General features: G+C 38.9%; 1 protein-coding gene across 1 annotated transcript; it reads right to left on the reverse strand.

Annotated features, from left to right (window-relative positions):
• Positions 1 to 22457: 22457 nt before the first annotated feature.
• Positions 22458 to 86712, reverse strand: LOC129242182 (uncharacterized). Its single transcript, XM_054878745.1, has 6 exons — positions 86595 to 86712; positions 25387 to 26189; positions 24718 to 24777; positions 23630 to 24456; positions 23025 to 23547; positions 22458 to 22970 (listed from the first exon to the last, which is right to left on the reverse strand). Exons 1-6 carry the CDS (start codon positions 86710 to 86712, stop codon positions 22458 to 22460), a joined length of 2844 nt encoding a protein of 947 aa, XP_054734720.1.
• Positions 86713 to 144179: the final 57467 nt, after the last annotated feature.

Below are 144179 nucleotides of genomic sequence, written 5' to 3' on the forward strand. Positions count from 1 at the left end.
ATATGACCGTAAACCGCTCGAGCGCTCAGTTTATACCTGCTTTGCTAAAACTTTTATAACTTGAAAACTATTCAAGATTTCTTTTTAAGATTTTCATGGAACATTCTGGAGTTGTTTCTGAGTATGTTTCAACAAAAAGTAAAAAATCGATTTTTTTAAGTTTTACAGTAGAGGCCCCCCCTTAAGTGAGTGAGTGAGTACACCACCCAACCTCTTTTTACACGGTCTATTTTACACGATTTTCAAATAACACGGATCACTAAAAATTTTTTACACGGGATTTTAGTTCATGCACTAATCTCTGAATTTGAATTTTTAAAAGTTGTGGTTGTGTGTATCCCGAAATTTACCAATGGTTGGTTGGTTGGTTTGAGTGGTGATTCAACCAGAATCCAATTAGCACCATTTTGTTGCCGCATCCTCGTTATCAACTTGTTTAACGGTTATTTAGAGCAAGACTATATCCAGTCTGTGCGGTTTAGGAGCCCTATTCGCTGTATTAGGCTGTTGACGTCTAAGCCAGATAGTTGCTCGAGACTCTCGAACAGCGGTTTGCCCAGGGTTAACATTCTGTCCTTCCATAGGGCAGGGCATTCACAGAGGAAATGGAAGATTGTTTCCTTTTTCTCCGATTGTTTACTACTCTGACAGTGTGTGTTTTGAGGGATGCCCATTTTGGCGTCTTGTTCTCCGATAGACCAGAAGCCAGTTATGACTGCCGTTAGTCTACAGGTGTCCCGTCGTTTCATGTTTATTAATGTCGACGATTGCTTGAGGTTGTAGGTGGGCCATAACGTTCTGCTGATTTTGCATTTCGTCTGGTCTCTCCATCTACAATCTGCAATTCGAAGGTATTTTAGGGAAATTGCATTCTTGACCGCATCTAGTGGAGTGAATACTGGTACTGCAAGAACGCTATTCATGGCAGATCCCCCTCTTGCCAGTTCATCAGCTTTTTCGTTACCTTCTATGTTCCGGTGTCCCGGGACCTAAATCAAGGTTACTCTATGGTTTTCACTCAAGTTGGTGAGGCTATTCCTACTTTGCTCCACCACTTTAGAGGTTGTTGTAGCCGAGTCCAGTTCCAGGATTGCAGCTTGGCTATCCGAAAGAATAGCGATATTGCCCTTAAAAAAGAAATCCGTGATTAGTAGCCTACAAGCTTCCCCAATTGCCAGGAAGCTTCCCCAATTGGAAGACACTGCTGGTATTAGGGAGACGCACAGATTTTTCAATTCCAAATCTATGATAATATATACCAGCTCCAACACCACAATCCATTTTACTGCCATCTGTATAGACTGTAGTGTCGAAGTTGTTTAGAGAGAATCCCTTATTCCATTCTTCCTTAGATGGAGAGTGGCAAAATTTCTATTGAAAGTTACCGTCGGGACGATGTAGTCAGTCCTCACCGAGATTAACTGAGCTTGTCGCAATACATAATAGACTAGCGTGACCATACGTTTTTTCTTTCCAACGACCTGCTTCGTTTAACCTAACTGCACTCATGGTTGCCGTCTTCTTTATATGTAGGTCTACTGGAATAACGTCTGTCAGTGCATTGAGAGCCTCTCTAGGACATGATCTGATTGCACCGACCGTTTTCGCCCAGGCTGATCTTTGTATTCTGCCGAGTAATTTGGAATTGTACTCTCTCCCTAGAGCTTTCCACCAAACTGCCGAACCATACGATAAAATAGGTTGTATAACCGCCTTACCATTACCATTAAATTTACGATTTGTCATTTTTTTTTACGATTTTTTTGCATGCATTTCTAAAGTCTTTGATCGCCATTCACTTGGGAGTGGCCAGAACAATTCTTCTGCATATGGTCCAAGCACCTCACAACTTTGGCCTTTGCCCAAGTATCCTCTGGGATACTAATGTGAGAAGGCGAAGTAACCCAATCTATCTGGTTGTGCGCTGGGTTTGGGATCCACTATTTGCGTCCGTACCCCTACAGAAGAGAAGGACGGTGCGGACAAAGATTCTTTCTATGAGCGCTGCCCCAACCAGGACATAAATACCGTCCTTGGCGATTTCAATGCCAGAGTGGGAATGGAGGGAATTTTTGGTCCCGGGAACTAACGATTTACTGTAAGAACAAAGGCGACGATCTGATGACTGAAATCCAGAGCCTGCTTGAAGTATGCAGGGAACACTTCTCAAACCTACTAAATACTGGCAACTGCGCATGTCACAGAGAATGTGAAGTTCCCGATACCCCAATCGTTGACGACGGAACTGTCGTTCCGCTATCCGACCATGACGAGGTGAGAATAGCGATAACGCGGTTAAGGGGTTACATCTAGTTAGAATTTTCAAAAAATCGATTTTTTTTTAATTTCATTTTTGTAATGTACATATATTTAAGTAAACACTATGAAAATTTCAAGTCATTCCGAAGATTATTTTTGAAGTTATACGCATAAATGTAACGACGCGTCAGAGCACTTTAAATTAGCTTTTAAAACTTTAACCTTGTTTTTCTCAAAACTGTGTTTTGAAAGTCGGTGACCACGATTTCTCGGAAACGGCTAAACCGGTTAGTCTGAAATTTTTACACCGGCTTCTGAACTATATTTTATAGTACTTAATCGAAGCTTTTTTAAAACCGATAAATATTTTTTTGTTTATACACAATTTAAGGCCAAAACTATTCCAAAAAATAGATTTTTTTTTTTGAGAAGCCGCCATTTTGTCAATAAATTTTTTTTTGCTTATTCCTTCGATTAATTACAAGAATATACAATACTTTAATCAAATCCGTTAGGTTTTTTCATTTCAGATAATCCACTTCGGAGATATAGTGGTCACCGTAAAACGTCTTTTTTTGGAGGGGTTCCTGGAAATCTGCTGTAGCAGCTATAAAAACTGTTATTCTTGCAAATAAATTTTTTTTAAATATTATTCAAAGTTACCATAATATGTGTACAAAGGCTTAAAACAATTAATTCAGAAGTTTTCTCAGGAAATTTTTTTTAAAAACCTCATTTTTCAGGGCTTCTAACTAGATGTAACCCCTTAAAGGAGAACAAAGCCGCATCAGCTTATATGCAAAATATGGTCGGATGAAAGCATGCCTACCGATTGGAATTTAAATGTGCTCTGCCCAATCCATAAGAAGGGTGATCCTGCAACCTGTGCCAATTATCGCGGGATTAGTCTTCTAAATATCGCCAACTGTCTACATATAAGAGGTTATTGCCTATTACCTAGATATCTCCAACTTTTGAAATGAGTTCCTAAATAAGAGACAAACGAATTTCTCATGACACTCAATACGATTTTGCATTAAACTTCGCAAAATATTTAAGCCAAAAGTACAAAATTCCAGTTCAAGGTCTTAAAAAGCATTGCTACAAAAGATTATGATTTCCTCAGTAATCTCGTGCAATATTTATAATTTACAGCAACACTCGTACAAAGGCACAAAGACAACAATAAATATCAACCGAAAATAAAACGAATCTGTGACAAATACTGAAATACAGCAGAAATAGTCCACCGGTAAATATTCGAAATATGAAGGACATTCAGTGGGAATGGAAAAATTTAAATGGGCCCATTGGCAGAATGCTTAAATCAATGCGAAATGAAAAGTGAGAATGCGTAAATTTTATAGAAACAAGGAAAACAATGAAACTGGATTATCAATCACAGACTGCGGTGCGGCAGCAAGACGGCGGTTCATGAAAGCTCAGCTGCAGAATTTACTGCGTCGTACCATACAGCAAGAAGTGTGCAAATTAACAAATGATAAGGAGATTTATGAGGAAATTTTTGCAATAGGCACATGAAGTTATCAGTTCATATATAAACTGAAGCGTTGTAAGAAAATGTGAATATGAACTTTCCCAAACCAGTTCACTTTATGTTCAGGTTAGGTCGCCCTATAATTGAATATGTTTTGCACTTTCATATTGCAAAGATTTTCGAGGTTTTGTGAGCGATTTTATTGGAAAGTCGTTTTTTTTTGGCGGGTCCCAAGCGCGCGAGTTACGTACCATCACTCCACCACCACATCTATTTATTTCTCTTTTTTGAGTTGTGAGAGTATTGTCTTACATTTAATGAAATTGGAATCATACACCAAACTATTTAAATGCTAAGATACTAAGATTTCACAAGTAAAGGTTCCCACAAAAAGATTTGCTTAGTATGCAATATTACACCTACACGTTTTTCGCTCAATGCAGTTATGCTCTCAATAAGCATAAAGTACTGCATAAAGTGAGCGCAAAACAGGTGTTATTAGAATTAAGGAAATTATTTGAAGTCAGTCTGTAGATTCACAGCAACCAAGAAGGTTGAATTTGTTTAAAAATAAAAACTGTGAAAAAAATTAACTTTGGTGTTTTAATTTAAGTCTAAAGACTTAAAACACATTAGTCACGCTGCTACTCTGTGGGAATTAGATCTCAATTGACTCCAATTAGCAGGAGGAAAATCGTTTAGGCGATTACGGCGCCAATGAATAAGTAGAATGCAAAGGCTCAGAATCGAGTAGCGGTTGAAAATTTTAGAAATTTATATACAGTATTCAGTAAAAATGTTTACAAATTGATTCATTTAATTTAAATCTTTTGAGGATAATATAGTGAAAATGTACTGTTTGGTGGTATTATTAGACCGCAATTCTCTAAAAGCAAAGTGATCGATATAAGGGCGTGACGAAGGCTGAAAGACCTTAGGATTTTGATTGGATAGTGCCACATGCCTATTAACCCCAAAAACATCGACTTATTCAAGAAAGTGTTTTACGCTGAGATTATCTACAGAAATGTACCTAACCAGGTTACGGGGCTTTCCGAGATCATGTGGTTTGGCCCCTTTAGACTATATTCGAAATATCAAAAGATTTCTATTTTCAAATTAATTTTCATAGTCTTTCATTTCTCAAAAAAAAGTGCATGTAGCGTAGTACACATAACAGAAGTGAAACTTTCAAGGCAGACAAAGAAAGAGGGAGAGACCCGAGAGAGAATGGGAGAGAGAGAAAGAATATATATCTAAATAAATTCAAAACATTTGCAAAGAATACAAATAGACAAAATTTACAAAAAACGGAGAAGGGTCGGCCGGTGTAGGTAAACGCCGGACACAAACCGTGGCAAGAACGCGCACTACTCCGAGCGTTTATCACCCGCACAAACACCGTGATTCCAGGACCGCAGCAACGGCACAAATTAGCACAAATTACCGCCAGGCAATACCAATAAATCCGACGCCGGAATGGCGTACGCACAAGCACTAGCCAGGAAACGGAAATGAGCGACAAAAAGTAGGCACCAACAAAAAAAAAAACGCCAAAAAAATTGGGACCAAACAACACCTCAAACAGTAGGCACCAAGGAAATATAATGCCAAAAAGTAGGCACCACAAATATATTTCCTACAAGTTTGCACCAACAAACAAGCGCCAAAAAGCAGGCAGTGTTATTTCTCACCAGAAGTTAGCAACCATAAGGAAAACCTCAGGAAAAATAGCCCAAAGTGTATCTAAGATATTGCTCTCCTTTTCCTCTACGTTATATCTTTTTTCTCTCTCGCGGAACGAAAATACCCAAAACGTTGCACGACCTTAAAATTTTACTCCTCATTCTAAGAAGTTTCACTTCAAAAACACATTTATTACCTGATAAAAATATGTAGCTTCTGCTCAAATATGAAAGAGACGGTATCAATAAAATGGTCCGCGGATGACATATGGCAAACATAAATTTTTTATTTTTTGGTAGGACTGTTATAAGCTTACATGGCAAATTTCAGCGTGATATGTCACATAGTTTGTTTTCTGTGCTACTGTAAACAAATCAAGCTCGAGTGTGTTCTTCGAATTCTCTTTTATGACTTCAATTGTCTCAAAATGTTTTCCACGGAGCGGCAACTTGAGCTTGGGAAACGGGGAAAAGTCACATGGAGCCATATCAGGCGAATACGGTGCTTGCGGAACGATATTAACATTATTTTTGTTCAAATAATCGCGAACAAGACGTGATGTGTGAGCTGGTGCATTATCGTGATGCAAGAATCATGACTTGTTGTCCCACAATTCCTTCCTTTTAAGACGAATGTTCTCGCGAACTAGCAGATTTAGCAGCAAAAGAAGCACAAAGCCGCCCCCTAACTATGTCTCTGAACCTCCTACACACAGATATTAAAAAACATATAACAAAAATATTCAAAAATACACAACACTCCACATTCGAACAAACAACAAGCTGGTACAAATTTGTTAACCCAAAGAAGCAAGCAATCAGTGAACACACATTTACACATAATACTAACATAACTAGAAGGGAAATAACAAAAATAATTAGACTACGACTTGAGCACACACGACTAACACACGAATATTTAATAAAAAAAGACCTAAATATCTGCAAATACTGCAATACCGCAGCTCCAAACATCAAACACATCCTAGACGACTGTACACATTTTACAAAGCACAGAAAATCACTAAACAACACAAAACCTACTGATCTACTTTTAAACAATTCTACAGAGAACATTATTAAACTTATAAACTATTTAAAATATTGTAATATCTTAAATGAAATTTAGCTAACACCCTATATACACATATATACACACCCAGTATATTAGCTTAAGGCCACAGTAGCCATAGCTATAAGCTTTTTTTTGTATTTTATAGTTAACTATAAATACAATTGTCAATAAAAAAAAAAAAAAAAAAAAAATATTCAGCGTTAACCGATTTTGCGATTTGTGCGATTTTCAAGCACAATTTCCTTTACTTTTCCGATGTTTTCGTCGTTTACTGATGTTGCTGGACGACGTTCATGAGGCAAGTTTTCAACCGATGTACGGCCCTCTTTGAACGATTTGTACCACTGGAAAACACGTGCACGCGATAGAGCAGAGTCCCCATAGGTTGTCTGCAAAATTTTTAAGGCGTCTGAAGCCGAAATTTTGTTGGAATAACAAAATTTCAAACAAATTCTTTGTTCAACTTGAATTTCCATCGTTAAATTCGAAGAACACACTCGAGCTTGACTTGTTTACAGTAGCACAGAAAACAAACTATGTGACATATCACGCTGAAATTTGCCATGTAAGCTTATAACAGTCCTACCAAAAAATAAAAAAATTTATTTTTGCCATATGTCATCCGCGGACCGTTTTATTGATACCGTCTCCTTCATATTTGTTTCCATGTAGATCGAGTTAAATATGTGTGACCCTGTGATAAACATTCATTCTTCAGTCCCACAGCAGAATTTTACAATATACGAGTACAGTGTGCGAAATTTACTTAGACTGCACTTACTGCACTTATTTTTTGGAATATATTCGTTAAAGTATAATAATATACAGGGTGGGCCGTATAGCGTTTGCTTTTTGAAGCACCTATTTTTTTGAGAATGGTAACACAAATGACATGTCAAATGTGTTCATAATTTACTTAAGGGGTAACACCACTGTACACGCGTAAAATAAACATGATTTTTAAAGAAGTTTTTTGTATAGAAGGAAAGGGGAAACAATCACTCTGATTTGGGAAGTTATTACTTATATACTAAAATACAAAACTACAAAGTTTGATCGAAAAATTTTACAAAATGGCGGCATTGGAGACATTTTTGTAATGTGGTTTCTCTTGAAGGAGCTCCGCGGCACGCAGCACAGAGGGTGCAAATTTTAATCTGGAACAAAGAAACATTTTTTTTCTTAATCTAGATAAAAATAGCTAGAGAAACACGTAGGGGATTTAAAAAATATTTATTTTTGTGGAATTAGCAAGCATTTGAAGGAAAAAACTCTATTTTGGACTAAAAAAACGGCATTTAAATAATTATAACAATCGTTTAAATTAATCTATCGAAAATCCCCTACGCTCTTCTCTTAAGAAGGTTATTATACAGACGTAGTGAAAAACCTGATTAAAAATATTTAAAATTGTTTGAGTTATGCTGCGTGCCAATTGCAGAAAACGTGTTTTGAGAAAAACGCGTTTAAAGTTTGGCAATTTGGAGAAGTCGTTAGGTAGCAGTCACTAACGCTTGATTAAAAGCTTAAAATATTTATGAAATAGACTTCGGTAACGTATAAAACTTTTTGTTCTGTATTTTAAAAGGTTCAAAGAATTTTTTAAGCTTATAAAAAAAAAATCAATTTTTTGAAATTTCTACAGTGGTGTTACCCCTTAAAGGTTTAAAATTTACGAAATGGCACGCTATACGCTTGAACAAAATTGGGAAATATTCAAAACCTATTTCCAAAGTGGTGAGTCTTCTTCTTTTCTGATTTTCACAGCGGTGGCTACGTCAATAAGCAAAATTGTCGGATTTGGGGCTCAGAAAATCCACACGTTACTGTAGAGAAGCAAATGCATCCACAACGAGTCACTGTTTGGTGCGGTTTTTGGTCTGGCGGCATCATCGGGCCATTTTTTTCGAAAATGTGCAAGGAACCGCGGTTACAGTAAATGGCGAGCGTTACCGTGACATTCTCAACGAGTTGTTTCCAAAACTTGAAGAGGATGACATGGACGACATTTGGTTTCAACAGGACGGTGCAACTTGTCACACTGTCAAAGTTACACTCGAACTTTTGGCTACCGTTTTTTAATTCCGATATCAATTGGCCGCCTCGAAGCTGTGATTTAAGCCCGTTGGACTATTTTTTGTGGGAAGCCGTTAAGGACAAATGCTATGCGAACCATCCAGAGACGATTGATGTTTTAAAACACGAAATCGAAGTCATTTAAACGATATTATTTTTTATTCATAAATGATAATGTTCAATCTTCAAAATAAAAAAAAAAGTTTGAAAAAATATTAATTAGTTTTTTTTTTATAGCCGATTCAAAACGCAAATTTTACATGCCCACCCTATAGATGAAGATTTAAGAACCGTGGGATATCTGATGTCAAAAGAAAAGATGAAGACCAAATGACATGTAGGCATATTGTAACTGAAACAATGGTTCACACCGAACTGTGATGTTATGATGATGTTGCTTTATGCGCTCATACTAAGGTAAAGATTAAAATGTTTTATTTACTATAAGAGGCGAATTATTGCAATAAGCAAGAAAATAGACCAGAGAATACGAAGTAAGAGCTGCATTCACTCCGTTTAAGATAAATGTGATTTTTGTAAGATCCTTTCACGTAAACGAACAACACTTCGCGGGTGAAGTCGCGAACAACATCCAGTACAATATATTTGCATAGGTATACTTAACATCGAAAACCACACACAAAAGAAGCTTAAATAAATACCTATATGTACACATATTCATAAAACAACATAAGTTATTTTTTCCGTGCATATATTTTTGTTTCCGCTGCATTTCTAAATCAACGAAAATGAAGCAGAGAATGAATTGTAAGAACATGTAACCACTTTCCGGTAGAAAAAAAATTATACCATGAATTAAGAAAATAAAAATTCATTACATTTAGTCGTCGACATATAAAAGTCGTTAGCTTTTGTGGTTAACTTTTTTCTGTCACTTAGTATGACACTTTACATCCACAAGCGTGTCTGTTTCCGCTGACGTATCCGGCAGGGTGGACGACATTAATACGCGATGCATTGTCATTGCTTATGAGAAGCGTTCATAGTCAGCACACACACACGCGCAAGGTAATGACCAGGTTGGCTGGCGTGCTTTGCCAGTGCTGCCAGTCTCACTAACACTTCCGTTTCCACTTCGTTTTTTGTGCATTTTTACACTCTCATTCATCAGCTATTCGCTGGTTACTGGTAATTGTAGCATTTGAGTGACTGCGTGCGATTTTCACCGCTTTAGATATTTTTACCTCGCTTAAGTGGGATGAGAAAAATGTTGTGAATTAAAGTGAAACATTAGAGGCGTAAAAAAGTAAAAAAAAAAAAAATGTTAAATTCACTTGAATGTACGTAGGTAAATAGCAATACATTTTTTGAGGCAAATGTGTTCATGTGGTGAATGTGTTCGGAACATTATGAGGAGATTTTTTTTTTTCATGGCAGAAATACACTCGGTGTTTTGCCGTTGCCTGCCGAAGGGCGACCGCTATTAGAAAAATGTTTTTATTAATTTTGCTTTCACCGAGATTCGAACCAACGACCTCTCTGTGAATTCCGAATGGTAATCACGCACCAACCCATTCGGCTACGGCGGCCGAATGTGTTCGGAACATACACGGCGGCAATTTTTTTCTGCATATATAGCTGTTGACAGCTAATTAGAAACGACACTCATTTCAAAATAAATTTTCCATTTTCCTTTTAAACACGTATTTTCATAACTTTTTGCCAATTTTATTTAAACATATGATAAACTTAAAAACTAGTGGAAAATAATTTAATCGTAATTCTTTATTAAATATATACATTTTTTTTAAAGCATGTGAAATGCACGATTTGGATAGGGCAACTAATTAGAAACAGTAATGTATTATCAGATCTACATAAAGATTATGTTAGTATTTGGTTCCATAACCCATTTGCTTCAACACTGCCTCACATCGATTGCGCATTGATGTAATGAGATTCTGACAGCGCGCCACAGGTATTGCTTGCCATGCCGTTTTTACTTCGGCAAAAAGGACATCCATATTTGGGATATTTTTGACACTCACGGCTTTTATAACGTCATTCCAGAGATGCTCTATTGGGTTTAAGTCCGCACTGGATGATGACCATTCCAAACCATTGATGGAATTTTCGTCGAAAAACTGTTTCGTCAACTTTGCCGTGTGCTTTGGATCATTATCCTGTTGAAACTTCCATATAACAGGCAAATTTACAACAACATTACATTTTTTAGTATATCGACGTATTTCTCATTATTTAAAATTCCATCAATCCTATGGATTGGGCCAACACCATTCCACCAGAAACATCCCCACACCATGATTGATCCTCCACAATGCTTCATTACCCGTGAAACGTAGCGAGGATTGAATTCTTGGTTGATTGGCCGTCGAACATACCTTTTACCATTTGGGCCTATGCGATTTATCTTGGTTTCATCGCTCCAAACGATATATTTCCATTGCTTTGGAGTCCATGACTAATGGGATCTCGCAAAGACTACTCGCCGTCTCCTTTGTATCTTGGCTTCTTGCGTGCTGCTCTGCCACGTAGTCCAGATTCGACCAGATGCCGAGCAATTGTCCTCTTGGATATTTCGAAATTATATTGATCCTGAATTTCCCGTTGGATGTCAGTGGAAGTCTTTTTTGGGTCTCTTTTGGAGATGATTGCTATCTTGCGGTCAATTTCTGCTGAAGTTTTTCGGGGCCTTTTCTTACGTGGAACATTGTCAACAGTCTTAAAAAGTTGGACATGTTTTAAGGCATTAAAAACCATTTTTTTTGAGCATTTGACTTGCTTAGAAATTTCACTGTACGACTTTCCAGCTTTACGAAGGTCAAAAAAGGAGCTGCGCAGGGCAGGTGTACAGCTGCTGCTTTTTCCCATTACACATCTTGAAGACGAATATTTTAGTTGCTTTTAAACAACCAATTTAAAATATATACATACCAAAAAGTCTATTATATTACTATTAAAATAGCACAACTTGCCGAATATGCTTCCATTGAACAACTGTTTCTAATTACTTGTCTCAGTTTATTTACCTTGAACTAAGTAACCCATGCACTGCGTTGGATAATATTAACGGTACTTCAATTTCACAACTACAAAACTAGGCGCATTGGGTAGTAAATGGAGTAACAAAAGCAATGCAAATGATTTTAAGAGAAAAAATAACGGTAAATTTAAACAGTTTAATATTATGCTCATCAAGCGTTTATCAAAAGGGAGCGTTTCTACTTAGCTGACAACAGCTGTAGGTACTGTAACAAATCTGTAAAACTGCTGCACAGTGTAACGTCGTCATATTGGATGTGACAAAAAATAAAAGGTGGTGCAAAATTAATCACCCTATTGTTTTTAGAGAACTTTCTTACAATATTATTCGGTTCGAATCTCGGTGAAACACCAAAATTAAGAAAAAAAAACAACATTTTTCTAATAGCGGTCGCCCCTCGGCAGGCAATGGCAAACCTCCGAGTGTATTTCTGCCATGAAAAAGCTCCTCATAAAAAACTCTGCCGTTCGGAGTCGGTTTAAAACTGTAGGTCCCTCCATTTGTGGAACAACATCAAGACGCACACCACAAATAGGAGGAGGAGCTCGGCCAAACACCCAAAAAGGGTATACACGCCAATTATATCTATTATATAAAAATGAAATGATGTTCGTTTGTCCGCATTTTTTTGGGCCGATACGAGGCCAATTTTATTCGTTCTTTTTTCATATTATAGGGATCCACTAGGGGAAGGTTTTTAGCAAAACAAATTTCTTTTAAATATTTTCTTCATATAAAAAAAAGAAAAAATCAAAATATTGTCCAAAACAAAACTTGCTCGATTGTTAGATTAAAGTAAGTTTCGAATCGACATTCATTTTATGTGTAATTTTATGTGTACAACTTTTTTTGAATTTTTTGTAATTATTTGTATTGTGATACAGAAATGTATTGTATACAGAAATTTCAAATGATTCGAATGAAATTTTTTTTTTTTTTTTTATTTCTTCCATAAAATATTACACCTGTCGTTAGACAATAAGTAATTTGATTTACAAAAAGATGGAATGAGAGTGATATTGAAGGGCCAATGCCCCCAAGCTCATTTAGAAGAAATATATACATATTATTTAAAAACAAGTGGTTAACAATGACATATACGATTAGTTGACAATTGATTTCAAGGATTTTGCAAGATCTGTTGGTGTTTGACGGTTAAGCCGACTTTGGGTAGATTTTTCTTTATTTGGTAGTCTTCTCATCATAGGATTTGTATGCCTTAATAGTCTATTTATGTGTCTTCTGCTAGCGCTTTGTATTGTTTCATCAATAGTATCGATGTCAAGGTCGCGATGAATATCTGCGTTAGGTATGTACCAAGGTGCATTAGTTAAGGTCCTAAGTATTTATGAAAATAATGTTTCAATTCAATTGAGCAATGCTTTCTTTGACAAATTCTATATGGAAATGAATGCGTTTGCAAACGATGTTTTCGGCTATGAACAAATGTTGGAATCGAATGAAAAAGGAAAGAAACGCGAAATGATAAAAAAAATTCTTGGAAAATTTAAAATGAATGGTGCTTCATTGGAAAAATTCAAAGGTAATAAGAACATACACAAGATAAAGTTAGAATTCGAATTTTTAGATTTATTTTGTTTATTTCTCATTTTTTTCAGAAGTACACCACACAACAACTCATTCCAACTCTGATTTTGAAATCCTGTTGGAATTGGTGATCGATAATTTTGTCACTATAATGGTCAATGGAAATTTGTGTGTATCAGACCCTGCATATTATTTACCATATCAACTTTTTATGGAACATATGGACCAAATGAACACAAAAAAATAATTTGGTTTTGTTTTGATTTTTTGCAACATTTTGGTTTTCAGTTAATACAATAAAAACAATACTGTTTTTTCGTGAACACAAAATTCTAAATTTATTACGTTGTTTGTTTAGAATTTTTTTAGAAAAAAAGTAAATTTTTTGGTTTTGAGGAAATTTGTTTATTGTTGCTATTTGTGAAAACGTAGATATTTGTAAGTATTTGACTATAATCCTAAAAGTTAATGGAATACCACTATGACACATAGAAAACATTTTTTCAAAGGGGTGTTTTTCGAAAATTATAAAAAAAAATTGTTTTCAAAAATTTTGAAGAAATAAAGTAAAATAAAAAAATTTCGAAAGCATGAAATTTTTTCAAAACCAAATTTTCCTCAAAAAGATAAAAGAAATTTCTTCGAAGAGGTGTTTTTCTAAAATTACAACAAAAAAATTTCAAAAATTTTAAACAAATAAAATAAAATAAAACTTTTTCAAGGGTATGAAATTTTTTCAAAACAAAATTTTCTGAAAATCAAACAAAATTAAAAAAAAAAATGGTGTTTTCAAAGCATTTCATATTCCACTATTAATAGAGAATATTTTTTTGAGGGGGTGTTTTTTCAAAGCGGAAAAAAATCTTTTTTAACAAATCAATTTAAACTTTTACAAAAGTATGAAATTTTTTCAAGAACAAAATTTTCTCAAAAACGTTAAATTAAAAAAAAAATAGTTTTTTCAAAATATTTAATTTTCAGCAATTAACTGAGAAGAAATTTGTTAGAGCGAAGTGTTTTTCAAAACTTCAAAAAACACTTTTTAACCAAAAAAATAAACCTTTTTTCAAAAACAACAGGAATGATAAGATTGCCTAACAATTTCTGCACTTTTGCACAGTCTAAAGAAGCATTGATACAGAGAGATACATTACAAAAACCATGATTGACTCAGCGAAAGAGCAATTTTAGCTGGGAAAAATAAGGACGTCAATGATATAAATTCAGCTATTTTAGATCAAATACTTGGTGACATAGTTGCGTATAAGTCAATGGACACTATTACTGATCAAGATGAGGTCGTAAATTATCCAACTGAATTCTTAAACTCACTCGATTTGCCAGGCTTACCACCTTATAATTTACGATTAAAAATTGGAGCACCGATTATTATGCTGCGCAATAGTAATGTGCCACGACTTTGCAACGGTACCAGACTCGCTGTGAAGAAGCTAATGGGTAACATTGTCGAAGCAACAATTTTGAAAGGGAAGTACAAAGGAGAAGACATTTTGATACCCTGAATTGCACTGATTCCGGCGGATTTACCATTCGATTTCAAACGTTTGCAGTTCCCTATTCGCCTTGCCTTCGCTATGAGAATTAATAAGGCCCAATTTTTTCTCATGGACAATTGTATGTAGCTTGCTCACGAGTTGGCAAACCATCGTCATTATTCACGCGAAAGATGAAAAAACCAAAAACGTTGTCTACCAAAAAGTGTTACAATAAAGTTCGAATGAAATTGTATCAAAGAATTTGCTTTGTTTCGTATTAATTTTATTCTCTTTCAGCAAATCATTGAATTTATCGTCTAGCGAAGCGGGCGAGGGTACGCTAGTAACAAATAAAGTGATTGAAAGTTTGGCAATACCCAAAATTGAAAAGCAAAAAACTTTTTATCATCGAAAATTCGATATTTAAAAAATGACGTACGAATTAATGCAAAATAAGCTTTTGAACAACTTAAACTATTCATCAGTTCACATCCAATTTTACGATACCCATGCTTTGAAAAAAATTTACACTTACCACAGATGCATTAAATTATGCAATTGGCGCACCAAAACAGCAACAAGTCAGCCTTGAGAGGAGTTGCTTCGCTTGGCCGAAATCGGTCAATTTCCGAACATTGTGTTTTCTGACGAGAAAATCTTTCAAATTGAGCAATTCGTAAACTCCCAAAACGAGAGAGTTTATTTGACCAACCCCTCATACGAGAATTTGAGTCATCGATTGGCCACCAGGAGGCAGCACATGCCACAGGCAATGGTTTGGGCCGCTGTAACCGCAGATGGGCGTTCTCCAATCGTTTTCATCGAGCCTGGCGTCAAAGTAAATGCGAAATATTATTCGCATTTTTGGAGGTTGCATTGCAACTGTGGGCAGACAAACATTTCAGTGGCAGACCATGGACGTTTCAGCAGGGCTCGGCACCGTCTCACAAAGCTCGAGTGAACCAAGAATGGCTGAAAAACAACGTTCCTTACTTCATAACGTCCACACAATGGCTGTCAAATTCACCAGACGCGAGTCCGATGGATTATTCTATTTGGGCCATGTTGGAGAGCAAGGTCCGAACTAAAAGATTCACCAGTCTCGAGACGCTGAAAAAAGCCATTGTCCGCGAGTGAGCCAAAATACCTGCAAGTCACATTCCGGCACCTTGTGACTCGTTTCTGGACCGTCTCAAGGCCATAGTCAAAGCAAAAGGTGGTCATATCGAGCAAAAGTAAATTTGTTCTTAATTTTGTATTATTTTCACACATTTTTTTACTTTGAATATACAGGGCCCGCCATCTATCGTTACGGATTTGAACTAGCTATTATTTGAAGAATGGTAACACTTAGCTGTCATCTGATTTGACAGAAAATTAGTTTTATTCTTCCGCTGAACGAAAATGGTTATATATACGCTCAAAGGACCGACCACCTAATGCGTTTTCGCTTCGCTTCATGGGCTTGGGATCGACTTGAAGAAGATGAAGACTTTTACCGAAAAATCATCTTTTCGGATGAAGCTCATTTCCATCTCGGCGGGTATGTTAACAAGCAAAATTGCCGCATTTGGGGCTCAGAAAACCCGCACGCACTCGAAGAAAAGCCGATGCATTCACAACGAGTCACTGTTTGGTGCGGATTTTGGTCGAGAGGCATCATTGGTCCATTTTTCTTCGAAAATGAGCGAGGAGTGGCCGTAACCGTGGCCATGTTGAACGAACTTTTGTTCCGAGAAATTGAAGAGGAGGATATTGGTGGCATTTGGATCCAACAAGATGGCGCTACTTGCCACACAGCGAATGCTACGATCAATCTTTTGCGCACTGTCTTCGAAGATCGCATTATCAGCCGAAATTCTGATATCGTTTGGCCGCCTCGGAGCTGCGATTTGACACCGTTGGATTATTATCTTTGGGGTGCCGTCAAAGACCAGTGTTATGCCAACAAACCAGCAACAATTGATGCACTGAAGACCAACATACGCGATGTCATAGCTGAAATACAGCGGCATACAATCAAAAATGTGCATGGCTAGCCGAGGCAGCCATATGAATGAAGTTGTGTTTCATCATTAACCGGAAGGATTGTACTTCAAAATAAAAAAAACAGGTTGGAAAAATATTGAGTAGTTTCTTTTTTATAGCATTTTTAATTCCGTAAAGTTATATGGCGGACCCTTTATAATAATAAAAGAAATTTTTTCAGACTAAATTTATGGCTTAATTGGTTACACTTCGAGCTCATTTTTTTACATTTGAAATACGAATCTTTTATTGTTTTCTCAAAATTATTTTCCGCGAATAATAACAGTGCTCGTTTTTTATAAAATTATGCCATTAATGACGGGGCACAAAAGGCCATGAGGCTTTGTTTTAACGCTCCCTTTAGCATATTTATTACAAAATACTCGCCTTTCAAATAGAAAATAATAAAACAGTTTTCTTTCAACAAATAATTGACGACCAATTTTTTTATTCAGCTGATGCAATTTTTCTGTAGCAAAGCGACTTTGGAAGCAGAGGAAGAGAAAGGCCTGCTTTGCGTTGAAAAGATCAGATGTGGAAGGATTTGACTTCAATTGGTGTGCCCAGTTGGCGTCGGTTAGCACGCGGAAGAAACGAGACTGGCGTCTTTTGTTAAACTTGGCCAAAGCGGTTATGTCGACAACCAACAAGAAGAAGTTACATCTGCGCTTAACAGACTCTTCATTTTCACTACCTGGAGCCAACTAATATAAAAAAAATAAGTTCAGTACTTCATGTAACTTCTGCTTTTCATGACAGTTGGATGAAATCAGGGCAATTGTTGGGTCCATAATTATTAAATGTGTGCATAGCAGTTACCATAAGGAATGTGTGAAAATGTGAATTGACTTCAAAAAGTGAAAAAAAAACATGGACACGTAAAGTTTCCGGAGATAGCGGCAAGCGTTGGCAGCTGTTGCTGATCGGTGTGCACACGGGGCACAAATTGTCACCGGCCGCACTATGCGCTGGCTGAATTGAAAAATGCGTACGCGTACGCGCAAGGAAATTGCGTTGTTGTGCGTTATATTAATGGAAATTTGCGGCCAAATGGCGCTCAACGCACAAGCGACTTACTTACATACATACAAACGTACTATTACACATCTTTTACTACTTCTACTGCCACTTCTTCCACTACTCCTTATGCTGTTGTCATGCACGTTCTGCCATTGTCATCGGTACAACAACAGCAACTGCAAGAACAAAACTCACACATACTCGTGCATGGCTCTTAATGCTTTCTTGTTGTTATTGTTGTGAAATTTTTGTCATCGTTACCCATTTTGCGAGAAAGATTTACGAGTTGTGAGCGATTGGAAGGATACTAAGGAAGCGCATAAGGACGAAACATGGAACTGGCCAGGCACGTTGACAGTTGTATGGCACACCGGAATTGCTACGGGGAGTGCACTGAATGTACTCGAATGCAAATCGCATAACTTGAACGTGAATGTTATCGGCACATGCGTGCAATGATAAATGAATGAGGATGTATGTACGTATATATGTATGTATGTAAGGCACAGTTGAAACTTGTGAGGGGCTGTTGTGAAGATAAATTAAAAAAAGCACAATATTCAAGATATGGCAAATTTATTGATATACGAATATGGAACTTGCGTTAATAGATTTGCAAATGTTAATATGGCAATAAATAAATATAGGAACGATAATAAATTCGTTAAAAATAACGTTTTTGTACACACACGTTATCATAATTGTATCTATGATGGATGGCATGTTGTGTGATGAGAGTAAAATGTAGATCAAAAGAAAAAATATTAGGCCTTCTATTCGCCATTTCCCCGCTCCCTATCTCTATGCACGATTAACTTGACGAAAAATTTGCATGCGAAAGCAACAACAAAGTCATTGAGTAAGATTCGCCGCTATCGAGTATGGTTATAGCTCATTAGATGCATTGTCTTACCAACACATGTATGTTAAGGCAGCTCTCTTCCCGCATCGCCGACATATGTGTGTGTTCATTTGTACCAGTTGCTTCATCTATTCGCCACCTGCTAAGCCTTATGACTCAAAACTGCTAATTCAACCGCACAAATATGTTAACCTTCAACTAACAGTTTCGCAGCCAATGTATATAAAATTAACAGTTTATTTTATACTAACATTGATCCTCTAAAATCAATAACTGTTAACAATCGATATCTCTGTTGTCTTAAACAATGCAAGATAACAGAGAGGCCTTTTTCGCTTGCGAGAACCAGCAACTCGAGGCGATTTAAAACATTTATAAACAAACAAGCGAATAAAAATTTTATTATTTAACTTGTTTATTCATTTATAAGTGGAAAACAACAAACTTTGAAAAATATTACATTCTGTAATTAGTTTTGGTGTGATATTTAGTGAAACAGTAGCCAAGATGCATCCAAGGTTTATCAGGACATGTATCACTGTAATACAACATTTATCGCCTACCTCCAGACGTGTTACGTTTAGAGCAAACCCTTTTTGGCTAAGACCATAGTGGCGTAGCAGCGCTCTATTCAAATCACTCAATCAGACTTCAAATTACTCGGGCACTGCAACAATGCTGCTTGAGTTCACACTTGAAATCGGCCAGACGCTGCTCGAGTGGAAAGAGTTAAATCACACTGTGCCTGTTACTTACTGTTTAACTGTAAAGTCACTTTTTTATCAACCTTTCAAGTTTCATGAAAAAGTGAAAATGCTGAGAGAAACTGTGAGGTCAATAATTGTTAAAAGTTTTAAATGCTGTGGAGGAAATTTGGTTTATTACTGGTAGTTGCTTAAACCTTTCACGACCTTTACTAATCTGTTAAGAAACTCGTAGATAAAGTACCTAATTCGAGTTCAGCGATTCTGTATTACTTGACAAAAGTGTCGCCAAAATATGTTTTTTTCCACCTACAAAGGTAAGGAAAATGTGGAACTTATAAGTCTCAATGGTCGCAGTAAGGCTTGGCAAGTCATAATGAATCGTTTAACGCCAGAACAACGCTTCCAAGTTGTAGAAATTTATTTTAAATTAATTTTGATTAAATTGATGAATTTTAAATTGATTAATTAATCTTTTCGCGAATTTCATAGAGCATTTCATCCATTTTATGCGCGGTTTACACGCTGGCGGCATTACCGGTCCTTATTTCTTTCGAAATGAGGAATGAGCTGTGTTACGACTGAATTTTTGTTTCCAAAATTAAACATATAAATATCGACGACATTTGGTTCCAACAAGACGGGGCCCGTAACTCATAGCTGATGCCGGATATCTTATTCAAAAAATATATGCCATGAAATTATCTATCAACTTATAATACAACAAATTTATACCAACAATATTTCTGTTTTCTGTTATCATTTTAAGTTGTCTCTTAAGAAACACCCGATATTAAACACATTTACGAGGGGTGCCTTTTATATGTCGGGATTTGGCAACCCTGGTGTTGCAATCTGGCAACTGACAGCTGTATCGCAAAATTTGACATTTTTTGGCTTTTACGTACTCAGAACGTTTTGAAATACCAGCGCTATTTGTGTTGTTTACAGTAACTTAAAAGATTCATCTCGGTCCAAAAATGGAATTAAATCGTGAACATTTTCGTGCGATTATTTTTTACAACTTTCGACGTGAATTAACTCAGCAACATTGCATGGATGAACTTAATTCATTTTTTGGGCGATGAAGCTCCATCCAGGACCAGTGTTTATCGATGGTATGGTGAATTCAATCGTGGTCGTAGTTCACTCCAAGACGAATTTCGTGAAGGTCGTCCAAAATCAGTTGTTGTTCCGAAAACCATTGATGCTGTGCGCGAACTGATATTGCAAGATCGTCATGTGACCTATCGAGAGATTGAGACAATCTTAGGCATTAGTGGGACCAGCATACATTCAATATTGCATAAACATTTGACTGTCAAAACAATTTGTCAATCGCTCAAAAAAAGGCTCGTGTCGATTGGTCGAAGGAAATGCTCAAAAAATTCGATCGCGGGGCTTCGAAACACGTCTATGACATCGTGACAGGTGATGAATCATGGATTTATGCGTATGAGTCCGAAAGTAAACAGCAGTCGACTGTATGGGTGTTTCAAGATGAGCCAAATCCAAGAAAAGTTGTTCGCGCACGAAGCACTTCCAAGCAAATGGTCGCCTGTTTTTTCGGAAAAACTGGACATGTCGCAACCGTACCACTAGAACAACGCCAAAGACGGATCACTCTTCACCAGAACAATGCGAGCTCTCACACATCGGCTCAAACAACAGCATTTTTGAGCACCCAAAACATCGAATTAATGGGTCATCCGCCGTATAGTCCTGACTTGGCACCGAATGACTTCTTTTTATTCCCGTACGTAAAAAACAAACTGAGAGGTCAACGTTTTTCGACACCTTAAGAAGCGGTTGCGGCATTCAGAATGCATGTTTTGGAGGTACCTCATTCAGAGTGGCAAAAGTGCTTCGACAATTGGTTCAAACGCATGCAAAAGTGTATAGATCTTCATGGAGAATATTTTGAAAAACAATAAAGTGATTTTCGATGATTAAAATTTGTTTTTGTTCTCTAATCCCGACATATAAAAGGCACCCCTCGTACCAATTTTCGTGAGTTTCCCGCTTTGTCTGAACATTTTTGCTGAGAACCGTTGACTAACGCTGCTGTGCGATCATTAGAGTAAGTAAGATAGAGATATCAAAGCGACCCAGACCCACAGGGGCTATCACATTGTCCGGGCACTACCTCTGCAAAAGTGAAACGGCACGTAAGAGGTCTGTTGTTTGATATAAAAAAAACAAGGATCCTCAAACAAATGTCTATTATCCCTTGTCCAAAAATGTATTCTGCTTTACCAATAATCGACATTGCTTTCCAACACACCAGGGATAAGAAATTCTCACTTATTATTATTCCTTTTCTTTCATTTATGAGATTTGTTTATTTTTACATTCCTTTATCGCGAATGAAAAGATTTAGCAAATTTCTTATCCTTTAATTTGGGGCAAGAATAAATTTTCCCGCTACCTATCATTCGCGAACGGCAGAAGCAGAGATATGCTTAGTCTCAGTCAAATATGGTTAGACCGAAGGCGTATCTTTCTCTGCTTATATTTGGAGCAGGAAAATATCATATGAGTATAATTGTCTATCTCACCGCTCTCAACACCCCTATCTGTGCTGATTAGAACTCAGCATACCTCTTTCTCCTTACCGGTGTTGCTCTCCTATAATACCCATTCCATTCCTCCCTAAGTACCATGTGAATCTGTCTTTTAGCGTCCTCTGGTGTGAGTTTAAGACACCTACCTCCTGAAACGGCAAATAACAAATCAGTCTTGCAGCTGCTCCAGGCGAATGGATTTCTGCGTGTAGTGCCCGATTCGGAATCCATTGTGGGCGTGAAACATAAAGTTGCGTGCCCGGATGTATTTCGGTCATGAAAAGGTTCCTCATAAAAAACCGTCTGCCATTCGGAGGCGGCATACAACTGTAGGCCCCTTCATAAATAACAATAATAAGACAGGAAATGCAATGAAATGGCACATTCGCGCATGAACTACTCATGAATCACTTGTAAAGCACTGCAACCAACCAACCATTTGTGGGGCAAATCCAAGACGCGCGCCAAAAAGTGTGAGAGAAATTCGTCTAAACTTTTGAAGAAGAATGTACGGACCTATTATGCACTATAAGAGTAATAGTAAATATTAAGAAGTGTCCTCAAATTTTTTCGGCCTTCATTTTTTTATTAATTTCAACTGTTGTTATTTGTTTTACTTAGATGTGGCTAAATTTGCGATGCAGCATCTTAAGCAATCTCAAACGTGTGCGTTTCTTTACCACCATCCAATGAGTCCAGCGTTCAAGTAAGAATATTAGGAAGGCCAGTACCGATAGCATGCCATGCAGGAAAAAACTGCCAAAAACTTGACTCATTGTTAATCCATGGACCGGTTCCTTTTGTGCTCGTTGTATCTCCTCGCGTATTTTGCGTTTTAAATCAAGCTCCCGAGCCCATTTCTCCATATGCCCTGACTCAATAACATGCTGAATAATAGGATTGATTTTGTGCAGCAAATGGTATTTTCTTGGCAATAACATTGTGACCAAATAGATGTAGAGATTCTCATTGCGATCGAAACAGTAGAGTTGATCGCGTTGTATGTGCGGATTGTAGAAAGCATGTTGACGAGAAACAGCGACAGCGATGCTTTCATCAGTGGCAGCACGATTGAGACACTCCTCGATATTGTAGCATATTTCGAAATTTTCACGTATGTATTTGAAAGTCTAGCAAGGAGAGTTCTTAAAAAAGAAACTAATTTAAAAAATTTGTCTACTAACCTCACCATCTTTGTTGAGATGACGCACACTTTCCACACTGCCAGTGACTGTCATACGATTGCGATAAATTTCCTCCACGTGACTGATCTGGTAGGAAGATTTTGGCGTTGTCAATGTACTGACCAGAAAACTCTGATATATATTTATGAACATTATGGCCAGAAAGAAGGCGCTGCCAAAAGTTATGTGTAAAGAATTGGGCAGACGCGATAGACTTGTGGACTGACTCAGTATAATACCAAGAATGCGTAGGATTGTGACAAAAAAACCACCAAAATGTGTGAGTCGAATTCTTAACAATTTTTGGGCTACAAAAATATTTAGCGAAGTTGCGAGAATAAAGAAAAACGTAAAAATCCAAGTGCTGATGTGAAAGCTTTGTAAAAAGTTAAAGAGATTATATTTGCGTTTAGCTTTGGCGACACACCAAGTGAGATCATCCTGATGGTAGGCTATGGTGCTCGAGACGAATTGACTTATGCTTGGATCTTCGTCAATGCCACCCAAAATCATTTCGATGTCACTGAAAGTAAAGTAGAAAATCACACAAGAGAAAAGAGATACAATTATTTGACACCTTTAAGGCTTTCGTAAACTTCGCATACCCATCAATAAGTTGTTGGAAGAGATGATAGAGATTACTATTCTCCACCTGCAAATATATAGCAATGTTTAGACGTTCGCCGATAGTCTGCATCAATTGGTACTCAATACCATTTAATTTCATCGTTGGTTCATCGTTCACATCAAACGCGTCTACATCATTGTAGGCATTCAAATCTGTATCTGCGTCGTCAGCATCGCTGTAATCATCGGTATCGCCATCGCCATCGCCTTCACTTTCCTTTGCACTCTTCTCTGAACTTTCCTCACTGCTTAACTTGTGCGCTTCCACGTCTGCTGGTGTTTCTTCATCGCTTTCGTAAGTAGTAGGATTGGCATGCTCACTGGCGCCATACTCACTGGCTTCCTTGAATATATATGGCTCCCACGGACGATAAGCAGCCACGACTGGGCATCCGCTGAGATCTTTAGGGAACTTGTCCAAAAATAGCGCTTGATAGAATTCTTGAAAGTAAATTTTCTGGTTGGTAGTATCATTTGAAGTGTATTGCTTGTAGTGCCTGAGCTGTTTACATTTGTGCCGCGATCTTTTCTGGCGTTTGTGCCTGTTTGATGGGCCTTTTTTGTTTACATTTTGAATAGCTTCTTTACAGCCTTTTTCATTTCGAAATTTCTTGTCAGACCTTAAATTATTGACTTGTTGAACTTTTTTTAGAATTTTTTCATCAACATTATCGCCTAAACCGTGTTCTTCGCCGTGCTCATCTTCATACGCCTTGGTTTTATTGGTTTCTATCACAAATTCTCTTGCCTTTTTATTTTGATATGTAGTTTCGTGATAGCCAGAGCCATCGTCGTAGTTTTCTTTCTTATTTTTTTTCATTTCCCTTTTTGTGTTTTCTTTACCGTGAATATATTTCACTTTTCCTTCATTTGCGAACTCCTTTGTACTAACAATCTCGTCCCTCTTATTTTCATCTTCATCTTCATCTTCATCTTCATCTTCATCTTCATCTTCATCTTCATCTTCATCTTCATCTTCATCTTCATCTTCATCTTCATCTTCATCTTCATCTTCATCTTCATCTTCATCTTCATCTTCATCTTCATCTTCATCTTCATCTTCATCTTCATCTTCATCTTCATCTTCATCTTCATCTTCATCTTCATCTTCATCTCTATCTCCATCTCCATCTCCATCTCCATCTCCATCTCCATCTCCATCTCCATCTCCATCTCCATCTCCACATCCATCTCCATCTCCATCTCCATCTCCATCTCCATCTCCATCTCCATCTCCATCTCCATCTCCATCTTTATCTCCATCTCCATCTCCATCTCCATCTCCATCTCCATCTCCATCTCCATCTCCATCTCCATCTCCATCTCCATCTCCATCTCCATCTCCATCTCCATCTCCATCTCCATCTTCATCTCCATCCCCATCTCCATCTTCGCCTTGTTTTCTATGTGTATTTTCATCATTAAACCCATACCCATTTCTACGAATATTCTCTTCCTCTTTCACTTTCATTTTCACTTTCCCCATCTTCCCTTTTTCTTCTTCTTCACTTTCTCTTTCTTCATTTTCCACTTCTTGGCCCCTGTTTTTTCTTTGTTCTCCTTTTCTCCCTCCGTGTTCCTTTCCTTCTATATCTTCTTCAGATTTATTTTCACCTCCCTCATTTCCTTCTTTTTCTTCTTTACTCTCATCCTCTCCATCTTCTTCTCCTTCTTCTTCCCATTCTTCCCCACCTTCTTCATCCCCTTTCCCGTATCCTTCTCCATTTGTGTCTACATCTTCACAATAACTTTCATCTACATTTCCTTCATCTCCATCCTCATCATCTCTGCCTTGATTATCCTCCTCTCCGATTTCTTCATCTCCAACTTCATCGTAATCTTCGTTGTATTTGGTTGTACCCGTATCATAATAATCACAGATATCTAAAGTCTCTATAGCTATTACTCTATTGCCACAATTGTTGTCCGGGTGGTACGGAAACACGGTCTTCCCATAAAATAAACCATTCTCTTCATTTCGTCCGATCACATTCACATTGTAAATTTTCCTACTCATAAAATCTAGCAGTATCTCGATCATTAACTCAGTCATTTCTTCGTCGGTTTCCTCGATCGAAGCCATATAGACTACGAATTGTGCAAGAGGATTCCAATTGATATTAGTTTTCCAGTCCTCAAACACATCTTCCAAGTCACCGTCTTGCAAATTCTCAGTAATAACAAAATAACACTGAGGTTTCTCGTGCAAAATCATAGTAGACGTACTACTCGTAGAAGGTTGGTGTGGATTTTTCACCACCACAGTCCATGGAACGGCAGCTTGTGCATGTATGGCGGTCAAGATACCCTCCTGTATATTTAACGAGGCCGATGTAAAGCTCATGGAGATCAACGAACCTGACAGTGGTTCGGCATTTTGGAAATATTTCTGAAGAAAGGCTATGGTGCATTCGATTTGTGACTGATCCGTATCAGAGACTTCAATAAGGTGTATACCAAAACCGAATGCAAACTGTGGCAAATACGCCAATATGAAAATCAAGCAGTTAACCGTTTGAAGTAACATCGCGCTGAGAGCTGAAAAAGCGATTGCGATAGTTTATTAGCGAGGCAGAAAACTGAATGAAAGCGAAGCTACAAAGTAAGAAATTATTGAACGCCAACATTAAGGCTTTGCTTTGTCTGATTTACAGTCATTGGGGACAAGCATATAATAGATGGATAAAAATTAATTCTTCTGTAAATAGTGACGAAATTATCGCATAACTAATTTATATGACGTAATTTTATAAAGGGCCTTCCAATAAGAGGTGCTATTTTGTTATTCAATGCACGTAGCGCCGTCTTGTTGAAAATAAACGTTGTCCAGACCAATACCATCCAATTCCGGCCATAAAAAAATAGTTAATCATCTCTCGATAGAGCAATCCATTCACCGTAACTGTTGCTCCAGCTTTATTTTCGAAAAAGTAAGGTCCAACGACTCTGCCGGACCATAAATTGCACCAAACAGTCACACGTTCAGGATAGAGAAGCTTTTCAACAATAACTCTTGGATTTTATGAGCCCAAGATCCACCAATTTTGCTTGTTGACGAAGTTGGAAATGGGCCTCATCACTCAAGATGATTTTTTGATGATCGGCCGGCTTGAGTTCTTGTGTTAACTGGACTTTATAGGCCTTAAGACCCAAATCTTTATGCAAAATACAGTGTAATGACGTTTGTGGAATGCCTATTTCGTAAGAACAACGAGGGATGGACAAACCTGGGTTTTCTTCAACACTTTCGGCTACAACAGCAATATTTTCGGCTGTTCTCGAGCGACGCTCACGGGTTTTATTCCTCACATCACTAACTTGTCCCAACATCTCGAATTTTTTCACCAATTTCTGTATTGCGGTCCGACAAGGTGCTTCACGAGTTTTACGAACCGTCTCTGTCAAATTTTCACCATTTTTATAGAAACTTAGAAATAAACTTAAAATGTATACATGACTAGACATTGTCATAATAGCATCGTGTAACAGTGCTTCTCATATATGAAAAATTCGACTTGCTTCCTGTAGTTGTATATAGTAAGTATGTACTTTGAGTTCTTTATCAGGTGGCTAGGACTTTTTTAAAAGGACTTCCATGTCTAACTTAGATTCAGAGTCTAAAAAGTTATTACAAATTTACAAAAGTATTTGATATGGTTCTGATTTAATATGGAAAAAGAAGAAGAACCAAATTCAAAAATTAAATTATCTTCGAGGCGAGTGTCCCAACATGAAAAAAAATAATAACCGAAAGTCGAATGTACGTAGCCCGCGAAATTTGTAAATTAAACTTATTTTTTTTTAAAACACTCGTAGATGAAGAATCCGACGCGATATCTAGCACCCGTTTCTCTATGAGGCGACTCAAATAACACGATTCTTAAGCCACAGAGAGACAAATCCGATGACAATATTTAGTGTGACAACTCAGGCAAGGCTTGGTAAGAGTCTTGCCAATACTTGCGATACTCACCGTCACCAATGTGCAAAGGTCCAAAAATCTTCCGCAGAATCTTTCTCTCAAACATCGGATTATCGGATATTGTCATCGTCCAAGCTTCTGCGCCATACGATAGATGCACGTCCTGTGAGAGTGCCTTATGAAATGCTGGTTTTGTTCGTCGAGAGAGGACTTTACTACTCAATTGCCTACTTAGTCCAAGTTTAGGGTTTTCAGCTATACTCATAGAATTGGAGGTAACTACAGTATTATGTGGCATTGACTAGAGGCAGGTATTAAAAATTCCCAAAACAAATAGTTACGTTTTCAGTTGAGAAATTGTATATCCAGAGCAGTGAAAGGAAAATCCGGTAACAAGGAAAACACCACGCTGCCCACTATCTAACCGGCCCAGGCTATATATACCAATTGAATATTAAAAATTAAGTGCTTAACAGACATATGTATGTACATTAGGGCGTGTCGATTTAAAAATCGCTCATTGCTCTGTGAAAATCGTGTTCTAGGGATCAAAATAAGAAACTTTGCCGAAGGAACCATACCTCTAAAACGAATTCTGATGTCCCCCAATTCGGATCGAACGAAAAACCCCTCTTTGACCCATTTAGAGTGCTCCAATCGAGTCCAAATGTATGACCCACCCCCACTAACTTTGGATGGCCGATCCACCCATGCCAGTGGCACACCCCCTGGAACTCCCCTGGGGGGTTCCCCATACAATCATTTCAAAAGATCAACATTTTTGGCCTTTACATGAGAAAAGAAACTAAAAAGTTCCACCCAAATAGGGGGACATCAGAATTCGTTTTAGAGGTATGGTTCCTTCGGCAAAGTTTCTTATTTTGATCTCTAGAATATGATTTTCACAAAGCAATGGGCGATTTTTTTGCCACCCCACAAATCGACCCGGCCTAATGTACATACATATGTTCTATTAAAATTGTCTCACTATATTTCATGTACAGTAGACTAGAATTTCAATTATCTCGTACACACCCCCGATTATGTTTATGGCTGTGTAAGGACTTGTGGTCGGGAAGGTTTCCAAATTATGTAATTAAAATATTTAACTACGATTATGCCATCAATGCTGTTATTAGCGGGGAGGCGGCAAATGCTTATAATAGATATGTGGCATATGTACTTGAGATAGACAAAAGCTGCGAGCGAGTTGCGTGTTTATGTTAATTGCTTTATTGTATTGCGCACATGTCATTTGCTGACGGTAATGCAATACTCACATGCAGAAATTATGCTATTTACATAAGATTACATACATATGTATGTATGGGTAAGGCTTGCCAACTGTCCCTTGATTACCGGCGCACCATTCCGTGAAAATACCTGAGTGAATATCTCTTTTGGATTTACTTTGAAAACTACCGTTGCATGAAAGGTGAACGCATGAAATTGACTACAGAATGAAACCTTAATATATAGCTGGTAAACTTTGTAGTTGGTAACAAAACAGTTTGTATACTCGTATATGGATCTATATCTACACCTTCAATCATGAAATACTATTTTTCGCCTACATGCAGCGAAAAATCTTGGCTTTGCTACACTTTATTACAACTTTGTGACAGTTGCTTCCATATAACGGCAACTCATTAAAATTTTTAGCTTCTATTATTTCTAGCACAGGCGATTAATAGGTACTGTTGCCGTGCGAAACGGTTATAGGGCCAGTTGTTGGTTTTAAAAGAATCGAGCGACACTCTACACATATATACATATATATTTTAATATATATACAATATATTTTTTTATAAACATAGTTTCATTGAAAAATAGTAAAAGTGTAGTTTATTAAAAATTTATATTGAAAAGGGATATTTCAATAATGGGTCGTGCAGAGCAGCTAAAGAAAAAAGCATCACGTAAAAGTGCGGGCTTATCATGAAAATGGATTGCCAGCACGTGAAATAGTTGAGAAGGCAATAAACACAACATTTTAGTTCTGCATTATTTAAAATTAGCTGTAAAATTATGCTATGAAGAAAACTTGTGATAAAAAGCCAATGCTTTCTCAACGAGACTTCAAGGAAATACGTGGGCTTCCCGGCGCACAGTGCGGCCGATTCCCGAAAAGCTGGCCAAAACTCAAAAAATTAAGTAATTGATTAAAAATTTCTTACTTGGGGGTTGTCGGGGTCGCTGATTACGAATTTGATCTTAAAATTTTAAAAATCCAGCCCCTTCCACCCCTATTGGCCACCCCCTCACGTGAAATAGCGTATATTCTAGAACATAATCAAGATGCATGTAAATTTATATGTTTTCGGGGTCGCAAGGTAGCAAGTGATAGCAGCTGAATCTTGTTTTATTCAGTAACCATTACTTTTTTGAGTAACCTTTAATAGGTTTCAAAGCAGCATATGACGGTGTTGTATTACTATACAGTTTGAAAACTCAAATTTTATAAAAAAAATTGCAAAAATGTATCTACGTAGATAAAGATTTCTCGTATTTTACTAACCTTCCGAAGATGATTCCATTTGGTTTTGTTCAATTTACTCCATTACAAAATCTTTCAAATGTGTACAACTTTCACTATTCATCGACAGTAATACGATGCTCAAACGAAGGCCACGTTGCGACTGAAAATACAGAGGATACTTAGGGTACAGGACGTTGCTATGGACGGTTTTCACTACTCAAGGCATTACTGTAGCCAACCCAAAGACAAAAAAACTCTATCTAGAAACTTTTTTTTCGACTTTTGGCCAGCTTTTCGGGAATCGGCCGCACTGTGCGGCGGCGCTCACTTAATATCAAGGTTTCTGCAAATTTTAAAAGCCGACGATCACCTTGAGTACGTTAATCACACTCCTAAGTCAATGATGAATATGCGCCATAAAGAAGCGAGACTTAAATTTGCAGAAAGTACCAGGTTTGGGACGAGGAGTGGCAAAAGGTTATATTTTTTTATGAGAAGAAGTTCTGCCTTGGTGGCCCCGACAATTGTAAAAAAATATTAGCACGATAAACGGAAAGCGCAAGAAACGCGAATGGCTCGAAATGTTTGCGGCCGTTCGCTAATTATTTGGGCTGCTAAATCTAAATACATATGTAATCCGAACTGACTCAGCTGTTCCGATCAAACTAATGGGAACCCCATGTAAATGAAAAAATTCCTTCCTTTTGTATCGTAGTACCGTAGATTTTATTTCACGATTTTTAAAAAAATCCCGTAATACCGACTCAGCTGATTGCTCTCTCACCACACAGTGTTGCCAAGCAGTACATTTCGAAATCATTTACAAAATAAGCTACGCTGCAATTGTAAGAATTAGATGGCTTAAAAATGTGAAGTTAGAACTTGCAGATCAAAAAACTGAAGTCGTATTACTGACAACACGACGGGTACGTGAAGAGTAGCTGACCATGACATAAGGTCGCAGCCATATATCAAATATCTGGGAGTACTCATTGACTCGAAAATGACCTTTAAGCATCATTTAGAGTCAGTCAGTGAAAAAGCCGCAAGAATAAATAACGCGTTGACTAGACTAATGCGTAATATTGGCAGCCCTCGCGCAAGTATACGGAGACTCCTGTTAACAGTCACAAGCTCAGCGATTCTGTACGCAGCACCAATCTGGGCAAACACAAAGCCATCGTACCTCCAACACATACGAGCCACATACAGACTTGGCGCCCTGCGAGTAGCCAGTGCCTATCGCACTGTCTCAGATAACGCAATCCATGTGATAGCAAGAATGGTGCCTATCGACCTTCTCGCGGTTGAGATGTATAGGTTGCATAATACCATTGGGCAGAAACCGTCGAACGTGGCTAAAAAAGAAGAAAGGCTGCGAACAATTGAAGAATGGCAGCTACGATGGGAACAATCCGAGAAAGGTAGGTGGACCTTTGAACTGATTCCAAACATTGCGAGGTGGATTGAGCAAAAACACGGAGAAATTGATTTTTGTATCACACAGTTGCTGACTGGACACGGTTGCTTTAAAGCATACCTACACAGGTTCCATCTTGAGAACGACCCGTACTGCCCGCAGTGCCCCGAAGAACAAGAAACGGCGAGCTTGTTCCAATGCCCGCGGTTTATTAATGAGCGAAATATACTTGAGGGAGCGTTTGGCGAAAACATAAGTGAGACAAATCTTATCCCACATATGTGCGAAAGCGAAGAAAACTGGAAAATTACATGTGTAGTGGCCGCAAATATCATGAAGAACCTTCAATACGCGGAATATTTACGTAGGTCCCTAGAAAGAGCTCCTTAACACAATATACAGAACAGAATGACAATAACAGACGATTGAGTAATAATATACTCACAACGGCCTCCTGACGTACTACTTAACGGTGAAGTTCCAGGAGGACATACCGTAGGACATGAGGGGGGGTTTAGTTGGGTTAAAGTCCCACACCACGGCTTCGGCCACAGGCTTTTGATGCTTCCCCTCCTCCACAAGAAAAAAATAAAAAAATATCTATATCTATATCTATATCTATATCTATATCTATATCTATATCTATATCTATATCTATATCTATATCTATATCTATATCTATATCTATATCTATATCTATATCTATATCTATATCTATATCTATATCTATATCTATATCTATATCTATATCTATATCTATATCTATATCTATATCTATATCTATATCTATATCTATATCTATATCTATATCTATATCTATATCTATATCTATATCTATATCTATATCTATATCTATATCTATATCTATATCTATATCTATATCTATATCTATATCTATATCTATATCTATATCTATATCTATATCTATATCTATATCTATATCTATATCTATATCTATATCTATATCTATATCTATATCTATATCTATATCTATATCTATATCTATATCTATATCTATATCTATATCTATATCTATATCTATATCTATATCTATATCTATATCTATATCTATATCTATATCTATATCTATATCTATATCTATATCTATATCTATATCTATATCTATATCTATATCTATATCTATATCTATATCTATATCTATATCTATATCTATATCTATATCTATATCTATATCTATATCTATATCTATATCTATATCTATATCTATATCTATATCTATATCTATATCTATATCTATATCTATATCTATATCTATATCTATATCTATATCTATATCTATATCTATATCTATATCTATATCTATATCTATATCTATATCTATATCTATATCTATATCTATATCTATATCTATATCTATATCTATATCTATATCTATATCTATATCTATATCTATATCTATATCTATATCTATATCTATATCTATATCTATATCTATATCTATATCTATATCTATATCTATATCTATATCTATATCTATATCTATATCTATATCTATATCTATATCTATATCTATATCTATATCTATATCTATATCTATATCTATATCTATATCTATATCTATATCTATATCTATATCTATATCTATATCTATATCTATATCTATATCTATATCTATATCTATATCTATATCTATATCTATATCTATATCTATCTAGAGTGATTCGATTAGGCCAAATATGCACTATTTTGTTTGGCCGCTCCAATGACGGTCAGACTTCATTTTAATATTTATATTTATGTAATATATTAATATAGTTTTCAACATTTATGCCGTTTTTGTTATTTATTCGAAGGGTTGCATTTCACAGTTCCTGCCAAATGTTAAATTTGGAACTCTGGGTTTGAAGTCGGCTTATCAATGCCTCACTCACAGTTTTCTCCAACTGGGCATTGCAAGTATCCGCTAGATTAATTGCTCTACTGCTCTCGTTATTTTAGCTTTGTCTTATTTTCCAAGTTTTAAAGTTGAAATAACAAGCAATTTATAGTGCCAGAAACATTTTGTTTTCAAATCAATCATATTTGATCATATATGATTAATCATGTCTGACAATTCATACACAAATCTGTGCCCAAAGCAGTCAGGACTTACAGAATCAAACAGTGGGGTACAGCATCAAATTCAAATTTGGAAATTCTGAAATGCTTCCATTACAAGACCCTGGTAAATGCTCCGTTGTTGTCACGAATGCACAAATTCATCAGCCTTTAAAAACTCCTTTAATGAAATAGGACATACAAAAAGTTAACCAGCAAATACCGAGATCGTCTCAATCGTTCCGGTTATTTTTTAAGATTGGATAGGAAAACACCGATCCAGCTAATCTAAGAGATACCTATACAATTTTCAATTTGTTCACTAGAAAGTATATTTTACAGGAAATTGAATTAGTCACTTTTTATATGAATTGAAATATTTGCATAACTTGTTAGGTAAAAAAATTTTCACAAATGGCCCTCAAGTAGATATTTGCCTATTGCGACAAGGAGCTTGTACAGGTTTAATTCATTAAATTTATTTCATATTTTAAGGGAAAGTTGTGAAGTTGGCAACCCTAAAAAATATATGAATAATTATGTTTGCAATATATTATTGTAATATGAGGGAGTTATGTAGTGATTTAGATATGCAAATTCTCGTATGCTTGCAGTTGTTCGTACTTGTATGAGTGCATATAATGGACTTGAGTTCGTGTAATAAATAGTAGTTTTTTCTTCAGAAAGCGATTGTGCTTCACACATTCCGTAGGAAGAGAAAATAACTAACGTAATCATCCACGCAGGGTGGCAAATAGGCAAATGAGCGTAAAATGTACTTTATATAAAATGTACGTTAAATAATTGTCCATAGCTCCTGTCCACAGAATTATAACCACCGACTGCTTTCCGTGTTTACTAAGAGAGAGGTGGTCCTGAAGAAAATGTCACCCAAATGTATTTTTTTGAAGTTAGGAGTATATAAACAGCTGAAACGCTAATGTCGAAGCCTGTTACAAACGTTGGCTGTGAGCCCTTGTTATGTATGTCTAGGCAAGAGGGCGCGATAAATTCGCATAGTCCAGAGCCCCGTCCATTGCACTTGCTGCTGCCCCAGATTGTATGCTGGGCATTAGCATAGCAACATAGGATGAGGCCCAGATTGCGCCGCTCGCAGAACCTCACGAGACTAGTGGCCTTCCCGGGTGGTGGCCCTTCCAGAGCATCATAAGGAAAATAAGCAGATGCAATCACAAACTTCGACCATCCGCGTCTACCTCTGTAACATACCTCAGCCGCTACCAGGTCTTGGCAACAGAATTGCTCAAGACCCGTCACAGTGAGATGGTATGATACTATAAGACCAGTCCTAGGTCTACTCGAACTCCTGTCATATAATAACGTGGCCCCTTTCAACGCACTTAAGCCACAGAGGCGGCCCCTAAAGACCCAGGGCTCTTGCACTTTTGTTATGTGGGGTAATGTGTGCAGCAGGGTAAGCCTTCTACTTAGTAGTGCAGTAGCGGCTTTGGAATGCTGCAAGTTAATCTGCGTCACCGTCAAGGGACGGTAGCTACAGGAACCGTCCGAGCCAATCATTTTGGGAAAGACGTGAAAACTGACAGTCCCAAAAAAGAGACTCAGACGGTTTCCGTACCGTGAGCCCATGATATCAACACTGGCCTCATAAACTCGCACCACAAGAGCAGCACCTTCCTTTCCTTCCCGGGTTTTGCTCTTGGTGTACGAGAGGACTCGCCAAAGCCTCGTGTTGATGCCCGGATTCTGGGCACGTAGACAGGATAGGACATCCACCGTAGACAGGTCTGGATCCAGAATCGTGGCTTGGCCATTGGCGGCAACCGCAATGCAGAGAGGTGTACCGCTTTCAGCCACCGTCCTTCTTCGCTTACCTCGAGAGCGAGACAACTTGGGAGCGCCCATGCCCATCGAGGATTCGATTCTGGGGGTGTCACTTCCGCTGACCGAGGTCTTTTGGAAGACACAGACGCAGAAGGACCGGCAGAGCCACATGAAGAATTTCTCCCGCATGAGCCTTGCCCGCCGCTATCTTCTCTCCGTCCTTGCCACGCTTTTCGATTTCCCGGCTTCTTTGGGAGGTCGTGCAGCCACCGAAGAGACCTCACAACTCAGGCCCTCCGAAACCGGGAAACGTTTCTCAGACTCTGAAGGTGAGGTGATTGCGATAGCAACCCCCGTCTCCTCCAGTATGCGCTCTCGCTCATAGAGCTGAAAGACTTGGGTAATGGTTGGGGCCCCCAGAATCCATGCCCCTGCCGCCGAAGCGGGTGGATTGCCACTTGTGTGGATTCCACCTGGAGTAATAAATCCATTGTTTTCCATTACCTTTTTGGTTCTTTTCGGTTCGCGGATGGCACCCTGATTCTACGCCAACTTTGAGTCATCACACGAGTGTTGAACCCACCCCATAAGGGAAGGCCACTCGTGTGATGTCAGGGCTTCCCTATCCACCACCTGGGACGCGCCCGATGGGAGATCAGGCAACTCCACACGGGTACTTAGTACGATAATTGGTATAATGCTGATGTAGTGGTTTACAATAGGTACGAATTAGTTTGGCAAGTTGGAGAAAACGTTTAACTTTAGCTGCTATGTCATTTTAAAAATTCTACGTAAATTATTCGAACTTAAATTTTCTGGCTCACCAGAGCATAAAATCCACTTTATTATTTTTTGAATAATAAATCAGTAATGAGCTTAGAATTATTTAATTAAAAGGTAATAAATTTAGATTTATCATAGCCCATATCTCTGCCTCTGGATTCGTATTGTTACTCACCCATGCATCAGCACATTTTCAAATGCCCGGTAGGGAAAAGCTAAACTAAAAAAGGTAAAAACATTCTAATTCAGATACTGGCATTTTATAGAAGAAATCATACTACATAGTTCGTTATTGGCTGGAAAATATAAGACTCGTCTATGGCAAGGCTACACGACTGGGTCGAACAAAGGATTTAATTAAGATTAAGCAAAAGGCGCTATTTATTAAGTTTACTTCGACAGATTTTTGCAATAAGGAGTCTGGTTCAGCATAATATACCGGATGGCTCGAAGTGCACAGTCAAGCGGCAATTTGGGCCTTGGGATCGCTATTTGTGCTTTCCAAATTAGTCGGGGAATGCTGATTTCTCTCTCTTGAAAACCTGTGGTCTACAGCTGGAAAGATGGGTCTCGTGTCAACTCAGCGAGCGCTGGGCTAGTGCGTAAACGTGCAAAGTCGCGATATCCTTCTGGCCACGAGTAGATCGGAAGCGCTCGAGAGAACTTCTTAGGCTAACAAGGCCGCAGCTCTCGAGTTTGGTAGGTATTCTTACCGGACATTGTCCGTTAGGTGTCCATATGGCGAGACTTGGTATTGCTGCAAGTCCTTTCTGCAGAAGCTGTCCGGAGTACGAGGTGAAATCATCTCAGCATCTTTTTCTCATCTGCTTTGCTCTCGTCGAGCAAATATTTAGACATCTGGGCTCTCACTTTTTGCTACACCTGTTAAATATCACACACCTGGAGAAATTCATCAGTAGATTGAAGCGGTTAATACGATCGTAAATAGCCAATGTTTTTCCACCTGTTTGGTTCTTTTCCTTCTGCTTTCCCCCCTTTGGAATGGAATATATGTTTTTTATAGTTGAACTAGTCTAAAACTGTTTAAGACTAGTTGAGATGAAAAGTGAATTGGTTCCCTGTAGGGTGTCTGCATGCCATTTACTTATACGCACACACTGTCATTTGCATGCATGCATTAGGTAGTAAAGTGGATAATTAAATATTATCACAACTGCCAGTTGACAAGGTGTCATTTCAACTAATGTGCGTTGTCCCGCTGACAAAGCTGTTGAAGGCACACACGGTTGTATGTGTGAGTGCTGTTAAGCACGTCTGTATGGTTATGTCCAAAAACAAATTAAACCACTTAACCCTTTAACAGTCTAGTTTTGGTTTGAACAACTTTGTCCACATAATTCATATTTTTTCTGTGAAGACGAAAACAGTGTTAAATTTTTTTGCTGTAAAATTGGATGTGGGGAAACTGTAAATTTTTACCCTCTGTCAACAAATGAAGGCTCTTATATTGATCTTTTGATGGCATTATATTATCTCGTATATCGCACAGGGGGCATAAGTTATTATAGCTAAATAATGAAGTTGCCAGACCCACGAATATTGAGGGCTATGAATAATATCGAACGATAATTATTGTAATAACGGTTGTGCTAAACGCTTTATATTACCGATGGTGTTTGATATTCAAACCTGCTATATCCATGAGTGTAGCAAAAAAAGTGAGCACCAAGATGCCTAAATCGTAGCCCCACCGAATGTAATATAGCTGAGGAGAAGATACAGAGATGATTTTATCCTCCAGACGGTTGCTGCAAAAGGGACTCGAAGTAGTGCCATATACCATATATATGTAATGGACAATATCCGGATCCGGAAATGAACCCACAAAGCTCGAGGTAGGTTTATTAACCTTGGAAGCGCCCTCGAGCGCGTCCGATTCACTCGCGGCCAGAAGGATCTTACGACCTCTCCAGTTTATGTACTTACTCATCACTTGCTGAGTTGACGCGAATCCAAAATAGAATAAGCTAGCTTATGGTCCTCTGTTTAGTAAGCTCATTCGTATAGCAGTTTTCTGTTATGACCCTTTTATCAGGTACCCAAAATAGCCTAATTTCAAATTATGCCGTCGAAAGGGTAGTCAGACATTCCCCGACTACTTTCGAGCCTGGGGACTTTATTATCGTTTGCAGTGCTTACCAATCTGCTGCTTCTTTTCCACTTGGAACTCACTTCAGTGGTCAAGTAGTCTGAAATTCTGCTTAGTAGTGAAGGAAGAGAGACGTACTATCCGAAAGAAGAAACGAGAGGCCGAAATACGTGAGTGCGAAGACCTTGAGATGCTGGCCAACAGGAACAACGCCCGAAAATTCTACCAGAAAGTTCGGCGGCTTACAGAAGGTTTCAAGACCGGGGCGTTTTCCTGTAAGAACAAAGACGGCGAACTGGTGACTGACGTTCAGAGCAATCTTAGATTATGGAGGGAACACTTCTCGAACCTATTAAACAGTGACAGATGCGCATGTCACCGAGAAAGTGAAGATCCCGATACCCCAATTGTTGACGACGGAATTGTCGTTCCGTTACCCGATCATGACGAAGTGAGAATAGCGATAACGCGGCTAAAGAACAACAAAGCCGCGGGCGCCGACGGACTGCCGGCTGAGCTATTCAAACATGGCGGCGAGGAGCTGGTAAGGTGCATGCATCAGCTCCTATGCAAAATATGGTCGGATGAAAGCATGCCTGCCGATTGGAATTTAAGTGTGCTCTGCCCAATCCATAAGAAGGGTGATCCTGCAATTTGTGCCAATTACCGCGGGATTAGTCTTCTAAATATCGCCTATAAGGTTCTAGCGAGCGTATTGTGTGAAAGGCTGAAGCCCACCGTCAACCAACTGATTGGACCTTATCAGTGTGGCTTCAGACCTGGAAAGTCTACCATCGACCAAATATTCACAATACGCCAAATCTTGGAAAAGACCCATGAAAGGAGAATCGACACACACCATCTTTTCGTCGACTTCAAAGCTGCATTCGACAGTACGGAAAGGAGTTACCTGTATGCCGCGATGTCTGAATTTGGTATCCCCGCAAAACTAATACGGCTATGTAGGATGACGTTGCTCAACACCAGCAGCGCCGTCAGAATTGGGCAGGACCTCTCCGAGCCGTTTGATACCAAACGAGGTTTCAGACAAAGTGACTCGCTGTCGTCTGACTTCTTTAACCTGATGTTGGAGAGCATCGTACGAGCCGCAGAACTTAATCGCTCACGCACAATATTTTATATGAGCGTAGAATTGCTGGCGTATGCCGATGATATTGACATTATGGGCCTTAACAACCGTGCTGTTAGTTCTGCCTTCTCCAAACTGGATAAGGAGGCAAAGAGAATGGGTTTGGTGGTGAACGAGGACAAAACGAAGTACCTCCTGTCTTCAAACAAACAGTCGGCGCACTCGCGTATCGGCACCCACGTCACTGTAGACAGTTATAATTTCGAGGTTGTAAAAGACTTCGTCTATTTAGGAACCAGCATTAACAGCGATAACAATGTCAGCCTTGAAATTCAACGTAGAATCTCTCTTGCCAACAAGTGCTACTTTGGACTAAGTAGGCAACTGAGCAGTAAAGTCCTCTCTCCTCGAACAAAACTAACACTCTACAAGACTCTCATCATGACCGTCCTAACGTATGGCGCAGAAGCTTGGACGATGACAACATCCGATGAAGCGACGCTTGGAGTGTTCGAGAGAAAGATTCTGCGTAAGATTTTTGGACCTTTGCACGTTGGCAACGGCGAATATCGCAGACGATGGAACGATGAGCTGTATGAGCTTTACGACGAAATAGACATAGCGCAGCGAATAAAGATCCAGCGGCTACGTTGGCTAGGTCATGTCGTCCGAATGGATACAAACGCTCCGGCTTTGAAAGTATTCGATGCGGTACGAGCTGGTGGTAGCAGAGGAAGAGGGTGGCCTCCTCTGCGTTGGAAAGATCAGGTGGAGAAGGACTTGGCTTCACTTGGTGTGTCCAACTGGCGCCGGTTAGCACGAGAAAGAAACGACTGGCGCGCTTTGTTAAACTCGGCCAAAATCGCGTAGGCGGTTATAGCGCCAATTAAGAAGAAGAAGAGTTTTTTTTTAATCCATGTCTTTATTGCGATCTGTTTTTTAAACATCAATCGATATTTATATTAAAACCTATTTAATTCAATTAGGAGACATTTATGGAATGCTCCCAGTGGTGCAACCATTTACTATTTTTATGATAAACAATAATTTACACTAATTTATTATCATATGAGGTCTTTTGTAGATTTTCTCTTGGGTCTGGTGAAGGTTATGGGATTTGCAATTATTTCTGTGAAAAGAGGGTTTGAGTGCGATTTGAGTTGTATGTTGTGTCATGTGGTATATTTTCTTATTCGAGGGTTGCCTTTTATATGTCGGGATTAGAAAACAAAAACAAATTTTAATCATCGAAAATCACTTTATTGTTTTTCAAAATATTCTCCCGAAAGATCTATACACTTTTGTATGCGTTTGAACCAATTGTCGAAGCACTTTTGCCACTCTGAATGAGGTACCTCCAAAACATGCATTCTGAATGCCGCAACCGCTTCTTCAGGTGTCGAAAAACGTTGACCTCTCAGTTTGTTTTTTACGTACGGGAATAAAAAGAGTTCATTCGGTTCCAAGTCAGGACTATACGGCGGATGACCCATTAATTCGATGTTTTGGGTGCTCAAAAATGCAGTTGCTTGAGCCGATGTGTGAGAGCTCGCATTGTCCTGGTGAAGAGTGATCCGTCTTTGGCGATTGGTTTTCCTAATTTCTTGGAAGAAAACTGGCAAACAAATGGTTGTGTACCACTCAGAATTTACTGTTTTGCGTTGTTCTAGTGGTACAGTTGCGACATGTCCAGTTTTTTCCGAAAAAACAGGCGACCATTTGCTTGGAAGTGCTTCGTGCGCGAACAACTTTTGTTGGATTTGGCTCATCTTGAAACAGCCATACAGTCGACTGCTGTTTACTTTCGGGCTCATACGCGTAAATCTATGAATCTTAACCTGTCACGATGCCATAGACGTGTTTCGAAGCCCCGCCTTCGTATTTTTTGAGCATTTCCTTCGACCAATCAACACGAGCCTTTTTTTGAGCAATTGACAAATTGTGTGGGATCCAACGCGAACACATTTTTTTGACAGTCAAATGTTTATGCAATATTGAATGTATGCTGGTCCCACTAATGCCTAAGATTGTCTCAATCTCACGATAGGTCACATGACGATCTTGCAATATCAGTTCGCGCACAGCATCAATGGAGCTTCATCGCCAAAAAATGAATTAAGATCATCCATGCAATGTTGCTGAGTTAATCCACGTCGAAAGTTGTAAAAAATAATCGCACGAAAATGTTCACGATTAAATTCCATTTTTGGACCGAGATGAATCTTTTAAGTTACTGTAAACAACACAAATAGCGCTGGTATTTCAAAACGTTCTGAGTACGTAAAAGCCAAAAAATTTCAACATTTGCGATACAGCTGTCAGTTGCCAGATTGCAACACCAGGGTTGCCAAATCCCGACGTATAAAAGGCACCCCTCGAGGTTTGCCATTGCCAGCCGAGGGGCGACCGCTATTAGAAAAATTGTTTCCTTAATTTTGGTGTTTCACCGAGATTCGAACCTACGTTCTCTCTGTGAATTCCGAATGGTAGTCACGCACCAACCCATTCGGCTATGGCGGCCGCCATACAAGAATTGACTTATAAAAAATGTTGCGAAAGTCCTGCAGGCTTTCACCCGGGTCGATGGACTTCTGATCAAATTTCCACCTTCAGGCCGTCAATGGAAAAACGCTATGAACACAACTGTTTTTTCATATGACATTAACCGACCGACTATACCAACAATTTTAAAAAGGTCCAAATTCCAGAAAAATTTTTTTGTTTTTGTTTGTAACCCTTTATTATTGTTTCTATTTAAACTTGAAAAATTAGAAATTTTTCTTTCTTTTTGGCTTTCAATAATATTTAGAAGCCAAGACCACTATATACATTGGTTTAAAAAAATGTAACTCGTTATTTAATTATATAATTTTTCATTCAAATTCATAAAAGTGTGACACTATTTAAATCAGCAGGTCAGTTGGGCGTTTGCGTTTAAGTCTCCTCGTCTCGGTTTCCTTTTTTAATGGAAGTTGCCGAATTTCCCTGTTAGAATGTTCTAGTAGTCAAATTGTGTGTCTTAAGCTGTTGTATTTCCTCAAGGCCAGTTTTTACTTTAAGGTCTCGTTGGATATTATCATTTAGTTTATACGATTCTGCTTTTGATATTATGCGAAGTATCTTATTTTGCGTTTATTGTATAATTTTTATATTTGTATTGCTTGCAGTTCCCTAAAGCTCTGAGCCATATTCCCATATTTGTGTTATAATTACTTTGCATATTAGTGTCCTATTTTCTAATGAGAACGTTGAATTTTTTTCCAAAAGCCAATGAAATTGTTTAATCCCTGTCTTAATTTCACGTTTTGGTCCAATGTCTAACTTCCAGTTAAGTCTATTGTCTATAACCATATCCAATTATTTTGCCTTTGTGTCGTGCCTTAGATATAAGGGCATGTAGACAAAAGTTAACGACAATGTAGACTCATACTAAACAAACGTGTTCCAATTTCAACAAATCTAGAACTGACGAGTTGCCAAGAAAGCCATGAGCAGACATATTCAGAATTACGTCAACAATAACCGATCACTGGCCTTTGGGAGACTATGCCAGGAAGATGGGATGGCCGTACAACGACAGATGTAGAAGCTGCAATCAAGCAGAATCTATGAAACAGTATTTCGCTATCTGTGTGAGTATACAAATTAGGTTGGTATGAGTAGACAATTTCTTTCCGCATGCAACAAGCCCTCAATATAATAAACAAATGGTGCACCTACAAAGAGCTCTTTATTAACCCATCTAAAGCTGCGCTAATGCCGTTCACTAGGAAAAGGAACATCAACATTGAATGCCCTATTCTAAATAAATGGACTCTTCAACTCTCTACAGAAGCAAACTACCTTTAAATCAACCTTGACAAGACGCTCACTTGGAACTCTTATCTTGAAAAAGTTACTGCAAAAACCACAAAGGTGCTTGGTGCTTGTACAAGACTCAGCCCCAGAATGACTTACTGGACATTCACTACAATTGTTAAACCTATAGTCACCTACGCTTCCATAGCATGGTGGCCCAAAGTTAAGCAACGAAAGGCGGTAAATGATCTCAATAAATTGTACCACCTCATCTGAGTCGGTATAACAGGAGCAATGAAAACATGCCCAACTGACGTATTAGGTGCGGTCCTATGCATACAACCGATTTCTATTTTAAATGAAAAATAAGCACGTTTGAGCGCCTTAAGATTTAAAGGCATCTCCGATCTAAAAAGTGGAGATATGAAACGACATTTAAAGATCTTAAAAGACTTCCGACATATTCTTATTCTTTATAAAGTGGATAAATTTCTCCCAAACTCATTCTCTGCAGGACCTTCAAAATTCTTATTAATGAACGTACGGTCTGGACAAATAATTCTATCACCTTCGATCCACGGATCGAAATTAGAAGATGGTAGAACAGGAACGGGAATCAATGGGCCTAAATTCCAAAAATTGATACTAATGGGTCTCTGCCCAACAACCCTCCAAGCAGAGATACATGCCATCGAGATATGTGTGAGGGAACGTCTCCGAAGAAAAATTAGGGAAACTCACATTTACATACTTTCAACTACAATCACCTCAAAAATGGTACATGACTGCCATGAATGAAGGATATGAAGGAAATTGAATAGTGGACCTTGAAATATGAAATAGCAAACATGCCCCTAATTAGCCTTGGGCCTTTCGGTGGACTTCCAAAGGGCCACATCAACGAACTTCTCAGGAGGAGAAAGAAAACGGCTACGGCACCTTGGTGGTACTGCCATGGAAATTATGGAATAGTAAACCCCATAATGTGCCAAAAATTTTTAAAAAGCCTTAAAGTATAGGGTATCTCATCCCGCTTTGCACAATAGATATACAGGGTGGGCCATATACCATTTGCTTTTTAGACCACCTATTTTTTTGAGAATGGTAACAAAAAGGACATGTCAAATGTGTTCATAATTTACTTAAAGGTTTGGCATTTACGAAATGGGACGCTTTACGCTTGAACAAAATTGGGAAATATTGAAAACCTATTTCCAAAGTGGTGAGTCTTCTTCTTCTTTTCTGATGAAGCTCATTTTCACATCGGTGGCTACGTCAATAAGCAAAATTTTCGGATTTGGGGCTCAGAAAATCCACACGTTACTGTAGAGAAGCAAATGCATCCACAAGGAGTCACTGTTTGGTGCGGTTTTTGGTCTGGCGGCATCATCGGGCCATTTTTTTTTTTTTTTTCGAAAATGAGCGAGGAGCCGCGGTTGTAGTAAATGGCGAGCGTTACCGTGACATGCTCAACGAGTTGTTTCCAAAAATTGAAGAGGATGACATGGACGACAATTGGTTTCAACAGGACGGTGCAACTTGTCAAACTGCCAAAGTTCCATTCGAACTTTTGGCTACCGATTTTGAAAACCGAATAATCAGCCGAAATTCCGATATCAATTGGCCGTCTCGGAGCTGTGATTTAAGCTCGTTGGACTATTTTTGTGGGGAGCCGTTAAGAACAAATGCTATGCGAACCATCTAGAGACAATTGATGCTTTAAAACACGAAATCGAAGTTGCCATTCATGAAATTGGAGCCCAAACAATCGAAAATGTGCTTAAAAATTGGGTTGATCGAATGACCTACTGTAAAGCCAGTCGTGGCAGTCATTTGAACGATATTATTTTTCATTCAAAAATGACAATGTTCAATCTTCAAAATAAAAAAAAAGTTAGAAAAAATATTGATTCGTTTTTTTTATAGCCGATTCAAAAAGCATATTTTTCATGGCCCACCCTATACCATATTTTGGTCGCAGTGCGTAGTAGCCTCATAATAATAATCTGTGTGAGTGTCCAAGCCTGTGTACTCTACGACATAGAATGCTGGGAGAATTCCCGTTGGCTAACTTCAAAGAAAATGTAGAAAAGAAAATAGACGACACAGGCAGATTCATAGTAAATCTAAATGGTTCGACTCTTAAAAGCAGTAGTTCTACGAGTGGTGCATCAAAATGACATCTTTTGGGTCTGGGCTCTGTCACTCAGATAAACTTCTAGCAACCAACCAAACATCTAGTAAGCATTTCGTTCGGTAAGACTTGGGTTCGCCAGGCCTTTTTTTTCTGCGGGTAAAAGCACAAAGGTTTGCATCTTCCACCTCTTTGGGTAAGTGCCTTCGTTAAGGCAGTTGCGAATACCGTTAAAAATATGTCTGAACATTTAGCAATCGCGACTTCCAGGACCTTATTTGGTACACCCCCCCCCGGGCTGGAGCTTCCTTGGACTGCATTTTATTACGACGCAACGAAAACTCCCGTTCGGTAATGCAAGGGATGCCATTTAATTCGTGTTGAATGCAGTGTGGCATCTTTGAGGAAGAGGCCGTAATAATTTTGCGCAATCTCACTGGGATAGTAATTTTTGTTGTTTGTGCGCTTTTTGTTTTGGATAATAACACCCGCTAAACAGTGCCCTAGGAGTTGTTGCCAGCTTCTTCGCAAAGGTTCTTGAAACTTTCTTGCTTGCTGGTTTTAATAGCTGATTTTAATGAATGCCTTGCTGATCTGAATTTATGAACATTGTCAGTAAAATCGGGTCTCCCTCTTCTGCGCTGCATCATACGTCTAGCGCGGAGGCAGCTAGTTTCTTCCGTGCCACCAGAAGCACGGAGAAATGTTTTTATAAGCATTACTCGCCTGAGCATGGGAGTATCCCAAGCTTCTCGTGAGAGTGAACCGTCCCGTCACTCATTTGTCAAATTCGTCAAAAAGTTGGTACCTGTTTTCGGAAGGCGCCACCTTCTGTATTCTCTACATCATGCACCCATCCATCCAAAATATTCCGTTCTCTTTTAAAATATCAGCTCCCAGTCTGCCTGATCTCGAAACCTTCAATTATCATAAATCTTGCGTATATTGAAGTATATCTAACTGTATAAATAGTATAGATGAATTTGTATTAATATATTCTTTTATTTGAGTGTGCATAGCAATGATATTCTCGGCAGTACTTACGCAGCCATGCACACACACACACACACAGTGAAAAACCAGTTTCTGTGTAAATCGTGTAATTGGCAGCTGTTGTTGGCGATTTAATTCGATTTCTATGGTATTTAATTTTTTCAGCAGTTTTGAGCTAATATTAATTTAAATGCAATTTTTAAGATTTTTTTTGGTTTTTCGCGCTACTTTACACGCTGTCCATTTGACATTTGTCCTGTTAAATGATTTATTACGATTTCACGCGCGAGTTCCGTCGGAAAATTGATTTTATTGGATGAATGCGAAAATTGATGCGTCACATAAATATATATTGTACATACATACATACACACTTACATATATACTTTTTTGTGATTAAGTAATGGCTGAAAATATTTTTTTATAGTTTCATGCTTGGAAATTAAAATGTTGTATCCAGAGCATAGTTCTTGCAGCTTTTATTATTTATTAATACATCTGTATGCGTGTGTGCGTGAAAATGATTGCAACTTTTTCAATATAAGCTATCGAGTGCACCAATCTGATTAATTGTGTCAGTTTCTGCAGACAGTGATGTAACGTCATCGATCGGTCAACTTCCGGCAGTATTCTTTCATTTCCGCTGCTTCCGCGTGTGAAATCAATTTAATTTTCATCCATACTTCCGTTGCAGTTATTAAATAATGGGAAATTGATGGATGGCGGAGATTGTGCGCACTTTCAAAATTTGCTTTTAATTTATTTACTGAAAGAGATATGCCTTGGTAAATGATGAAGAGTTTATCTATGACTTTTTTACGGTCAATATTAAGCTTTTTCATAAGGATGAATTTCATTAAAAATTAAATCAAAAATAATAATTCATACAGGCATGTTCTGCAAATCGTTTTCGGGCAATATTTTCGCATTTTCCGTTTACAAATCGTTTGACATGTCCTGTAAATCGTTCCGTTTTCGTTTTTTTTTTCGAACATCAGCAAATCGTTTTGTCACCCTGTTCTGGAAATCGAAATCGTTAAAATTTTCCAGTTAAATTTTCGGCAACTTAAACGTTAGCGGTTTGTGGCATTCTTATAAACTGTTTGTTGAAATAAATTTATCAAAATGTGAGTATTTACTCAAAATAACTGCATATATTTATGTAAATAAAAGTGTTTATTTAAAATATTTAAAACTTATTCAAAAACTTTTAGGGGGAAACACAAGAACTCCAAGCAATAGCTAATTTTAGTCGAGTTTATGGAATCTCATCCAGATTTGGCGAAGAATTTTTCGAAGGGCGACAGAGTTGCTGTTGAGGAAAAGTGGAAAGAGCTAACGACGCTGCTAAATGCAGAAGGGCCGACCCAAAAAGATGTTAATGGATGGAAAAAAGTAAGTATTTAGTCAAATATTAAAATAAATATTTTTGAGTTGTCTTTTTTCAAGATATGGTCTGTCTGGAAGGGGTGCATTCGGAAAAAGGTTGCCCATAACAATCTAGAATCGAGGGCAACAGGAGGTGGACCCTTTAATAAGCATGTACTGACGAGCAACGAAGAATGTGTTGTAAGAACTTGTGGAATTTTTGCAGCCGTTGAGGGCATAAACCATTCTAGAAGCTTTGGGACAGAAGAAAATAATAGCGCTATCGAAACTGATAGAAGAACGTCTCCAAACAAGTAGGGAAGCGGTGGCTACCCCGAGAGCTGCAAGAAGGCCACGAGTGTCAATGCAGAACAGCCTTCAGACGTGTATGGCAAAGCAATCTACTTGTATGGAGAAAATATCCACCACTTTAGATAACATTTGCGAAAACCAACACAAGATTGAAAAATCGCAGGAAGATGAAAGGGAAGAGATTCGACGACTTTGTCGTGCTGTTGAGAAACAAAATGAATTGCTGGCAGAGCAAAATCGCTTGAAGACTCAAAGTATAGAGTAAAAGCAAAGACATTACCTCAAAAGGGAGCAGTTGCAACATAAAACAGTTAAAATTAAAATTAAAATGCTTGAGATAGAGGCTAAAAAATAAAAATTTTATTGAACTGTTATGTATATATTTACTTTTAATATGAATACATTTTATGTTTCATAATATTAAATTTCTAGCAATAGAGTCTCTTATATTTCTGCCAAAACTATATCAACTACTGTTTTCCTCATTTTCAGCAATTTCCTCATCAATTGGATTGTTTTCTAATACGCTTTCTGTTTCAATGCCATCTATTTGATTACTCCTACATATGTTATGTAGTGCGCAACAAACATTTATTATCTTCACTACCTTTTGCGGTGTATATGGCAGGGTAGTTTTCAAACAACGAAACCGACTTTTTAATACTCCTATAACACGCTCAACGATGTTATGTGCTTTTGCATGCTGCTGGTTAAATCTGTGTTCTGCTGATCTTGGGTCTGGGTTACTATATGGAGTCAGTAGAAATGGCTCTATACCAAAACCAGAATCTCCCAGTAGCCAAGACCCTCGGTCACCAGCTTCATACTGCGATAGGTAATAGTGTTTTGCACTGCTCATACTAAATGCGAAAGCGTCATGGCTTGCACCAGGCCGAGTTGCATCTACTGCTCTTATTATCATATCAAAATCACAAATCTGTAAAATAAAGGCAGTAAATTTTAAATTTTAGAAACACAATTTAAATTCATTCTTACAATCATTGCGTTTATGCTAAAAAATCCTTTTCGGTTAAAAAATAGATGCTCGTTCTCAAAAGGTTTAATCAGAACCACATGTGTTCCATCAATACACCCTATTACTCCTGGAATACCGAATTTTTCTACAAAATGAAGTTTTGATTTTCTAGAATCCTCTTCAGACATTTTCAGCTTAATCCACTTAGGACACAGAACATTTTCCAAAGCATTGATCATTTCGGATAATATTTTTGAAACTGTGCTTCTACCCATAGCAATATCTGTATCCTTTCCGATGGAACGTTGATAGGAACCTTCTGCGAAAAACCTAAGACTTGCTGCCAGCTTTAGTAAAATAGGTATGGACGTTTCTTTGACGAAAGGTTTTACTTTATTGAGCACTTCTAAGAAAGCGTACTTGTTTAGGCGATAGTTGGAAACAAATCTAAAGTAGAAAAACTTAATGAATGCAACAAAGTATAACCATTTCTAATTTTACGCAGAATCCGGTGCACTGAGAGGATTCGAATGGTCTCTTAAACGCCACCTATCTATTCTACTTTGGTAATCTTGCTCCTGTTCGTTTAACACATAAGCTGCCATAAAAAACATTTATTTTGAAATTATTGCGTATTTTATGCCAACGAATTCTTTTGTCATTTGGTTTGTTTAGTTGTCAAAGAGAAATCAGCTGTTTCGAACTTAAATTCGAATTTAAGGGGGTGGTAGGGTTTAGCGCTAAAAAAAAAAACACTTTTTTTTTGAATTTTTTACAGAAGTATGGCTTAAGATACTTTAATAAAATCAGTTGCATGTTATTGTACATCTTTTCAATAAGTTTTTAAAAAATATTAATAATAAAATATTGACAAATAAGCCCATGACAGAGTTTTTTTGGAGATATGTTTTTCGAGAGGGGCTCTGCGGTGCCAATCGGCATTCGTGGTAGAATCATCTGAAACCAAAAAAGTCGAATTTTTCAGTTAAAGTATGACGTAATGCTCCCCCCCACATGAATAAAATTTTTTTGTTTTCATTTTTGTAGTTTTGGTGGCAAAAAAACGTAAAACGAGCATTTTTGGCGAAAAATTTCGCCATATTTGTAAGTGAAAAACAACCTTAAAAAAAAAAAAATAAAAAAAAACAGTGTGGGGGGGGGAGGTATTTTTGATTTAGAAAACGTGTGCCAAATTTGAAAAGAATCGGTTGAATAGTTTCGGAGTTGTGATTGGCACCGACTTTTAAGAAGTCGTTTCGGGAAAAACGCGTTTGAAAAAATGACTCTGAAAAATTATCTATGCTCCGCATTCGAGGTAGAGTGCCTACAAAGGCTATAACTTTGAGAGTTCTGCTCCGATCCACTTAAAATTTTGACACAACATTCTTGAAATGATTTACTATAAGATGAGTGAAGAAAAAAAATTTCGATTTTGTGACCCTACCCCCCCCCCCTTAAATGAAATCGGACGAATTACAGAACACACAAAACAAAATCGTACGAATTGCCATTTCGGATCCGAATTGAAATCGCGCGATTTTCAGAACATGCCTGATAAATTCATTTTTAAATCGGAAACAAGAGTGGTACGAGCAATTATAGACCTATTTCCAGGCTTTCAACTACCTTTAAGTTGCTTGAATGCATGTAAAAGATAAAATGTTGCTGCAGTCAAAAGCCTAATTTGTCAAAACTAGCTCATGGCTTCATCCGTGGAAGATCGACTGCTTCAATATTGGCTGTTTTCTAATAAGTTTTCATATCAGCCACTCAAACAAAAACTTAAAAAGGAATTTTAATTAATTCCTTGGATCTATAAAGTGTAATCTTGGCAATGGAATATACTGGAATGTCTGCAAGAAAGGGATCTAAATTATTAAAATATTATGAGTACAAATGATGGTAGGAAGGCAAGTGTAATGGTTGAAGTACCACTCTGGCCCGATGATGCTTCCATTTTCACTTTTAAGTGGCTATTAAATCATTCACAAGATGTTTGTATAATTTTTCACAAATGCAAAATTGGCGAAAAATCGGATCTGGTTTTTACTGCAAAAGCTTGAACGTACTTGATTATATATAGGGTTTTTTAATAGGTGCGCTTCAACTTATTTCCGATAGGGAGGGCGAACGACGCAATATTTTTTATTTTTCGCTTGTCATTTGTAAACTTCATTAGTATACATTTCATCATGGAACGCTACACACTTGAGCAACGATTGCAAATCGTGCAAATTTTTTATGAAAAAAATCGTTCTGTTGCTGCTACTTTAAGAGCATTACGGCCATTTTACGGTCCATTTAACAAGCAGTCCCGTTTTGGGGTTATGTGAAGTCATTGGTCTACAGTAACAAGCCAGCGACGATTTGTGAGCTCAGAGCCAATATTGAACGCGAAATTGCTGGAATTTCGGCCGATTTATGCAAAAGAGTGGTCGAAAATTGGGTTCAACGATTGGACTTCGTAAAACGTGCACGTGGTGGTCATGCAAAAGAAATTGAATTTCATACTTAAATGTATATGTTCAAACTCGATAAAAAAAAAAAAAATTAGTTAAAAAAGTCAAACCGTTTGTGTTTTATTCAAAAAAGTTCAAAAGTTGAAGCGCTCTTACTGAAAAATTATATAATTGGCGCGTACACCCTTTTTGGGTGTTTGGCCGAGCTCCTCCTCCTATTTGTGGTGTGCGTCTTGATGTTGTTCTACAAATGGAGGGACCTACAGTTTCCAGCCGACTCCGAACGGCAGATATTTTTATGAGGAGCTTTTTCATGGCAAAAATACACTCGGAGGTTTGCCATTGCCTGTCGAGGGGCGACCGCTATTAGGAAAATGTTTTTCTTAATTTTGGTGTTTCACCGAGATTCGAACCGACGTTCTCTCTGTGAATTCCGAGTGGTAGTCACGCACCAACCCATTCGACTACGGCGGCCGTACTTGATTGCTACCTAAAAAATAGACAAAACTGCACTTAACTGTTGTACACCGTTTTAATATGAAGGAGAAAAGTGATTCAGAGATGGGAGGGATCTCTCCGAGCCGTTTGATACCAAACGACTCACTGTCGTGTGACTTCTTTAACCTGAAGCCGGAGCTTAATCGGGAAGCTCCAAAAACCTTTTCGACTTTGCACGTTAGCGACGAGTATCGTAGCGGTGGAACAATGAGTTGCATAAGCTTTACAACGGCATAGACATAGCGCAGCGAATAAAGATCCAGCAGCTTCGTGGCTGGGTCATGTCGGCTTTCCGACTCCGGCTCGTAAAGTATTCTATGCGTTATCAGCTGGTGTTAGCAGAGAAAGAGGCAAGATCAGGTGGAACAGAAATTGGTTTCAGAAATTGGTGTGTCCAACTGGTGCTGGTTACTACGAGAAAGAAAAGACTGATAGTTAAAGTCGGCCAAAATCGCGTAAGCGGTTATCGCGCCAATCAAGAATAAGAAGAGCGAGGAACAATGTAAGTAACTTTCATGTCTTGCTTCACTCAAATGAGGTTTCGCCGTTTAAAAAAAAGCACTTGTTCGACAGTTTTGAAAATATCAAACTATTTCCCCCTAATGAGTCTCTCATGGTAGGGCTGTGGAACAGTCTAACTTAACTTAATTTCAGTACACTTATACCCAAAAAGGAGTAGACTCACGACTTTAGCAGCTCAGGCTTGCTGGGTAACTTTAAGAGCCGATAACTTTATTATAAAGAACACTGACAGTACAAACTTACACACACACCTACATATATTGCAAAACAAAAGTGGCGAGTAGTAGTTGTAAGGAGCTTATGCCCGCTGACTACTTCTGTCCTTTATCTCCAGCCATTTTGTTGGCAATTGGGCACTGAAATACAGAAGCACTGTTATGTTGCGTGAAAAAGCGCGATTATGCACAGCAACTGATGATGTTGTCAACAAAAAAAAATTAAACTTAAAAAAGCAAAAATATAAACCAAATGAACACAAAAAGTGCATAGAGCAACCGTGAAAAGGCCAAAGCATTAGCGAAAAAAGTGAGGTTAAATACGTGAAAGTGGGGTTTAAGTGACATCAGGACAGTATTTTCGCGCATTTACACTACTCTCGCCATTTTTTGTTCGCAAACATTTATTTCCTTTCTACTCTACAGCTGTCGTTAGTGGCACATATGCACCTATATCTCTACTCATACATCCACATGCTTGCTTGCTAAGCTGGCTATTATTATTATGTGGTTTTCTTTGTTTTGTTGCCGTATTGTTGTAATTTATTATTTCACAGCTGTTAGTTTGTGTTGTTTCGTTTCTTTGCATAGTTTGTGGCGCTGCCATGCAGTGACATCTCTTGCGCTGCTTGCTCTTTCTATACCTTGGCTTTCGCTGCCCTGTCGTGAGGAGAAATATGCGCAAATACCATTAGCAACAACAACAATGTGTGGTGCGCATAAAGAGCGTAGTGAAAGTGCATAAAATTTGCAAATTAAAATAAAAACAATGCATTGCAGTGACGACAATGAACATAGAAGGAAAGAAAGCATGAGACAAGGATCCACTTAATATCACATATTTGTATGTGCACAGAAATAAATACCCGGTAGGAAGATAGTAGCTGTGAACGAGTGTACTCATGTGTGTCACTCAATGTCGTAGAGAGAAAACCGAAGTATCCAAAAATATAAATAGGATCACTCAAGGTTACCGCAACACTGTTGACCTGTGTGTTTTTTTGACGTGATAACGTCTTATAATTCGATTTAACAGGCTGCACGCACGAAAAAATGTGTCGTTACCTTGCTCATTAGTGTTATCTTGCTCATTGCCGTTACCTTGAATGAACTGCAAGCGAAAGCGCGGAACGAACGACAAAGCAAACAAAGCAAACGAACAGCAACGTTCGACATCTTGCTCTCTCCTACTTAAGTGAGCGTATATGTGTATGTAAATGCGCATATGTACATATATAAATTCACGTATTTGATTTACTTGAAGAATTTAAAATAAAACCAAGTTTGTTAATAATACCTGTTGTCTTAATGTTATTATAATTTTTTGACGTGATAACGTCTTATAATTCTATGTAGCCGGCTGCACGCACCAAAAAATGCGTCGTTATCTTGCTCATGCGTCGTTACCTTGCTTGAACAGCATGTTATGTTGTTATGTTATGTTATGTTATGTTATGTTATGTTATGTTATGTTATGTTATGTTATGTTATGTTATGTTATGTTATGTTATGTTATGTTATGTTATGTTATGTTATGTTATGTTATGTTATGTTATGTTATGTTATGTTATGTTATGTTATGTTATGTTATGTTATGTTATGTTATGTTATGTTATGTTATGTTATGTTATGTTATGTTATGTTATGTTATGTTATGTTATGTTATGTTATGTTATGTTATGTTATGTTATGTTATGTTATGTTATGTTATGTTATGTTATGTTATGTTATGTTATGTTATGTTATGTTATGTTATGTTATGTTATGTTATGTTATGTTATGTTATGTTATGTTATGTTATGTTATGTTATGTTATGTTATGTTATGTTATGTTATGTTATGTTATGTTATGTTATGTTATGTTATGTTATGTTATGTTATGTTATGTTATGTTATGTTATGTTATGTTATGTTATGTTATGTTATGTTATGTTATGTTATGTTATGTTATGTTATGTTATGTTATGTTATGTTATGTTATGTTATGTTATGTTTTGTTATGTTATGTTATGTTATGTTATGTTATGTTATGTTATGTTATGTTATGTTATGTTATGTTATGTTATGTTATGTTATGTTATGTTATGTTATGTTATGTTATGTTATGTTATGTTATGTTATGTTATGTTATGTTATGTTATGTTATGTTATGTTATGTTATGTTAATGTTAACTCATTCTCTAAATCCATACAAAATATCTATCAAACAAATAAAATTAAAATTTTCTTTTGAAAAATGCAACCATTCAATCAGTATTTTCTTATGACGTTATCACGTTAAACTATCGTCAGTAAACCGACTTTACAGACAACCTTTTTTTAGAACAGGATAAGCAAAAGGAAGTGGTGGAAATAGATTTGGGGATAGTAAGCATGTTTACATATTTTTCATTATCTAAATGATGAATGCATCGATTTCTGTCTGGGAATACAGATAGATAAATGCGCATAATATTCCTTGTGGAAAGCAACTAAATTTTTTAAATAGACAAATTTAATACCCAGCTCCTGTTAAAATTGACGATGAAAACTGGGCTAAGACAAGCGAGCAAAAAGCGAATCTATTTAGAAAAAACCTTCAGCCCTAATGAAGGCATTGATTAAGTAATGTCTATTGGGAACTGTGAAAGTACGGAACTCTGAGTACGGTGAAAGTATTGTATTACTCCAGTTACACCAGAAGAAGTTAGTAAGAAAATTAACAAAATAAAGCTTAAAAAGTCCCCTGGATTTTATTTGATCACGGCTAAAGTCCTTCGGAAACGGCTTAAGTCCAGGTTAGGTTAGGATGGTAGCCTGTATGTACGACCAACTCACTTAGTTGTAATACCACTGTGCGACTCGGAAACCTAATATATTTTACTTCGTGGAACCATTGGATTGCAGAGGAAATGCTCACCTGTTTCATCCTCTCCCTCATCTCCCGAACTTCTACAGGGTGGGCCATATAGCGTTTGCTTTTTGAACCACCTATTTTTTTGAGAATGGTAACACAAATGACATGCAAATGTGTTTATAATTTACTTAAAGGTTTGACATTTACGAAATAGGACCTATTTCCAAAGTGGTGAGTCTTCTTCTTCTTCCGCGGTTGCATTAAATGGCGAGCATTACCGTGACATGCTCAACGAGTTTTTGTTTCCAAAAATTGAAGAGGATGACATGGACGACATTTGGTTTCAACAGGACGGTGCAACTTGTCACACTGCAAAAGTTACACTCGAACTTTTGGCTACCCTTTTTGAAAACCGAATAATCAGCCGAAATTCCGATATCAATTGACCGCCTTGGAGCTGTGATTTAAGCCCGTTGGACTATTTTTTGTGGGGAGCCGTTAAGAACAAATGCTATGCGAACCATCCAGAGACGATTGATGCTTTAAAACACGAAATCGAAGTTGCCATTCATGAAATTGGAGCCCAAACAATCGAAAGTGGGCTTAAAAATTGGGTTCATCGAATGGCCTACTGTAAAGCCAGTCATGGCAGTCATTTGAACGATATTATTTTTCATTCATAAATGACAATGTTCAATCTTCAAAGTAAAAAAAAAAGTTTGAAAAAATATTAATTAGTTTTTTTTTATAGCCGATTCAAAACGCAAATTTTACATGGCCCACCCTATACAATATTCATGGGAGAGAACTCCTAGTCTCAAAGAATTCCTGCCAAATAGCCAATGACCTTCGAGATATCCTCTCTTGAGCGGCTAAGCAGTTCCTTTGTCGTTTTCTTATTTATTTGCGGCCATAGTAACCCAGATGTTATTAATCATTAATTTGCTCGTGGCCATACGTACATAGGCTAATGGTACTTCTATCACTGAGCAGTTGAAGGCTACTACCGTTCCTGGTTACCTAATCACTTTTACAATTTCGCTCAATATTTGTGTGTCCCGCAAGCCATATAAGGCTGACCTTGAATACAGCACTCAGATTTAGGTACGTACCTATGTATTGAGAATTCGTCGAAGTTCCCATGATACCCAAGCCTAGTAAATCACTCAATGATATCTCTGTCACTAGTATTGTCGAAGCTTTTTGAAAAAATTCTTTTAAAAGTCATTCATGAAAATAGACGTCTGAGTCCCCTTCACCAAGAAAACATGTCAGAAAACATCTCCATTGAAAAGAAAAATGTGTGCTTCAGCCATTTTTCGTAATGTACCGCAAGCGGTCGTCGCCGAATGAAATGGTGCATGACTACCATTCGGGAGTGCAAAGGTTCGAATCTACGTGATTGAGACAGCAAATGATAGAAGAAGCTTTTTCTAATAGTATTTCTGCCATGAAAATGCTCGTTCTAAAAAAGCATTTGTCTTTCCCAATCGGCTTAAAGTTGTAGATGCCTTTATTTGTGGAAAAACATCAAGATGCACATAATAAGTAGGAGGAGGAGCTCGGACAAACAGCTGATAGAAGTGTGCGCACCAATTATTTATTTATTTTTTAACGCAAGCTTCCAAGTTTGGCACGAAGGACTCCTCCAAAAGCTCAAAGGCATATCATATCTGAATGATGAAAATGTACTTTCGTATCTAAGATACATAAACGCAGGTGTTCCCCAGGGAAGTATTTTAGGTACTCTGTTATATCTCCTGTTTACCCACGACTAACCAATCTAAGCCTAATTTAATAACGATATTTATGCCTCTGAGTTTTGTGTTTACGATAAGCATCTACTTGCTGAAATCTTTCCTTATCGAATTCTAAGACAGCGCAATGCACCGAATATGTCTCTTCAGTCAGTATAGCGCCTATATAGGCCTTTCGTGTTTTTGTTTTTTGGAAAAAACATTTATTTTCCTACAGGCCATAAGTACCTGTGTATGCACAAGACTTTGTAAGCGCCAACGGTTGGCTATAAATTACAACAGTGTTGACATTTTTTAAATTTATAGTTCATTTTTATTTCGTATTTATGCTTTGCGTTTAATGCTTGGCTCATTTTATTTTTGGTATTCCGTTTTCGGTATTTCTTTTGTTTATATGCTTTACATATCTATTCTACATCTACTCATTTATTGCTAGTTTGCTCATTCCATGGCATTTGTTGTTGTGGTTGTCACTGCTGCATTTGATGCTTAAATTTCATCTTGGGAACAGACGAAAGCAGCTGATTACTATGTATGAATAAGTGGGTCACTACTACTTTTGTCATACTTTCTGCAATCGAACTCATTTACACGCATACATAAATATATATATATGTATATGTGCGCATGTTTATTCAGGTGGTATGGTGAATAAAAGTTAGTAAATCGGATTTTCAGCCGGTTTAAGGTAGTAACTCTATTGGAGTTGTGTAACCGATCTCTTGGAAATAAGTGCTGCGTGAAGCGAGTAAGAAAAAACTAAGAAGTGTTATTTAATTATATGCAGCAAAGTATAAGATGGCCTTTTCAACTCTTAGAATGGTAGTCACGCACCAAGCCATACGGCTACGGCGGCTGCCTATAAATACTCTGATAATTGACTAAATTGATCGGAATCCTCTGCAGCTCAGGAGGAAGTCTTTCCATCTCTCCATATTTCCTGCTTTAATACTTTAATAATTTGACGGCTCCAAGATGGAATCGGGAGTCGGAACAGAGGTTTTATCTACATTAGCCTTTTTATATATTGGGAGGTTGAATTAGTTTTAAAGGTGACACACAGATGGCGCTATTTATCACTTTATCGCGTTGGCAATACTGAATATATATTCATGACAAAGCCTCATCCCTAGGCTTTGTTTATCAGTATCTGTCATTTCGCTGAAGTATAAACAACGCAGTGTTTTCGTGCTCCGAGTATGTCAACTTTCGTGCCGTCGAAACGCAATTTGCGGGAAGCTTTGCTTTTCTGCTTCAATTTGAAAAAAAATACAGCCCAAGCCCGTGAATTGCTGCAGGAGGCCTACCCAGACCATACTCCGTCGATTTCAACATGTGAGTACTGGTTTCGACGATTCAAAAGTGGTGATTTTCACACCGAAGACAAGGAGCGTCTTGGCCAGCCCAAAAAGTTCGAGGGCGCGGAATTGGGAGAATTGGTAAACGAGGACTCGTGCCAAACCCAAGAAGAGCTTGCTGAATCATTGGGCGTTGATAAATCAACCGTTTGCAAGCGTCTAAAAGCGATGGGAATGATCCAAAAGCAAGGACATTGGGTCCCGTACGAGTTGAAGCTGCGCGACGTCGAACGGCGATTTTTTACGTGCGAATTGCTGATCGAGCGACAAAATCGGAAGGGTTTTTTGCATCGGGTGGTGACTGGCGACGAAAAATGGATCCACTACGATAACCCAAAACGCAAAAAATCATGGGGTTTGCCCGGCCACGCATCAACGTCGACGGCCAAGCAGAATACTCACGGCAAAAAAATCATGCTCTGCATTTGGTGGGATCAGGTCGGCGTCGTATATTTTGAGCTGCTCCAACCGGGCGAAACAATCACGGGGGATCGTTACCGACTCGTACGAGGCTACCAAAATATGGGTTGAGTCATGGATAGCCAAGCAGCGGCCAGAATTTTGGAGAAACGGCATCCGGAAATTGCCCGAAAGATGGGCGAAAGTTGTAGCTAGCGTTGGCCAATACTTCGAATAAAATATTTTGTACCGTTTTTTCACAATAAAGCCCCAAATCTTCGAAAAAAACCTTTAAAACTAATTCAACCTTCCATATTTCTTTAAAATTGCCGAATTCTGCTAGTAGTTTTCAGGCAGCAGCCCTTGCGATTCTGCAGGCATGCAAATGATTAGGGAACGTGGGGGGAGATTTTAACATTTTTCGGGTAATCAAGCCGCGATCAAGACACTGACGATGCCATATTGCAGATCCAAACTAGTCTGTAAGGTGGAGATCAAATCTCTTGGGTAGCATTTCCCTGATCATAAAAGGAAATGAAATTGCTGATGAACTTGCCAGGAAGGTGTCAACTGAATTGATTTCAGATGTCTCCCACCCGGACATCGGCATCCCATTGACTGTTGGTAGGTTAGGTTTGGCAGCCGTATCGCACATAGAGACAATGTTGCCACTTAGACCACGAAATGGGTCCGTTGTGAACCGCGGGGGCTGAGCTACATTTCCCTCTCCATATTAAACCATCCTGAGCTTTTGACAAAGCGTAAAAGGTTGTTGATACCTAAAGTTTATAGATTATCTATATTCGTTAAGAAGTAGGATTTTAAAAATCGGTTCCTGCTTCTGGCTAGAGCCGGGCATGTGCAAAAAAGGTGTTGAATTGTTTCCAATTCCTCCTCATTTCTGCAGCTACGACAGAAATCATGCGTGTATACGCCTAATCTCTTTGCATGATTTCTTATGAGACAATGTCCTGTGAGGGCCCCTACTAAGGTGCTGATTTGAAGTCTATGCAGTTTTATAATACTCTTGGACAGACGTAAATTTAGCCTTGGCCATGTTTTCCTAGCAATTTCACAGGTGTTAACACTAATCCATCTTTGATTTGCAGACCTGATTAATGCGTCCTTTATGAGAAGCTTACAAGTTGTGAGAGGTATCTCCATAAAATTACTTATGTCTGGCAAACAGGTACCTTCTCTTGCAAGTTGGTCTGCCCTACAGTTTCCTGGTATATCTCTGTGGCCTGGAACCCAGCATAAGATTATACGATATTGTTTGGCCATCTCATTTAGAGATTGGCGACAACGTAAGACACTCCTTGATGTTGTTTGAAATGCATCCAGGGCTCGTAGGGCAGCTTGGCTGTCTGATAGAATGCAGATATCCGTTGATGATATTCTGTTTATCTTTAGCCATTTTAAGGCTTCATGAGTAGCGTTTATTTCCGCTTGAAAAACACTACAGTGATCCGGTAGTTTAAAGGATTCACTAATAGAAAGCTCTTCGCAAAATAACCCTGATCCTACACCGGTGTCCATTCTAGACCCGTCCGTGTAGATCTTAACGGGTGTGTTGGGTGTTCGATCTTCTTCAAATCATACCAGTCTAGAAGGGATTTTCATTAGGAAATTCCTTTCGAAGCAGAGAATGGGAGGGTGATAATCACAGTCACTGGGTATATCCGTGTAGGAGTCTAAGATGGTTGAATGTCCATGTGTGACAGTTTTCCATTGGGAGCTCGCTCTGAGACTTAAAGCGGAGCAGGCCGCTGAGTATTTGCAGAAGAGATCTAGGGGTGGCAGATGTAGTATAATATCCAAAGCCATGGATGGCGCGGTTTTCATGACGCCACATATTGCTAATTCCGCTGATCTCTGCACCTTATTAAATAAATTAGAATAGGTTTTTTTCTGCATAGCACACCATCAGACAGCATTTCCATATAGAAGAATGGGTCTGACGACAGCAGTGTAAAGCCAATGAGCAACCTTAGGTTTAATGCCCCAGGCCTTACCTAAAGCGCTCTTAGAGGCATAAAAAGCTAGGTTCGCTTTCCTGACTCTTTCTAAGATGTTTGACTTCCAAGTCAGTTTCCTATCCATGTTTAGTCCCAAGTACCTGGTTTCTTCCGAAATCACAAGAGCTTCCCCCTTTGAGCATAATTGGACTTAGTTGAGGGGTTTTGTGTTTCCTAGTGAACAATATGAGTTGTGTTTTGTCTGGGTTGACTTCTAGACCACACTTTTCTGCCCACCTAGAAAGTATATCTAGAGCATTTTGTATTTGGTCTCTTAATGTAGATACAAATTTACCAGAGACAGCAATGACAACATCATCGGCGTAAGCTATCACCTTACAGCCCACCGATTCCAGTATTAATAGAAGTTTATTTACAACTGCGTTCCATAGAAACGGTGAGAGGACTCCACCTTGCGGTGTACCTCTACTTACCAATCTCCTGAGGGCCGATTTTCCTAGTTACGCTTCATTCTGATTCTGCTATTTAGCATTTTGCCAATGAAGCCTACCCAACCCGGTTCTGCCCCAATAGACATATGATTCAGAAAGTCCTACGGACTCCACATCATTCAATTTACAAACTCGTAACTATGTTTACCGGTACTGGAAGATTGGCTCGGCACACTCGGAAAAGCTAGGTTTACCATTTAACTCCCATTGCAGAAGCTGTGGGAACCTTTCAGAGAAGGATACTGTTAAGCAATTTCTCTGTAAATGTCAGGATTTGGTAGCGAGACGATTAAGGCCACTTGGTTGTCTTTTCTTCGACTGCCTGGGGCAATGCGTCAACCTGAATTCCATAAATTTTCTGTGCTGGCTGTAGATATGTGCTTATTAAAGGTCTCAAAATTGTATCAAAACGGCGTTTTAGTGCCACTTGCGGAGTGCCAGACTGGTACTTAAACCATTTCACCTGTCTACCTTAATAAGTTTTTACGATTCTAAATCCAACAAAACGATGCAGTCTTTTCTAGTATTGAGAAAAGTCAAATATTTCAACATTAGCTTGTTGCCAATAAAGTAGGGCATTAGAAACTTAATAGCACACCCTCGTAAACATTCTCACACAACATGTGGTGCTAAATTTTGGTTCGCTAATCTACATTTAAGCACTTTGCTGCGTAGTGTTAGCCATTTGTTCGCAAGCTTCATCAATCTGCAATTTCGTTTAACCCATTTTACGCGCTATTTTTGCTCATCTGCTCAATATTTCACTATTTGCCACCAATTACTGCGAGTATTTAAATATTACGCCATGGAACCGTGTGCATGCTGGCTTCCTTATTTTTTTGTTTGCCGTAAAAGCGGAGCACCAAACTCATTCATTTGCCAGTTTTCGTTGATATTTTTTCGCTTTTTATTTCTATTCTTGTTTTTTTTTGTTGCCGCGCTTACATAATTGGGTTTCGTTGGCGTGCTACGCGCACTGCTAATTTGAAATGGTCGAATAAGTGCGATTAACTTCATCGCAATGCTGAGGCTTTGCGCGCTGCCTCCCACCTTCGTCTGCTTAAAAATCAAACCCATTCGAATAGCAATGAAAACGGCCGTGCCGAAATGGCGAAATGAGGGTATGAGGTGGCTTTTAATTAAAGCGGCCACACATAGTTACCACCAGTTAGCCGAAGGTGTAGGCTTGTGGAAGTGCTGGCTTTGCAACTACGGCATGAATGCATGTGAGGGAGCGTCTCTACTCACACATTCACACGCAACGAAATGGATTTACTTTATTTGCTCACGCAGCAACTATTTGCTGGGTAATCAAGTGAGTGCCATGAAAATGAACAATTAGGCCCTATGCAGGGAAAGAGTTGAGAAATTGTATCAGAAAACCAGATTCGTACGGCGGTATTAGTTAACGCAGATATGGCGATTGCGAATGATCGAGTGCTATGCGGTTCGTGGGTGTGTTGATGGAGTGCGAAAGCAGGTTCGCTTGAATGGCTCAGTGTGTGGCGCGCATAAGCAACAATTTGCTGTAATTAACTGCGGGAGGGCTAAAAAACGTTTGCATGCGCTTTCATTTACTCATACATACGCACACCTACATACGAGTACTTAATTGTCATAATTACTCATACGCCCTGGGGTGTGGAATTTTTTCACACAATACGTTCCCCTACCTCTGTGTGGAAAGTAAATCAAAGGCGAAAGGCGTGGCAAATGCTCTATTTTAAATGCATACCCTTCACTTTCCCTTCCCTGTGAACATTTTCTCGCTCCCTACCCATGATTTGGGCGCCAAAAATTTATACAAATGAAATTATGTAGCTGTAAGTAAAATAGTAAAATTAAAATAGGGTCATTTAGTGCATATTTTCTCTATGTTCAGTCATTTTATTCGCATGTTCCACTATATTTATTCGGCAAATTTAATTTCACACGCGAGTAAGCCACAATGAAATCGTCGACGAGTGTTTGCGCAAAGCGGTTTACGGTAAATGGATCAATTAAAATAGCGGTATTCTGCAATAAGTGGCAAATTAATTAGCAAACACACACACACACACATACACAAATGCGCCAATAACAAAAACTGCAATGGGCACCGGAATATTTTAAATATAAAAGTACTTACTTAGTAAATAATATAAATTTTCGACACATATGGGCATACCTACGACACACATACATATATATACATACACACATATGTATAAATATATAGATATTTGGCTCTGTTCGCAATTGCCGCACATCTGCACGTGCCAAATATTTGTGTGGGCGTTATATGCACTTGGCGTGGCTTATTTAATTATATTCACCGGACTTAATTGGATTTTGTCGCTAAATTCTAAATATTGCTCAATTTAGGTGAAACTTTTGTAAATTATATAAGCTTTTGCGTGCACTAATTTGTAATAGTTGAGTTGTTAAATACAAAAATGTGACATTTTGCTTGGGTATCAATTAAGCGGATGCTTCAATTGCAAAAGTTTAGAAAAAAAAAAAATATTATATGTTGATTTTTTAAATTCCCTTCAAATTACAAATTCAAAAATACGATGTAGACCATGATTCAATTATTAAAGGTTTGCTCACTAGAGACATTCGATTTTTGACACTCCCTTACAAAAGGTTGTATTTAATAATGTGAATAAAGTGGAACAAATTAAATCCTTTTTGGTAAAAATTGTAGCAAAAAAGTATTTTCTTGCTTAAATGGAAACAAATTGCGAACGCTTTAAGAAATTAATTTTAATTAATATTTGAACGTAAATAACGGTACAAACAAAAGTTATAAGCGAAAATTGCGTCAAATATTAAAACAAGAAATTATTTCACTTAATCCAAGATTTTATTTTGTGAATTTATTATTAAATTTAAAAGCGATCGCGAAGTTGCGAAGCTTCGCCAATATGAAACTATTTTGTTAAAAATAAATAAGTAATTGGCACGTACAATTATGTTAGGTGTTTGGCCGAAATCCTTCTCCTATTCGAAGCGCGTGTCTTGATGTTGTTCCACAAATGGAAGGACCTACAGTTTTAAGACGGTTCTGGCAGATGGTTTTTTATAAGTAGCTTTTTCATTCTGGTACTGTGCTCTGCTAAGCCTCTGGACACTTCATTCATTCATGGTAAGGTGGGCTCTTTGGAAACAAGCTCCGTCAATCCTAACTTTTTATAATGAAGTATGCAATGCTATCGGTCGCGTCGGGACTATCCAATTATTCTCCCTGTCGTAATTCTTTGGGAAATGCTAGCAAAACATGAATTCTCCACTCATCGATCTTGGATTATGTCAAATAGTCTATCATGTCCTAACTTAAGCGGTATGTATTCCATGTCATACTACCATAGTCCTGAACATACCGATAAAAACTCTTGAGCGAGTGGCTGCTCGTAAGCAGACCATTTTGAAAATGAAATGCTTTTTCTACAAATTTTACTTTTCCTCCACTTTCTTTCAAAATTTCTAGAGCTAGCAACGCAGTGTCTTGCTAAGGGAGCCGATTTGTCAAGAGAGAACGAGAAAGCTTCTTACTGAGCAAACCTTTTATCATTGAATCATGGATGTAGACTGTATTATTGCGAAGGCATCTTTGATCTAACGACATGTAGAAAGTATTAGATGGAATGTACTGGGAGTAATTGCTACGATTTGTTCGTGATTATTGGAGTTAATCGATTTGGCAACTGAAAGTGAATTTTTAATTCAAATTCAGTCCTCGAATTAATCTTTTATTACGGAAAAATTCCATTTTTTGAATATATCCTTCATTAAAAACTTTAAGGAAAATTAATAAGAACTATTCTGTTTTTCGTACATAGTTCAACGAGTATTATTACTTTGTTTAAATTGAATTAACATCACTATAAAGGATGTCATTTCGTAGATTTATCCTTAAAGTTTTATAATACCCCTGTTTAATAGGAGGAATCAATTTGAACAAGTCCAGCATATCTTTCCTCTTTTCTCTTGTCACTATTCTACCTGGTGGATGTAATGAAGGCTGCATCACATTTTGAGGACAGAGTGGTCTACTTGCTACACTTTTTCTCTGTGGGCAAAAAGTAAGGTGAATTTGGTTGTAAAATGAAAAATCTCTATTTGTTCTTGTAAATCAATTTCATCCCCCTCAAAATATTCTTGTAAATCAATTTCACCCCCTCTCGACGAAATACACTTATGCCAACGATTTTTCCAATCTCCGAAACATGCCAAATAGTCCATTTCCGGTATAGCCATCAGCACTTTCTTCGATTTAGCTTTTATCTCCTCAATCGACTCGAAACACGTTCCCCAGAGTGGTCTCTTGAGTTTTGGGAATACCCGGAAGTCACACGGAGCCAAATTAGGCGAATACGGTGGTTGCGGAACGATATGCGTGGAGTTTGTGGCGAAATGGTCACGAAGAACGAGTGCAGTGTGAGACGGTGCATTATCGTGATGCAAAAACCAAGAGTTGTTGGCCCATAATTCTGGTCTTTTTACACGAATTGCTTCACGTAAACGACGCATAACGCTCAAATAATATTCCTTATTATCAGTTTTGGCAGGTGGAAGGAATTCATAGTGCACCACACCACGAAAATCGAAAAAAACTGTCATCATGATCTTTATTTTTGAACGACTTTGACGTGCTCTTTTCGGTCTGGCCTCGCCTTTAGCACGATATTCGCTTGATTGGTCGGTTGTTTCAGGGTCGTAAGCATAAATCCAAGTCTCATCTCCCGTAATGATGCATTTGAGCTTGTCCTGATAGTCTGAAAGCATTGTTTCACACACATCAACGCGACGACTTTTTTCCAAGAAATTGAGAGTTTTCGGTACCAAACGAGATTTGACTTTTCGTAGGCCCAAATGGTCTTTCAAAATGGTTTTCACAGATCCTTCTGATATTCCGATCATATCAATAAGGTCTTTAACAGTCAACCGACGATTTTTGAGCACTACCTCCTTCACTTTATTGACGTGTTGGTCATCTGTTGACGTTGATGGTCGTCCGGAGCGCTCCAAGTCATCAACACATTCTCGACCCTCTTTGAAGTCTTTGTACCACTTATAAACATTTTTCTGCGACATGGTCGAATCACAAAATGCCTTCTGCAACATGCTAAACGTTTCCGCAGCCGAAATTTCATTCCGCAAACAAAATTTGATGGCACTTCTCTGCTCAATCAAATCAGACATTGTAAAAATCGGAAAATGCACTCTTGGTCGTTTGGTAAACACAAGCGTAAATATATTACTGATAATGACATTCACATGAAAGTTGGCCCAGATGTTATTAACAGTGCTGCCAACTCATTAAAAAAAAGCTAGAGCGAAATTTTAACCCCGCGAAGTTTGAGAAATAAATTCACCTTACTTTTTGCCCACAATAGTATTTATGGCCCTAAATTCGGTATCTTCCTTAAAGTCATACTTAAATTGTATCAGATGAGATTTCGACTTTTCTAATTTTATCCAATGCATTTTGAGCGAATTTACTAGTATTCCTGTAACTGATACCTTTCTCTTAGTGCTCAAATTTTCTAAAGTACTTGTAGAGAAAAGGTCTTGATGCTTTATTTGAACCACAAGAAAAGGGGCTTTCTTTTTACAGGCTTTTTTATATTATACCAATCATCTGGCGAGAAGACATTCCGAAATTTTTTTCGCTTGCAGTTCGATGCTAGAAAATTGTGAATCATTAAGCAAGTAACTGTGCTCACTTTACAGAAATTTCATTTCAACAGATTCAGTATTTCTGCTCTTTGAAAAGAAAGAAAATACAAACCGAAATATCAACTTTCCCGTTTCTTCGGAAAAATAGTGGTTATGAGAATAAGGTTCCTCCCTCGTAAGAGGTGCCGCTGCTGATACTACTTTTGTGTTGCTCTAGTAATAAACTGGTGATTTGAAGGTGTATATGGGAGGTCTCGATCGCAGTAGTTGACATTCGTTTGATGCGTAAAGATGCTTCTTTATCTGACGTCAAATATGTCTAAGTTCGTCCCGAAAAAACAGCATTTGCGGGAAGTCATGCTTCATTATTACCTTTTAAAGAAAGGTGCAGTTGAGACGTGTTATGTATTGATCAATATTTACGGTAATCACGCCCCATCAAATACAACTTATAAAGTGTGGTGGAGTGGTTTAGATGCTTCTAAAGTGGCAATTTCGACGTGAGTGATAAAGTTTGCGAAGGAGCACCGAAAAAATTCGAAGATACTCAACTACAACAATTATTAGATGAAGACGTATGTCGAATCCTTGATGATATGTTAAAAGAGTTGGATGTTGACAGATCAACGGGAATGTTCCACAAAGCAGATAACTGGGTGCTACGTCAATTGAAGGAGCGGGACTTCGAGAGACGTTTGGTGACTTGTGAGATGTTTCTTGAACGGCAGAAAAGAAAAGGTTTTCTGCATCGCATCGTCACTGGCAATGAAAAATGGATCTATTATGATAATCCTAAGCGTCGGAAAAGTTGGAGTCTGCCAGGTGAACCAGGATTATGTTGTGCATCTGATGGGATCAGAAGGGTGTCATCTATTATGAGCTCCTTAAGCCATCTGAAACCATCACTGTGATCGTTACCGACTGTAGCTAATGCGTTTGAATCGAACCCTCAAAGAAAAGCGGCCGGAATGGGATGGTAGGCATGACAAACTGATTTTGCTGCATGACAACGCCAGGTCACACGTTGCTAAATCTACCCAGAAATCTTTAGGGGGGCTGAATTGGGAAATCTTGCCCCACCCGCCGTATTCCCCAGACAATGCATCTTCGGATTACCATCTGGAGAGCATCGCAAATTGGCTCCATGAATGGATCAAGGCAAAAGAACTCAAATTTTTCGTCAGAGGAATCCGTATGCTGCCTAAAAGAGGGAGTAAAGTTGTAGCTTCCAATGGCACATACTTCACATAATTTTTCCTTGTTCACTCCTCCTAGGAACATAGGGCCACGACAAAACTCTTCCATCTTACACGGTTCTGTGCTGTTGTTTTTGCACCGTCCCATGAGATGTCGGCATCTGCTAGTTCGCGCAGCATCGACCTTCTCCAAGTGTTTTTTGGTCGGCCGCGACAACTGCTCCCTTGCGGGTTCCAGTCCAGTGCCATAGACGTGATGCTATCTGGTGGTTTGATTTGCTATAGGAAGGGTTCCTCGTTCGTTAAGCTCCACAGCGCCTTACTGATGGTGTTTGGCCAGAATATTCTGAAGATGTTGCGGAGGCATTTGCTGATGAAGGATTGTAGCCTCTATGTGATGGTGTTAGAGACCAGAGACAATATTGCCTTTACGCATGAGCCGAATATTCGTAGTTTAGAGCACCTGGAGGTTTGCGAACTCCCCCATACTGTATGCCCGAATGCCACCTTAGCTTTGTTTAGCCTGCAGTTGACATCTTCATCTGCTCCACCATCTGCCGCGATCATGCAGCCGAGGTAGCAGAAGTATCCGTCAACCAATATCTGCCTTGCGTTATTGTGGTTAACTCTCATGGCCTGTGTCTTGGCGATGTTGACCTCCAGTCCGACAGTGCGTGCCAGCGCGACTTGTTTGTCCGCCTTCGCTTGCATGTCAGAGAATTTGTGAGAGAGGAGGCAGATGTCGTAGGCGAGGTCTAGGTCCTCAAGATGTCTGGTGAAACTCCATACGATGCCTTTTTTGTGCAGGGTCAGTTGGCTCATGACATCATCAAGGACGATGGCGAAGAAAAGGGGCGACAGGGGACAACCTTGCCTTACGCCTGCGTTGGTAGTGAATGGATCGCTGATATCGCCTTTGTGAAGTACTGCCATTTCGGAGCTCTCGTAGCGGGCTTTGATGGGGCGGATTATCTTCGCGAGAACTCCCTTTCTACTCAGTGCCAGCCAAATTGCGTCTCGTTTGATAGAGTGGAACGCCTTCTTAAAGTCTACGAATAGCATGTAGAGCGGGGAGCGTCACTCAACTGATTGTTCTACTATAATCTGAAGTGTGTGGGCTTGGAAAACACAGCTTGGGTGAGGGCAAAACCAGCTTGCTCGTCTCTTAAGAAGCGTTCGATATCTTTGAGCCTGCCTTGTATGATACGGCTACAATTTTGTAGATGGCGTTAAGGGGGTAGTATGGTTAATTCGGTGTAAAACAAGCATATTTTTCGAAATTTTTTTTGTCGACACAGTTGATTTATTCAAAATTTTAAAATTACTTCATTATAAAGTCATATTTAAAGAATATTGCGTGAAATTTTCATTGATTTTTATGAAGAAATGAGTTGGTGGCAGCGAATCTTCGCGGACGTCTCATAAAAAAGTTGTCCCTCAGAACTCATTACTGGATCAACTAAAATTAAAAAACCAAATTGATTTCATCAGCTAATAAAGTTTCGCAGGTAACAACGTCGAATTTTTTTTTTTTTTTTTTTTAATTTTTTAAAGCGCTTTGAAGTCAAAACACCGATTTTTCATAAAAAAAACTTGAAAACTTTGTTGTTTTAAAATATGACAAAATTTAAAAAAAAAAACTCGACGTCATTACCTCGTGAATAAAGTAAAGAAACAAAAAAACCAAATTTGAAAAGAATCGGTGCAGTAGATATGAATCTGCAGTGGACACCGACCGTAAAAAAGGCAAGTGTGAGAAAAACGCGTTTAAAGATTTTCGGCAGCGTGAAATCCGGTTGGAGAGGTAGATACTTAATCCTTTGTGTCTTTGTCAATTTTACTCTAATGCACTTCAAACTTTCACACAATAATCTTAAGATGTTATAGAATAATTAAAAAAAAAAAAAAAAAAAAATTTAAAAAAAAAAATACCATACTACCCCCTTAAGTAGGGTTATTCCTCGCCAGTTACCGAAGTCACGCAGGTCGCCTTTCTTGGACAGCTTCACTATGATGTCTTTTTTCCAGGACTTAGGCAGATTTTGATTGCTCCAGACGGCGATGATGCGAGGATGAAGAATTTCTGCTGATATTTGCGGGTCGGATGTTATTAGTTCAGCCATCTTCGCGCGCTGCCTTGTTTGAGCTTCAGCTTCTTAATTGCTTTAATTGTTTAAATAATTCGTTATTTTGGTTAATGAAGGACGGAAACTTATTCCCATACCCAATAATATGTGAAAGACCGTGATCTAGGCATTTCATTTTTATCCTTCGAACGCCTTCTTTTTATTTTTTTCAGTTTGACACACCTTCTTCTTCTCAACTCGTCTCTTTAACTGTTGAAATGCTTCCTTGGTAGCTTTTATCTCATTCGAAATGGTTTTTTCATTGCACTACTAATGACATCGATATGACAGATTTGCAAATATTTTTTCAGATATTAAACATCCACTCCATTTCTGTATCTTAAACCTTTTATTCTGTTATGCTTTTGGACATTTTGGTCACGGCTTCCATTTTTGTCCAGTCAAATTATTGGCTATGATTTTTTCCTTGCTGTAATCAAATGATGAATACGAATTCCTAGAGTATTGAAGAACCATCCGATTCATTATTTTTCTTGCTCAAACAATTCTTATTAACATCTTTCATCTTAACGTTATTATGGTTTAATTTTCTTTTAAACAATTCGCAGTAAAATTGAAATTTATAAGTATAACGATATGGAATACGAGGACTCATTAAATTCCCACAATATGTGCATTGGACTCAAAATTTGTTCTGAATATCTTTAGATAAAAAGGATAAGAGCTTCGTTAGTTCTCGCCGGAATAAGAAAGTTAATGCGTTGCAAGAGAAACACATAATCAATGTCCCCTTGAAGTAAATTAAACACAAAAGAAAGCGATAGAATCGTTCTGCTGTACTCAAGTGCATTTAATCCAATTAATAACAAGCGGGATCTATAAGAGGTATAAGGGACAGAAAATTTTAGAGATCTTAGAGCATAGTTAAGAAACATCTTTTATTTTGAATGGAAGTCTATCTCTAATATTAGCTTCTCGCAGACTTTTTAACTTTGTACTGAAATTTCATTTCCTGATTTTAAATTATTTCTGGATGTTCATACTATGGAAAACGCAGAGGCTTAATTTACCTCTGAGGCTTCTGCACATTCTATCTCTATTGATACCTCCCGATTGTACATACATATTCTTTGCTCTAAACCTTAATGTGCGGCCACGGAGAAAATTGAGGAAACTGATTTGTCCCATTTAATACCCAATTACTCGGGAAGGAAGCGCTAACAAATTAAAATAACACAAAATATAAAAATCCAAAAATTAACTTCGTGTGTTCTTAGCACAACTACCGCCTTCTATTACGCTTCATCTCCCCAACTACCTTGAAAAATAAATTTATAAGCGCATTGACTTTTATGACTTTATCTCTTTTTGGGTGGCATACGAATTTCCAGCTGCTTCAGCAAGTCATTCTGTCAATACGCTTGAGGCCCAACATATCCGTATTAGGACCGAATAAAGACATAAAATATTTTTAGAACATTTACCCATACTAGCCAAGCAGAGAACAAAAGCAATGTGTTGTAAAAGAAAAAATTGTTGGAGCAAAAAAGCCAAAGAGCGCAAAGCCAAACACGAAAAAAAAAAAAAAAAATAAATGGCTTCACTCATAAAAATGCCATAAAGCGTCAAAAGCATAACACAACAAGCTGATATGAGTCAGTCGAAGGGAGAGCATAGCGCATAAGTAACGGTATGCAGAGATTGGAGTGCGGGTTGTGCTTGTATGCATGCCTTGAATACCTTCAATGTTAAAACAAAAAAAAAAAAAAACAAAAAAAAATCAATGAGAAAAAATAGAGCACCAAGAAACTGTATGGACAGGCTACCTGACGTTGAGCGAGATAAAAGTGAAATGAAACAAAAAGGCGGATGAAGAAAGACAACAAGAAAAAGCGGTTAACATTTGGGGCACTGCCAGTCATTCACAAGCGTAACACACAGACAAGCAAGTGAGAAAAAAAATCACCGATTATTAAATTGCCCCATATTTGAACAGTTTGCTGTCAAGTTGATGCGGTGGCCTCAAACAAAAAGCAAACACGCAAGAACAAAAAAAAAATGATATGTATGTATATCATACCTTTATGAAGTATCCAAAGTGAATGGGAGTACATCAGCTAGCGGAAAGGAGAGCGAGGCAAGCGAAAGTCCCCAGTTGAAGCCGTTCGTATTGAGAAATAATGGCACACCTGTGCACTTGCCTATTTGTGTTTGAGTGCCTTAATACGAGTATGTATATGTGGTAAATGTCTGTGCACATGTGTGCATATGTGTGGGTGTGCACATATGCATGCATTTGCGTACTTGCTGGCGTTGAGCCAATGTCAACGAATGACCAGACAATGACACAAATAATAAACGTCACAAAATACTTGAAACCTACGCGCAAGCTGGCACACATCTTTCTCACATTTTCCTTATTACGAGTGCATATGTATGTACATCCTCCTCTACTTCATAAGCCACATCCGCTTGCTCAAATATCGTAGCATTGCTGTTGCATGTAGTTTAAAGTGCGTTTTTACAGCATTTTCGTTCCTTTCGCCATCTCATTCGGCGAAACAAGCACCAGCTGTCGCATTTTTTGTTGTGGTTTAAATATTTTTCACATGACTAAATTTCTGTTGCTTTTATTTGATTTTTTGTGACTGCAATTTTTGTCAGTCACGTTTTGACAATAAGTAGCGCTACAATAACCAGAAAGTTTGCTGTAGAAAAAAAGTTTTTATAGAACAAAAAACATAAAAAAGGGAGGTGCTCCCCCCATGCATGCCAAGTGTACGCTAAGTTATGAAAACCAACATATACATACACATATTCACACGTACAAAACGTATTTTAAAACCAAAGCCAAACAAAAAATAAGAAAAAAAATAACACAGATTTTCCAAAGTATATTCACAACGGTTTCGCAACTAGACCAAGGCGATGGGCGTACTTAAAAGAAGCGGCTAGTCGTATTAGTTTTTTTTTTCAAACATACAGTGCGTCCGCTATTTGATCATCATCATCATCATAACATCACGATTCGGGTGAGACACTGCTTCCGTAACAATTCGACTTCACTTCAACCGGTCTTCAGCTTTCGTTTGACATCAGATATGTCTATAGTTCGTATGTCTTTTTCTATGTCATAACAAAAATAAAAAAATATACAATTAGCGCGTACACTTCTGTTAGTGTACCCTCCTTCTAATTATTTGTGACGTGTGTGCCACAAAGTGAGGGACCTACAGTTTTAAGCCGACTCCGAATGGCAACTCGTTATTTATGAGAGGCTTTTTCATGGGACAAATACACTCGGAGGTTTGCAGTTGCCTGCCGAGGGGCGACCGCTATTAGAAAAACTTTTATTCTATGATTTTGCTGTTTCATGCACGGATATTTAAATCTACGCATTGCCGAATGGTTGTCACGCACCAACCCATTTGGCTACGGTGGCCGCCTATGTCATCTCTCCACGTTCTTTTGGCTGACATCTTCTTTCTTTACTTTGTGGATTTGTTTCGAACATCTTTTTACACCTCTGATAAATGTGTCTAACTCGTCATTGTAGCGAAGGTGGTAGGTATTATTTTTAAGTCATACGGGCTGAAATATCTCTCAGAGAATCTCTCTTTCGAAACAAATTTATTGATCGACTTCATTTGATTTCAGCACTCCCAACTGTACGTGAGTGTAGGTATTCTGATGGTTTTTATATAAAAAACAAATTATAATTTTTTAACCAAAATCCTAATATCGACATGCTTGAGTTTTTACTCAAATTTTTTGTTATTGTAGCAACATAAACATTCCCAATATATGCATAGGGAATGCTGCTGGAGCGACAGTGCTTGGCCGGATATAAATTCGGATCGTTCCGATAATGAAGAACCGACTTTATTGAGAACGACTCAAATCTGATGATGTTTCTTTTATAAAAGGTTTTTTTTCGTGGTAGAAATGCACTCGGCGATTAGCCACCTCAGTAGAATTTCTATGATTTTTACAATATTCAATACTCACAAAGCAGTCGATAACCTCCAAAGGTAGCCGTGAAGTGCCGCACATCTCTTAACGAGATGGTGGAGGCATTTCACCTAAAGATAGCACGGATTCCTGGTTATTGTGACATTGAGGGTAACTGCAGGGCCGATGAACTAGCGAGATTCGGCACATATTTTTGAGGAAGTTGTAGAAGCAGCGAACGAAAGAAGGCGTAATGAAACCATCTGAGCAGAAACGCTCGAGAGCTGTGACCGAGTCTCAATGCTAAACGCAGAGAATCTCTGCGGATTTCCGTTATAACGGGGTACTAACTAATGGCAGACACGCCCAGAGTATGGGCGTGCAATTATATAACTTCTGCCGAATCTGTCTAGATAGGGAATTGGAAGAGACGACCTCTCACCTCATTGCCCTGCTCTATCAAAAAGTAGGTTTACCATTTTAGGTAGAACATTTTTAAATGAATTGAAAGATTTCAGGAATTTTAGAATTTTAAAAATAAAAAAAATTAAAAAAAAAATAAAAAATTGTCTACCTAGAATGGTAAACCTACTTTTGGTACACACCGGTTTTGAAGAGATAAGGACAAGTTCTATACGCGGCATCACAAGGGACAATGAGCCTGAGTGTGTCGCACAGTGGGCAACCGCTTCAACCTAACCTACACTACAATATTCAAGTTATCTTAAAGACTTTTTGTTGTTGTAGCGATATTTCTAACATTCCGAAAACTTACTGATTCTGCGGAATTGAACTAGACCTCGAAGTCTGTTCGCTGAGTTGGATTACGTGCAAAAATAAAAACTTAATTGTTTGCGGTAAACCTTTTGTATTTTTCAACATTGCTTCCTTTTACGCGTATACACTTCTATTGTACTCATAGTTTGACTAAAATCTTTTTCTTAATTTTGCGACTAAAACTTTTGAAACGTGTGCTGTGTGTGTTATCGTGATGAAAAAGGCAAATCGCTCGACTTCCTCTGGCTAGGACTTGGTGTATATTCTTCCAAGAGATGCTACTAACTAAATATAACCTCGGTATATGCCATCTCTCTGACATTGCACAAACTTTTCAAGCCGCCCTTGTATAAGATAATGCTTTCGTTTCGAAAATATCACCCTGGAAATCCAGTACACTCCTTAACGTTATGAGGCATGACGACAGAGTGATCACTGGTCCTCTTAATGGTTATGGCAAAGTAATTAAGCTTTTTTACAAATTGAAACGTAACTTATTTCGCTCAGTGTATGTCGTGTGAAGATGTTGTGATGCTCAGACTTTCTTTCCAAGGATAATCGTCTCCAAAAGTACTATGTAAATGCAATCTAGTAAAAGTGATTTTAAAGGTTTCCAAATGATATGTTGACCTGTGAATGAGAGTGAGAGAGGGGCTCCTGAGAGTGTTTGTTACCAAGCTTCTGCCTCCCTTTTTCCTAGAAACACTTTCGATTTTGTGATCGCTTCTTTGCTGCTTTCTCATCTTTTTCTTATCACATTTTGCTTCAATTTGCTTCTTTTATCAGGGGAATAGTTAGCAGATCACTATAATTTTGCATATCGCGGCGTGGTGGATTCGTTTTTCTTTTCAAAGATCTTCTCATAAAAGATGGATCTACACTTGGTGATGGTCCTCCCTATTCTTTGCCTGTTAGCATTTCTATAACATAGTATTTGTTGTCTGAATGGAGGAAGAGAAAGGCCTTCTCTGCGTTGTGCGCCGGTTAGCACAAGAAAGAAACGACTGGCGAAGAAATATTTCGTCAACAAACAAAATTGCAGCATCTGGGGAGAAGAAAAACTTCAAATTCTGAAAAATCATTACATCCACCCAGTTGTATTGCTTGGTGTGATTTTGGCACTGGTGGAATACTTGGTCCGTTTTTCTTCGAAGAGGGAAATGAAAGAGCTGCTACTGTTAATGGGCATCACTATAGACAGCTGATTGCTGATATTTTGTAGCCTCTGCTTGAAGTAATAGGCATAGACGATCTTTATTTTCAACAGGATGGGTCTCTAAGACACTCGCGGGAAAACATTGCGTTATTGTGATCTATGTTTTCCGGTCTCATAATTTCACGTAACGATGTCACAAACGGTGATCTAATTCCACTAGACTCTTTGTGAGGTTTTTTGAGACGTAAAGTCTATGTGAATTAACCAACAACGATTTCAGAGCTGAAACACAACATTCGGATCGAGATTGCTGGATTCAATGCGATAATGCGAGAGCGAGTACTTTACAATTTTAGTTGTCATCACTAACGAAATTCTTCAAATTTTTTTATTTTTTATTTCCATTATAAATTACGATCTGTTAATATTAACAATAAGTAATTGGTGTTAGGGTTTGGAATTAAAATGTCCCTTCCCTTTGAAAGAGAACATTATTGTCTTTGGTGGTACTTAGTTACAATTTTACTAATACTCTATAATTTTATATTATTATATTTTATTTTATATCACAGTACGGGCAAGATCTGTGGGTGTTTTGCGCTTTAGTCTTGTTGGTTTAAGTTCCATTTCCGGTATCAGTCTCATCTCATGGTTTTTGTGCTCTAATAGTCGCGAGATGTGCTTACTGCTGCTTCTTTTTACTGCTTCAGTGACAGTGTCCATGCCGAGGTCGCGGTGAATGTCGTCATTTTTTATGTACCAATTTGCGTTTGTGATTGTCCTTAGCATCTTAGATTGACTTCTCTGAATGATTTGTAGGTTTGATTTACTGGCATTCCCCCAAATTTCTAGTCCGTAGGTCCATGTCGGTCTGATTATTGATTTGTATATCATTTGTTTATTAAGTAAGCTTAGGGTTGATTGTTTTCCTAGTAGCCAGTAGAGTTGTCGGAATTTGTTTTTCATCTCTTGTTCAGTATGTGTTTTTTCCATGTGAGTTTTGAGTCAATCGTTATGCCTAAGTATTTTGCACTTGAGTGTATTTTTATGTCTTCCCCGTTAATTTGGATTGGATATCTTGCAGATTTTCTCTTCGCGTATATTAAATGTTGTGTTTTGTCTTTATTGACCTCAATGCCCTATTTTTCAAACCATTTTGTTGTAGCTGATAGCGTATCTTGCAGTATTTTTGTTGCTGCTTCTTCATTGTGGTTAGCTGACATTAAAACTGTGTCGTCTGCAAATGTAGCTATCATTGATCCTCGAGTAGTTGGCGTTGGTATATCTGCTGTGTATACTAAGTATAGTATGGGGCCCAGTACGCTTCCTTGAGGTACTCCAGCAGACGCCGTCAAGATAACAGACCACTCATCGTCATATTTTATGAAGAAGTGTCTATAAGTCATGTAGCTTTTAAGGATATTAAATATGTTAAGTGGTAAAATGGTTTTCAGCTTATATAGAAGTCCTTTGTGCCATACTCTGTCAAAAGCTTTCGCGATGTCCAAATACACGGCAATGCAATATTTCTTCTTATCGAAGTCGTCTGTAATTTTGTTTACTACTCTGTGAATCTGTTGCTCAGTTGAATGTTGTTTTCGGAAACCGAACTGGTGTGAGGGGATAGCGTCGTTTTGTTTTAGAATCGGGTCAATTCTGTCAAGCAGTATTTTCTCAAACAACACAGTGGCGTTCTTGTTTGGCTTGGGGATCGCTATAACTTGTGCAACTTTCCATGCTTTTGGGAAGTATTGTAACCTAATTATTCCGTTGAAGAGGTCTCGTATGTAGTTTATTATAGTATCGGGTGGCTCCTTTAATATTTTTCCATTTATGTGGTCATATCCCGGTGTTTTTTTGTCTTGAAGTTTCTTTATGTAATATTTGATTTCTTCTTTTGTCGTGTTTTGTATTGTGTGGTCTACATTCTCAATTGTGTTTGGCAGCTCACTGTCTTTATTATCCATGCTATTTGTAAATATTGTTTTAAAGTGGTCAGCTAATGTTGCAGCCTTTTCTTTGCTTGTTCTAGCCCATGTGTTCGAATTTGTTTTTATTGAAGGCTTGTGTATGGTTGTTTTAGTGAGTTTTTTAGTTGCTTTCCATAGGGATTAGTTGGTAGCTGTTGTTGTTTCGAGGCTGCTAAGGTACTTCTTCAGTTGATTGTCATTATATTCTTGGAGAATTTTTTGAGTTCATTTGATGATTTGTTTAGTTTAGTTTTATCGGCTGGGTTTTTGGAGCATTGCCAGTCTTTCCTGAGTTTGCGTTTTTGTTTGATTTTGTCTAAAATAAAAGCAGGGATTTTCTTTGTTATTAAGGTGTCTAATATTGGTGTCGATTGTGTTACTGCTTTTATTATGTTATCGTTTAAGTATACGATTGTATACATTGTCCAGGTCGGAGGAGGATTTCAAAGAGGCTCGAGTTTCCAAGTTTTCTTTTATGACATCACGAAATATATTCCAGTTCGTCTTATGGTTATATAGCGAGGTGATGGTTTTTTTAACAGGTCTATCCTGGAGTGTTATTATTAATGGTGAGTGGTCTGATGATAAGTCAAGGCATGATTTTATTGCAATGTTTTCATGAGTCAGGTTTTTCGTAATACAGAAGTCGATTAATTCAGGAAGTTTTTTAGTGTCAGTTGGCCAATACGTCGGTTCTCTTGTGCTTAATATGCTGTTGTTATTTGCCTTAATGACCTCATATAGGTGTCTTCCTTTCAAATTAAAACTACTTAACAGACAATACATATTGATTCTGTACAAAACCATCATTAGACCAGTCTTATGCTATGGAACTGAATCATGGACACTAACTGAAGCAGATAAAACAAAACTGTAAACCTTCGAACAAAAAATACTCAGAAAAATTTTTGGAAATCAAAGATCGCGGTGAGTGTCGTGTAAGGCGGAACGACGAACTAGATTAGCAAAAATGTTATACGAATGGGCGGTGCGAGGGCGCAGAAGAAAGTTATAGAAGCCAGAGTATTATTTACACTAGAGTAAGATGAAGACTAAGAATAAGATGAGCCGACGCACTAGAGGAGGACATCAATAAACTTTGTATAAGGAATTGGAAAAAATTCGCAAGCGATCGCGATGGATGGAGATCTCAATTACAACAGGCCAAAGCTCACAAAGACCTGTAGTGCCAAAAGATGATGATGATAATAACCAATAGACGTGCTCATGGTGGATATTTAAACGATGTCATTTGCCACATATTTTTTTTTTGTTAAAACAGCATCTAGGTGAGTCTTCTAAAATACCCTTTATGATTTAATCCATGTTAAAAAAAAGAGGTTGTCTGTAAAGTCGGTTTACTGACGATAGTTTAACGTGACAACGTCATAAAAAAATATTAATGGAATGGTTGCAATTTTCAAAACGAAATTTTAAATTTATTTATGATAGATATTTTGTATGGATATAGGGAAGCAGGTAAATGGAATCGCAATGGAATAGGTCAAGTTACATTTTCACGACGTTAATAAGTCAACAACACTAAGAGGCAACATCATCGATTTGCCTTTTTCAAGACACATTACAATCGAAACCCCCCCTGTCATTTCCTACTTTTCCTCTCATCTCCTATTCTCAACAGAGAAATGGTTCATTACCATGCACACAGGAAGAAGGCATATGCAAATAAAAATATGTGAATTTATATACATATGCGCATATACATACATATATATGCTCACTCAAGTAGGAGAGAGCCAGATGTCGAACGTTGCCGAACGCGGAGGCCGATTGTGCGTTTTTGTCGTTCGTTCCGAGCTCTCGCTTGCAGTTCAAGCAAGGTAACGACGAATGAGCAAGACAACGTCGATTGAGCAAGATAACGACGAATGAGCAAGATAACGACGATTGAGCAAGATAACGACACATTTTTTCGTGCGTGCAGCCGGCTAAATCGAATTATAAGACGTTATTACGTCAAAAATAGAAAGAAGGCTAAACACACTATTTCAGTTATGAGAATTTTATGGAAAATCTTATCAAAGCCTTTGGAGAAATTGATATAAACTGATTGAATTTACAAACATCGACGAAATGCTGTCTAGCAAACTTCGATGGAAACAACTTTGTTTGATTATTTGACGTGGATCTTGGTGCTACGAAACCATGTTGATCAGGTGTTTGATATTGAAGTAAAGCTTATTGACGAGGTTAATATTAATATTCCTAAAAGATTTAAAATTTGTGGTAAGGTCGCACGAAATTGAGCTTAGTTCCTAATGTGCCAAATGTTGGGCGATATTGAACTCGAAGAAAATTTAGTTAGCCTTTGAAGAATTGTGTTTTAAAAGAGTTGTGTGGGGAATAAATTGCAAATAATAAGTTGATTTGCTTCAACAAAGTAGATTTGTTTTACCTACAATTAGATGTGACTCACTGTACGTTCAGATGTTGCCACCTATTCTTAAACTGGGCGCGTTGCCTTTTCTTTCGTTATTTTAGTCTTGCAGTCACGCTAGCAGACTTACATATACTGTTGCCTCTGTTCAAAGTTTTTATTTGTGTAGAATATGTGAAAGCACAAGCTCTAGCGATTCTATATATGTACATATGTGTTTATTATGTAAGCTTATGTGAAAGTATGTTTTCTTATTAAAGTAACTTTGAAGGCATTTGCTTGTTTTTGATTTCATATGCCACAAATAATACACGAAAATGACAAAAAAAAATATTTGTGTGCAAAAGATTAGATGTAATTAGTTAATGGTCGGCGCGACCGAACGGATTGGTGCGTGATTGCCATTCGGCAGTGCGCAGGTTCGAAACCACGGGCACGAAAAACCAAATGTTAGAGACAGTTTTTTCTAATAGCGAGTAGAGTACTATTTCTGCCATGAAAAAGCTCCTCATAAAAAACCATGTGCAGGATGAGGACAAAGGTCCTTGCAAGGCCAGACAGATGGCACTACTGGCGCATCTATTGGAAGAATATACACCAAGTCTCCACCAGAGCGGTATATTTCTTTGTGTTTGGCATTCGTTTGAATCGAGGAAGTCGAGTGATTTTTCGTTCACCAGATCACATTTCAAAAGTTGTGGTCGCAAAATTATTGGAAATATGGTTCCAACTCGTTTCATATGCCCTCCATTCTTCAGACTTGGCTTCCTCGGACTACTATGCGTTCCCCATTTTGAAGAGATGGCTGGCGGAAAAAAGATTTTACTCAAACGAGGAGGTGACTGAAGAAATGAAGGGCTATTTTTAGCTTGGGACGAATTCTACTATTCCGAAGTGGTTCACAAACTAGAACAGCGGGATGAAGTGTAAAAGCCTAAAATGAGACTATGTCAAAAAATAAAAAAAGGCTTACCCCAAACAATTAAGTAGTTTTCGTTTTTGCAGGGATTTTTCAAACGACCCTCGTACATATGTATATGCATACTCTCACGTTAAAATTTTATAAACAAATATGCATACAAATATAACGTTAATATATATGAATATGGATGTTTCAAGGATCAACATTGGCGCAGAGAATACTAGTCCAGAGTGCTTGAGTTCTTTTAACGGAGGGTTAACATTTTAAAATTTTTGGTAAAAGTGCGAATAGTGTATCTGTAAAGATATGCATAAGACGACTTCAAACATAATTCCTCTCATCAGACTTCCTTACTCGAATTTAATGAGATTTTTTTGGTAGTACATTTTCACTCTCTAACTCTTTCCTAAATGGGCATTTTTGACACTTCTTCAAAAAAGTTATAATGAAAGTTCATTAAGAGAGGTAGCAAATTTCCACTGAAATTTCAAGCCGATAATTTTACTGGAGGTCACGGGAGACGAAAAACTCATATGATTAAACAAAGTATGCTTCTTCAACGATTTTAGTCTCTGTTGTGATAAATTATTATATATTATATTTCTTTAGGTATATGTTATGTACTGAGTAGATTTTTAGTAGATTTAAACGTTTTGCCAAATTTATTTTAAAATTTTTAAGCGTTTTCAAACTTTGGCAATTACATTGCTTGTAATAAATCTGCCACATTTTTTGAGTTAAACTACGTTCACGTATGCATTGATTAGCAATAAACCCACAGACATTAATGTATCCATTCACAAATGGGAGATTAGCAGCAAAATTGACAATCAGCTGTTACTACTGTTTTGAAAGGCTTTTCTTCATAGAAATTCGTGTGGTGGAATATTTTGTTCCGGTCGCCCCTCGGCAGGCAATGGCTAACCTCCGAGTGTATTTCTGCCATGAAAAAGTTCCTCATCAAAATATCTGCCGTTCGGAGTCGGCTTGAAACTGTAGGTCCCTCCATTTGTCCCACATCAAGACGCACAGCACATATAGGAGGAGGAGCTCGGCCAAACACCCAAAAAGGGGGTACGCGCCAATTATTATATATATATACGGTATATATGTATCGAAACATTTTATTTAGCTCTTACTCTTATGTTCCTCCTTCTTCTTCTTAATTGGCGCGATAACCGCTTACGCGATTTTGGCCGAGTTTAACAAAGCGCACCAGTCGTTTCTTTCTCATGCTAATCGGCGCCAATTGGGCACAGCAAGTGAAGCTAAGTCCTTCTCCACCTGATCTTTGCAACGCAGAGGAGGCCTTCCTCTTCCTCTACTACCACCAGCTGGTACCGCATCGAATACTTTCAGAGCCGGAGCGTTTGTATCCATTCGGACAACACGATCCAGCCAACGAAGCCGCTGGATCTTTAATCGCTGCGCTATGTCTATGTCGTCGTAAAGCTCATACAGCTCATCATTCCATCGTCTGCGATATTCGCCGTTGCCAACGTGCAAAGGTCCAAAAATCTTACGCAGAATGTTTCTCTCGAACACTCCAAGCGTCGCTTCATCAGATGTTGTCATCGTCCACGCTTCTGCACCATACGTTAGGATGGGCATGATGAGAGTCTTGTAGAGTGTTAGTTTTGTTCGTCGAGAGAGGACTTTACTGCTCAGTTGCTACTTAGTCCAAAGTAGCACTTGTTGGCAAGAGAGATTCTACGTTGGATTTCAAGGCTGACATTGTTATCGGTGTTAATGCTGGTTCCTAAATAAACGAAGTCTTTTACAACCTCGAAATTATAACTGTCTACAGTGACGTGGGTGCCGATACTCGAGTGCGCCAACTGTTTCTTTGAAGACAGGATGTACTTCGTTTTGTCCTCGTTCACCACCAAACCCATTCGTTGTGCCTCTTTATGCAGTTTGGAGAAGGCAGAACTAACAGCGCGGTTGTTAAGGCCGATGATGTCGATATCATCGGCATACACCAACAATTGTACGCTCTTATAAAAAATTGTGCCTGAGCAATTAAGTTCTGCGGCTCATACAATGCTCTCCAACATCAGGTTAAAGAAGTCACACGACATCGAGTCACCCTGTCTGAAACCTCGTTTGGTATCAAACGGCAACGTCATCTTACATAGCCGTATTAGTTTTGTGAAGATACCAAATTCAGACATCGCGGCATAGAAGTAACTCCTTTCCGTAATGTCGAATGCAGCTTTGAAATCGACGAAAAGATGGTGTGTGTCGATTCTCCTTTTGTGGGTCTTTTCCAAGATTTGGCGTATTGTAAATATTCGGTCGATGGTAGACTTTCCAGGTGTAAAGCCACACTAATAAGGTCCAATCAGTTGTGTCCAAGTGTATGGATTAAATTTGGAGAATCCATGCTTCTCACATGGCCAGCTCTATGTGCCTGCTCACAGGTCGGAAACCCTTCTGATTTATCCGTCTATGCACCAGATGGAAAAACAAGAAATATTGTGTATCCCACAGCACTTCAATAAACATCGAATTGAAACTAAACTTTGCAACGTCACAATTTTTTCGAAATAAACAAAATCAATAAAATGGTTTAGGATGAATTGAATATTTGTGTACTGATTTTTCTTTAAAGTTATTTTTCTTAAATTTATTTTAGTTGTTGGTGTAGCAACGCGCGCCGGGTACAGCTAGTTTTTTATATATGCGGTGTTCATATGAATCCATGAATCATATTTAGTTCCGAAATTTTTGTTTTATATCTTCATCGCTAAATGGAGCTCAGTATAAGACCTTAGTTTACTGCTTAATTTTTTGTTAAAAGTCGACCTTTCGAGGCCATCTCACACAGATCGCTTTAATAGTCATAAATCGATCTATGGACAGGGCGTTATCTATTTTGCCAGAGGTCAGGCTAATCAAGAATGTGGTGAATGTTGCTACACATATATAAAGGTTTACTTAGAGCACTGTCATAAAGCCGGTCTAAACACTATTATCGGTCTACACTTGTTGCCATTAGAAGATTTCTTCATGCAGTTTCGATTGCCTGCACACTCCTCATGCCTTAATATCAGCTGTCTAAACAGAATATAATTGCGGAGTGAAAAAAGCAAAGTTTGAAGTATGCATAACTTATGCTATTTTTGCTTGGCAATGCAGGCTTGCTTAGCGGTGTAAGTATTTTTACGCTGTGCCGCAGTAAAAACTACCTTAGAAAAATTTCTCATGCACATATCAAGCACGACATAATGCTTTCCTTTCATGATCAAAAAGAATTTATCGAATTGGAACGAGTCACATAGAGCTAAATTAGGCGAAGGGAATAAGCTGTTGATAGACGGAATGACAGTATTTGGTCTAAAAGTCCGTTAGTGAAGTTAAACGATGTCCCGGGAGGGATTGAGGACCGGAAGAAGAAAGAAGATGAGCCAACGTCGTTTTCTAAAACTTCCCTACCTTCTTTAACCCTAGAAAGATAACCATATGGCAAAGTACGTAAAAGATAACCATACGCTTCAGAGGCTCATGCTTTTCTAAGGCGTCAATTTTATACTAACAATGGATATTTATTTAAGTTAATCTGGTCATTTTAAAGGTTTGGCATTATTATAAAAATAAAAAGCATTTATATTATATTTTTTTTATATTTTAAGGGGGGAGCCTGGTTTATGAAGTCTAAAAATTGCATCTCTTTGCGATTTTTTTTTTAAGGAAAAAATTAATTTAGTACTTCAAAGTTTTTTCTATCTTTTAATGAACATTTAAAAAGTATAAAAAATTTGTGTACTGGTTAAAATAAGTTGAAAAAAATGTTTAACATAGAAATTAGTAGAACGCTGCAACGCTGGAGTTTCCAACTGGCGTACAAGATACAGCTCGTAATTATTATCTAAAGCAAAAAATTCAAATGGATTTCTAATTATCATGATTTTTTATTCTAGATGAATACCAATATTTCAACTTTTTGGAGGTTTTAAATAAAAAAATGCCTTTCTATAGAAAAAAATTCACTTCAACTTGGTATAAAAATCTTGAAAATTTTTTTTATCTATTTCGTTAGTTCAAATAGAAGAGAATTTAATACTGAAGGGAACAAGCGATGATTCATTTCAAAGGGTTCATTAGTTTTTTTTCATTCATGTACGCCAATTCAAAGAAATCATAAAAATGAAATGTCGAGAAAAGAGCGTAACTACCTAACGCTCGCCTACCTTTGGCTTTGTATCTACGGAAATATTGAGAATTAGGTTCTGTAACTTTATGTGAATATTCTGGAATATATTAGGAATCGCTTAAAACGAAAAAAAAATTGATTTTTTTGACCTTATAAACCAGGCTTGTGACAGTAAATGACATATGAATTGATAAATGGTATATTTAGTATGCCATAAAACATGGTCATTGGCCATCTATTCGTTTTTCTCGAACAGGACGATGTTGAGCACATCTGATCAAATGCATCAACGCTGCCCTAAGTCTGATTGCTGTGCATATTGGTCGAGATCGGGATCTCTCGTTTATTAGATCTTATAGTGACAACAAGGGTCAGTTTGTACGATGCCTGAAGAAGTGATTTCGCGAGAAGTACCGAGGTGAACCAATTATCACAAGTTATGTTGCGATTTGTGCCATGAATAGGTCGAGATAACTCTTTTACATAATATTCTCCCAGCGGCAGTCCATTGGTATTTGTGGCTCTTCCGATATATGGCATTGCATTCAACTTATACTGAGTTGCAATATCGCACATCATTCTAATTTTGATGCCATATTTATTCGGTTTATTGGGAATGTACATTCTAAATGGACATCTTCTTCGAAATCCCAGTAATTGTTCATCGATTGTGACATGCTCTCCTGGTGAATAGTTCAGTTTGCATTGAGTTATAAACAGATCCCAAACTTTTTTGACTCGAATAAAAGGAACTTCTTGCCGAACTTCTTCAACTATTTCGTCGGTGATGAATATATCAAAACATAATGGTGGATCAAATATATTTCGACACATACGTGTTGGACCTCTATTTGTGCGAATTATATTGATGACAGATGTTCTACCATGAGCAATTTCTGTTTTTACCTCTGATCACTCTGCCAGCAGGAACAATTATACGATGGTCACGCTCTGAACTTCCAGCGGGCTCTGAGGGTACAGGCTGTGACAAAGCTTCATTTGGTATAATATTCGATTCTTCCATTGCCTCGTCATCGATATACTATTCTTCGAAGTCGCTCTGCACATTATTTTCGTTCAGATGATTTTCCATTTCGCTGCCACTTTCCTGACGTTCATCACCTTCACTGTCTTCTTCTCGACACAAAATGGAACATATTTCATCTTCTGCCAGTACCCTTCTGCTCGTCATGATAACATGATAACAGGAATGTTTGCTAAAACGAAAATATATCATATAAACTTTAAAACAGAAAAATAAAAAATAACCATAAAACCATAAAATAAAAGATAACCATACGCCTCGCGAGTGCATCAACTGGTCATAGCCGCTGAACTATGGTACTTACAGCATAGACACAACCGTCCCGCGACAGGGTAGACCGACGACTGAGTTGACTGAGAAGGACAAGTTAATACGCGCGCCTAATAAAAAGAGATAACAATATGTTTATTTCGCAGGCGCCTCTGCGACGTAGGTTATCTTTCTAGGGTTAAATCATTTAAGCGAACTGAAAACTAGAGGTACGAGGTAAACTTTAATCAGCAAGAGCTTGTTATCTCATTTAATGCATCTCAGATGCCGTTTTGCCGAAATTAAAACAATTTTTAATATTGGCTCTTTCTTCAAAAATAATTTTTGGACTGATAGTTCAAAGCTAGTGTTAGATTAGATGAAATATCTCGAATCCCGTCAAACCAAATGTCATGGCTCAACATCCATGAGAGTTATAGGATTGTACTCATAAAAGATTTGAAAGATGGTGCCACCGGTCGCTGAGATTTGAAGGTCCTGGTATTGTATTAATAAAAGAGCTTTAATTTGAAAATAAGAACGTTCCAATTATTTAGAACGCTATCAGTTTAGCGCTTAAATCCAAAATTTTTCTTCACATATATAATCCCTTAGTACGCATATCCCTTAGTAATAGCCATGGGAGTGCTAAATATGTTAAATGACCACCAAACCAGTGCGATATGCAGCTTGTGAATGCTTAGCTACATGTACGTAGTGCGAATGTGTGTTTGTGCAAGCATTTCGAATGGGCGATGAGGGCGCACGCATTCACACTCCTCTACTTAACTTCGATACCATTTCTGCCAGTTGATTTACATGCGGCTGCGGTCAAAGTCGGCACTGCAGTCGCAAGTCTTCACAATCTGTACAATCTCCTCTATATTATTCCGGCCATTGTTTGTGCCCAGTTGAGACCAACCGACCATTTTGCCACTTTTGCATGGCACACATAATTCAATAAACCTGAAGCTTGGATTTTGTGGTGACCATGCGAAGATGATTGGTAACTGTGGGCGCAACCAATGGAGGGCATATGAAAGCACTTGGGAAGGGTGAAGTGACAAGAAAAGGCGGAGCGAAATGTGCAAAAATCAGTAAGAGTTGGAGAGTGTAAGCGAAACTAAATTTCCGCAGTAAGGTCGAATGTAATTTTGGGCTTGACAGTTTTTGCCGACGTGCGCATATGCGTGTGTACCATATGTGGACATGTGTGGGTGCATGGTCTAACTCAGGTTTGTAAATTGAAGCGGAAAATCTGCCCGCTGGCATAGTAAATTAGCAATTCCTAGCGAATTACATATGCCATTGTCACTCTTCATGTGTATGTGTGTGCTGTTTATAATCAAACCTCTTCGGCCACAATGCATTAGTGCTTGCATGGTTCAATTGGTTATACTCGTAGAGCTTCAGATTACTCATTTGTTTTGTTCAACGTAGCCTTTGGTCCCGTGTGCTGTTCTTCCCCTTATTTATATGACTCGCTGACTCCATTGGCATTGATCAACAATATCTCTGTGTGCGTGTGTGTGTCTTAGTTTGAACCTTGGTTGAATTGGCTACGATTTGATAAGTGTAGACGTGGTTCGATGTTCGTATTTGTGAGCGTTTGTCGTAGTGCTCTTGCCTAATTTGACTATTTCCACTGGTATTCGATGAAATGATTGATTGGTTTGTAACCCAATTTCGACTGTTGCCTAATTTGCGGCACGAAGCCGCAAGCCATTGCGTAGTGCTGCCGCAATTGGAATAATATTTCGGCGTTTTGGTGACAATAAGGTTAGGTATGAAGTAGTGGAAGACAAAGGTGGCGTTGTTTTTGAACAGTAAAACAATATAAAATTTAAAAAAAGCTCCCCTTTGAAAATCACGAAAAATGCATTCCATATGTCAAGTATCTGATCACGCCAAGGAAACGTGAAATGTAGGGTACATAATTTGTGTAGGGTGGCGTTTCATGTCATACTTTGAAAAACATTAGTGCAATTTTCTATGTATGATAAATTCTCGTTCCGCCAGAGCTTGGAAATTCATCGGATGTGATCTCCACTCTGAATCAGGCTTAAAGCACTGGTCCTTACCAGATAAATTATCAACCAATTTACTAAATTAAAAAGGGTAGAAAACCAGCGAACAATATAAAGATAAAATGACAAAACGTATTGAAAAAATGACAAAATTAGGTAAAGGGAGCTATCATGAAATTTTATAAATTTTATATGGGCTTCCCACCCATTATGACAGAGGAAGCATTTCTTGCGGTTAGACGATTTAAAGGCGGAAGCCCCCAACCCAAGATATTGTCCCAAAGCTAGCTACCAACATTGGCTCTACACAGCAGTGGTTAAGCCAATTCTCTACTACGGTATTGTAATATGATGGGATGCCCTTCAGAAGGGTGTGAACATCAAGAAACTTGACAAGGTGCAAAGACTAGCATCTGTTCTGATAACCGGCGCCATGTCAACCACACCATCGAAAGCATTATATGCGACATTAAACCTCCTTCCGGTAGATCTGCAGGCAATATATAACGCACACAGTGCGGCAATAAGGCTGAACACTCTAAACAAGTGGTCAAACACGGATTATGGCCACGGTAAAATCCTGGCTGGCACTTTGGGGCTTCTCGGACTGGTGGACTATGCACTCCCGCCTATACTTGCCATTATATCGTTTACGACCCTCCTACCCTCAAGGGAAGAGTGGGAACGGGACGACGTGAGACAGGGCGAGTCAATCCATGTATACACAGATGGCTCAAAGCTCGAAGGCAGGGTGGGCGGAGGTGAATATTCCGAACATCTGGGGATCTCCTTCAGTTTTCGGCTCCCTGACTACCGTAGTGTCTTTCAGGCTGAACTGATGGCAATAATAAAAGCCGCGACACTGATACAGTGTGATGCGATATCCGGAAATGATATCTACATATTCACTGATAGCCAAGCGGCGATAAAATCCCTCACAAAACAGTCGACAACCTCTAAGGTAACCATGAAATGCCACACATCTTTTAACGAGATGGCTGAGTCATTTCACCTAAATGTAACATGGGTTCCTGGTCATCGCGACATTGAGGGTAACTGTAGAGCCGATGAACTAGCAAGACTCGGCACTAAATTGTCTGACGAGTATATAAATAATAACATAGGGATACCCTTACAAACATGTAAGCTACTCATCTTTGAAGAAATTGTAAAGAAAGCAAACGAAAGATGGCGTAATGAAGCCACCTGCAAAATCGCCCGTCAACTGTGGCCGACTCTAAATGCTAAACGCACAGAATCTCTGCTAAGTCAAAATAAACACAGTCTTAGCACATTGATCTCAGTCATAACGGGGCACTGCCTAATAGGTAGGCACGCCCAAAGGATGGGTGTGCAAACACATGACTTCTGTAGAAGTTGTCTAGATGAGGACGAGGAAGAGACAATCTCGCACCTACTGTGCCTCTGCCCTCCTCTATCCAGTCGCAGGTTTACTATTCTGGGTAGACAATTTTTTAATGAGATAGAAGACCCCAGTTCTATAGAAATCAGAGATATTTTAAAATTTTTGGAAAACACACACTGGACATACCCACAGGACAACCGCTTCAATCTAACCTAACCTAGCTACCAGCGCGAATCCCGAAGCTTTTGATCGAACATACAACGAGTGTTTCGAATACGGTGTTTTCCCATCCATCTGGAAACGACAACGACTAGTCCACCTTAGGCAGGAAAGCCACCAGGAGTGGCGGTCTACAGTGGAAACGATTAGCGGAGTTCGATGAAAAGAGGGCGTAAAAGAGTACTGCTTGATTATTATTACCTTAGAGTTAGTTAAAAACGCGCTCAATACGGCAAATGGCGAAAAAAAGCTGAAGTTCTCCGTGGTTTTGAAATTCCAAAAATTATAATCACCTGCTTGGAAGATGGAGTGCTGGTTTGCAACACGAAGAAAAGCGTGAAAGAATGCAAAACCACTGGAAGGGGGCCACAAGGATCTGTCACAGGTCCGTTCCTCTTGAATATAATGTACGACGGCCTTTTGAGATTGCAAATCCTTAAACGAGCAAAAGTCATTGGCTTTGCAGACGACGTACTATAGCTATTGCAATCGTAGGTATGTACATAAAGGAGCTGACTCAAGTGAAAAACAAAGCAATTTCACAAATCCAGACAAGGCTGGTGAAAGCGGGCCTCAAGGTAGTGTGAATCTGTAGTAGAAAGACACGTGAGGTCGTTAAGGAAGGAAATGAAACCGTCTCAAAAGCTGCCCTAAAATATCTGGCTATAATGTTAGTTGCTAAGCTATCGTAGAGAAAGCCGAAAAAATAGCAGCGGCACTATCTTCGCACATAGGCTGCTGTACGCAAGCGTGGTAAGTAATATTCTTCTGTACGGTGTACGCTTGCAAAATGAGCCCCTCTACCTCCTTTGCGGTAAAAGAGTGCGTAGTGCGCTTCAAATATCATCAGAAGAAGCAGTGCTTGCAATATCTGGGCTTTGTTCAATAGACATTTTGGCGAGGGAGATGGCTGAATCCTCTAAAAATAAGGTGAGTAGTCAAGTAGTGAAAGAGCGTTGTTGCCTGAAGAGGCAGAGTCGGTGGAGCAATTCATCGAACAAACGTTGGACCTACCGCCTTTGTTGGCTAGACATGGACGACATGCGAAAGTGAGTTTCCATCTTACCCATATATTGACAGAAAAGGAATGCTTCAAATTTTATTTAAATATAATAAATTCGGACATGAAGATTACCCTTAATGCACCTTCTGTGCAAATGACGTTATTGAAGACACAGAGTACTGTTTTTTTATCTGCCCACAGTGTGAAACCGATAGGGTTGACTTGAGTAATAAGGAAGGGTTAATAACCTGGTTGATACTATGCTTGAGTCAAAAGACTGGTTCGCTGCCTGCAATGTAGCAAATGAAATCATAACAAAAATGCATTTTGCTGAAAGAGTCAGAAAGCGAATGGCTTCCTTTTACTTTGAAGGAAAAAGCACATCGAAGAAAGGAACAGAAGAAGCCAGATGGATAATAGTTAAGGGTACCCGGTGGTCTAGAGCACGAAAATTTCACCTATTTTTACGATTTTTTTTGCCATTAAAAATTTAAAAAACAATGTTTCAACTTTTCAGGCTTATTAATACGTTTATTGAGCATATAAACAAATTTTTTTTTTACTTTTGAAACAATATTTATTATTATAAAAATGCCGCTGAAGATGACCCTCTCGAAAAATGGAACCCGGACGGCGTAGATGATTTCGAGACTTCTACTCATCTGAAACACAAAATTCAAGAAGATTCTTAATCAGAAAGAGTGCAGTTATGTTCGGAACTAGAGCAAATCGAAAAAATGAAAAATTGACAAAATGGCGCACTTTTGAAAAAAAAGTTCGTAAAATCGGGTTTTTTCACTAGTTTTTTAGTTTAAAAAATACAATATGAAATTATTTAAATAAAATTATGATTCTAATTCCGACGGTAGCGATACATATTGTGAACAATATATCCAAATTTCAAGTAATTCCGTTCAATAGCTTTTTGTTTTCATCCCCGCCGTGTGGAAAAAAGTCGTTTCGAGATAAATGAGTTTGAAGTTTGAGGTTCAGGAGCGCGCAGACCGCTCTCTACTTAGTTAATGGGCTGTAGAAGCTATAATATTGGGAAATTCTGCATGAACATTTCACAGTATATTCTTAAAAGCCTATCCTTTCGAAATATTGAAAAAATAAAAAATCGATTTTTTGACATTTCTAGACCACCGGGTCCCCTTAAGTAAATTAAAAATATTGCGTACTAATAAGAAAAATCCGTCGACGACTAGTATTCGAACTTGCTAGCCCCTTAAGTGCACTTAGAAAGCGAGGTTCAAATTGTATCTTATAAAAATAAATAACTGCCGCGCTCACTTCTGTTAGGTGTTTGGCCGATCTCTTCCTTCTATTTGTGTTGTGTGTTTTGACATTTTTTCATCTTTGTCTCACAGAAATAGAGAAGTTGTTAAGTAGAAGACGAGACGGTTCCACTTATCATCCATTACAGAGCTACTGCCAAAAGAGCATGAGGTTTTTTTAGTTTCACCCCATGTATTTTCCAACCAAAGATTGGCCAGTTAGGATCCGCCTAAATAATACAAGAGCTGTGGTTTTCTTCAACTAAGAAACTCTCTCCAACGTCGTTGATCCACCTACGGCCAGAAAAAATCTTGTGACTTCAAATGCTATCATTCAGAGTTCGTTGTGTTTACCCGAGATCGGCTATGCAAGGGTATGCAACGTGCATATAAGCGAATATCCTCGATCTTATTTTTGCGCCGGGAATTGTCTTCACTGTAATACTGACCAGACAGCTCATCAGCCATACAGTTTTTTTGTAATGCCCTTCGAGCAAGGGTGTTGAGTTTAATAGCGAATTATTTAGATCTTGCTGAAAGCGAAGTTAGGTATGTCCTGCATAATTCCGAATATATAATCAGTGCGTCTATTGACTTGCATATAGTAGCTTAATGAAGAGCAGCTCCCTGCATGATTTCTTCACCAAAATTCCCAAGATTCACTAAATTATCCGCGATTCAGTTTTAAGATGTTCCCCCTCATCCAGTCCTTACTTCTGAGATGTGGCTGAGGATGGATCTACCTAGAAAACCTAGACTTAGGGTAGAGCTACACTGGTAAGTCACCGGAGGGAGACACCGAAAAGGTGTCAAGTTAGCAAAAGGTACTTTAGTTGTTTAAAAAATACGGATGAGACTTTAGTGTAATTGGTTGGCAAGATGATATTATATTTAAATGCTGGACGAGGTTTCACTTATAGCCTGAGCAAGTATTTTAGCCGTTTTTTTGAGTAATTCACCTTGAGAAATCCCTGGTATGAGTTCGATTTTAGCCTTAAAATTCGCTACGACTACTGCTTTTATGCTGTGTATCTTACTTTTCACTAATAACTAAGGTGATTGTTGGGTTTAGGCATGAGAACGATACGTACTGCACCGGGACAGGCAAGCGCAGATCAGGTGGAGCTTTATTTCGCCGTGTGCTATTACGCTAAACCAATTTGGCCTCATTACAATAGACGCAGGACTCAGAAAGTCCTTGGAACTCTGCGCCACTCAATTCCCAAGCTCGTAGCTGTGCCCACCGGTCATTGGAAGATCAGCGCACACACAGAAAAGCTAGGTTTATCATTTAATCCACATTGCACGAGTTGTGGGGACCATTCAGAGAAGAAGACTATTGAGTATTTTCTTGGTAAATGTCTGTGATTGGCAGTCCCACGGTTAATGTCACCTTTCCTCGACAGCGTGGGGCAGTGTCCGAGTCTAAATCCTAAATCAACAGTTCCGTCAATTGAAAGAGATGGTTCAAAAATTAAGGTGGGGAGGCTAATTGGCTTGTAGAAAACTTTGTGGATGTTATGCTTGAATCAATAGAAAATTGGTGAGCAAACACTATTATTTTTCCTGTAAGAACAAAGACGGCGAACTGGTGGCAGACGTACAGAGCAATCTTAAATTATGGAGGGAACACTTCTCGAACCTGTTAAACAGTGACAGCTGCGCATGTTACAGAGAATGTGAAGATTCCGATACCCCAATCGTTCCGCTACCCGACCATGATGAAGTGAGAATAGCAATATCACGGCTAAAGAACAACAAAGTCGCGGGAGCCGACGAACTCCCGGCTGAGCTATTCAAACATGGCGGCGGGGAGCTGGTAAGGTGCATGCATCAGCTTCTATGCAAAATATGGTCGGATGAAAGCATGCCTCCCGATTGGAATTTAAGTGTGCTCTGCCCAATCCATAAGAAGGGCGACCCTGCAATCTGTGCCAATTACCGCGGGATTAGTCTTCTAAATATCGACTATAAGGTTCTAGCGAGCGTATTGTGTGAAAGTCTGAAGCCCACCGTCAACCAACTGGTTGGACTTTATTAGTGTGGCTTTAGACCTGGAAAGTCTACCATGGACCAAATATTTACAACACGCCAAATCTTGGAAAAGACCCATGAAAGGAGAATCGACACACACCATCTTTTCGTCGACTTCGAAGCTGCATTCGACAGTACGAAAAGGAGTTTCCTGTATGCCGCGATGTCTGAATTTGGTATTTCTGCAAAACTAACACGGCTTTGCAAGATGACGTTGCTCAACACCAGCAGCGCCGTCAGAATTGGGAAGGACCTCTCCGAGCCGTTTGATACCAAACGAGGTTTCAGACAGGGTGACTCGCTGTCGTGTGACTTCTTTAACCTGATGTTGGAGAGCATCGTACGAGTCGCAGAACTTAATCGCTCAGGCACAATATTTTATAAGAGCGTACAATTGTTGGCGTATGCCGATGATATCGATATCATCGGCCTTAACAACCGCGCTGTTAGTTCTGCCTTCTCCAAACTGGATAAAGAGGCACAACGAATGGGTTTGGTGGTGAACGAGGACAAAACGAAGTACCTCCTGTCTTCAAACAAACAGTCGGCGCACTCGCGTATCGGCACCCACGTCATAATTATAATTTCGAGGTTGTAAAAGACTTCGTTTATTTAGGAACCAGCATTAACACCGATAACAATGTCAGCCTTGAAATCCAACGTAGAATCTCTCTTGCCAACTAGCATTTGTTGGACTAAGTAGGCAATTGAGCAGTAAAGTCCTCTCTCGACGAACAAAAGTAACACTCTACAAGACTCTCATCATGCCCGTCCTAACGTATGGCGCAGAAGCTTGGACGATGACAACATCCGATGAAGCGACGCTTGGAGTGTTCGAGAGAAATATTCTGCGTAAGATTTTTGGACCTTTGCATGTTGGCAACGGTGAATATTGCAGACGATGGAACGATGAGCTGTATGAGCTTTACGACGACATAGACATAGACATAGCGCAGCGAATAAAGATCCAGCGGCTACGTTGGCTGGGTCATGTCGTCCGAATGGATACAAACGCTCCGGCTTTGAAAGTATTCGATGAGATACCAGCTGGTGGTAGTAGAGGAAGAGGAAGTCCTCCTCTGCGTTGCAAAGATCAGGTGGAGAAGGACTTGGCTTCACTTGGTGTGTCCAATTGGCGCCGGTTAGCACGAGAAAGAAACGACAGGCGCGCTTTGTTAAACTCGGCCAAAATCGCGTAAGCAGTTATCGAGCCAATTAAGAAGAAGAAACATTATTCTAACTAAGCAGCGTCGCGTGAAATAGCTTCGCAGGAAGTAATACCTAATGGTAGTTACACGGAAGGAGAACACCCGTGCAGTTATGGGTTTTTAGTGCGGTAAGCCGAGATCACACTTTTTGGCTTTCAATGCTTTGTGTCACTTCTACAAAAAAAGGTACTAAAAGAAAACGGTTATCTGTCGTTTCGATGCATTTCTTAATTGAAATTTTTACGCAAGGCTAAAAATTCGCATCACCCACGGCCTTGTCATGTTCATGGCATTTAAAATGAAATGCTTTGCTTCAAAGGTACTTTTTTCAAAGCAAGTTTATGTTCTCAAAAAATTGATAGATTTTTAATTTCAATAATAAATATTTCACTTTGTGGAATTTATTACAGCTGCATAAAGCAATTTTTTCGTTGGATACTCAGCAGTTCCTTTGTTATGACTAATTTTTTGCGATAACTCGCTATGCTTACATACAAACAACATACTTTCCGCGCTTCAATGCAGTATTAAGTAGAGGATGTAACTACGTTATTTGTATTTATTTCAAAAGTTAAAAAAATATTGTATACTGCGGTTGCCAGATTGCGTGTAATTGTTGTGTGTGTAAGTGCGCTTGTGTTTGCATACTCCCAGTAGGTGAACGGGAGCTAAAGTTGTAAGCTAGTCGCCGATAGGAAAACCTTAGCAGATTGGGTAAGAACCTTTGAGAAGTCAACCTTCAAACCCATACTTTGTTGCACAGACCAACCGAACTAGAATTTGGTCTACTCAATGACTAGTCAAACGAGCTTTTTCTTGCCTCTTTTTGTTTTGAAAATGAGAAAAAGGTACCAAGTTAGCTCAGCTCAGAGTTCATTTGGCAGGAAATGAGTTCCCGGCAAAGTTGAGTTGACCCGGAAAGAAAATTTTCCTCAATCTCATCTATAGAGGGTGGTCCATATAGAGTTTGCAATGTGAAAACCAATTTTTTTCAGAATTTTACACTTAAAATAACATTTGTTACGTGCCAGAAATTTGGTTTAAGGTTAGACATTCGCAGAATGTGTCGTATTTGGTTTGAGTTCGTATTTGGTTAAGTTCGTCAAATGAACTGAAAAAACTTGATGGTAGATGGGCATTTTTACAGAAAAGTAAACTTTGCAGATGAAGCTCTTTTCCAGCTTGGTGGGTTCCTGGGCACATCATTTAGGGTTCCGAAAATCCACACGTTGCCAAGAAGTCGATGCTCTTTTCAATGGCGAACGATGTTGTGCCATTTTAGCCATGTATAGATGCCATTGGATTTCAAGAGGACGCCGCTACTCCCAAGGTACTTCTGCCGCGAAAAAGCTCTTCATTAAACTGCTTGCCATTCGGAGTCGGCTTAAACCTATAGGCCCCTCCGTTTGTGGAACAACATCATGTAGCAGAAGCTCGTGTAGAAAACATGAAAACGAAACAACTGCTGCGGACTACTGAAATGCATGCTCTTAGGGTCATAGCTGGGAAAACTAAACTAGACCATATAAGAAATGAGGAGATAAGAACACAGACATAAGAGCCAGAAGACGAGCATGGAACGAACTAGTGACAAGAACCCCTAGAAATCGGTTGATAAAAGTAGCTCGAGATGGGATAACAGAAGGAAGAAGACGACCAGGAAGACCACCAAAGCGATGGGCAGAAATTTGGGTATTTACCTCAGCAGAAAATCAACCACAACAATGATATGAGATTTATGCAATATATTGTACAGGAATGTAATGTGTTATGTGTAATATCCCTAAATATTAAAATGCATTTTGTGGGGAGGCAAAAAAATTGTCCATTGCTCTGTGAAAATCATATTCTAGGGATCAAAATAAGAAACTTTGCCGAAGGAACCATACCTCTAAAACGAATTCTGATGTCCCCCAATTTGGGTCGAACTTTTTAGTTTATTTTCTCATGTAAAGGCCAAAAATGGTGATATTTTGAAATGATTGTATGGGGAACCCCCCAGGGGAGTTCCAGGTGCTGTGCCACTGGCATGGGTGGATCGGTCGTCCAAACTTAGTGGGGGCCGGTCATACATTTGGACTCGATTGGAGCACTCTAAATGGGTCAAAGTGGGATTTTTCGTTCGACCCAAATTGGCTGACATCAGAATTCGTTTTAGAGGTATGGTTCCTGCGGCAAAGTTTCTTATTTTGATCCCTAGAATACGATTTTCACAGAGCAAAGAGCGATTTTTAAATCGACCCGCCCTAATAAATATGTATGTATCCTAATTGTTGTGTAAAGAAAAACAGGCAAAGCCTATAATAAAAGATAAAGAAGAAGAAGAAGGTTTTAAAGCCGAAATATTTCTGTCAAATAGCCGCCTGGTAGTTGAAACATGATATTGAAGTTGCCTTTGGTGACATTCGTGCCTAACCTCGTGAAATGGTGCTTAGTAATCGGATTATAAAAATGTGCTACTGCTTTAATCTTTCCGACAAAAAAAGTTTAAATAGAAAAACATCGATTTTCAGTTGAAATATTGTTTTAGTAAAAATTCAAATTATTGTACCTGTCTTCCCTACCGACCTCCACTAATGTTTCATCTTCACAGTTGCCATGCACCAAACAGAAAATATTATGTAGAATACACCAACTGAAAATGAGTATGTATTACATTTTAACAATTGAGCTTAAGTTTGTATTTTTCTTGAAATGAAGGAATTGTCTGAATCTTGTTTTAGGTACCTCGAATACATTTTCGGCCGTACTTCTTATGGAAGAATGTATTAAATTGCTTACAAAGGTTTCTGTGGGAATTGATCGTGATACTGAACTTGATAACCCAAGGAAACATACTGAAAGTTTCTTGCAAGATTGAGATTAAAGCTATGCCCCTATATCGTTTCTTAACGTAATCGCAGCGCGTATAGCTTTTTCCACAATGTCTATGAATATATTGGTTAGAGTTCAGCATGAGAGTGTACACTGAATGCCTACAGTGAGACTAGCTTAGAAGGTGAGAGCTCGATCATGCCACGTGCTATTTGCTGCCAAGATATTTTTATAAATCTCGGCTTGAGACTATACGGATTTGGAAATCTGCAATCTTTTCGTGAGAGCGAGATTCAGATTCTGTTTCTATGCAATCCAATCCATATTTTTAATTTCGTTGCCGTTTAGAAAGTTATTTACTCAATCGCTTCTAAAAACCATGATTTGGATTCTAAATTGAATTTTTATGCTGTGCAATAAGAAGGAACCGCCTCGGCCAGTCATTCACATCCCACTAGAGGTTATAATCAGGCCAGCGGATACCCAATTTATTTAGTGGGAATTCATTTACTATACTAATTGTCAATCATGACCTACACATTTTTTGAAGCAATAATTTTATGATCTTAATACCTTGGCTAATTGGAGTTCACTTAATAATTTACCGTTTAGTTCGAGGAAATGTTTTCACATGACTCCTATCTCTAAATAGCCAAATCTCATTAGCCGTTCTACTGTTCAGGAATTCATTGATCGATAGGAGTGATGTTTGGTCGGGGTTCACCTTTTTAAAGTTTTAAAGCCTACTCTATCCAGTTTTTCTTTGGCGCTATGGAAGGCACTTTAAAGATCCGTATACTGGTAAAACTAAGTTAAACCGGATTATGCTTCGTTAAACTGGAATTCGCTCTATACAATTTCTTCTTCTTCTTCTTCTTAGCTTCACAGCCCGTGGTGGACCATAGCTTCCTCAACAATTTTTCTCCACTTTATTCTATCCATGGCTACATCACTCCAGTTGTGTACGTTCATTTGCTTAAGATCTGACGTCATCTAATCATCGCTTTCGTGGGCGTCCTCCTTTTCTTCCTCAATGGGTGTTAAAATAAAAGCTTTCCTAGCATTTCGCTCTTTCGGCATACGCAGTACGTGTCCAATCCATCTAATTCGTTGGGCTTTGATAAAACGTATTACATTTTGTCTTTGAACGATTTCTTCGATTTCATTGTTGTAGCGAATGCGATAGCTGCAATCTATTGTTGCAACCGGACCATATATTTTCCTTATGATACGTCTTTCGAAGCACATCAGCTGATGAATATCATTTGTTTTCAGCGTCCATATTTCTGCGCCACATGTAAGGACGGGTCGTATCAGTGCTTTGTACATTCTTATTTTCTGTGCTTTGGACAAATCTTTTGATTTAAATAGTTTAACGTTAACATAATAGGCGTTATTTGCAGCTTGGATTCTGTCGTTAATAGCTACCGCCGAATCTTTATCTAAAATAAATAAATAATTGGCGCGTACACTTCTGTTAGGTGTTTGGCCGAGCTCCTCCTCCTATTTGTGGTGTGCGTCTTAATGTTGTTCCACAAATGGAGGGATCTACAGTTTCAAGCCGACTCCGAACGGCAGATATTTTTATGAGGAGCTTCTTCATGGCAGAAATACACTCGGAGGTTTGCCATTGCCTACCGAGGGGCGACCGCTATTAGAAAAATGTTTTTCTTAATTTTGCTTTCACCGAGATTCGAACCAACGACCTCTCTGTGAATTCCGAATGGTAATCACGCACCAACCCATTCGGCTACGGCGGCCGCCAATCTTTATCTGCTGATAGTTTAAAACCCAAGTATTTAAATTCTGTGACATTTTCGAAAACAAAGTTGTTTATACTTAGGTCATCGCGTGTCGTGTTGTTGGCTGACCGAATCATGCATTTGGTTTTCTCGGTATTTACATGTAGTCCCAGAGCCTTTGCATTTTTATCAATAAATTTCAAGACGCGTGTGAGAGTGTTTCTGTCTTTAGCCATAATAAGAATATCATCAGCGTAGGCACATATCGGAAAATCATTATTAAATAATGTTCCATTCGTGTTTATTTCTTGAACAGTCGTGTGTAGCATTAAATTGAATACTAAACATGACAATGCGTCTCCTTGTTTTACTCCGGATATGATTTCGAATGGGTCTGATAGGCTTCCTTGCACCAGTACCTTGCTTGTTGTGTTCGACAATGTACAGAGTATCAAATTAATTAACTTCAAAGGTATTCCAATTTTCTGAAAGCAGTATTTTATTTGTTTTCTATTTATACTGTCAAATGCCTGTTTGAAGTCAACAAAGAGGCAAAATATATCAATTTTATATTCGTAAAACTTTTCGAATATCTGGTGGACAGTAAAACCTTGATCAATCGTTGAGCGGTTGTTTTTAAAAAGCACATTGGTAATCGTCTAGGATGTCTTCAGCATAAATATTCAGTCTTTCAAATAGAATGTTAGTAAATACTTTATAACCTGTATTAAGTAAAGATATGCCTCTGTAATTTTGACATTCAGTTTTATGTCCTTTTTTGTGTATAGGTACTACTCGTATTATGCTTGATGCCCATCCAGTGGGAATTTTATTTTAATGCCATATTTGGTTTACTAAGGTGAATATTTGTTTATGTGGTTCATGTCCACCATATTTCAGAAGTTCTGCGGGTATTCCATCTTCACCACAGCTTTTATGGTTTTTAAGTTTTCTTATAGCCAATAGTACTTCGTCAAAGCCAGGTTCTTCAACATAGATTTCGGCCGTATGTACTACTTGTTCCTCCTTACTTGTATTATCATAGTTTTCTTTGTTAAGTAGTTCGTTGAAATATTCTTTCCATCTATCTATTAGTTGTTGTTTTTCGTTGATTATGGAACCATCCTTTGCTTTGCATATATTTGTTCCAGGTTGACATGTTTTAGGCTGTTTTTTGATGTTCTGATACATAGCTCTGACATTTTTGTTTCTAAAATCGCTTTCAATTTGTTCAATTTGCCGCTTCATGTATATTTTTTTCTTTTTTCGCATTATTTTCTTAGCTTTTTTTCTTTTATTTTCATAATATGTATAATCTATTTGTACGTGTGTTTCTTTCCATATATTTTATTCTAGCTTTCTTTTTCGCATAATTAGCTGCTCTGCATTCCTCATCATACCATTCGTTCATTACTGATCTCTTCTCTCCAATAGTATTCTTTGCGGTTTTTATGATTGCAGCTTTCAGTTTATTCCATTGATCTTCAATATCTAATTCAGTTGAGTCATTATTTGTACTATTTTCATTAAATAAAATGTTTTCAATCGTATCTTTGTACTTTACTTTCATATCTTCATTATTTATAAGTTCATCTGTATTCCACTTTAATTTTTTATAGCCTTTGTTGTCATTTACTATTGAAATTCGTTGTCGTAACTTAGCTACCACGAGATAGTGATCTGTGTCGCAGCAAGCGCCTCTATATGACCTCAAATCTATGACCGATGTAGCATGTCTTTTGTCAGCAAGTATATGATCGATCTGATTAGCCATATTGCGGCCCGGCATTTTCCAATTTATTCCTATATAATTGTAAGTTTCTGTGGAGTTTTAGTCACTTTGCTCTCAATCGACTTAACTTCTCTGATTCTCCGTCATCCTATAATTTGCCTCATAAGCTTTAAGGCATACAGTTACTGGAGTCGAGTATTTCAATTCTTTGTTTGTTTGTTTATAAACTTTGTTTTTGTTTGTTTATAAACTTAGAAGAACTAAGGGACTACTATAAAAGAAAACAATTCTTTGCACATATTATTGCTCCCAGTCGTCGCATAGCGCGGAAATAAATGCTCCCAATATGTCTAATTTCGTTCCAGGTGGCGGTGGAAGAGCTCTCATTTAGGATTGTGCGCATCCAAGTTTGTCGTGAGCGTCCTATGCGCCAGTTTTCTTGTGGCTTTCACTGAAAAGCAATTCTTCTTTTCCTGTAGTCTGCTTTACGAGAAGTATGTCTAATCCAATTCCATTTTTGTCTTTGAATTTCAAGATTGATTGGGCAGCTATCAGTGAGCAAAAGAAGGATAGCATTGGATGGAGATTGGTCTTGGCCAAAAAATGTGGCATATAATCTTAAGACATTTGTTGATAAACATTTGAAGGCGTCTGTTTATGTGCTCAGAGATGACCCAAGTTTCAGATCCATATAACAGGGCCGATTTTACGGTGGTATTGAAAATTGTAAGTTTTGTTCTTAGTGACTGGAAACGAGAGCGCCACTGTCGGTTTATCTTATGGAATGCAGTGCGTGTTTTATAAATATAAATCTTAAAGTCTTACATTCTTAATTATGTAAAAGTTTTTGAATCTAGTCTGTAAAGTTTTCATATAATTATAGACTCAATAAGATACTAGAGCCATTAAAAAATATCACCTACTGATAACCGTTTCAACTCCGCTCATGGCCAAGCTCGTATAATTTTTTTAGCCCACGGTGGATTGCGCTTTGTGCATGGCGTAATATTTGCCAGTTCTTTATGTGTTTACCACAACAAATATTTACACATTTTTTTACAATATTAAGTAAACACATTTTATGCGCTTGAAGCTTAAATATAGGGGTTTTAAGTATACTTACGCGAATATGTGAAAAAGTCAGAAATTGCGACTGCAATCAAAAAAAAAAATTCAATACTTGTTTTCCCCGGGTAAGCGCACAAGGAGTCATTAATTTATGCGCATGTGCATGTAATATATGTTTATGTGTGTGAAAAGCAAATTCGGGTATTAATTTTAAGCCATTGATAATAGAAATGGTTGAAGGTGGCTCACTTGCGGTTAATTAAACTGGAGGTGGAATGTCTTAAATTGTGAGAATATATGGGCACTCGCAACAAAATTTATGAGTACAATTCTGAATTGAACGCTTATCGCCCCACTTCAGTCGCTTTTCATATTCACAACTACGCCCCGCCAATCTGCTCCAATCTTCTGCTTTTTTCCCTTCTCCCACAGCAAATAAACCAATTACATTTTGTGCTTGTCGCCAGCGTATATCGATTGCCACTTCGGAATGCCTGTTGCCGCATTGTTTATAAATTTGTCGTGTTAAATAAATGTACGTGCGTATGGGTACGTACGTGTCACAGCATGTGGCAGAAAAGTCAGCACACAAAACAATATCTGGCGTATTGGCCTTAGCGCCCAGATGTATGCAAACATACACAGGGCATAGAAATTTTAGACACGTTTCAAATAAATTTTGTTTGCAAGCAACCATGATTTCTTCAAAATATATTGTGTATGTAAGCAAGTGTGTGCGTGTGGTAGTAATGTGGCAAACACATTCGCAATTTCATATTCGTTTTTATGCTCACATTCCTATGCTGCTAAACTCTAACTGATAGCCTGATACTCGTATCCATAGAAGCTGGTGGCTGGTGTTTTCCGTACAGACAGCCTGCCAAAAATTGTAAGATATGAATAGAATTACTTTGAACCTTCACTTTCAAAAGTTTATGGCTTTCTTTTATTTGGAGCACAAATTGGTCAGAATTGTTGCCTAGGAATGTCTGCGCATACGAACAATCGATTTGCTAGATATTTGTTTACATGGCCTCGTGTTGTCTACAACACAATACCAGAATCGAATGTAAAGGGGTTTTCAATAGGCGCGGGTCGATTTTGGCGCCCTGTGGCAGCCATTTTGTTTCGGTGACATCTGTCAAATCTTTTGTTTATTATTCAGTTGCTTATGCCAAATCATCATGGCAAGTTACAAGATTGAACACCACGTTCAAATGATAAAACTTTATTATCAAAATGAGTGTTCATTAATGCAAACGTTGCGCGCATTGCGCCCGTTTTTCGGTAGACGTGGTGGCCCTTCAAAGTTGACTCTTGAACGTTTGGTGGCCAAATTTGAGACGACCGGGTCAGTAAACAATCAGCCAACACCCGTACGTTCAAGGAACGCAAGATCAGCCGAGAACATTGCCGCGGTCCGTGAAAGTGTACAGCAGAACCCGAGGTAGTCTATTCCTCGCCGTGCACAAGAACTTGGCCTTTCGCAGATTTCAACTTGGCGAATCTTGCGTCGGGACTTGGGCCTACACCCGTACAAGGTCCAACTGACCCAGGAGCTCAAAGTTGATGACCACAGACAACGCCGTTTGTTCGCTGACTGGGCTTCGAATCGTTTGGAAGAGAACACCAGTTTCTGGCGAAAAATCATCTTTAGTGACGAGGCGCATTTTTGGATGAATGGCTGTGTTAACAAACAAAATTGCCTTATATGGGACGACACCAATCCACACGAGGTTCACCAGGTGATAATGCATCCTCAAAAATTTACCGTTTGGTGTGGATTTTGGCCCGGCGGCGTCATTGGTCCGTACTTTTTTGAAAACGACGTTGGTGAGGCGGTCACCGTCAACAGCGAGCGCTACACAACGATGATAATCAATTTCTTATGGCCCATATTGAACCATATGGACCTAGACGACATGTGGTTCCAGCAAGACGGCGCTACGTGCCACACAGCAAACGCCATTTTATTCCATTTCAACATCTACCCGCCCTTATTGGAAAACCCTTTATTAAAAAAATTACAGTTGCACTTAGTACATATTAGGGATGACAATCCTGGGACCGCGGACGTTTTTTAAGTCCTAAAAATCATGGAACTATTTTCGGGATTTGGGATTTTCGGGATATTGAATTACTCACATTACTTTACTGGGGTAAATCAGAGCAACTGGTCCAAAAAAATCGGTGCAGTCGCGGGAGTTCAGCGATGACTCCGTATTGCGGGCCCAGAAAAGGGAGGTCGTGCTTATAAGCGCATCGAAGCAAAAAAGGGTTAGGAGGGCTACGGTTGGTGAGCACGAAATATTTTCACACGAGGCGATTAAGTATCTTCAGCATTTAATTGTAAAACAATGTCAATGGCTTACTCGCAAGAATTCTGCCTAAATAGGTGGAACTTAAGAAGAGATGAGGCAACTCATATCAACTGTGGTGCAAACATGGCCATACGTGAGAGGTGGTTCGTGCCTACCAACGCAGTACGCTACGTACTGTACGTGCCCATAGACGACGCGATGTGCGTTGTTGCTAAAAAGATACCAGCTGACATTCATGCGATGGAGCTGTATCATTTAAATGGCAGCAGAAAAATTTGGAGAAAGAACGCGATCGGAGATCGAATGCCAAAGAAGAGGGGATGAGTCAACTAAAGTCCGGTGGATATACAAACTCATAACAAATCTTGAAGGGTGGGTGAGTAGGAAGCATGGCGAAATCGATTACCACCTAGCTCAGATACTCACTGACATGACTGATTCTTGGAATAAATACACCATTTCCAGCTGGCTCATTGCCCTTTTTGCCCCAGTAGCATGAATATAGTTGAGAGCGTGGAACGTGTGGCCTTGCACTGCAAACTTTTCAGTGAAGAAAGAGCAGTGCCGGAGATGGCGTTCGAACATCCGCCGACGACAGATACAGACGCTAGAGCCAAACACTCACTACAGTATCAAATAGAAGACAAGACAATAGTTTGTGAGTACCAGACTATTTCACATTCGCCGATGTTTCATTTACCCCACAACCGCTTTTGTACGCAGTGGGATAAGTGGATACTATTAATGACGTAAAGCCTCCATACGCTCACAAGAGCGTACCCTGGACGCAGGATTCTCTTATATCAATAGACTTAAATGCTTCTCTACCTTGAAGAAATGCTAAGCTGTGGAACCACATCACTCGCGGCAATCAGGGGAGGAGGAGGAATGTTATAGTTTTAGTGGGAGCATGCTCCACGTACCATTGATGTGACAGCAGCTTTGATATGTTTCTAGCATTTGGATTTCAACATGCTTACCAAACAAAAAAAAATACAGAACCATCGGATGGTAGTAAATCTGCCTAGCTGACGTCGGGCTACAGCAAAACAAAAGCCTTAGAATGAACGCAAAATGGTTGAAGACTTCAGCAGGCTAAAGCTGTAGCGCTGAACGCTGAATTTTGAAATAAAAAATATATTTAAAACCCATTTGTATATAATTTATTATATGATTGGACAGTTTCTTGTAATGATGCACTTTTTTCTAAGCTAAGTTGTGTCAAAATATTGAATATTTAAATCCCAGCACACATTTCGGGATCCCGTAATTATAATAATGACATCCCGAAAATCTTCGGTTAGTACAACTAGAAAAACTTAACATCTTTAGTACAATATATATATATATATATATATATATGGGTACCTCTGCACACATATATGTACGTGTATAAAATAAGTAAGTGACAGGCGACTCATAAAAAAGTGGGCAAATAATTGTTATTGGTACTGTGCATGCCATGGTCAGTGTTACAACAGAAACAGTCGGAAAAAAGTGTCACTATCCAAATTTTCAATACACATTCACTAGCGATATTAAAAAGTTGAATGGGGGGAAAACAATGATTTATAATTTATAGTATAGCCGATCTGTCGTTTAAGCCTCTCAAGGGCAATGGAACTAATAGCCACCCACAGGCTTGACTGGCGTTACTTGCTTATGGCAAATTGAATTTAAGAGCAGAAAGATATAGTTACAGTAGGAAGCAAATTTCTTTATAATATTTATGAAGGGAGTTGAAAGTTTTTCGAACCATCTGTGGGCAAAAAGTAAGGTGAATTTATTTGTCAAACTTCGCGGGATTAAAATCTCGCTCTAGTTATTTTTTTCATGAGTTGGCAGCACTGTTAATAACATCTGGGCCAACTTTCATGTGAATGTCATTATCAGTAATATATTTACGCTTGTGTTTACCAAACGACCAAGAGTGCATTTTTCGATTTTTACAATGTCTGATTTGATTGAGCAGAGAAGTGCCATCAAATTTTGTTTGCGGAATGAAATTTCGGCTGCGGAAACGTTTAGTATGTTGCAGAAGGTATTTGGTGATTCGACCATGTCGCAGAAAAATGTTTATAAGTGGTACAAAGACTTCAAAGAGGGTCGAGAACGTGTTGATGACTTGGAACGCTCCGGGCGGCCATCGACGTCAACAGATGACCAACACGTCAATAAAGTGAAGGAGTTAGTGCTCAAAAATCGTCGGTTGACTGTTAAAGACCTTACTGATATAATCGGAATGTCAGAAGGATCTGTGAAAACCATTTTGAAAGACCATTTGGGCCTACGAAAAGTCAAATCTCGTTTGGTACCGAAAACTCTCAATTTCTTGGAAAAAAGTCGTCGCGTAGATGTGTGTGAAACAATGCTTTCAGACTATCAGGACAAGCTCAAATGCATCATTACGGGAGATGAGACTTGGATTTATGCTTACGACCCTGAAACACCCGACCAATCAAGCGAATATCGTGCTAAAGGCGAGGCCAGACCGAGAAGAGCACGTCAAAGTCGTTCAAAAATAAAGGTCATGATGACAGTTTTTTTCGATTTTCCTGGTGTGGTGCACTATGAATTCCTTCCACCTGGCCAAACTGTTAAGAAGGAATATTACTTGAGCGTTATGCGTCGTTTACGTGAAGCAATTCGTGTAAAAAGACCAGAATTATGGGCCAACAACTCTTGGTTTTTGCATCACGATAATGCACCGTCTCACACTGCACTCGTTCTTCGTGACCATTTCGCCAAAAATTCCACGCATATCGTTCCGCAACCACCGTATTCGCCTAATTTGGCTCTTCCCAAAACTCAAGAGACCACTACGGGGAGCGCGTTTCAAGTCGATTGAGAAGATAAAAGCTGAATCGAAGAAGGTGCTGATGGCTATACCGGAAATGGACTATTTGGCATGTTTCGGTGATTGGAAAAATCGTTGGCATAAGTGTATTTCATCGAGAAGGGATTATTTTGAAGGGGATGAAATTGAATAAAAATGAATAAAGATTTTTCATTTTACAACCAAATTCACCTTACTTTTTGTCCACAGTAGTACGTTAGGATTGACCCCATTTCGACATTTTAGCTCAGTGTTAACAAATAGCTGAAACGTTGTTGCGTTTTTGTGACTAATTCGGCTTCAGTGACTTGCTTCCTTTCTATTGGATCCGATTTTGAATTTTAGGTTAGGTCAGGTTGTAACGACAGCTCACTAAGGACACACTCAGGCCCATAGCCCAATGCGATGGGCCGCATGGTGCACTTGTCTTGAGCTCCCTAAAGCTAATGAACACTTTTGAAGAACTTTAGAAAATTCCAGGGTGATGGGATCTCCTAACTCTTTAAAGAATTGTTTACCTAAAGTGGCATATCATCGTCTGGATAAAGCAGGACAGTGACAGATCATCTCTTCCTCTTCTTTGTTTATACAGCATTTGTGAAAGAAAAAATTGGCGATGTCCATGATTCAATGGCATCATTGGAGTGGTTTAGGAATGCTTCATGACAGTCAAAACCTTCCAAACCCATTAGATAAACCATGCTGCCACAAGAGCTCCCAATGAAAGCGGCATGTTAAGTAAGCTCATGGCAAACCTTGGAGGTCCAACGCAGAACAAGCGAAAACTTTTAATGGACACGACGAACTCGATTCTCTTATACGGATGCGAAATATGGGCAGCTTCGCTAAGGGTGCAATGCCGGCGGAAAACTTTGCAATCTGTGCAACGCACCTGCGCTCTCTGAGTGGTTTCGTCATATAGAACAGTATCTGAAGCAGCGGTGTTAGTTATCAGCGGAACCATCCCTATAGATATTCTAGCACAAGAGCGCAAACGGAGATGGGAGGCAAAAAACACAGGAATCCCAGTACCACGTTTCTCCGATATTAGAGTTCAAACGCTCACACTTTGGCAGGCAAGATGGAACTCTGAACGGTATGGTAAATGGACAGCGAGACTAACACTCAATCTAAAAAAGTGGGTAGAAAGAAAGCACGGTGAGCTTAACTATTACCTTATACAGTTTTTGTCCCGACATGGGTCCTTTCGCAAGTATTTGAGGCGAATGGGTAAAGTGAGCCAACCAAACTGCCATATATGCAGATACTGAGTACGATGATGCGGAGCACACCTTCTTTAAATGCCAGAGGTGGAACGTAGAGAGAACAGGTGTGCAACGAGCTATTGGTGTATTTACACCTGAAGAAATTATCGAGAAGAAAAATGGCATGCCCCAAATTTTGTAGAGGATATTATCCGAAAAAAGAAGCGCGAAATGGAAAGTTATGCTGAAGAGCATTGAGCATAAGTTTCTCAAAACAGGCGACCCTGGACGCAGGGTTAGTAAGTAAGTGCCCTTCTTAGGACGCCGTCTTGGCCCTCTACCTCGAAGCAATGCGGAAGCAGTCCCGGGGTGGAGCGAAAACTCCAAGAGAAGAGGAGGGATATTTTTAGTGGAATCACCACACACGTAGTAGCGACGGTTACTATATGGTGCGAAGGCATTTTTAACCCAACCTCACCGCCAAAAAAAAAAAACCCATTAGATACTTTCCATATTTATACAGCTCAGGCTAAAAATTGAAGATGGTGATGGTGATATCAGATCGAAAGGACTTCAAATTCGATGCCAAGTAGGATTTGTGAGTAATATTTTATTAGCCTTGATGGGTTGGAACAAATATGCATCACTGTATGAGTGCTAAAGATTCAAAACCAGTGCTGGTATTGTATCATTCGCGTTTTCACTAATGATGGTTTCAATGTTGGCTGGCTATCGCGGCAACAGTTGGGTAAATTCTAAAATATTTATACGTTTTCATATGTGAACTTGCAGGTTGATCACGTCTCTGTTTCTATTGGTATTCCTAAATATAAAATTTCTTTAAATTGAGGTTCGTTTTATTTCATGCTTTGAACACATACATGCAAACATATTGTGTATATGACCTTGTTGGAGATACGGGCAACATATACATATATAGGGCTGAATTAGGGAATTGAAAGAAATATATTATAATATAGTTTACATTTTTGTAATACTTCCTAAATAATTCCTTGTTTTCGAGAATTATAATAACTTTAATGCATAAAATATTTTCTCTCTGTTCACAGCAAAATACTTCACTCTGCCAAACACTTACACACACACTATAATTGCCTTAAAGCATAAATATTCATGTATTCCTTCATATTCCTGTCTTCATATTCATGTTCATTTTCATACTCCTTCATATCAGAGCCTATGAGCGTTTTGCTTTTATTTTTGAATCAAAATTTTCAAGTGGGCTGCACCAAGGGCCATCGACTATTTTTTAAATATTATGACAAATAAAATTTTATCTTGCACTTCAAAAAAAAAATTCAAACAAATATTATCCTATCAAATCTTGTTCATTTGTCCGGCACATTTTATACAGGCCAAGTCACACCTATCTACAAACAGAGCGTTCTGGGCATCGATTGTCATTGCAAAGGACACAAAATGTGGGCAAGAATTGGCATAAAGAAGCAAAAAGTTGACAATGGAAAAGCAATAAAATCAAATGGAATAAAATGAAAAGTTGGGTGGCATAATAAAAATTGTCCATAAAAATTAAAAAGGATGCAGTGAGATAAAGATATTGGTGCGGTTTCCTAAGGTAATATTTGATGGCTTTTGAGCGATGGCCAAAATATGGGGAAAATATGGGAAAAATGTGAAAATACTACATTTACATACACACAGTATATACCTATATGTACATATATATATGTGTGTGTGTAAAATATATTTGCTGAACTGAATTTGAAATACACGTGTGTATGTATGTAAGCAAATATTATGTAGGCAAAGCGACTTCAACAATAAGTGTAAGTACCTTTTTTGCTTTTTGAGTCTGTGCTTGACAGTTGAGGAAAATAAGTGAAAACATTGACCTGTAAGTGTTATTATAAAATTATTGATTTACCTCATAACCGCAATGCAATAATAAATATCACTCATACGCCACGCAGGCACATTATAATGTAATATCAATTATTTGTCGGTAAGAATTAAAAATGTGAAAATAACTTTTGTTTGACGTGCTTGAAAGTATAAATTTCTTACCTCAATTTCTATTTAGGAAAATATTTATTTTTTATTTTTTTAAATTGATGTTTATTGGAAATAAACTATTGCCGTAAAAATGCATTCCGCTTTCTGAATACAAGTTGCAGAAAGAAGAATAAAAATAGTGTCACAAAAAGAAAGTTAGAGAAGCGCGTGCATGAAAAAATTATTTCTTTGATAATTTTCTTTCACAAATTTAATTTATTTTATAAAGCTAATTTTTTTAATCCATTTCTTTATTGCGATCTGTTTTTTAAACATCAATCGATATTTATATTAAAAGCTATTTAATTCAATTAGGAGACATTTATGGAATGCTCCCAGTGGTGCAACCATTTACTATTTTTATGATAAACAATAATTTAGACTAATTTATTATCATATGAGCTCTTTTGTAGATTTTCTCTTGGGTTTGGTGAAGGTTATGGGATTTGCAATTATTTCTGTGACAAGAGGGTTTGAGTGCGATTTGAGTTGTGTGTTGTGTTATGTGGTATATTTTCTTATTCGAGGGGTGCCTTTTATATGTCGGGATTAGAAAACAAAAACAAATTTTAATAATCGAAAATCACTTTATTGTTTTTCAAAATATTCTCCATGAGGATCTATACACTTTTGCATGCGTTTAAACCAATTGTCGAAGCACTTTTGCCACTCTGAATGAGGTACCTCCAAAACATGCATTCTGAATGCCGCAACCGCTTCTTACGTACGGGAATAAAAAGAAGTCATTCGGTGCCAAGTCAGGACTATACGGCGGATGACCCATTAATTCGATGTTTTGGGTGCTCAAAAATGCAGTTGCTTGAGCCGATGTGTGAGAGCTCGCATTGTCCTGGTGAAGAGTGATCCGTCTTTGGCGATTGGTTTTCCTAATTTCTTGGAAGACAACTGGCAAACAAATGGTTGTGTACCACTCAGAATTTACTGTTCTGCGTTGTTCTAGTGGTACGGTTGCGACATATCCAGTTTTTCAGAAAAAACAGGCGACCATTTGCTTGGAAGTGCTTGGTGCGCGAACAACTTTTGTTGTATTTGGCTCATCTTGAAACACCCATACAATCGACTGCTGTTTACTTTCGGGCTCATACGCGTAAATCCATGATTCATCACCTGTCACGATGTCATTGACGTGTTTCAAAGCGCCGCGATCGTATTTTTTGAGCATTTCCTTCGACCAATCGACACGAGCCTTTTTTTGAGCGATTGACAAATTGTGTGGGATCCAACGCGAACAAATTTTTTTGACAGTCAAATGTTTATGCAATATTGAATGTATGCTGGTCCCACTAATGCCTAAGATTGTCTCAATCTCACGATAGGTCACATGACGATCTTGCAATATCAGTTCGCGCACAGCATCAATGGTTTTCGGAACAACAACTGATTTTGGACGACCTTCACGAAATTCGTCTTGGAGTGAACTACGACCACGACTGAATTCACCATACCATCGATAAACACCTTGATGGAGCTTCATCGCCAAAAAATGAATTAAGTTCATCCATGCAATGTTGCTGAGTTAATTCACGTCGAAAGTTGTAAAAAATAATCGCACGAAAATGTTCACGATTTAATTCCATTTTTGGACCGAGATTAATCTTTTAAGTTACTGTAAACAACACAAATAGCGCTGCTATTTCAAAACGTTCTGAGTACGTAAAAGCCAAAAAATTTCAAACTTTGCCAGATTGCAACACCAAGGTTGCCAAATCCCAAAATATAAAAGGCACCCATAAGATAATAGGCGTTTAAAATCATTCTGAGTGTTTCCATTAGAATCTTTGAATTCTGTTGTGTCCAAAAATTGAATGCCACATGTCCATATCGGTTTCAAGATAGCTGAGCTCAAAAGAGCTTACTTTCGAGAGAATCATGAGAATTTCGATATATCATAGTAATCATTATAAGTTGCTGAGTTTTATTCCCAGAGTCTTACGTTTGGTGAAGATATCGGTTTTCCATGGAAGTTTGCTATCGAAATGCATGCCGAGATATTTTGTTGGTGACACTTGTTTGTTTTTGAGCTTAACGGGTGGGAAAGTTTTTCGATTTGGAGTAAAAGCGACTTAAATACTTCTTCCAGAGAGACTTTCAGCATTTCATGATGTGGTTTTTATGGCCAGGAGAATCAATATCCTAGTTGAACCTTCCGCACATAAGAAGCGAAATTCCTGGGGGCGCTTGTTGAATACTCAACATGCCTCCGGTGAAAGCAGATCAGTAAAATCTGCCCTGCATACAATTCTTAACGATATAGAAAAATCCTTATATCAGAAGAAATTCGCAGTAGGCGCCTTTCTCGACATTGAGGGGGCTTTTAATAATGTCTTCCTGGAAGCAATCGCTAGATCTTTGGATAACCTGGGGCTCGGAGCCGACCTTATCAGGTTTATTTACAGAATGCTTAGCGACGGAATGGTCGTGGCGGAGTGAGGTGGCGTCTCTCTCTGCCGGCAGGTTGATACGGGTATTGGAAGACGATGTGTTATCATCATTTTTCAGGATTGTAATTGTTAATGGCTTGCTGGCGGAGCTGGTGAAAAGGAGCTGCAGGGTGATAGTCTACGCGGTCGACGTGGCGCTAATTGTTAGAGGAAAGTTCGTACCAAAAATACTCTATACGATTTAATGCGGGAATATTTGAACGTAGTTGTTAGAGGGGTAGCGGATTGCGGCCTGTCGGTGAATTTTCTCAAGATGAAGCTCGTCCTAGAGCTTAACTCCGCTTAATAGGGGGTGCTCCGTTGTTGCTTTCTAACAAGGTGAAGTAGCTGAGTTTAGGCTTTGACAGAGAGCTAACGTGGAAGCCCTACATTGAGAAGAAGATAAGGAAGGCAACATATGTCGTGTATGTATGCAAGGGCGCTAATGGAAAAAGATGCGGCTTTTCACTTAAAGTTGTATTTTGACTCTATAATACCTTTAAAACGAATTCTGTTGTATGGAGTCGTTGTCTGGTGGAATTCAATTTAAAGGATAGCATTGGTGTTGAAGTTAGAGAGAGTCTAACTACTCCTATATACATATAATTGGCGCTTACAGCATGTCTGGGTGTTTGGCTGAGCTCCTACTCCTATTTGTGGTGTGCGTCTTGATGTAGTTCCACAATTGGATGCGGCAGATATTTTTATAAGAAGCAGGCAGAAATACACTCGAAGGTTTGTCATTGTCTGCCGAGGCGACCGCTATTTTTTTTTTGTTTTTTTTTTGTTTTTGTCGGGACAACTCGATCTCCGAAGAAATCTGAGTAGATCTTGTGGTGCCAAGGAGTCAAAATGCTCGCTTCTTAACACATCAGTGCCAAAGACCTCAAACCTGATTCAAGCGAAGGCGCGGCAGACACACAGGAAGTGGTCCGCCGTCTCATCCTCCTCTTCACAAGCTGGACAGACTACACTGTCTGAGATGCCCAACCTTTCCATGTGCTTTGCCCACAGAAAGTGGCCCGTCATTAGTCCAACCAGCCGTATGTACTCCCCTCTGCTTAATGACAGAAGGGTTTGCGACAGTCGATCGGACATGACAGGTAACATCAGTTTTGTCCATCTGCAGCCTCTCTCAGCCTGCCAAGCTCGCTTGTGGGTGGTAGTTACCCAGTTGCTATCCGTGGCCGTGATGGCGGCAGAAGGGCGTGGCAAAACGGGCTCTGGGCCAAAGAAGTTAGCCTCAGAGCCCATCTTAGCTAAGGAGTCAGAGGTCTCGTTACCCGCGATACCCACGTGTCCCGGGTGCCACGTTAGCATCAGGCTATTATGCCTACCGACATAGTTCAGCCTGGATTTACAGGACTTGACTACCCCTGATGTGGTTGGAGGGCTGTCTAAGGCCATAAGCGCAGCTTGGCTGTCGCTGCAGACACATATAGATCTGCCTCTCCATCGCTTTTCCACAACAAAGTTCAACGCTTCTTGAACTGCATACACCTCCGCTTGAAACACAGATGCATGCATTCCAAGAGCAAAGTGCAATTTTGTCCCGCTGGATTCCACGTAGACCCCAGAGCCGGAGCCATGCTCGGTCCTGGAGCCATCCGTAAAAATGCGAAAACAGTGTTTGCCGGGCTCATTTTCTGAGTCTCTTTTCAAGTACGACTCTTGATGGCATGGAGTCAAGGGGTATGGAGAGAATCGTTGGATCGATGTCCATGCCTTCTCTGTGTTCCAATGCCGGACAAGGGCCGTACCAGTTCCCACTGTGTTTCAGTCTGCAGATGGCCTTTAAGGCCTCTCCTTGGATGACAGCATCAAGTGGTGGTAAACCAATCAGAGCATTTAGTGCCGGGCCTGAAGTAGTCGGAAAAGCTCCGGTGCAACAGATGGCCACAGTGCGTTGTAGTCTCGATAAGGTCCTCCTGACTCCCACTAGAGAGAGTCTACTCATCCAGACCACTGATGCGTAGGTGATAATGGGTCTTATCATAGGACCTTGCTAGGAGAGAGACCCCACGTCTATTAGAAAAAAAACAATTCTTCATTTTGTGTTTCACGCAGTTGCGAACCTATGTTCTCTCCGAATTCCGAATGATAGTCACCAACCAACCCGTTCGCCTACTCCTACTCTAGCGCTTAATGCTATGCTAAATGTGGTACCTGTAGACATTGCAGGCAAAGCAACGTCTACATGTGGCGCAATCAGACCGAGAAGCTTAGGCTACAAGTTTGACCCCAATTAGGGATACTCAAGCATCCTTAGGAACTTAGGGTTCATTCCATTGGCGACTGATCAATGTGCGCCCCTAGTTACTCCGAGCGGAATATGCTCACCTCACATGCCTTCATGTTCACGGATATAGCTCAAAGTTGGATGAAAGCCACGCGCACGAAGCCGCGAGGTTGATGAGCTGGGTAGACAAGGGACTTGTGAGGTAGTTACTCAGCGAAACGCGAGGGTTGGAATCTCGTTGATTACCCACGGTCTGTTCCTGCAAGGTCGCGAAATCTTTCTGCCCACGAGTGGATCGGAGGCGCTCGATGGTTCTTCTGAGATTGATAAAATCTAAGCTCTAGAATTTCGTGGGTGCCCTTACAGGACATTGTAAGCGAGGTATACATGCTGTGGCACTCGGCATTACTTCGAACCCTTTTTGCGCCAGTTGTATGGAAGAGAATGTGGAATCATCTCAGCACCTTCGCTTCAGCAGTTCTAGGCATCTATTTTTCCTGTTACTAGTGTGCCGACCTCTGGTGTAAAGTATTGCTTTGAATTCTTAGAATTTTTTGCATAAAGTTTTCTTGTCCAAGTTTCCAAGCTTCAACTATACGTCATTTACTGCGTATGTGCTGCAATTTTTTTTTTCAATCCGATTGCACCTATTGATATTGTAGGGATTCTATAAATTTTTCTATATCCGTTGGTATCGATTTTTTGTGTTTTTGGGCTGAAAGTCTTAGTTTCATTAAAACAAGGTTGTGATTGCACGACTGGGGCAATCGAAGGTTGAACTTAGATGTTAGTTAATATGAAGTCTTTTGCCGAGCAGAGGCATCTGAAATTGGAAAAAGTATAGTTGTGCTGTTCTTTATGAGCAAAAAAGATACTACTGTGGGCGAAAAGTAAAGTGAATTTGGTTGTAAAATGAAAAATCTTCATCCCCTTCAAAATAATCCCCTCTCGATGAAATACACTTATGCCAACGATTTTTCCAATCCCCGAAACATGCCAAATAGTCCATTTCCGGTATAGCCATCAGCACCTTCTCGATTCAGCTTTTATCTCCTCAATCGACTCGAAACGCGTTCCCCGGAGTGGTCTCTTGAGTTTTGGGAATAGCCAGAAGTCACACGGAGCCAAATCAGGCGAATACGGTGGTTGCGGAACGATATGCGTGGAATTTTTGGCGAAATGGTCACGAAGAACGAGTGCAGTGTGAGACGCTGCATTATCGTGATGCAAAAACCAAGAGTTGTTGGCCCATAATTCTGGTCTTTTTAGACGAATTGCTTCACGTAAACGACGCATAACGCTCAAATAATATTCCTTATTAACAGTTTGGCCAGGTGGAAGGAATTCATAGTGCGGCCAACCACGAAAATCGAAAAAAACTGTCATCATGACCTTTATTTTTGAACGACTTTGACGTGCTCTTTTCGGTCTGGCCTCGCCTTTAGCACGATATTCGCTTCATTTGTCGGTTGTTTCAGGGTCGTAAGCATAAATCCAAGTCTCATCTCCCGTAATGATGCATTTGAGCTTGTCCTGATAGTCTGCAAGCATTGTTTCACACACATCAACGCGACGACTTTTTTCCAAGAAATTGAGAGTTTTCGGTACCTAACGAGATTTGACTTTTCGTAGGCCCAAATGGTCTTTCAAAATGGTTTTCACAGATCCCTCGGATATTTCGATCATATTAGTAAGGTCTTTAACAGTCAACCGACGATTTTTGAGCACTAACTCTTTCACTTTATTGACGTGTTGGTCATCTGTTGACGTCGATAGTCGTCCGGAGCGCTCCAAGTCATCAACACGTTCTCGACCCTCTTTGAAGTCTTTGTACCACTTATAAACATTTTTCTGCGACATGGTCGAATCACCAAATGCCTTCTGCAACATGCTAAACGTTTCCGCAGCCGAAATTTCATTCCGCAAACAAAATTTGATGGCACTTCTCTGCTCAATCAAATCAGACATTGTAAAAATCGGAAAATGCACTCTTCGTCGTTTGGTAAACACAAGCGTAAATATATTAGTGATAATGACATTCACATGAAAGTTGGTCAAGATACCGGGTCACCTCAGGAGGTAGAATGACCTTGCCATGGCAGCGGGGACTGCCATGGTCGACGTTTCCCCTTTCCCCCCTAAAAAGCTTAGTCCGCCACGCTTGCCACGTCGAGCAGCGCGGACGATTATGAATATGGAACATGCACAAAAAAACCGTAGCCTCGGATAAAGGCACACACAAAACTAGACCCAACCCTACAGGAAGGTCAGGTCTTTCGTCAGGAAAGACCACGCATACGAGCGGTGCCAAGCCTGTGGCTAAGCCAGGGCTTGGCTCTCACTCCGTCCCTTCAGGGATCGCCTCCACGGCAGCGAGGCCTATTACTGGTAGCCATCCCAACCCTGTCTCAAGACAAGTTGGTGATGACATCCCATCTACATCTGGGGCCAGGAGTAGACCCCCCCCTCGCAACAAAACCTTCGGGAAGCAAGGACGGCCCTGTCCCAAGACAAGCCGAGCTTGCTGTCTCCGTCACTCCAGGCGGCACGGGAACTCCAGAAGGAGCAACACCCAAATCAACGTCGGTGGCACCAGACCACATGGCTCAGCCAATGGTTTCTGGAGCTCGCCCTTCTGACACAATCACTGCCCCGGGTAGTACCCACCCCCGGAAGCAAATTAGTGGTTCAGAAAGGTACTACCGTACCAAGCGTTCAGCCTTCAGGATCCTGGAGAGACTGAAGGACACTAAACTAGAGGATCTGACGGAGGAGCAGTCAGACTCCAAAGCGTGGGCTGAAGCCTTCATAGCCGAACACCGGGAGAAGGCTAAAATGGACTCTGCGCAAGGTAAGCGCAAAAGGTCGAGTGAGGGGACATCGGCAGAAGCCAAAAGATCCAAGGTGTCCGCCACTCAAACAACCAATGTTCACAAAAATTCTTTTGCGGAAGTAGCGAAAGGAAGTCATATAAGGGCGGTGATTGATCGCAGTTCCCATGACGGTGCGATCACGCAAGCAAACTGGGATCTGATAAGCAGGAGTCTGTGGAAAGTCTACAGGGACATCCTGCAAGAAAATCCAGGACCCCCACCCAGCTGCTCAGACGCGGGTTGGTTCCAATCACGCGTCAAATTAACCAGGTGCGCTGATCAACGATCGGTCGATCTGTACACTCTGGCAATCAAACGCATAGGGGAGCCTTGGCCAGGGGCCCGCCTCGACGTGGTCCTCCGTGAAGACATCCCCAATCGGCCAAGATCAAGAGCCTGGATACCAGAGTTCCACACCGACCCAGAGGAAGTGTTGGAACTGCTCAAACTAGGCAACCCCGAGCTACCTATCAGCGATTGGAAAGTAGCAAAGATTGGCGAAGTGGATGGCAAGAGGAGACTAGCGGTGATCATCCTAAATGAGGAATCACGGGATCCACTCGCTAACCTGAAATGGAAGGTGAACTACGGCTTCCAATCACTGACACTCCATGTCTACAGACAGGATGTAGCCAGTAAAGGCAGCTCCGCAGATAACTTGACGTCATCCGCGGAGGAGACGACGGTTGCGTTAGACAACCTAACGGACGACGAGGTGGCATCCAATTCCGGTATGGTAGGCGAACTCTTCCGAAGGGTTACCCTAGAGGATATGGGGGAATATTCCGATCTCTCAGACGCTCTGGAGGACGAGGAATATATTCCCACTTCCTCTGACGAGGAGATCGCTGACCAAACCGTGGTTGGCTGTCATCTAACAACGCACACCAACGATGGTGGGGGTTGTACAGATCAACCTCCACCACAGTAAGGCGGCCTCAGCCGCACTCATCCTCCGTCTCGCTGAAAGAGAAGAGGAAATCGCTCTCATCCAAGAACCATGGGTCATAAAAGATCGGGTTTGCGGGTTGAGTAACAAAGATTTTAAACTGGTCTATGTCACCGACAAAGGTAAACCCAGGTCGTGTATACTAGTGAAAAAACATATTAATGTATTCTTATTGATGCAATTCAGCGATGCGGACAACGCAGTAATATCAGTGGAGTCCTGCGGAAGGACAATATGGCTTGCCTCGTCCTATATGGCACATGACGCGGTACAACCACCACCATCTCCACTCCTAAGAGGTGCAACAGAGGAAGCCGCGAGACGTGGCATACCACTAATCCTGGGCGCAGATGCAAATGCTCACCATCATGTCTGGGGTAGTACAGACACTAACGAACGCGGTGAGTACATTTTTGAATTCATCATGTGTAACTATCTTCATATTAGCAATATAGGCGACTCCCCTACCTTCGTAACAGCTACTAGAAGGGAAGTTCTGGACATTACGTGTGTCAATGAACGGGGGTCACAAATTATAAGAGACTGGAGAGTGTCTAAAGACAACTCCTTCTCAGACCACAGGTACTTAACGTATAGCATTGAATTAGCAATTAAACTGTGTAAACCGGTCGTGAACCGCAAACGCACAAACTGGGGTATGTTCGAAAACATTGTAGCCAACAACCTTACGGGCATGGCATACCAAATTAACTCCGAGCTACAACTCGACTCTACTGTTGATGAACTAACTTCAGCATTTCAACAGGCTGCGAAAGCAGCCTGCCCTCCGAGGACGAAAAGAGGCAAACCGAAACCTCTATGGTGGTCCACAGACATAGCAGACCTAAGAAGAGAATGCAGAACCAAGTATAACGAAGCGAGAAGAACTAACTCGTGGGATGGATACAAAGACTGTCAACGCAGATTTAAGTATGCCATTAGGGCAGCTAAAACGGCGTCTTGGAGAGATTTCTGTCAAAAGATAGATAGTACCTCTGAGACAAGTAGACTCAGGAAAGTTATATCAATGAGCCACAGCAACCCTAGTTACCTCATCAAAGAGGATGGCAATTGGACAACTAATAGTGAAGAAACACTAGAATTACTATTGCAGACACACTTCCCAGGTTGTCTATGCAATGAAGATGGTAGAACTCATCCTACAGTTCTCAATGGGGGTCCTCCAATAGATTTTATTACGGAGGACAATATAAAATCTGCCATTGGCAGTTTCAAACCTTATAAATCGCCGGGACCAGATGGAATCATCCCCGCCGACCTGCAACACACAATTAGTATGATTGCACCTAGACTCGTCTCAATTTTTGAGGCAGTAGTACGACTCAGTTATATCCCCAAGAAATGGGCGGAAGTAAAAGTGGTCTTCATTCCCAAAGCAGGAAAAACCACACATACGAGACCGAAGGACTACAGGCCGATCAGCCTATCATCCTTCCTGTTAAAAACTTTAGAGCGATTGCTAGATGGGCACATCAAGGGGAAGATTGGCAACAAGCTATCACTTTCCCAACATGCATACAGCAAAGGCAAATCAGTAGAGACGGCGCTTCACTCGCTGGTCGACACGATTGAGAAATCACTTCACTATAAGGAATACACCCTTGCTGTCTTTCTAGACATCGAGGGTGCTTTCAATAACATACTCCCGGAAGCAATTACCAAATCGCTAACAGAAATAAGAGTTAACAGAGCGAATGCTAGGCGGGCGGACGATTCGCGCAGATTTGGGTGAAACATCCATCAAGAAATTTCCGATCAGGGGCACACCGCAGGGTGGGGTAATCTCTCCACTTCTATGGAACCTGACCGTCAATAATCTCCTTCAGGAGCTAGAAAAAATGGGAGGTAAGGTAATCTCATACGCAGATGATATTGTAATAGCAATCTCTGGCAAACACCTTCCAACTATGTGTGATCTTCAACAAAGAGCTCTCAACAGACTATCACTATGGTGCAAGAGTCGAGGACTAGAAGTAAATCCGGGAAAAACGGAACTGATACTGTTTAGCAGGAAACACAAAACACCTGCTCTTCAACAAATTCTTTTGGGGGGAAAACCCCTTAAAGTAACAGAAAACGCTAAATACCTAGGACTTGTACTAGATAGGAAGCTAAATTCTCTACTACGGTATTGCAATATGGTGGAATGCCCTGGAGAAGGGCGTGAACATCAAAAGGGTTGACAGGGTCCAAAGACTTGCATCTGTTCTTATCACCGGTGCAATGTCAACCACACCATCGAAAGCACTAAATGTGATACTAAACTTCCTTCCGGTAGACCTGCAGGCAAAGTACATGGCGCGCAGTGCAGCAATAAGGCTGAGCACTTTAAGTAAGTGGTCAAACACAATTTATGGCCACGGCAAAATCCTGGATGGCACGTTGGGACTTCCCAGACAGGTGGACTACACAATTCCGCCTACACTTGCCACTACAGCGTTCGTGACCCTCCTACCCACGAGGGAAGAGTGGGAGCGTGACGTGGTAAGACAGGGCGAGTCCATCCATGTATACACAGATGGCTCAAAGCTCGATGGCAGGGTGGGCGGGGGTGTGTATTCCGAGCATCTGGGGATTTCCTTCAGTTTTCGGCTCCCCAACTACTGTAGTGTCTTTCAGGCTGAACTGATGGCAATAATGAAAGCCGTGACACTGGTACGGTGTGATGCGATATCTGGTGATGATATCTACATTTTCACTGATAGCCAGGCGGCGATAAAATCCCTCACTAAACAGTCGACAACCTCTAAGGTAGCCATGAAATGCCGCACATCTCTTAACGAGATGGCTGAGTCATTTCACCTAACGATAGCATGGGTTCCTGGCCATTGCGACATAGAGGGAAACTGCAGAGCTGATGAACTCGCGAAAATCGGCACCAAACTGACTGATGAGCACATAGACACTGATATAGGTATACCCTTGCAAACATGTAGACTACATATCCACGAGGAAATTGTAAGAATAGCGAATGAAAGATGGCGAAACGAAGCCACTTGCAAAATAGCCCGACAGATGTGGCCGACTCTCAATGCTAAACGCACAGAACTTCTACTAAGGAGAGACAAACATAGTCTCAACATACTGACTTCAGTCATAACGGGGCACTGCCTAATTGGTAGGCACGCCCAGAGAATGGGTGTGCAAACACATGACTTCTGCAGAAGTTGTCTAGACGAGGAAGAGGAAGAGACGATTCCGCACCTTCTGTGCCATTGTCCTGCTCTATCCAGACGTAGACTCGCCAATTTGGGCAAACATTTTTTTAATGAATTAGAAGATCTCGGCTCTGCCGAAATTAAGGATCTAGCAAAATTTTTGAATAGTACACTGTGGTTTCAGGAGGGATAAGGGCCAGTTTCCCCTTGCGGCATCACAATGGGCTACGAGCCTGAGTGTGTCCACAATGGACAACCGCTTCAACCTAACCTAACCTAACCTGGTCAAGATGTTACTAACTGTGCTGCCAACTCATGGAAAAAATAACAAGAGCGAAATTTTAATCCCGCGATGTTTGAGAAATAAATTCACCTTACTTTTTGCCCACAGTATAAAACAAGTAAGTTTTGATTTGCGTTCAATATTTTTAACTGGGATAAAATCTTACCGCCAGGCCAAGGAGATTAGGGTTGCTTAAAATAATTTTCACCGAATAGATAGGAGGCAGAGAACATCATTGGAGCAGATGTACGGTTTTCATAATGAAGTGAATACACACCTTGGAAGCATTTTGGTTCTTGCAATATTCTCTTTTTTTCAACAGCGTTGGTATGTTTCAAAAGCCAGGGCTTCAAAGTCATACTTACTGGATACCTACACTTTAAATTCTTCACAGTCATCTTAACACAACCCAGAATTACTCAAAATTCAGCTAAGTATCCTTGTACAAGTTTAGCACTACGTGTTTTTCCAAAAAAAAAAAACACAAAAACAAAGCTAATATAAAATTAATATTTTGTCCGTGTATTTACTCATAATATTCCACTTATTTTAAGTTGCAACTTTTATTTTATTTATTTACTTTAATTCCCAAATATTCCAAATCGATTTCACGGTACACAAACAATTTCTTGTTTATCTCTCATTTGCGCTGCTGCTACTTTTGCCACATTGCTTTTGTTTTATTGCAGTTCTCCTCTTCGTTGTAAAATTTCCTTTGATTTCTCCTCCTGCTACCATTTGATTGTGAACAAATTGAAATCAAAGAAATATACATTTTCTTATTATGAATACACAACACTGGATGCTATAAGTATGTATCAATCGAGCGCATGAAATAATGAATGGAGTTGGAAGAAGTGAAGCTGAAACGGAAGTTGGTGGTGCGTGTATAATGAGCTTATAAAAAGTAGCTGAATACGCCACAGACATACATATATATCTACATACATATGCACATACATATCTACATACATATACATAAATAGACGGTAGTTATGCGGAAACGTCTTTAACCAAATCTGAGTGTATCGCTTGAATTCACCTTCATATAAAAGTAAAGGGGGATCAATTTGCTGGTATCGGATTATAAATCGAAATGAAACAACAAAAATTCAAATTGACTTCGGTCGGTATATCGTGAATAAGTTTAGTAATGTTGGCGTTCAATGTCTCAATCGAAGCTGGTTCATTCACAATGCATTTAGACTTTGCTTAGCCCCACAAATAAAGTTCCAAAGGTGTGATATCACGCGATCTTCGAGGCCAATTCACTGGCCTGCGACCAGAGATAAATTGCTCACACCGAAACGACAACGCAGTAAACTCATTGCTTCACGTGTGTCAATTAGCACCGCTCTTGTTCAAACCAAATGTTTGGTTGAGAGATGGAGAATGGAGATTATGGGCTTCAAATTCCGACATCAAAAAGTCGTTTGCCATGACGCGATAGCGTTCGCCATTCACTATTACATCGGCGTCAGCCTCGTCTTTGAGGAAATATGGGCCGATGATTCCTCCACCCCATGGGCCGCACCAAACGGTTGTTTCCAATAGATGTAATGGCTGTACTTGAATGACTTCGGATTGCTCTTTACCCCAAATATACCTATTAGCTTATTGGCATAGTCATTGAGCCAAAAATAGGCCTCATCACTGAACGGTTATGTACACCATGAGGTGGCCTGAGCGCGCGTTGAACACTTTTCACAGAGCGTCGATTTTCGTAATACAGTTGCACGATTTTTAAACGTCGTGTTAAGGCGTAGGTCTTTGTTGTGGCCTCGGTAGTCTAGCTTAAGTGCACTAGCCTGCCATCCCAGAGGTTATGGGTTCGAATACCACGTAAGGCAGGGTCTTCGCACTTTTCTTAATTTACCTACTCTCCCTGTTTCTAAAAAAACCAAGAAACGAACAGACTCATTCCGCAAACCCAAAAACTTATCCTTTCCATCCTTACACTCGTGCAGTAGTCAGCGCATTATTTGCATTGTGGCTGTTCAAACAAGCAAAAACAAAGAAAAACACACAGTTACACATTGCATCAGTGGCGCCAGCAAGAGGAAGCGGGCAGCCGCGGTACCGCAGACGCATCACTTTAGCGAAGTCCTCAACCATTTGTGTGATCCTTCTGCTAGAAAAATGTGCCACACAGATGGCGCTCCAAGTAGTAGAAAGGCGTTGTTCCTAAGCAACTACAGGTGGGCATTCCCACGACTTAGGACTGATAGCAGCAGGCTAATCACCTATCCTGCCATAAATCAAATAAATTAACGAAACCAACCCAAGACAAGTCTTGTCGAGGCCCTATGCTCCCGAGAGGAGTGAACAAGAAAAAAACAAAGGTCTTTCCATGATGATATATCAATGAATACTGAAAAAACTACGTATTTAGTTTGCCAGTAGTCACGCGTGACCTGTTAAAACAACTTATTTGGAAAAGGTACCTTCAATCTGATCACCCTTTATATTCTTCTGCTGCCTGCGTCCTGGTATGAAATGCTGTTTATTTATTTCTCCAATATAGTATTCCGTCACAATATTTGTACACTCCATGCATCTCCTTCACACCTTGCCTTTCTCACTCACATTGGTGCCATTGTTGTTATTTGTGTATATTGAAGATGCGATGTATTCGTATACCAGACTCTGTTGTTGTTGTATCAAAGAAGATTAAAGAAAATACGAGCTGACAATTTGCTGACTGGCTGTGAAAAGTCACAAAAGCGTGCACACATATACACACATGTAAGAACATATATGTGGCTGCATTGAAGCTGAAAAAATAACAACACACAGACATCAAAGGCGTTGAACAACAACGAACGAATGGAGGCTGTGAACGCAAAACATAGCTTGGAGTTGTGGTTTAGTGTTTGCCAACAACACATGTAAGATCGCAACCAAACAACCAGCCAACGACACCAGCTGCCAAGCCAACTCGTGCACCAGCAGCAACCACAACCCAAAGCAAAGTCAACGAAACCGCACTGAAGAGGGTGAAGCCGGTCTGAGTATGAGTAAGCAATTCTGTATCATAGCCTCATGACTCTTTTGCTATTTATCACAACGCGCAAATTGACATTTGAAACGGTGCGTTTTTCTTCTACACCCGTTTGTCACATATAAAGAATGGCGCAGCGAAATATGGAAGGAAGTAACAGCAACCCAAGTCGCATTAGCAACGAAATGTTGCAAAAGCTAAAAGGAATGGCTACATACGCACACGTACAGATGCATGTAATATTTAATAGGAATATATATAAAAAATGCTAATTTTTTTATTGGCAATATTTTCTCTTGCTTTTTACCAAACAAAGAAGAAGCATACGTAATGTGGGATTTCAATGCACGAATAGGATCGATCATTACAACAGGAATAAAAACCATATTTAATGAAGATACTCTAAACGATAAGGGGGAACAATTCATATAATTTTGCTAGCAAAATCTACTTCGCATAACAAATATACATAACTACTGTGGGCAAAAAGTAAGGTGAATTTATTTGTCAAACTTCGCGGAATTAAAATCTCGCTCTAGTTATTTTTTTCATGAGTTGGCAGCACTGTTAATAACATCTCGGCCAACTTTCATGTGAATGCCATTATTAGTAATATATTTACGCTTGTGTTTACCAAACGACCAAGAGTGCATTTTTCGCGTTTTACAATGTCTGATTTGATTGAGCAGAGAAGTGCCATCAAATTTTGTTTGCGGAATGAAATTTCGGCTGCGGAAACGTTTAGCATGTTGCAGAACACATTTGGGGATTCGACTATGGCGCAGAAAAATGTTTATAAGTGGTACAAAGACTTCAAAGAGGGTCGGGAACGTGTTGATGACTTGGAGCGCTCCGGACGACTATCGACGTCAACAGATGACCAACACGTCAATAAAGTGAAGGAGTTAGTGCTCAAAAATCGTCGGTTGACTGTTAAAGACCTTACTGATATGATCGGAATATCAGAAGGATCTGTGGAAACCATTTTGAAAGAACATTTGGGCCTACGAAAAGTCAAATCTCGTTTGGTACCGAAAACTCTCAATTTCTTGGAAAAAAGTCGTCGCGTTGATGTGTGTGAAACAATGCTTTCAGACTATCAGGACAAGCTCAAATGCATCATTACGGGAGATGAGACTTGGATTTATACTTACGACCCTGAAACAACCGACCAATCAAGCGAATATCGTGCTAAAAGCGAAGCCAGACCGAAAAGAGCACGTCAAAGTCGTTCAAAAATAAAGGTCATGATGGCATTTTTTTTCGATTTTTGTGGTGTGGTGCACTATGAATTCCTTCCACCTGGCCAAACTGTTAATAAGGAATATTATTTGAGCGGTATGCGTCGTTTACGTGAAGCAATTCGTCTAAAAAGACCAGAATTATGGGCCAACAACTCTTGGTTTTTGCATCACGATAATGCACCGTCTCACACTGCACTCGTTCTTCGTGACCATTTCGCCGAAAATTCCACGCCTATCGTTCCGCAACCACCGTATTCGCCTGATTTGGCTCCGTGTGACTTCTGGCTATTCCCAAAACTCAAGAGACCACTCCGGGGAACGCGTTTCGAGTCGATTGAGGAGATAAAAGCTGAATCGAAGACGGTGCTGATGGCTGTACCGGAAATGGACTATTTGGCATGTTTCGGGGATTGGAAAAATCGTTGGCATAAGTGTATTTCATCGAGAAGGGATTATTTTGAAGGGGATGAAATTGATTTACAAGAATGGAATTACTTATCACTCAGTCCATAAGTTCGTGCATTTTTAAAGGTGGTTTTAAAATTAATAAAAAAAGATGTTTAAAGTAATTATTAATGAATAAAATATTTTCTTTCATTATTTACAATGTCTTCCCACGTTTAGGCAAATTTTTAATTTTCTGTTCCAAAAATTGTTTGTCCTTGGGGCCAAAATACGCTTCGATATCCCTTTTATAGCTTCTTTTGAGGAGTAGTTCTTGTTACTCATATGGGATTGAAGTCCACGGAAAAGGTGATAATCACAAAGTGCAATGTCGGGAGAGTATGGTGGATGCGGCATTAGCTACCATCCGAGCTCGTTCGGCTTGCCTAATGTTTGCCTTGAAGTCTTGCGCTGTCGTGGTGAAACAAAACTTTGCGTCTATTCACTAAAAACGGTCGATTTTTTTTAAGTGCCTCATTCAGGTTTGATAGCTGATGGGAATAATAATCAGCAGTTTTCGTTTGGTTTGGTTCCAGAAGTTCATAATAAGCAATACCGGCCATATCCCACCAAATAGACAGGAGAATGTTCTTGGGGTGCAGGCCATCTCTAGGGGTCGGTTCTGGTGTTTCATCTTTATCTAACCATTGGCGTTTGCGAGCAGGATTATTGTAAAGGACCCACTTTTCATCACCAGCAACGATGCGGCTCAGAAAACTTTCATTTTCAAGCCGTTGCAGCAGCTGAGAACACACATTTACTCTCTGCTGAAGGTTGGCGACAGAAAGTCTATGCGGAACCCATTTTCCCAGCTTTGAAACCTTTCCCAACTGAACCAGGTGCCTGTGAACTGTTCCATGTGATGAATTTAACCTCTGATCTATCATATCGGCTGTAAAATTTGGCTCAGCTTCCACGAGTTCGAGCAAGGCGACGGAGCTAAAGGCTTCAGGACGACCAGCGCGCGGGGCATCTTCCACGTCGCAGTTGCCACTTCGGAATTTTGAAAACCACTTTTGCGCAGTTATCATCGAATTCCTTTGAGAAATCAAAATATACCGGAGCGATTTGATGGTTGATGGATAAAAGCCCAAGCCTAAAAATCAGAAAATAGTTAGACTTGTAGCAGTGGATCTAGCAGCTTGATTTTTTAGATGTAACGTAATTTCGTGAAGTTTTTGCCTCTGCTTATCGGCTTTAATTTCTATACCTTTACGCACTTGTACTCACAAAAGTTCACAAGTCAAAATGAAAAAAATTAAAACTATTTTAATTTAAATTTATTCAATGTAATTTTGACGTTTATCATCAAAAATGAACCCTTAGGTGGTGGTGGTAATTTCAAAATTATATGGAATTCATTTTGTGCTAATTATGAAACTGGTCTAAGTCGAAAATTTGAAGAAAATATGTATATAAAAATAACTTGAAAATGGCGCGTGACCTTCTTTGCAAGCAAAATAACCAATACTTTGTTAAGGACCTACAGAAATGTATTTAATACTGAATTTAACTTAAATTTCCATGCTCTTCGAAAAGACACATGTCAAAAATGGGATATACTGAACAGAGAAATCGGAGCATGCAATAATGAAGAAGAGAAGTTACATCTTAGAGAAAGTCATGACGTAAATTTACAAAATGTTGAACGAGCTAGGAACTGTCTTGCAGAGGATCGGAAAAATCTAAAGGAATTTCCAGGAAATATTACGGCTTATCATTTGATATGCAAAAAACGTTCTGTTTCATTAGCCTATTATAGGCAAAATATGGACGTATACAACTTGGGTTTCCGCAATTTCGAAACTCTTGAGAAACTCTAAAATGTTTGAATGCGATTTATTTTGCGTCCAAGTCTTGAAATAACCCAAACCAACGTGGTTTTTTAACTAGCCGCTCCACCGCTGTTTCTAGTGAATTCTGTATGTCATCGTTTTCCAAAGGACTCCAAGTTGACTGCATTTTCTAGTAAAAAAGTACGCTCGCTTGGGCGACTTCACTTCATCTTTCTGACCTTTTCACTCCACCTCAGATGGTGCGTGGTAAAAATCGTTGCAGTTTTAGCGAACCACTTTGTTGCTACATTAGCCGTACCCCAAGGGAGCATTTTAGTGCCATTTTTTTGTAATTTTTCCAATGACACGAGGGGTGCCTTTTATTTGACAGGATTTGACAACCCTGGTGTTGCAATCTGGCAACTGACAGCTGTATCGCAAAGTTTGACATTTTTTGGCTTTTACGTACTCAGAACGTTTTGAAATACCAGCGCTATTTGTGTTGCTTACAGTAACTTAAAAGATTCATCTCGGTCCAAAAATGGAATTAAATCGTGAACATTTTCGTGCGATTATTTTTTACTACTTTCGACGTGGATTAACTCAGCAACATTGCATGGATGAACTTAATTCATTTTTTGGCGATGAAGCTCCATCAAGGACCAGTGTTTATCGATGGTATGGTGAATTCAATCGTGGTCGTAGATCACTCCAAGACGAATTTCGTGAAGGTCGTCCAAAATCAGTTGTTGTTCCGAAAACCATTGATGCTGTGCGCGAACTGATATTGCAAGATCGTCATGTGACCTATCGGGAGATTGGAACAATCTTAGGCACTAGTGGGACCAGCATACATTCAATATTGCATAAACATTTTACTGTCAAAAAAATTTGTTCGCGTTGAATCCCACACAATTTGTCAATCGCTCAAAAAGCGGCTCGTGTCGATTGGTCGAAGGAAATGCTCAAAAAATACGATCACGGGGCTTCGAAACACGTCTATGACATCGTGACAGGTGATGAATCATGGATTTACGCGTATGAGCCCGAAAGTAAACAGCAGTCGACTGTATGGGTGTTTAAAGATGAGCCAAATCCAACAAAAGTTGTTCGCGCACGAAGCACTTCCAAGCAAATGGTCGCCTGTTTTTCTGAAAAACTGGACATGTCGCAACCGTACCACTAGAACAACGGAGAACAGTAAATTCTGAGTGGTACACAACCATTTGTTTGCCAGTTGTCTTCCAAGAAATTAGGAAAACCAATCGCCAAAGACGGATCACTCTTCACCAGGACAATGCGAGATCTCACACATCGGCTCAAACAACTACATTTTTGAACACCCAAAACATCGAATTAATGTGTCATCCGCCGTATAGTCCTGACTTGGCACCGAATGACTTCTTTTTATTCCCGTACGTAAGAAGCGGTTGCGGCATTCAGAATCCATGTTTTGGAGGTACCTCATTCAGAGTGGCAAAAGTGCTTCGACAATTGGTTCAAACGCATGCAAAAGTGTATAGATCTTCATGGAGAATATTTCGAAAAATAATAATATGATTTTCGATTATTAAAATTTGTTTTTGTTTTCTAATCCCGAAATATAAAAGGCACCCCTCGTATAAGCAAATGTTTTTCCTTTTCCAATTTTATTTTAATTTCAGTTAAGGACTCAATGGATGCTCAGAAGCTTCAACTTGACATGACCAATCGTCGTCGATGGTGCATGAGTTCACGTCTGTCTAAGAATATTCAAAAATGTTTTCATTTAATATAACATTCTCGGTTTAACCATTTCTAATAACGTAATACGAGTACACAGTGTAACAGAGCTTAACGGTCTTGGAGTTTTATTCAATACGAAATTTTCCTGCAGTGCTCAAATTAAATTTCTCCAGGGACTTCTGTTCAAAGTAAAAAAGATATTACCAGCACATTTCTATCTCGTACTTAAATCTTATTTAAGTGACAGCCACTTCTATGTAAGGCACGGGGATGCCTCATCGGAAATTTATAACATTAATGCCGGTATACCCCAAGGTAGTGTCTTAGGTCCTGTCCTGTATACTATATTTACAGCTGATAAGAAGTAGAAGTAGCAACTTTTGCTGATGATACAGCATTTATCGCTTATAACGAGTCCCCTGTAGAAGCTTCATATCTTTTGCAAAATCAACTCCAAATTTTGGAGTCTTGGCTAAACAAATGGAAAATAAAAGTTAATTCGGAAAAATCTACACATGTCACTTTTACATTAAGAAGAGAGCAATGCCCTGCTGTATTTTTAAATAATAAACAAATTCCCACTAGTGACAGAGTCAAAAATTTAGGGATGCATCTTGATGGACGCCTCACGTGGAAAAGTCACATTCAGGCTAAGCAACAACAACTAAAAATTAAAACAACACGTATGCACTGGCTGCTTGGCCGTAACTCTCAACTTAGTCTAGAAAACAAAATACTGATCTACAAAGCTATTCTGAAGCCCATTTGGACCTACGAAATACAGCTTTGGGGAACTGCTAGCAACTCCAATGTGGAGATCTTGCAACGTTATCAATCAAAAACATTACGAAGCCTTGTTAATGCCCCAATGAATCTATTCATAACGACTTAGGTATTCCTTAAGAATGAAATTCCAAAATATAGTACTAGACATCTGAAACGATTATCTAATCAAATAAATCCAGCTGCTATTTGTTTATTAGACACAACCAATGAAACTATACGGTTAAGGGGGTCTTCTGGTCTCGAGGCCCTGAAATGAAGGGTTTTTTGGGGATTGATTGTGACAAATCCTGTGAATATTAAAAAAAAAAAATTTTTTTATTTTAAAGGTACATGTCTTGGCTTTCAAAAAATGGTTTTGACTTAGAAAAAAATTAACACCCGCGACCTTGAAATGGCGCTGAAGACGTCCACCTCCAAACGAAACAGGTCTCCATTTTGGTCACGGTTTTTCCACCTGGGTAATCAGAAAGCAAAAATTAGATATGCGTTGTCTTCAGAGTTGCCCTGGTTAAGTTTTCCCGTGACAGATTTTTTTTTTTAAATTTTTTTCAAAAGTTATGCAACAATTTGCAAAAAAAATTTTTTTTTGCTCATTTTTTGAACTTTAAAAGGTTATAAAAATGGAATGAAAAAAAATTTCAAAAATCGTACACGGGGAAACTTAGCGGTAAGTTTTCCGAACCTTTTAAGACCAAAACCATTGAAATCGGAGTATAACTACTATGAAAAGTGTGACCAAAATGCTTAAAAAACACGATTTTCGGGGAAACGCGTTTAAAGATAAAGTTTATGATAAAACGGCCGGAGGAGGGTACACTTCGGTGCCCAAAAAAATGTGAAAAAATGGGATTTTCAAAAAATCCTTTCTGTGGCGTATTCTCGCATACACATACAACAAAATTATGCAAAAAAAAAAAAAAATCGATTTTTTTTTCGCTGGAGACCAGAAGACCCCCTTAAAACGCAATCATATCTTAGACTTGCCATTCCTCTAGTATGAAACTACTCAACCTATAAACTTTAAGGTAAACTTAAGTAAGTCAATCTTAAGTGATAATATTAACTAACAATGAATTTAAGCAATCTTGAAGTACTAATGAATTTTAATAATTTAAGTACGAACTGTACAAGTTAACAAGCTGTTGTAATTTCTATGTAGATTTGCACAAAAGCAAAACTACCACTGCCATTATCTTATAAGATCCAATTTGCTGAATGCCTTATAGTAGATAGATTGCAAATAAAGTAAGTTATATAAAAAAAAAAAATTAAATTTATTGATTTAAAATCGTATTTGGTTCTAGGCTTCATTCGTTGCAGTACATCTGAATTTTCTGACCCGTATACCTATAAACTGCTGTTTACGGCTCCTGTTCCTTTTACGACTCTTTTCTTAAACACTCTTAGACCTTATTTTAAACAGCTGATTTGGATAGTTTTAATTACTGGTCTCGACGATACTGCCACGTGTGCCCTCCTACTAAATAAATATTTATTGGCGTGCTCCAAAAAAAAGAAGCATTATCATAACAATTAATACAAAGCTGCTGGAAATGCCGTGAGGGAGCAATTTTAAATGTACAACATTTTGCATATACTGGAGGTAAAATTTTAGAAACACCTCATTTGGTGCGTGTGGGGAAAATTTATCTTGCTAATCACTGTCATTTACCCAATTTGTGACCATTTTAATTTTTCAGCTTTCAAATTTGTCATCTTGACAATTTAAAAAATTTACATATTTATGTGCCTATAGAAATGCATGTAGTACTTGTGCATATACCTACACTAATTTTCCACATTTCTGCCACTCATTTATATTCATTAGCTCCACCTGCAGCGCATTTCATTTTCATTTCTCGCTTGAGTATAAATTCAAAGTTCACTCGGGACAAATAATTCGAATGAAGCTACTTCGCTTCTTGTTTTTCCGTATACAAATATTATTTACAGTTACATTTCATTTCAATCAATGCTAATGTTAAAGTCACACATATACGAGTGCTTTATGCATATGTTTGTGCATATGTGCGCGTAAGCATGTGTTGGTATATGTTTTTAAATGAGAGCACACGTCTGACGAAATGTGTATTCCCGAGTGTTTTGTTTGTTTATCGCAGATAAATATAATAGAAACGCAAACGTAGACAAAACTTCGAAATACCGACAATATGAAAAGCGCACGTTCAGGCAGACATGACGAATTCGCCACATTCAAGTAAAAAAGGCCTAACATGGTTATATATGTACATGCATACTTATGTATGCACACGGGTGGTACTTATGAGGGGGCACATTTTGGGGACAAATACCACTAAAATGCGAAGATGATTCATTGAAGATTTTTAGGCTCGTTAACAACTTTTATCGCGTGGTGAAGCTGGCCATCACTAGAGTAATAAAATGAATACGTAGAAAAATTACTTAATTTTAGTGGTAATGGTGTGCTTTTAAAAAGTATTGGCTAATTTATTTTCAATCAGGCAGTTCTTTTTTAAAAGCTGATGCCTTAAATTTGGAAAGAAAAAAAACTCAAAAATAATCAATTGAACATAACTTGGCAGCAAAGTAAATAAGAGCCATTTTCGGGAAGTCGTGTAAGCCCATTTTTGCACAAAATTAGTTATTGATAGAAATGAATACAATTTATTATGAACTTTTTATCTATTGTTTTGCCATTGCTTTTAGCATCACACATTTTCGTTGTTAATGAACTTATAAATATAAATACAGTAGAGCGACGATTATCCGAAACAATTGGTGCAGAGGGTGTTCGGATAATCGATTTTTCGGATAAACGAACATTTGCGAAATTCCAGTTCTTTGTTGAGGGTAGGGTAATAAAACATGTTAAATTCATTACCTATGAATCATGTTCTAAATATAAAATGCTATCGATGAAGGCACGGAAAATGCCAAAATAATTACGTTCCCTTGCGTCGCTCTCTGAGTCATTTCTATTAAAGGTTTCTATTTCATTTGTACATACTGTTTTTTATTCTTTATATCCGAAAAAGGCGTGATGTTTCCTTTCGGTTAACCGACGTTTCGGATGACCGGCTTTCGGATAATCGACGCTCTACTGTACTTTGAAAATAGTGTAAGACCACTTTCCTCAAAGACGTACACTTCAGAAGTGTACTACATAATTTCTTCAGTGGCTTTTTATATACATATGTGGCAATTTTGTATGTGACATAAACATTTTTATAGTTTCCTGGAATTTCGGGGTTTCCCCGTTTCTTGTAGAAAATTTTAATGTATCAGCAGACTGAGTAGACGTGTTTTTGAGTAGTTGCAGTTTAATCCGTAATTTTATTTAATCCATTGAGTGTTAGTTTACTAAAAAAAGCGGTTCTTTTGTCCGGGTAAATCAAAATCATAATAAAGTTTAACATAACTACTTGAAATACTGCGAAAAAACTTGGTTATTTCACCTGTTAAATTGTTTGAATTTACTAACATGCCAAAAATGTCAACACGAACAACAGCCTTGAACAAACTGTCACCATCCCCGCAAGCACCTTCAGTACAAAGTAAGTCTCTTAGTACCGATGCATCAAGCGCTACTCTCAACGCGTGGTTTGCGAAAATTGAGAGCCGCCTAGAATCACAAAAGCAGAGCATCATTGAAGAGCTAACATTACGATTAAGAGAATCGGAAGAGCGAGTAATGGAACGATTCAGTGAGTTGTCAGCGGATGTTATGCACCTGAAGTGGGCAGTTAAGCACATGGAAGAGCGCATAAAACAAACTGAACAGAAATGTGCTAATGTAGACAAATTGCGCAGGGAGGTATATGCACTTACCGAACAACGAAATGTATACGAGAACAACGCAATATCATCAGTTGTGATTGTTGGTGGGTTGCCTATAAGGAAGGATGAGGACATTCTAAATGATTTCTCCAATCGGTGCCGAACACTTCAAGTAAAACTAGCACCTGTACGTTCTGCTTTTCGGTTACGACCAAACAATAAAAGCGTAGCTCCTATTATAATCAAATTGAGCTCTGCTGCAGATCGCTCTCTAATGCAACACCATTTGTTCACTTATCTTGAAGAAGGCGGCAGTTAAATTACCATTAATTATTACAGTGCGGACAATGCAGAAAAAATCTCGACACATGTCGTCCTACATTTCAATTAATTTTAATAGTGTATTATTCTTCCCTCATAGAATTTCACCCAATGAATATAAACAAAGAAGGAAATCTAAAATCAGATACTGAGAGCAATTCTGATGAAAAGAGTTATTATTTAAATAAATAAAAAACAATTCAAATATGAAAACAATTCAAATCTATAAACTATTCATTGTGGAAGGCGACAAAAAGTATGGTCGGAGCTAAAATACACTTTCCGCTAATTAAAGCCGCAAATGGATAATGGGCCCAACATCATTGGAAAAAGCAATTATTCTAATTCAACATTTTTAAGGTATATTCGAAAATCAAAATAATAAAGACTTCGATTTGACTCATACAACAAGCAATAAAGACGTGGAAATCAACAAAAAAAATTACACTAACAGAGATAAAACAATTAACTTCGACATTAAAAAACAACAAATCCCCTGGAAACGAAATCATTGCGATCCCAAAACGTAAAAAGACTCCACGTTTGCATCGTCCGACCCATGCGACTGCTGCCGATAATATCATAAATAATTAAGAAGGTTCCAACAGGTGCACAGAGTCACTCACAAAATTTATGAAGACTTCAACAACAAACAATTATGTGTGGCTGTATATCTCGACGTAGCTAAAGCCTTCGACAAAGGACGCCAGCTTGGATTACTGCACAAACTCCAATCGCAATTCTAATGCCAAAAAGTTACATCCACGACAGAAAACTTTATGCTAATTACATTGACTCTGCATCTCATCAGATGGCAGCATGATTGCGACGTTTGCAGCTGACACTGTACTAATGGCATCTTAGAGACACGCGAATATAGCCCACACAAATTTACAAAACGACCTAAACAAAACAATGTTCAAAATGTGGAATATAGAAATTAATGACGACAAAACAATTCAAGCCAATTACACAAACGGGAAGTTAACCATAGAACGACGCGAGTACTGATATGAATGCATTACAATTGACTCAAAACTAAACTGGAAGAACCTTACAATAAAAAATGACATGAAATTAAAAATCGCTTTCGGTAACTGTACTAGGACCACGGGCAAAGCTTTCGCTGCAAAATAAAACCTTAACACAAAACCTTAGGACAATATCCAATAAACAAAACTCTGATATATACCCAACGTTTACATTCACCGAACCTTAAACATCAATACAGTTGGCGAAGCAATACAAACCGCCAGCGGAAGGCACATAAGCACAGCGATGAGGGACCTTCCTGTTGAAGAAAAATTCAATAAGAAGAGGCTTAATCGAAATATTTTAAAAATTAATTACATATTCCTTAATGATCCTGAAGAGCAATGGCTCTACAGTGGCCCTTAACTTTCCAAATATCTATAATATGTAATATTTTTTGGAAGCAATAAAAAAATTAAATAAATATTTTAAAAGAAAGTGTAACTCCTTTTGAAGTCATTAGAGGTATAACTTGTTGTTAATCAGATTAAAAAAAAATGATTTCATTATAAATTTAAATCAGTTTAATATCTAAAACATACAAACTAATGTAATAACCTAAATCCATATTGTTAATACAGGGAGGCTGATGAATTTTGCTACATTAAGAAACTCAAATAATGTGGAATTCATTTATTTTTTTTTCAAGTTGAAGGTCATTAAATTTTATTAAATGTAGCTTAACTAGTTTTAAAAATAATTGAATTTAAATGCCCCCCATGCTCGTTGACACAAGTGCGGCATCTTAGTAAAAAGTTGTTCATTGCTGCTTTGAGAGATGCGACAGGAATAGCCGCAATTGTTGCCCGAATGGATTGTTTTAGTTCATCCAAATTTGTTGGCTTTGTTTTATAAACTTCTTGTTTACATAAACCCCACAAGAAAAAGTCAGGTGCAGTAAGGTCAGGCGACCTGGGGGGCCAACGAAATTCGGAGTTTCTTGAAATCAGTTTATTGGGAAATTTTCGTCGCAACTCTGTCATAACAGTCTGGGCTATGTGAGACGTTGCCCCATCTTGTTGAAACCACACAGAGTTGAAAGGAATTCTCTTTCGACGTAGTTCTGGATAAAAAAATTCTTTCAGCATTTTCAAATAACGGTCTCCAGTAACCGTAACGGTGTGACCATTTTCGTCAAAAAAATAAGGCCCGACAATACAGTGTGAAGAAACCGCACACCACACTGTCACGCGAAGAGGATGCAATTCCGTCTCGTGGAGTATCTGTGGGTTAGAAGTACTCCATATTCGACAATTTTGTTTGTTCACATTGCCGTTTAAATCGAAATGGGCCTCATCAGACATGAAAAGGCAGTTTAACATGTTTTGGTCTTCTTCCACCATTTGCAGGATCTTCTGGCAAAATTCCAAGCGAATCGGCAAGTCTGCTGCATTCAGTTTGTTAACCATTTGAATTTTGTAGTGAAATAAGTCTAAATCTTTGTGCATTATTGTTTGCAAAGACTGTCGGCTGACACCAAGTTGAGCAGATAAGCTTCTTGTTGAAACCCTTGGATTGCTTTGTATAGCTGCAGCTACAGCACCGATCGTTTCCTCCGTCCGAACTGGTGGGTTTCGATGATAAGGCCTTCTTGCGACTGTTCCTTGCTCAGAAAAATTATTCACCAGTCTCATTATGGTCCATCTGCTCGGGGGATCGCCGCCAAACATCCGCCTGTACTCTCTCTGTACCAAAACTACGGACTCCAGTGCGTGATAGCGGCGGACTATCCAAATTCTTGTTTGCGTGTCCCAGTTATCCATTTTAATAAATTTTAAAGATCAATCTGCAAATTAAAACAAAAATGGAACAGATAACTTAAAAAGAAAAAAAGTTATTCAATTTTTTTTTGGTAGCGGCTTTCATCAGCCACCCTGTATTATGCAAGTGCAATTTCTTAAATATCTTCATATAAAATAAAATATCCTTACACCACCTTCAAAGAAAGGTCATACAATCTTCTAGTACTCGTACTAATCTCTTTTGAGTATGTACTGTACGATACGATAAGAAACTTGACACTTCAAAGTCTAGTACTGAGTATTTTTTAGTACCCAATACCAATGCTTTTGAAAGTCATGTACAGCCGATTCTTCTGAAAACCGAGTAGATATCGAAGCATGTACTAAAAAAAAATATCATAGTGCAGTCGTGCTGACAGATATATCCAATGAAGAATTTGTTTTGTAGCAGGGTTGGGCATTTTGCACTAACACTAAATTGCGCTATATCTAAAAGGAGAAGAACTTGATATTAAATTCAGAAACATGTATTAGCTTATGGGTAATCGATCCGCTTTATCCACTTATAATAAAATACTTCTCTACAATCAAATATAAATATATATATATAATTGGCGCGTACACCCTTTTTGGGTGTTTCGCCGAGCTCCTCCTCCTATTTGTGGTGTGCGCCTTGATGTTGTTCCACAAATGGAGGGACCTACAGTTTCAAGCCGACTCCGAACGGCAGATATTTTTATGAGGAGCTTTTTCATGGCAGAAATACACTCGGAGGTTTGCCATTGTCTGCCAAGGGGCGACCGCTATTAGAAAAATGTTTTTCTTAATTTTGGTGTTTTCACCGAGATTCGAACCGACGTTCTCTCTGTGAATTCCGAATGGTAGTCGCGCACCAACCCTTTCGGCTACGGCGGCCGAACCAATTTGGACATATGGGATCCAAATGATTGCTCAAGCACCAGCAAGATATTGTACTTCAAATCCAAAGGTTCCAAAAAAAGTTTTGTAATGCGCTACTTACGCACCCTGCGATCTCATCATGTCACCAGCGAAGCTTCAGCCCTCACCGATCAACACGAATGGTTTAAAAAGTTGAAACGCTATAAGCCGCACTTCATGCAGTAATGAACTTCTTTGCAAGTCTTGTGCAAAGCATCATAACATGGATTGTATTATACGGAATCCAAAGAAGATAGTTCGTTAGTTTATTTATTGTTCACTAATTACAATGCAAGTGAAAATAAAAATTTTTTTAGTGGTAGTTTAAATAAGCGTTTCATCATTACTACGCCAGGCCAACACTGTTTAATAGCCTTGTTACCGTAACGGTTGCCTGTAACTGCTGAACGGAATTCAGAAATACTCAAAACGTTGCGGCTGTCTGTCAGGTTATATGTACGATTTTCTTTTTAATTCTATAATAATTGGTATACGTTTGCATTTGATCTACTTCGACTTAATTTGGAAAATTATTTGAATCTGATTTGAGCCATGCCCAACTTTGCCCATGCAAAAAAAAAACATTTTGCAATTTCTGCGACACATGTAAAAATTACGAACTACGCCCTTTAGTAAATTTCTCTGTCCTTCAAATCCCTACATACTTGTACTCTTGTATGTTAGTTATGCCCTATAGAAAAATTATTAGGTTCTAATTGGATAGCACTTGCTTCATTAGCCAGTAGTAGTAGTTTAGTAGGAAGAGAGGGTTCTAGGTTCATTATAACTAAGATAGTAAAAATGTAATGCCCTCTCATAAGGTAAATTAAACCATTTACATTTATATTCAATAAATATTTTTAGTTATGCCTTATCTTCTTTTTTTCAGAAAAAGAAATGGAATTTATGGTACACTAAATACAATAGAGCCAGAACTTGAAACCGAAAATATTCAGCAAAATTTAGTATTATGTATGGTCTGAGATCATTAGTAAAGGAAATCGTCATCTCATGACAGTCAAAACAAAATAATTGTATGAAGGGGCAAAGATATTTGAGAAGTACTTCCTGATTCAGCCTGATGCTTGGGATGTTATTATTGCCGCTATTTCTGTACCTGACATTAAAACATAAAATGCGTAAAATGCCTTTTAGACGTCAGCCTCAAGTGGAGAATAACTCTTGCCAACAGGTGTTACTTTGTGCTCAGTAGGCAATTGAGAAGTAAAGCTCTCTCTCAAAGGACCAAACCAACACTCTGACAAATGCTCATCATTCCTGACTTTCTGTATGACACAAAAGCACGGGCGATGTCGAGCTGTATGAGCTATACACGGACATGGACATAGTGACACGTGTAAAAATACAGAGGCGACGCTGGATTGGCCATGTCACCCATATGAAAGAATTGTCGATATCGGTAACTATTGTTTGGCAGACATTTCTGACATTTCTCTACAGTAGGGTTTGGCAAGCCATCATAAATCGATTAATCGTTCGCGAAGTTCAAGAGCACTGCCGTCTCCGCACTCCGAAATAAGAAAGGAGCTGCCGTTAGGGTGAATAACGAGCCATGCTGACCGAATGCTTGTTTCCAAAAATTAATCGGTTAACAGCGACAACTTTGGTTTCAACAAGACAGCGTAACTTGCCATACAGCGCATTTAATAATCGGTTTATTCCAATACTCGAGCCACCATTGACTCCATATGGCCACAATTAGTCTGATCGAATGAACCACGTAACTCGCAGCCGTGGCGGATGTACTCAAGTGCGTATGTACTGTGGGCAAAAAGTAAGGTGATTTTATTTGTCAAACTTCGCGGGATTCAAATTTCGCTCTAGTTATTTTTTTCATGAGTTGGCAGCACTGTTAATAACATCTGGACCAACTTTCATGTGAATGTCATTATAAGTAATATATTTACGCTTGTGTTTACCAAACGACCAAGAGTGCATTTTTCGATTTTTACAATGTCTGATTTGATTGAGCAGAGAAGTGCCATCAAATTTTATTTGTGGAATGACATTTCGTCTGCGGAGACGCTCAGCATGTTGCAGAAGGCATTTGGTGATTCGACCATGTCGCAGAAAAATGTTTATAAGTGGTACAAAGACTTCAAAGAGTGTCGAGAACGTGTTGATGACTTGGAGCGCTCCAGACGACCATCGACGTCAACAGATGACCAACGCGTCAGGATAAGCTCAAATGCATCATTACGGGAGATGAGACTTGAATTTATGCTTATGAAACAACCGACCAATCAAGCGAATATTGTGCTAAAGGAGAGGCCAGACCGAAACGAGCACGTCAAAGTCGTTCAAAAATAAAGGTCACGATGACAGTTTTTTTCCATTTTCGTGGTGTGGTGCACTATGAATTCCTTCCACCTGGCCAAACTGTTAATAAGGAATATTATTGAGCGTTATGCGTCGTTTACGTGAAGCAATTCGTCTAAAAAGACCACATTATGGGCCAACAACTCTTGGTTTTTGCATCACGATAATGCATCGCCTTACACTGCACTCGTTCTTTGTGACCATTTCACCAAAAATTCCACGCATATCGTTCCGCAACCACCGTATTCGCCTGATTTGGCTCCGTGTGACTTCTGGCTATTCCCAAAACTCAAGAGACCACTCCGGGGAACGCGTTTCGAGTCGATTGAGGAGATAAAAGCTGAATCGAAGAAGGTGCTGATGGCTATACCGGAAATGGACTATTTGGCATGTTTCGGGGATTGGAAAAATCGTTGGCATAAGTGTATTTCATCGAGAGGGCATTATTTTGAAGGGGATGAAATTGATTTACAAGAATAAATAAAGATTTTTCATTGTACAACCAAATTCACCTTACTTTTTGCCCACAGTATGTCGGACATCATAAGTATTAAAAAAATAAATGCCATGAAATTATCAACAAAATTATAATAAATAAAAAATCAGTCGAGCAATATTGTTTTTTATTATCATTTAAGGTTCTCAAGCTTCTAAAAGAAATTTCCGGGCATTTGAGTTGGTTTCTCAGTTAGATAATAGGAAACTAGGCAGAAGGTTCACTAACCAGATTTGTTTTTGACTAGTGAAAATAGTACTAGTTCTTTAAAAAATTATTTTTTTCCTTGAGATTTTTCTGCTGGGTTGAGTAGGCGATTGCGTGCAGTCATTATTTCATGGCCTAGAGTTGGTCTCTCAGTTAGACAACATACGGTTTGTTGTTGTTGTCAATTTGTGTATGTTATTCGCATTTAACATTGATTTTTGATGTTATGGTTTTTTTAACACACTCGCATAGCTCAATCAATGTGAACACATACGCGCACACATACACACATAATAGATTACCCTGCATACTATACATTTGTTTGCATTGTTATTATGCCATTGTTGCTATTATCGTTGCCAGAGTATTTGCTTTAGCCTGATTGCTAGGCGCAGATTTGTCATTGTTAAATTGTTTTTGTGTTTTTCATTTAGATTTGGAAATTTCGTGCAACATTCCAGATTAAAATTTAAATCGATACAATTAATTTTCAAATGTGGGCAGACAATTCAAACACAACACAAATTCTTCTCTGT

This window comes from Anastrepha obliqua, chromosome 3 (assembly GCF_027943255.1).
Source record: "Anastrepha obliqua isolate idAnaObli1 chromosome 3, idAnaObli1_1.0, whole genome shotgun sequence".
NCBI lineage: Eukaryota > Metazoa > Arthropoda > Insecta > Diptera > Tephritidae > Anastrepha > Anastrepha obliqua.

What these genes read in the sequence shown, in the direction of transcription:
- LOC129242182 (XM_054878745.1), bottom strand. Translation starts at nt 86,712, where the DNA reads ATGGAAGAATCGAATATTATACCAAATGAAGCTTTGTCACAGCCTGTA. An exon ending in ATGAAAGTTATTGTGAAGAT is followed by an intron (nt 24,778 to 25,386) that starts GTAGACACAAAT and finishes GATGGAGATGGA; the next exon opens with GATGGAGATAGAGATGAAGA. An exon ending in AAGATGAAGATGAAGATGAA is followed by an intron (nt 24,457 to 24,717) that starts GATGAAGATGAA and finishes AAAAAAAATAAG; the next exon opens with AAAGAAAACTACGACGATGG.